At 43.1% G+C, this 144,179-nt stretch overlaps 3 protein-coding genes and 4 long non-coding RNA genes across 8 annotated transcripts; 5 read left to right on the top strand and 2 right to left on the bottom strand.

Annotated features, from left to right (window-relative positions):
* Window positions 1–16,689: 16,689 nt before the first annotated feature.
* LOC118354258 (uncharacterized) lies at window positions 16,690–19,743 on the top strand. Its single transcript, XR_004814419.2, has 2 exons — window positions 16,690–16,762; window positions 18,213–19,743. It is a non-coding gene; the product is annotated as an uncharacterized LOC118354258 (long non-coding RNA).
* A 4,273-nt stretch (window positions 19,744–24,016) lies between these two features.
* On the bottom strand, window positions 24,017–96,253 carry CHSY1 (chondroitin sulfate synthase 1). The gene is made up of 3 exons (XM_025437938.3): window positions 95,902–96,253; window positions 79,740–80,235; window positions 24,017–26,964 (listed from the first exon to the last, which is right to left on the bottom strand). The coding sequence occupies exons 1-3, from the start codon at window positions 96,222–96,224 to the stop codon at window positions 25,375–25,377; spliced, it is 2,409 nt and encodes an 802-aa protein (XP_025293723.1). The 5' UTR covers window positions 96,225–96,253; the 3' UTR covers window positions 24,017–25,374.
* On the top strand, window positions 63,353–63,912 carry LOC112653670 (proteasome maturation protein-like). The gene has a single exon (XM_035714443.2). It carries the CDS (start codon window positions 63,380–63,382, stop codon window positions 63,803–63,805), a length of 426 nt encoding a protein of 141 aa, XP_035570336.1. The 5' UTR covers window positions 63,353–63,379; the 3' UTR covers window positions 63,806–63,912.
* A 791-nt stretch (window positions 96,254–97,044) lies between the features above and the next one.
* Window positions 97,045–98,665, top strand: LOC112653671 (uncharacterized). Its single transcript, XR_003132357.3, has 2 exons — window positions 97,045–97,555; window positions 97,671–98,665. It is a non-coding gene; the product is annotated as an uncharacterized LOC112653671 (long non-coding RNA).
* Window positions 98,666–123,190: 24,525 nt separating this feature from the next.
* Window positions 123,191–135,271, top strand: LOC112653488 (uncharacterized). Its single transcript, XR_003132228.3, has 3 exons — window positions 123,191–123,347; window positions 123,983–124,045; window positions 134,345–135,271. It is a non-coding gene; the product is annotated as an uncharacterized LOC112653488 (long non-coding RNA).
* Window positions 128,148–133,930, top strand: LOC112653489 (uncharacterized). The gene is made up of 2 exons (XR_007409790.1): window positions 128,148–128,837; window positions 132,241–133,930. It is a non-coding gene; the product is annotated as an uncharacterized LOC112653489 (long non-coding RNA).
* Window positions 134,315–143,775, bottom strand: SELENOS (selenoprotein S). 2 transcript variants are annotated; one of them, XM_025437674.3, is made up of 5 exons: window positions 143,620–143,775; window positions 142,547–142,681; window positions 140,456–140,562; window positions 136,904–137,072; window positions 134,315–134,895 (listed from the first exon to the last, which is right to left on the bottom strand). In XM_025437674.3, the coding sequence occupies exons 1-5, from the start codon at window positions 143,693–143,695 to the stop codon at window positions 134,816–134,818; spliced, it is 567 nt and encodes a 188-aa protein (XP_025293459.1). In that variant the 5' UTR covers window positions 143,696–143,775; the 3' UTR covers window positions 134,315–134,815. The 2 variants fall into 2 exon arrangements, with proteins under 2 accessions (XP_025293459.1, XP_048964352.1); XM_049108395.1 differs by having other exon boundaries at window positions 143,551–143,721.
* Between the last annotated feature and the right edge of the window lie 404 nt (window positions 143,776–144,179).

Below are 144,179 nucleotides of genomic sequence, written 5' to 3'. Positions count from 1 at the left end.
CCCCCGTGATGTGGAGGTTATACCCATTTTGCAGATAAAGTAGCTGGCTAAGAGAAAGAGAGTCATTAGGCGACGTTGCCTGGCTGGTGTGCAGCGGGGCTGGGATGCGGTCCCAGCTCAGGGCGGGGAGCCACACCGTGCCCCTGCATCCAGCTGCGGGCACCTGTGAGTTGCTTGTCATCTTACAATACCAAAGGTGAGTAAACTCACAGACCCTGGAGACAGCCTCAGTGCGGTTCCCAGTTCTGATACTCACCGGCTGAGTGACCCAGGGCAAGTTTCTTAACCTCTCTGTGTTTCAATACCCCCAACTGTAGGATGGGGGTAATGAGAGTAGCATCTCACACACACCTAGACCACGTAAAGCGCTCAGAGCTGTGGCTGGCAGGTGGGGCAAGTATCTGCTTTTACTGTTTTATTATTTGTATTGTTGCTGATAATGCCAAAGAGGGTGGAGAAGCTCAGAAAACCGTGTGGCTGGGGTGGTAACAGGGGAAGGCGTCCTGAAATTGGCCAACCCTAGAAGCCCCAGAAGCCCCCTTAGGCAGTGGCAAGTGCAGAGTGTGGTGAGCTGGGCCCTGACACTCCAGGCGCTACACAGCCTCTCACCCTCACCCAGGAAGTGGTTTGGTTTTGCATGACGTTTGTTCTGAGGGTTCAGACCTCTCGGGTTCCCATTCTCGCAGAGCCTCCCACCCTGCTCCCCAGGGGGAAGTGAATTGTGGCCTTAGTTATGTCCTGGGCAGGCCCCCACAGATGCTCTGGCCTCCCTCTGGGGTGGCCAGAAGAGTGGACTTGGGTTCACACCAGGCAGCTGCAAAAAGATCAGCGGCTTCTGATGGAGGATGCATGGGGGTCTGTGACGCAGCCAGTGTGGGGACACCTGCCCTTCATCCTCAAGCCATGGGTCCCTGTCTGTCCTGGGAAGGCTCAGTCACCAAAGGCAAAGGTTCTGGACCTTTGCCACCCCTGAACCACCCCTGCACCACTTGTCTGCCTTCTGGGCTTTAGTGCTTGGAGTGTTTGTTTGGAGTGTTTAGTCCTGGACCTTGCTGTTTTCCCTGAGGGCCCTGCTTCTCCTGAGCTGGACCCACCACGTCTCTAACCCCCCACAGCTGGGCCACGGGGAGAGAGCTGAGACCCTCTCAGGGTCCCCTTGGCCCTGGCCATCACCACCCAGGCCTCCTGAAAGGCCCACACGAGAGCACCGAGTAAGCAAAGCTCCCTGACCCAGGGGCACTGGGTGGCTCAGTGATTGAGTGTCTGCCTACGGCTCAGGTTGTGATCCCGGGTCCTGGGATCAAGTCTCACATGGGATTCCCAGCAGGGAGTCTGCTCCTCCCTCTGCCTGTGTCTCTGCCTCTCTCTCTCTCTGTGTCTTTCATGAATAAATAAATACAATTTAAAAAACAAAACAAAAAGGCTCCCTGATCCTGGCTGGCAACCCTCCTGGTGGCTTCACCTCTCATTTAAAATGCAGGCTCTGGGAAGACAGAGCCCCTTACCAGGTCCCCAGACTGGAGGCCTGCACAGCAGGCATTTACACTGGCCAGAAACAGTCCTTAAATAATCTTATCAGTCCAGATAGCCACAAAGCCTTCCTGTCTGCTGCAGCCTGGCTACACAAAAATAGTGCCACTGATTAGGACCTTCCACAAGCAGTAAGGCCAGAGCCCTCCGGGGTGCCAGAGAGACATCCAAGTGAGCTTTTCCTGCCTTACTCTATCTTTAAAAAAGTATAAGAAACTTATTTGGGGTTTTGCAAATTAGCACAGCATCTTTGAGAAGAAATTTGCTACTATCTTTAAAAGGCCATAAAAAAAAATCCATCCCCTTTTACCCAGAAATCTCATTTTCTGAGAATGTAGCTTAAGGGAATAATTAAGAGGAAGAAAAAAGTAATAGACAAAGCCACCCGCTGCAGGTGGCTTTGACTAACACATCTAAGGTGACCTTGGAGATGGCCCTGTCCAACACCATGAGGATGGCTGTATTAGTGTGTGTCTCTCAACTCAATGGCATTCTGTATAGCTATTAAAAATTACATCCATTTCAGGACGCCTGGATGGCTCAGCGATTGAGCATCTGCCTTCGGCTCAGGTCCTGATCCCAGGATCTGGGATCAAATCCCACGTTGGGCTCCCTGCATGGCGCCTGCTTCTCTCTCTGCCTGTGTCTCTGCCTCTCTCTCCCTCTCTCTGTGACTACCATAAACAAATAAAAATTAAAAAAAAAATTACGTCCCTTTCACAAGGACAAACAGGAACACAAAATTGCACAGGGCGTAACAGACATGATGTGTGCCCGCCACACGTAGCCTAGAAGGAGGTTTGTGTTGGGATGTTGGGATTGCAGGAGATCCTTCCTTCCTTTTTTTTCTTCCACTCCCTCATTCTGCCTTTAAAGGAGGCCATTGGGTTTTCCACCTGTCCTCAAGAGGCAGAGACCAGAGCTCGCAGGATGGGTACCTCCCAGCCGGTAAAGAGAGGGGGAAATTCTTGCTGTGCCTCTCAGCGCGTGTGCAGTCCAAACAACAAAATAGCATCCTCATCACTGCTGCTGTTGTCATCAAAGCCAGAACCACGCTAAACCACATTTGTCCTAATAAATCCATATTTTCAGAGACTCCAGCCCCAGGGAGATGACTCCTGGAACACACCACATGGAAGTCACATAGATGGGTCCTGGATTGTATCCCAAGAAATACAGGCCAGTCCCACTATGGCAAAGCCTGTGAGAAAAATAAAATTCCAAGCCCAAAGGAGGAGCTGATGAAGGTGTGTGAGGATGAGAGACCCGCCTGGGGTGGTCTACAGAGTGGGCCACAGGGTTCCAGTGCACCATCAGAGCCCAACATGTCCCTGGCGGGTTTGGGAAGGGGCAGGGACGTCCCAGGCACTCTGGCCTTGGGTGGCCAGGCTTGGGTTGGCAACTCCTCAGGAGGAGCAAGTAGGTCAGAACCTGGGCACCAATTCCTGGCCTGCAACCCAACACCCAAACATCTGAGCCGCTGTCAGCTCCCACGCAATGTGAGGATTGAGACTGCAGCCTGGGAAGGCTTCTCAAGCAGGAAACAAAGGAACACCAACCACAAAGGAAAGATTTATTTGAGCACATGGCAATGAAACATCTGTTATCAAAAGACATAATGGAGAGGGTAAACGCAAGTCACAAACTGACGGTGTCTGCAGCGATTGTAACCAACGGAGAGGTCCTATGCAAAGTGTAGAAAGAACTCCTTTGATCCAACATGGAAAAGATATTAGTCCAATGGAAAAATGAGCAAAAGCCACAAAGAGGCATTTGCCAAAGCAGGCACTCAAATCACAAAGAAAGGAAAAGTGGTTTAACCTCAAATGGAAAAGAAAGCCAAGGTAAGAAGGTAGGGTGACGGGAATCTGTTACATGGGAGTGTGATTCAGCACAAGGGTTCTGGAGGACAGTCTGGCAGCATCTGATGAGGGAATACAAACCTGCCCTGTGAGGGTGCAAGCGGTACAGAAAGCACACGCACAGCACACTAGAGACCAGGGAATGTTCACGCCCCATCGTCCAAAGCTCAGAACACTGACAACGATGCAGATCAAACCCAAATGCAGACTGAATTATTTTTTAAATGTAGCACATTCACTCAATGGCCTCCAACACTCATTACATGGCTAAATCTCAAAAACATTTTGGGTAGAAATGGGGAGAAAGTCACAGTATTTAAAAATAACATATTTAATTGGATCTTATTTCTATAAAGCACAAAACCAAAGAAAACTATCCAATGCATTAATTTGAGATGCACATAGACCAGGGCACTAACAGCCTCGGTGTTTATTTTACTATAGTACCTAAAATGAGGTTTACACAGTATGACTCACTGCGCTATTGTTTGTAATAGCACAAGACTGAAACAGCTCGTGTCCACTGGCCGGGACTGGTTCAATAGATCGATTCCCATGTGTCACTGGGCTTTCTAGCAATCCCCCAAAGCAGGATCTCTGCGTGAAAGATCTCTGGGATATATTGCAAAATAAGATAAATAAAACTAAGGCGTAGAAAAGGCCATGTGCCATGACTTCCTCTTTTTCATAGAAAATATGGAAAAGAAGAAAACATATTTTCATTTGCTTGTCTTTGCCTGCTCTTGCTCTGAAAAAAATCAAACAACTTTTTGTCCCCATTCTAGTTTGTCCCTGCTGCCCTGGCACAGCTTGATCACACATACTTGTAGCCAAATCCTCTGACCAGCCGTCGGTGGGCTAATTTCAAAAGATGGTTAAAATGGGGAATCATAAAACCACTCTTTACAACATAAAGCTTCTAACTTAAAACACATTTAGTAGCTGCACTTTGATATAGGTACTAGTCCTTCCTTTTGACAACAAGCCACTCAGAATTCCATGTCAGCTTTTAGTTCTTTGCATAAATCATAACTTGGTACTACAATTTTCAACTTGGTTTCTCTTAAAGTAGAGCCATTATTTCATCAACAGTTGATACTCAGAGGATCCCGATTTTTTTGTGAATGGGTTTTCCTGATCTTTCATAGCTGTCTTGCCCACATCTAGTTGGACGAGAATTTTTTGGAAGGTGACTCACCTTTATCCAATGTTTCAACCTACATATCATAAAAACAACGATCCATTCTTACTGCCTTATATCTCATTAGTTTGCACCGTGTGTAATTAGATTACTTCCTTGTTATAACACGTGCAAATGGCATGAACAACATTGGAAAGAAACCCACAGACTCTCAAGGTGGCTCAGTGTGCTTTCCAGAGGGACGCGTGAGCCCCTGGCTCATAGGGTGAGCAGGAGGGGGTCCATTGTAGCCTGGCTACATCTGCGTAGATCACAAAAAAAATCGGGATCCTCTGAGTATCAACTGTTGATGAAATAATACACACAAAGTGCTTAAACCAGTCCCTGACTCACACAAAGCCTGCCATAAATGTTATTAGCTATTACTATTATTACTAATCTCACTCCTTTTGAGCACTTCTACCCAGGCTGGACTCCCTCAATGCCAGGGGCAATTCAGAGCAGCAGAAGCAGGACTCAAAAAGCATGACTGGGGAAATGGGATGGGAACATCCCCAAATGAATGGCCCAAGTATGTAGCAAGTGGTTACAACAGCACTAGCGAAAAGAGTGAACGATGCCATGTGATCCACTGACATACTAACGTATGGCCCCTAAGGAACTCTTCCATGATACCTGGGTGCAAGAAACATTTCTTTGGTTTTCAAACGAAAAGTTGTACCCTTAAGAAAAAAAATTGTCTTTGAGCAAGTTATATGGTAGAGCCATTCACATGGTAGAAGCCCCAAACTATGAAAGTGTGAGGGGTAGGTCTCCCTGCACCCTCACCCCCCAGAGGAAAGTCAGGGTGCTGGACTCACCACTGAGCAAGACTCCAACATCTATCTCCTTCCTCTCTCTCAGGGTGGCCAGGACATTCCCCAAAACCTCTGACCCAAGACACCACCCTCCATCCTGTTCCAGGGATGCTGCAACCGCCCTCCAAGACACTGAACCATAGAGACCAGTGGTTCCCCATGGGAACCGCCCAGCCCTTTCTGACACCCGGGGGTGGCTTCCCCTTCCTGGGCTGGGGGTGGGAAACCCTCTAGGGAGAGCACAGCTGCGAGAAGAAAAAGCCACATACTTGAAACCCACAACAAGGAGACACCAGCTCATGTTTTCCACAATTACTCACCTTTTCACACCCTCTTTCCATAAGTCCCCGCAGAGGACATGTTCCTTGCCTGTGGCTGGACCTTGGCCCAAGACTGCCCCAAGGTGTGGGTGGGGAATGTGGAGATGCTGGATGTCTCCCTCCCAAGTTCACACCAGCCACCACAAGGATCATTTTTTATCGTAAAGACTCACCCTATTACACAAAGTACAGACGGCAAGTATACAATACAGAAGATCTCTAAGGGACAGGGCAGGCAGAGAATTGAAAATCGGAACACCTGCAAAGCCATCTCCTTACCCCTTGACTGCTGGAGATCCCTAGGGGAGCAGCCCTTCACCTAGACATAAAAGAGAAGAGTGTGGATCTAAGCTGGGTGGGGATGTGGGAAGGTGGCCACATTATGGAACAGATGGAAGATCTGGGGAGGGGGCTCCGCATTCTTCAGAACTTTTTATTGCTAGTGACAAAAATTGCATTCAGACCAGCTTAGGCAAAAAGGGAATCCATTGGCTTATGTATTTAAAATATCAGTGAATGCTAGTTTCAGGTATGGCTGGATCCAGGGACTCAAATAATATCACTCTCCCTCTTACTCACATTCTCTTTGTTTTCCTTGTTTTGACTCATCCTACATTGTGTGTTGACCTTTACTTTCTTCCTGCAGAGAAGCCACAAGGGTACCCAGGCTTATATCATCCTGGTGTGGCAAGCCAAGCAGAAGAAGACAGTTCTCTAATAGCTCCGTAGAAGCCTGACTGGCTTGGATTGAATGTCCACCCCTTGGGCCAGCCCCCTTAAACTAAGGTGTTGGGAGCCCTAGGATCAGCCAAACCTGGGTCATGTGCCATTGATGTGGCCAGGGGGCAAAAGGACAGTACGACCCATGATCTCATGAGAACTATCTCAATAGGAGATGGAAAAGAGTGGTTCTTGTGTAGACGAAAAAGGTCTGTCTGCTACAGAGGTCCACGTCGTTGGAATGGTATAAATGAGGGCCAGCAGGAAATGAGATGGAAGGCGGGGCAGGCCCCCACTGCAGAGGGCTCTGAATGCCCTACAAAGAGCTCATTTGCTCACCAGTGGTCTCTCACTTCACTCTCCATCAAAATTATCTATAGATATAACTTGGGGTGTCTGGGTGGCTCAGTCAGTTGAGTGTCCAACTCTTGATTTTGGCTCAGGTCATATCTCAAGGTCATGAGATCAAACCCCGCGTTGGGTTCCACACACTCAGTGTGAAGCCTGTTTGGGATTTTCTTTCTCTCTCTCTCTCCCCCCTGCCCCCACCTCTGCCCCTGCTCATGCACTCTCTCTATATTTTATATATATAAATAAATATATATGTGTATATCAAATATCAGCTATAGGTATAGCTCAATAACAACAAAATCCAGTTTTTAAAAATGGGCAAGAAACTTGCATAGACATTTCTCCAAAGAAAATACACAAATGAATAGTAAGCCCATGAAAAGGTTCTCAGCATCACCCATCAGCAGGGAAATGTAAACCAAAACTACGACGAGATACCACCTTATATCCATTAGGATGGCTACTACCAACCCCCCCAAAATTAGTCAACTAACCAAACAAACAAATGAATCAGGAAATAACAATATCAGTGAGGATGTGGGGACATTGGAACCCTCATGCACGGTGGGTAGGAATGCAAAGTGGCACAGCCACTGTGGTATGGCAGCTCATTGGCAATACTAAGAATTACCATAAGAGTCAGCAATTCCACCTCCGGATATATACCCAAAAGAACTGAAGGCAGGGTCTGGAGGAACTGTTTGTATCCTCGTGTTTACAGCAGCATTATTCACAGTAGCCAAAATGTGTCAGCAACCCAAGTGTCATCGTCTGATGACTGGATAAACAAAATGTAGTCTCTACAAACAAGGGAATGATCTTCAGCTTTAAAAAGAAAGATAATTCAGATGCAGGCTACCACATGGATGAACCAGGAGAACATTATGATCAGTGAAATCAGCCAGTCACAGAGGACAAATATTAGATGGTTCTACTTATATGAGGTCCCTCAAGTTGTCAAATTCCTAGAGACAAAGTGGAAGGGGCAGAAGGAGGAACAGGGGAGTTAGTGTTTACTTGGCAGAGTTTCAGATGGGGAAGATGGAAAATTCAGGGGATGGCTCGTCATGATGGCTGCGCAACAGTGTGAATGTACTTGCCCCAGGCCGCTCAGGCTGCCATTCCAGACTGGGTGATGTAAACGTCACACACCTGGTTTCTCAGCTCAGGAGGATGGAAGTCCGAGAGCAGGTGCCAGTGCGGTCAGGATCTTGTGAGAGTTGTCTTTGAATGCTGTGCATTCACAAGGCCTTTCTTTGGTGGGTGCTCACAGAGAAAGAGAGATCCTCTCTTCTTTTCTTAGAAGGACACTAATCTCATCATGAGATCCCTACCCTCCTGACCTCATCTAAACCTAAGAACCTCCCAAGGATCCCACCTCCAAATATCATCGCTACAGCAGATGGGTCTTCAACATATCGATTTGAGGAGGACACACACATTCAATCCATAATAGTACTTAAATCCACTGAACTCTGCACTTAGAAATGACTAACATAAAAAAAAAAAAGAAATGGCTAACATGGTAAATTTTATGTGTATTTTACCACAATATTTAAAAAATATACATATACAAGTTTGTTTATTTTTAAATAAGTTATTTATTTATTCATGAGAGACACAGAGAGAGGCAGAGACATAGGCAGAGGGAGAAGCAGGCTCCCTGCAGGGAGCCTGATGCGTGACTCGATCCCAGGACCCCAGGATCACCACCTAAGCCGAAGGCAGATGCTCAACCGCTGAGCCACCCAGGAGCCCCACATATACAAGTTTTTAAATAAATAAAAAAGTTGACTAAGAAGTGAATTAAAGTCCCTGGGCTCCCGCACTGGAGATATCTGATTGCTGGGTCTGGGATGGGAGCTGGGAGGGCCTGGTCTTTCATGAGGTACAAATGAGCCTGAAGCACACAGTTTGGGAAATACCACTTTAGGCACTAGGGAGCCATAAAAGGTTTTGGAGCCAGGTTGTGCAGGAGGCAAATGGAGGGCTGTGTGGCAGTGTGCAGAAAGAGGCCGTGGAGCCTTCCTATCCATATGGCCAAGAGCAGGAAGGGGAGGAAGAGAGAACAGCAAGCATGGAGGGGCCAGGGTGAACAACCTCCACAACAGGGTAGATGATCCCCACTAACTCCAAGGCCATCTCCACCACAGCCGGCAGCACCCCCTCAAAGGCAAGGGGAACGTCTGCTTGTCTTAGCTTGTTCTTCCAGAACCACCCTGACCGAGCTACTCGCAACAGGACCATCTGCAGACACAAAAAGAACAGCTTCTTCCGCTGGAGAAAAGCAGCCGGCGTCTCTGGGGCCTGGCCAGGGATGGAATCCAAGCTTCAGAGGCACCAGCAGGGACAAAGGCATCTATGCAAGTCCCAGCCAACACCCGCTGGAAGGGACACACGGAACTCTCGCTGGGAGCCCCCAGGCTCTGCTCCGACCCTCCGATGACCGCTTATCCTTCCGGGGGAGCATCCGCAGGGGGCAGGGAGCCCTGGCCCTCCTGACGCTGGCCTCTTGGGGGCTGTTCCCGCAGCCACTGGAGCCAGAGACCATTTGTGTCCAGAGATCCCGTGGCAGTCTCGTGTGGAAGGCCGACAGGTGTCCCCACCCTGAAGCCGGGGCTTTGCCAGATCAGATCAAGGCAGGGGCTTCTTGCAGGGCCTCCGCCTGTCCTCCCAAAGCTTTCCTAGGCTCAAAGCCAGAGCCAGGATAATAAAGGGCCCCAGGGACTGGTCCCCCTCTCCCCCTCAAGGTGGGTCAAAGCCAGATGGCAGCTGGATTCTACCAGAGAAGGTAAAAAGAGATGGGACAGGCAGGGCAGGGGGTGCTCCCCCACAAAATAAAACCCCTCACAGTGCAGAAGGCAGATGGGTTTCTACGTGCATTCTTGGGTTCTGCTGCCAACAAAGTGATCACCTGCAGGAATATTCTCAGAAGGTTGACTTCTGTGCTCTTGCTGGGGACCTTTGGCCTTGTGTGTTTCTCCAGCTCCCAACCTCCACAAAACCCTTCCCAGCACAACCCATTGTCAAAGTCTCCATGATTTATCTGCAGAGAATCTAGGGTTTCCTTTTTCCCTTCATTATACATGCTTTTGTAAGAAGTTTGAACGTATTGTTATGGGCCGAACTGCGTCCCCCTCCCAGATTCATATGCCCAAATCCCCAGTCTGTCAAAATGCAACCCGATTTGGAAACAGGATCATTGTAGGTGCCATCAGCTAAGATGAAGTCCCACTCGAGTGGGTGGCACCTGATCCAATATGACCAATGTCCTTATAAACCAGAAAGTTTGGACACAGAGACACACACAGTGGGGAGACCAGGTGAAGACACAGGCCTATCTATCATCCGATGAGAGAGGCCTGGAGCAGATTCTCCCTACAGCCCTCAGAAAGGATCAATACTGCCAAGACGCCTTGATCTTGGATGTCCAGTCTTCACCCGTGAGGCTGTTGGGTAAGCCCCCCAGGCTATAGTGGTCTCTTACAGTAGCCCTAGCCTTACATCCACAAGGGTACAACGTACGAAGGGAAAGCTGGCCCTCTAGGCCACCTCCTTTCCAATTCCCCTCATGCGGAACCCCCAGGGATGCTGTGCAGGGGCCATGATGCTCTAACCTCCATGCACCAGACTCCTACACCTGGGTTCCGTGTATGTGTTAGGTTCATGGGTGAGAGACACTCATGCGCTCTACAAGGTGGCACTGCGGTGGGGGCCAGCTTGTGGCTGCTCCTGCGGCTGGCAGCCACAAGGCTGTAGCTGTCTGTGGCCTACTGCAACCTTACTACAGCATCTTGAGATGGTCCATGGGTGTGAGACTTGCGTGTGGCCCCAGTGGCCTGGGCAGTAATGATTTTTGAATCAAAGCCACAGTGCTGGGATACCTGGGTGGCTCAGCGGTTGAGCCTCTGCCTTCAGCTCAGGTTGTGATCCCGGAGTCTTGGGATCAAGTCCCACATTGGACTCCCTGCAGGGAGCCTGCTTCTCCCTCTGCCTATGTCTCTGCCTCTCTCTGTGTCTCTCATGAATAAATAAATAATTTTTTAAACCTAGAAATTAACACCTGTTCAGTGTGAAAATTTGGGTAGCATTTAAGAGTATACAAAGGAAAAGAATCCCTGTTAACATTTTTTGAGGTTGGGATCCCTGGGTGGCGCAGCAGTTTGGCGCCTGCCTTTGGCCCAGGGCGCGATCCTGGAGACCCGGGATCGAATCCCACGTTGGGCTCCCGGTACATGGAGCCTGCTTCTCCCTCTGCCTATGTCTCTGCCTCTCTCTCTCTCTCTCTGTGACTATCATAAATAAATAAAAATTTAAAAAAAAAAACACATTTTTTGAGGTTTTCTCATTAGATCTTTTCTCTGCAAATGTATACGTTCCCCTCTAAGCTGCATTCATGTTGTGCATATGGTTTTTTAACTTGCTTTCTATTCTTATGAATCATGAACAATGTCTTATATTGTAGAAGTGTCTTCAGGAAGATGAGTTTTAGTGAATACAGCATATATAGTTAATTTCCTCTTTTAATTTATTTCTTTTGTGAAATGGCTAATAAATAAAAAAGAGGACATTCGCATATGGGCAGTTTAAATAGTAACTATAATATTATAAATAAAATTAAAATAAAAATAATTATAATTAAATAATAATTATGATATTAAAATATCTTTACTTGGGTAAAGAAACAGAATTTTTACTGTACCTCAAAAGCTCTTTTCTTTTTTTTTTTTTTTAAAGATTTTATTTATTTATTTGAGAGAGAAGGAGAGGGTATAAGCAAGGGAAATGGCAGAGGGAGAGAGCAGCAGACTCCCCACTGAGCAGGGAGCTGGATGTGAGGCTCGATCCCAGGACCCTAAGATCATGACCTGGGCCAAAGACAGATGCTTAACCGACTAAACCACCCAAGCGCCCCCAGAAACCCTTTTCTTGACAGATTCTACAACCAGCCTATCTCTGATAATTCTTACCCTTCTGTTCTTAGTAGTTTTACCATTTTTGGATTCATCTCTAGGAAACATTGTTTAATTTGGCTGTTTTAAAATTTTTATGTGAATGGAAACATACAGTAATGTCCTTCTGCTGACTTTTTTCATTCATTTGTGGATTCATCTAGTGTGCATGTAGCAATAGTTTATTAGTTTTCACTGCTATATTGTATTCCTTATCTCAATATATACTTACTCTCTTCATCCACTTTTATTGTTTGGAAACCTTTGAGTTGTTTCCAATACTTGACTACCACGAGCAATGAATGTCATTATGAACATTCTTGTACATGAATCCTAGTGCACATGCATTTCTGCTGGGTACGAGCTACAAGGAGAATTGCTCCTCAGACAATTATGTGTATCATCAATTTGACTAGATAACACCAAATGTGTTTCTAATGTGTCTATCCCAACATACCTTCATCTCTCTTGGATGAGCTCTCTGTGTTCACCAACACCAGGATCACTCATTAGACTTGAAAATGTTTTATTCTTCTAATGGTGTAGGAGAGTATCTCATTCTGGCTTTAGTTTGCATGCTCCTGATTGCTAATACTGAATACTATTCATGTTTATTGGCCCTTTGAATTTCCTTCATCATGGAATTCTTGTTGAGATCTTTTGCCTGTTCTCTCTGGGTTGTCTGTCTTGCTCTTATTGGCTTATAGGAGTGCTTTATGTTTTCCAAATATAAATATTTTGTCATTTATATGTGCTGCAAATATCCTTTCCTGATCCATGGCTTACCCTTTTGTTCCTTTTATGATGCCTTTTGGTGTGAATGAATGTATTAATCTTTGCCTTTATGGTCAGCACATTTTTGGGATCTTGTTTAAGAAACCCTTCCAAACCCCAAGATCAAGAAGATCTTCTCCTGTATTATTTTCTAAAAGTTTCATGGTCTTGCTTTTCACATTCAGGATTTTAATCCATCCTGCCTATAGCATAAGGTTGGGGTCTCATTCTACTCAAATGTCCCAGCACTATTTGTTGAGAAGTCAGTCTTCTGCAGATCTGCAGGTCACCCTATAACATTTCATGTCTATGTGTGTGCAGACCTGCTTCTGAGCATTCTGGTCTGTCCCATCAATCTATCTGTCTACCCAGGATTTATTTAAACAGTCCCTATTACAGAAAAATGTGGCTGAATCATGTTCTGAAGACAAGTGTTTCCTCCACACTGCTATTTCCTGTTACCCCACGTCATTCCCTCATTCAAACATGCAGGCCTATGAGACATCCGCTTCCTCAACGGATGGTTGTTGCAGTAGAACATAGATGATAAATTGTCAAGGTTCTTGACTTCTGAATTTCAAAAGGATACGGATAAGTCAGAGCCAGTGTCTCATGCTTATGAGATGATATAAAGATCCCTTAGATGAGGAGAAGGAGAGGCAAGGGGCAGAGCAGAGCTTGGGGTGGGCTCCCTGTCTCTGGTCCATCTCTCTTGAACTCTAGTTTCTTGGGAATCTAACAGCAGAGGGAACTGGTGCCCCCATCCTGAGTAGGACTGGGGATATTAGCAAGACCCCCACATTTATCCTGGTGTCTGGCAATGTTGGGACAGTGAAGCAGAAGAGACCCAAAAAGTGACAAATGTTTCCTGAATATGGCAAGTGGAATTACTGAAATGGAGAAAAGATGTCCAATGGGGGAGCCTGGGTGGCTCAGTTGGTTAAGCATCTGCCTTCAGCTCAAGGCATGATCTCAGGATCCTGGGATAGAGCACTGCATCGAAGCCTCTGCTCAGCAAGGAGTCTGATTCTCCCTCTTACTCTTCCTTTCTACTCTTCTCTCTCAAATAAATAAATAAATAAATAAATAAATAAATAAATAAATAAATAAAATCTTTTTAAAAAGAAGAAGAAAGTGTGTCCCATGAAGAAAGACCTCACTGTAAAGGACATGATAGTGGGGCCCAGTGGCCAGGACACCTCGGCAGATACTCCACTCTACAAAGCCTCCAGTATCTTTGTCAGATTTTGGTATTGAGGCTACACCAGCCTTAAAAATGAAACTGGGACACGTTCTTTCCTCTTCTACCTTCTACCAATTTTTGTAAGATTGGTTATCATTTCTTTATAAAATATTGATATAATTCACCAGTGATGCCATCTGGCCTGGAGTTTTTTCTCTTGCCAGGTGCTGTTGTTTTTTAAAGATTTTATTTATTTACTCATGAGAGACACAGAGAGAGAGGCAGAGACACAGGCAGGGGGGAGAAGCAGGCTCCCTGCAGGGAGCCCAATGTGGGACTCGATCCCAGGACCCCGGGATCATGCCCTGAGCCAAAGGCAGATGCTCAACTGCTGAGCCACTCAGGCGTCCCTTTTGCCAGGTTTTTAATTACAAATTAAATTTCTTCTCATATGAAAGACTATTCAGATTATCTACTTCATCTCATGTCAACTTGGGCAACTTGTGTTTTTAAAGATGTGTCCATTTCATCTTTGTTATTGGATGTAATATTCTCATTACTCTTTTAATAGCTGCAGCATCTGTAGTAATATCCTCTGTTCCATTTCTGATATTGGTAAATTGCATTTTGTTCTCATTTTCTTGATCAGTTTTGCAGTGGTTTGCTAATTTCTTTAATCTTAAAAAAACTTTCTGTAATTTTTTATATGCTGTTAAATCTATCTAGGGAACTTTTCATTCATTCATTCAGATATTGTAGTTTTCAGAATATCCATGAAATCCCTTTTTCTATTCTTTTCTCAATTAAGATTCCCCATATAGTCACCCCTTGAATATTTTATACTTGCTGTAGTAAAGATTTATCTGATAATATGAAAACCTGGCTCATCTCAGGTCTGTTTCTATGGCCTGAATTTTCTCTTGACCATAGGTCACATTCCTCTGTTTTTTCACACATGTCTACTAATCAGAAGTTACCAGACTGGTGTGGCAGCCAGACACTCAGCAGATCTTGACAAGAAACCCCCAGGAATGTATAAGAACCTACCAGGGTGTGGTACAAAGGGGGTCCATGATGGCAATGAGGAGCCATGACTAACACTCTGCCCAAGGCAGAGAAAGATTTGACTGAGAGGAAAATTCTAGACCTCATAAATGAAGTTGTACAAACTCTGGATCCTGTTACCTTTCTCTGAAGAGTGTTGATTTTTGTGAATACCTGACCGTTAAATTCCTGACAGATTATCTCAGTTTTGTGGAGACTTGTTTTTCACACAAGTCTTTATTGGGAGAAGTTTGTTTTGATTTTGCCATTGGTCTTAGGACAAATCTGAGACATAGTCTTTGTTCCTAACACGCAGCCCCTTTGGGGTTTCAATGGAAATCCCCCGGTGTTTGTGAAGGTCCTCCAACTACGTGGGATTCTAACTCCAAAGACTGACTCCACTGTAATGGGAAGCAGATGAAATTTTCAATTAGCTTTTCCTGCTTTACAGCTATTGCTTACTGCTGTGATTCTTGGAGTCTCCCCTTTGCAAGCACAGTGTAGGATTAACTGGCTCTGAGAACAGTCAATATGCAGATTTGGGGCTTCCCTCCTCCATGTCCCTGCTTCCTGGGATGTCCTTCCTCCACTGCCAGCTGCGCTGTCAACTCTACACTCCATCCTCTGACACCTCGAGCCGATAATAGTGGAACTTTCGAGCCCCTATCCTCCTGTGCTCTGTGGCCAGGAGGGTGCCCTCCAGGGATGAGCAGGATAAATAACACGTGTGATTATAACAATACACAGTTGCGGGGATCCCTGGGTGGGCAGCGGTTTGGCGCCTGCCTTTGGCCCAGGGCGCGATTCTGGAGACCCGGGATCGAGTCCTGTGTCGGGCTCCTGACATGGAGCCTGCTTCTCCCTTTGCCTGTGTCTCTGCCTCTCTCTCTCTCTGTGTGACTATCATAAATAAATTAAAAAAAAAAAAAAAAAAACCAACACAATACACAGTTGCCATCATTCAAGGATCAGATCTCTCTGGTATCTGCCTGAATTTTGTCACTCTCTAGTGCTTTCAAATCTTTAAATATTTTTTTCTGTGTGTGTGTGTTACTTTGTCCGTAGTTTATCATGACTATCAATGGGAGAGTGAGTCTGATACAAGGCATTCCAACATCCGAACTTTAACTCTTCTAAATACTGTATATTTTGGAGAAAAAAAATGTTTTTACTGTATCTATATTGAATTGTAGGTTTGGGGGATCTTAAAAAAATTAAGCATTCAGAAAGGTAGAGAAAAAGTAAAAGATAAAGTGTGTATGCATTCTGCCCTTTTCTTAAAAGGCTGTTTCTGAAAACACTCCATTCAGTGGGTTCCCACATCCTGGTACTCTGTGAGTGCTCTAAATTGAGGACCGTAAATTCCCTGACAAGTAGATACACCACTTCCTCCCTTCCCTACCCCATCCCAGCACTCCCTCCTCCACCCACCACCCCCCCACCGCCCCCACCACCACCACCTCCCCCCACAGCCTGAGACATGGATTTTGAAAAAAAAGATCTGGTGTGAATTTTGGATCTGCCATTTATGAGCTCTGTGACCCCGGGCATGTCACCTAAACTCTCTGAGCTTCCATTCCTCTCTTATAAACCGAGGTCAGAATACTGATCTCACAGGGATTAGGAAACAGCAAATGAAGTAACATATAAAGTGCCTGGCACTTAGTAACTGTTCCCAAAATGTTAGCTTCATGATTCAAGAGGGAAAGCATTCCACGTCTCTGAAGTAAGGTTCTTGTTCTTACAGCTCTTACTGAAAGCGGGTTGATTGTTTTCACCTAAAAACTGAATGTCCCAGGCTGTCTGTATAGAAATATTTCATCTTGGTTGCTATTTCCCCTTGGCAAATAACGCAGCCAAGAGCCTAGAATAGAAGTAAAGGGAAACGAATGCTGCCTGCACAACCTGCCAGGCCCCTGGTGAGTCACAAAGGTGAGTGAGCCTCAGTCTCGGCCAGTCTGGTGTGGCAGCCAGACAAGCAGCAGCTGGAGACAAGAAGCCCCCAGCTAGGAGCTAGGGCCTCCGAAGGTGAGCGGCAAGGGGGCCCAGGATGGGTGAGGCTGCATGATGAAGCTCCATCTGAGGTGCCCAGGCTGATCTGGGCGAGAGGGTCACATTGCGATGGATTCTGCAAATTTGCCCAGGAGAGAGGAGGCGGGCATTCCAAGCAGAGAATGCCATCTGGGCCAGAGCTTGCAGTTTTAAGAGGGATTTCCTGTCTCCTTCTGGGTAGGGAGGTGTGGTGTTGGGAGCAGAGGTTCTGGGCTCAGATGAGGCTGGAAAGTCAGAGCGGAGGTGAGCCGAGTGGGGTGGCCGCGGGGCAGTCAGGCCTCGATGCCTGGACTGGAACCCAGGTCACGTCTAATCAGGAGAGGACAGATAAGGTTTATCTTTTTTAGGAAGAGTCTGATGGCCAAGAAGCAGCTGGACCCGAGGAGCAGGAAATGGGCAGGACCTGCCCGATACAGGCAGCTTTGTGGGGAGACGCCGGGGTGGGAGGAGGGGCCACCCTGGTGACTTTATGTCCCGGAGGGATTGTGGGATTGGATGAGTCACCGGATATGGGTCTGGAAGGAGTTTTGAGCAACTGCAATTTCGAGGTGGGGACACGGTGTGAGGGTGACACAGTCACTGAAACAGAGTGACAGGAGCTGAACCAGGATCTGTGAATTCTCAGCAGGCTCACGAGGTGATCATAACCACCCATTCTAGAGGATGAAGCTGAGCTCTGGCACAGGTAGGTGACCTGTCGCAGGTCACCCAGTGCCCGGCAGACTCACACAGGGCCTGGCCCGTTGTCTGCAGGCTGGATCCCAACCAGTGCAAGCCAGTTTTTGGGCTGGGAAGGCCAACTCCAAACACCAGGAAGGAAAAGAAGTCCTGGCTTGAAGCATTCACCACCTCCAGTGGCATAAATACTTCCACCTCGGCCAGGTGAGGGCCACCGGCTCGGCCTGAGGCCACCCAACATGGGGTTGGGGCGACCCGCACACGATTCCCCATTGTTAACCAGTAACCAGCCCGCTCCAGCCCATCACTGATGCAAACCCAGGTCTGCCTGGTTCCTGGGCCGCTGCTCTCACCCCTTGATGAACTAAACACCCCACAATGAACCTAATTCTATGTGTGTTTATTCCCTGCCCTTCATCCCAAACTCTCCAGGGTTTGAATAACCACAGGCTGGTGCATCAAACTGGGTTGTAAGGAACAGGATTACTGTTCCCCACCTGTCCCCACCACAGGCCCTGCTAGTTCAGGATGCCCAGGTCCGAGGGTTCTTCTGGAACTGTATCCAAGCAGCAAGTCTAGCTCCCACAGAGAGACATTTCTGCTGAGAGGGCACAGGCTGTACTGAAGCACACCACTCGAATCTGCTTCTCACATTGCCCAAGGAGCCGCACTTGGCAGCACCCCTACATCAGCAGGATGGGGAGCTACTCGCCCTTCAGAACCCCGACACAGCGATTTCTCTCCACAGTAGGAGTCGTGATGCTGGCGTCCTGGCCTGAAGATGGGTTCAGTTTGCACAGCATCTGTCTTCCAAATTGGCAACTCCACATCTTCTCAGACAATCCATTTTAAGATATGGATCTGCGGCATGGTGAGTGCCAAGCCTATGAAAGTCCATACGTGCCACATTTTCTTCCCAGTCTTGCAGTGTGTGGACATTTGCCTCCTCATTTGGGACTTTGTGGAGGCAGAAAAAGGCAATCACGGAGAGGGGGCAGGGAGGCCAGAAACAGCGCAAGCCGAACCCTCCAACCCCCACCCTCCCTACCATATGCTTCTATGGGTGGAAGTAGATAGGCTTTGGGGTGAAATAGAGTGATTCTGTGATACACTCACCTCCCAAAGCAAAACAGGGGCAGCTATTTGCTGCAGAGTGGCTGTGGAGGAAAGGGCAGCGTCAGGCCCTTAGCCGGGTGAGGGAGGCCCTTGTAGGGCATGAGCTAACTGGAGGACCCCCAGTGGGGTGGGTAATGGAAGCCAAGCATCCTCTTAGCTCGGGGAAGACCTGGCAGCCATGATCCAGCTCCTGGGCAGGCACAGCGACCAACACTGCCCAGCAACTCCCCATAGGCCCACGGGCTACCATCTGGAGCCAGACAGGGGTTCTCTACCCCTCCAACCTGGCGGGACGTTAAATGTCACATCCTCTCGGGGATGTGGCCCAGCCAAGGACTGCCCTGACAGTCCGCCTCAGAGAGGCAGGGCCTGACAAGTTTTTGCTGGAAGGTACATCCTTTTGGGAGAAGGAAAGGCCCATCCCCAAATCTAATTCTAAACAAGGCCTGTTACTAATGACTGTGTGGTAAGCCAGCTCAGCCGTCCACCTGCTCCAGCCCCTGGAAAAGCTGTGAAGGTACGTGGAATCATTACTAGCCTTCCCTGAGCCCAAGACCATCTCTCAGAGGTCTCCAGGTCACTGGGGCCGAACGGGGATCCCCAGCCGTCCTCTGCTACCATGAGACGCCCCACATGTCCTTTCAATGCCTGCCCCTACAATGACCATTCATTCAGTCTCCAAGGCCCAGGCCCTACACCAGCCCACAGCCAATACCACCTGTGAATCTCGCCATGCGCTTTGGCTTTCAAGCAGGACAGATGCCAAATGACGATACATTCTAATTCTGAATCCTCAAAACTTGCTGAGAACATAGGGAAGTGATCGATAGTTTCACCTTTGAGTATTGAAATTTATTCCCATCGGTGTTCAAATGTATACGCTGCCCACCCCAAAAATGCAGACGCCCTTCTGGCCACACAGAGGGAGGCCTGGCGCCTCTGGTCACGTCCACACCTCGCCTAGCACCCCCATTGCATTGTGAAGTCTGGAAAGAGTCATTCTTATCTCAAGCCAGCCACACCAACCCCTGCCCTGGCGCCTCCTGGGACAAATGCCTGTGGCCCAGGAGTGGAGAACTGTACCTTGTTTCCAAACAGGCCATCTGTCTGGAACTGGCCTCTCTTCACTCCCTGACTCATCAATAAATCTGTCTGCCTTTTTTCTCACTTTGTAAGTGACTCAGTGGTGCAGTAACAGAGTTGGGTCTGTGGAGTTGCTGTTCTCACGGGATGGTGTAACCAAAGTACCATGTGCAAAATTTCCATAATTTTTCTCAAAGGTCATTTAGCTGAGTTCAAGTTTATTTTTCAAAGGTTTTACTAGAATTGCTAGTAGGTACAAAATGTCAACGTTGACCACGTGAAATACCAAATGACTTAGTGTGAAGTCAGAAATAGCCAAACACCAAGTCCCTCAGCCCTAGATGTAGATGGGCCCCTCGCTTCGGGAAATCTGATGGTCCAAGTACAAACCGTGTTGTGTGCGGAACAGCGCTCACTGCAGGGTCATTCCGGATACAAGATACAATACGGGGCGCTCGAGGTGGCCAACACTGGGCATGTTCTCAACTCTACCGGAAAAGGCAGCCTTGAATGAGAATTCCAAAGGACAAAAAGGGGTTTTAAGTGTGTGTGTGGTGGAGGCGCAAGGAGCTGACTGCTGCACTGTACACACACCATTTGCATCAAACTATATGTTTCAAAAACCCCGTGGGAATTTGCCAAAGTGGGAACAGGCTTTTCCTACTTCCTAGTACACATATTTTCCATATCGTGATGAATTACATTGTTATGCACAAGGGGAAACAGACTTAAAAATCCAAAATGCTTCCTTCACAGCTCCTTGAATGTGCATTTTAGGAAAATTTTAGGAAATTTCTAGCTTTCCAGCAGTGGGGTGAGGGGTGGCATTTCGAGCCTATGACGGAGATTTTTCCCTTTTAGTTTTGTAACAGGAAGTGAGCCTTTGCCTAAAGAAAGACCTGAACTTTACTCAGGATTGATCAATTTGAAGGTCACCTTGAGATTTGGCTGAAAGTGTTTTCCTTTGTCCATTGGGAACATGTAGGTAGCATTGAGCAAGGCATGTGGTAGGATGCGGCCCAACCCAGGTGTTGAGTTGCGGCAAGGTTGAGTTTCCGCAGGAGAAAAAAGTGGCAACCCACACGCACTGCATTGCTGGCTTAATTTTGACGAGCTGCTGGATGGAGAGAAATTCATTACAGTGCATCAGCTCCATGTAAGCAGATTCCAGAGCTGGCCTAATTTGCATCATTAAATGACTTGACCAATTTGTTATATTTTTCATTAGAAATCAGTCGGGCATAACAATGCTTATTATTTTAAAAAAGATGCAGCTAAAATGTTCTTTAAAGGACAAAATGTTGGTTCTGTCTATAGTGAGACAAAAAAACCCTGATACCTGGAATATAATAAATGACGAATAAATGCACTGAGAAAGTATCTGACAACAGGCACCTAAGTGGTTTTAACTGCCCTGATGACAAACCAGCTCCTAATCTGATTGGACCTATGGTTTCTGGTTGAAGATTTTTCTATCCCCACCTCCCCCTCCTTCTACCATTCCCCTACATCCCTGCAAAAAGCCAAAAATTGTGAAGCATAGCAAAAACTAACACGAGGTTTTTGGTGGTTTTGTTTTTTTTTTTTTTTTACTGAAAGTCATACAAAATGAGTTGCTGTAACCTGATCTGATGCATTGCAACATTTATAACAAGTTTGACTAAGCAGATTTGGTATGAGCAGCCTTTTCCTTCAAGTGGAACAGAAACCCATACTTCGAGGGCTTGAAAGAGCACAGTGGGACCCACTGAGGTAGGTACAGCCCTGTGCAGCCACTTCAGCAGACAGATCCCCTCCTGGCTGGCCCCCAGTCACTGTGGCACGTAAGCTCCTTTGCAGCAGAGATTACAGCAATTTATACTCAGTAACACAGCCTAATCCCCCAGGGCAGGCGCCAGCGCAGGTACAGGAGGGCTGGCACTTATTTCCCTCCATGACAAGAAAGGACAAGTAAATAGCCTGAAATCTGGGGCCAGGGGAGAGCCCCTGAGCAGCTGAGAGAGTCCCAGCAGGCAGGCAGTCCCGCAGGTGTTCACCTTCTTGCAGGACAGATCTTTTATTAAAAGGCAAGAGACCTGGCATCAGAATGCCTCTGAAAACCCACCATTCCCCTTAACTGTTGTCCTCCTCTAGGTGATCCTCCAAGGGCACAGGATTGAGGCAGACTGTCATTCTGCTAAATCACACAGGACAAACGATAAGCGTCCCTAGCCTGCTAGGAGTGAAGATGCGTGTTAGCTCCCCTTCTCAGAGGCGAGATGCAATCGTCTGCCCCACGAGACAAGGCTCCCCTACACCTACTTGGGCAGGGCTCCCACACGTGCACCTACAACCCTGGGGAAGCCCATTGGCCCCGCCCTGCCCTCCAGAAATAGGTCCGCTAAGTCATCAGAGCACCAGGCCCACCTATGTCCTTTGGCAACCGGAGGAGGGTCACACAGGCCTGCGCACCCAAGCAAACATGTGGTTCTCATTTGTGTAAATGAATTGTTTAAAACACTACCAAGCTAGTTCATACATGGTTCACACCCGCCCCTTCCCCACTAGGCCACACAGACCTGGCGGTTCTTTGTGGGAGGGCCCCCAGGGCTGGATGGCCAGAGTGGAGAGGAAGGCTCCATTTCCAGCCTCTGTGCAGCACTGTGACTTCCCCCTTCCAACCAGCTTCACTACGAGGCTTCCATTTCTAAGTACTGCAGGCAGTTTGTGGGGCTATGGGTCATTTCAGTACTTTTCTGTATTTTTAAATACAGTGATACACAGGAAGTGTAAAGTAACAAGTAAAACAGTATAACCAGAAAGCCTTCAGAGTTTTAAGAGAAGCAGCAATTATTTCCAGGTCATGAGTGTGGGTGGGCCACGGAACCATAGCAAAGGCAGTGGCGGGAATGCACAAGATGGGGAACTGTGCGCTAATGGCAAGGCTGGGGACAGTGCAGGACACTGTCATTCTAGACAAGAGGGCTCAATGTGCCTAGGTACCACTGGCAGGGTCCCATGAGGACGTTATCACAGGAACACAAAATTAAATTCAGCAGTGTCACATCTACACTGGAAGGGCCCAGGAGGATACCCATGTGGACAATGGGAGTTTCAGTTGGCTCGGGGCGGGGCGGGGGGGGAGGATCGGTCTGGTTGGCCAGCAGAGTGGTGTGCGGAGAAAGTTCCAGACAGAGGTCCGAGCAGAAAAGAGGCTTTTGTCCCCAGAAACTTGGACCCCAGTTTGGTCTGAGAAGGCTCCTGAGGAGGGGGCCTATAGAGCGCACTCTTGACGCAGGAGGGTACCTGAGCTATTGATCTGGAAGAGTGCTTTAGTGAGAGGAACCCTGGCCTAGCCAGATGAGGAGAGGCCAGAAGGAGAGTGAAGCAGGAGGTCAGTGGGCACAGAGCCCAGGTCTAGCCCGACCAGGACAGGGGACCTGCCCTTGCTAAAGGCAGCATCTTCAGGAAGGGAGGCCAGCCCCTCCACATACATCCACACAGGCATCAGGAAGAGGAACAGATCCCAGCAAGAGCGGGAGCAGGAAGGAAATGTGAACTTTGACAAAACGTCACCACGATGCTGGACAGATATTCAAGCTCTGGAAGGACACTGCTCATACCTGGTCCTAAATCCCCATCGTTCACTATTATGCTAGAGAATTTCCTTTGTCAGCGAGGTGGATACTGTACTCTTCCTTACTGAGAAATAAAAATGTCTGGGCTTTTTTTTCCAAAGGAAAACTAAACATCCCCACAAAGTAAATGACAATTAGGCTGAATGACAGCAATTCCTCCTGAAAGCACAATGTTATTATGCTGGGTCTTAACTGTCATTACACGGTAAATACCTGTCCTGGGAGCAGGACTGGCTTCCACAAAGCTTACTACCTTGGTATCAAAGGTCTTACTTTTTTTGATTCTTGGATTATATAGCAACTGTACACAATTTATCCTGTAGGTAGATCTGTCCTAAAACCCCAAGGGTGTTCGTGCATGCAGCATCATGTGGGCACTTGTTACAACAGGTTCTAATGGGCCCAGCTGAACCCACTGTGGGCCAGGAAGGTGCATTTGTGCCAAGAAGCCAGAGAGGGTTTGAAATGGGTTTGAAGACCGTTGTTCTAGGGAACACAGACTTGACCAGCCAACCAGGAACAAAGGGCAAGTTCATTCTGGGAGAAAGCAGAAGAGGAGGCACTTGAAAGTTTCATTTTGCTCCCAAGCGGCAGTCTACACAAATATTCCCCTCGAATAACTTTAAAAACTTTTAGAAAACAGTGTTTCAGTTTTTTACTCTCCAAACATAATATAATTTTTTAGCTAAAATGGGAGTAATGAGACAAAATGGTCCTGAAAAGTACAATAGAAAAATACTGTTCACTGGTTTATTTTCCCAAATGAGCAACAGACTATTTACAAACAAGCAGATCTCCAACGATGCGTATTAAAATGGCAAATCTGTTACTGACTGAGATCTAAATGAAAAAAAAAATTTATTAAGGCACATTTGATCTGTGAGTTGAAAACAAACTTTCCGGTGGAACGACACACTTCATTTCACTTTTGTCCCCCAAACACATGAGCACCAAAATTGTCAAAGAACACTTAATATTTAGTAAAACAGTAAGGAATGTAGAAATTGAGGAGGGAAAAGCGTTTTCAAAAGGAAATCTTTGGAGATCAGTTTACTGCAAATCAAAGGACACCAAACACACTCTTGATACACATATAAATACTAACGACTAGTGGGTACTTGAGAAATGGCAGAGCTCTAAACATGGATATTAAATAAATTAAAGGTATTTCAGATACAAAAACAAAACAGTCATTAAAGAATGAAAACAATCGCTTCCACCGATAACGTAACACACAGACAGGATGAAGTGAACAAAACCGAAATACGTTTCCCCCCATGCTGTCATTAGGGTGGGCTTTTGTTTTGCCTTGTGTACATTAGATTTATTACAGTAATTCTTCTTTGCCATTCTAAATATTAATAATAGTTTACCCTCTAAAGAGAAGGGTCAAGAAGAGAGAAGAAAAAAGTACCAAATCCATCTTGGAATTTAACGCCAGGTCCATTAAGCCACATGAGTCACAACAAGAACAGCCGTGCATCTCACTCTGCCTCTCCTTCTCCCCTTGCTTCTGAAACAACTATGTGACCGCAAGCAGCATTTTGGGGGGAAAGGATCAACTCTGGAAAGCTCTCTCGACGAGGATGATACAGCTACAGTCACATGTCCTTATTTTACAACTGGAACATGAAATGGCTTAAAAAGAAATAAAATCGTCGTAAAAAAAAAAAGACAAAAGGTAGAATCTGTGCAATGTTAACAGTTACAAAACATTTACCAGAGTTACAGTGTTTTCTTACAATAATACTTTGCAGGAACGTTTGTGTTTTCTGCCAAAGGACTGTAGCAAGGGGGGTGGGGTCTGAAAAGGAAATGTGTAAAAAAAAAAACAAAACCAAACAACAGAGTTTTGTTCATCGGTACATTTCAAGTCATCATTAAGCAGGTCTGCTACACAACGTTCAGCAAGAAAGTGTGTTCAAAGGCAAACATGATCACATTTTTGTTCAAAAAGCTCAATCACCAAGGAGTCCTTTGTAAGAAAATCATGTGTAAAATATATCCTTGTATGGACTTCAAAAACCGATCATACAAAAATTTTTGAAAAATAAATTAGATAATTAAAAATGTCTCTTCCAGCAGAGCTGGACGTTAGGCTGTCCTCACTGAGCCATTATTGCTGCTTTTACTGTAGCTTGGGTCGTGTTTTTCCAGCCACATTTCAGCCAGCTGCTGTGTGGACCCGTATGTGGATGCTTTGGATCCCAAGCACATTTTGTATTGTTTGGGATCGAGATTGGGATCGCAGAAGACAGGATGGTGGACGTGCACCACCCCCACTTCTTGGCTCCTGAATGTCTTCAAACCTGCCTGGACAACCTTGTTGAAAAGGTCCACATCCTCGAGCCCCCAGCCCTGGATGGAAACATCAAAGCCACCTACCCGCACAAGATCTCCCTTGTAGATGCAGGTAATGCCAAACCCATAGTTTCTCCAGAAGCCAGTTTTCTGAGTGAAGGCAAAATGGTTATCGCTGGGAACTTTCCCACTATAAACAATCTTTGGATCGTACTGGCTAAAGATGATTGGAAAGTAGATCTGTTGGCCCAGAACTGTATTTGCTCGACATCGCTGAAGGAAGTCTGTCGTAAACACCAGGTCAACATCACAGAAAAAGAGCAAAGATTCATTGTTGAACTGGGAAGATCCTACCTCGAGGGCCAGGGCTCTTGAGAACTCTCCAGACACAGGCAGAATCTGCATGTCAGCCTTGGGGTACTTAATGCGATAATCTCTCATGAGCTCCACTTGTTTGGCCTTGTCGGGGTTGGAGTCAGAATTGAAAAGCAGAACCACAAGCTTTACATTCTGACTGGGAATGAGACACGTCTTCTCGAAGTTTCCCATAAACCTCACAAACATGTCGAAACGCCCAGACAATGGAATCAATATATTTATCTTTTTCTCTTTGGGTTCTTTGTGCTCGTTCTTTGACCCAGGGAGCTGAAAGGGAACGAGCTTCTTCAGGGAATTTGAGAGGAAGGATAGGGATCCGGATTCCTGATTGATCTTGTTGGCCAACTCCTTGGCGTCCAGTTCCTCATGCTCCACAAACTGGATCTTGCTGAAGGTCTGCTGTAAGTACGCATGTCTCCGCACAGGGACAGTCATTTTCTTCCCTTTGTGCTTTTTGTACAGGAGCAGCAGGTCCAGGATGTACTCGGCGCCATACATGGGGTTCACCCGGCGGTAACCGTACTGTATCTCCTTGAAGTCAATGATGCGCCCTCGGGTCTTGGCGTTGGCATTGATCATCTCCATAACCTGCATGACAATGTCATCCAGGGCCTCCCGCTGGGCCGAGTCCATCCCTCTCCGAGGGGGCTGGCCCTCAGCCGCTGAATACAAGTACTTCCCGGTCAAGAACTCCCACTCCAGAATCTCCTCTCGCTGGCGGGGCTGAAACCGCATGAAGGAAGGAGGGATTCCCAGCTGGAGGTCTTCAGGGTGAATCTCTGTGTTGCTGTACTTGCCCATCAGGACTATCTCCCGGTGCAGCTGGATGGTGCGGTGGCGAAGCTCGGCTATTCTACGGCTGAGCATGTAACTATGCAGCCGGTACTGGTAGGGCGGGTTTTTGTTGGGGTGCAGGGTGATGGCTCGATGAATTTTACTGTTATGGAGATCTCTAATGTACCCCTTCTTGTTCTGTTCATAATTCTCATAAAAAAGTTGCTGCATCTGTTAAGAAAAAAAAAGATGGCTATTTTAGCATTACGTGACTCTATCCCTCTCTTCTTGCCTTTCCTTACATACTTGCATAGTCTTTAAAAAAAAAAAAAAAACCCTTAAATATTAGAAATCCTTCCAAATGGGCCACAGGATACTAGAGGCCTTAGGTAAAGCCCAATCTCCAGCAGTCCAATGAGATTAGAAGAAGAAATATAAACTGCTTCAAGAAAGAAGACTCCTTGATAATCAGGGTTGGCCAGTATAATTCTGCAAAGAGAATTATGAGAAAGTTTTCATACAGAAAAAGTGTAATCTTGAGATCATGGTGCACCAAGTCAGCATACCTGGAAGAGAATGCCACCCTGGGTCCCCACCAAGCCCACTAAGGAACCCAAGAGCCAACCAAGGTCCCCCCCCCATTGAAGACTGGCACCCAGTGGAAGCTGCTGCCTTTCTGAAATAGCAGACTGTGCAGCTACCTAGGAATAAACTGCATCGATGGAGTCAAAGGAGAATGCCAGGAGTATGACCCAATGGCTGCTTCCAGAGAGCAAAAGAGAAGGAAAGAGGAAGAGGCCGGCCATCTGGAAGGGCAAGCTATAGATGAGACCGATATTCTGCAAGGTTGCCAGGAGTGAGCATACTGAAAATCCTTTAAATGTCTGCTTGTTCCTTGTGTCAAGTGTGCCTCCCCACGCTTCCGTGCGAGGAGAGGGTCAGCTTGCTCAGCACCAGATCTCTAGCACATGGCAGGCTCAGACTGTTAAGCTTAGAGGCAGGTAATGCCAAGGGGATCTTTTTTCCACCAACTCACCCCCTGTCCTATCATACAGGCTTGGGGTAGGGAGGACAGAGGCTGGAGGTCCACCAGCCCAGATGGGCCAGGGGCCCTCAAGTTAGAGAGAGAATGGACTTAATTCCCCCGTATGTCCAAGTGACGAGATGATGAGCGTCTACAAGGCCTCCTGGAACCAAGAATAAAAACCCATAAAAAACATTTAGTAACACTAGAAGTTGGTATGTGATCAGGGAGTCCTGTTTCATTTGTGGTTCATTTTTGGGTTTTGTTCATATTGCTAAATATTATCTCTTGATAGGGCGCTATGTATTTGAACTAAGCAGTTTTATTTGCCTTTGGAAAGTCAGAATTTCTACTTCTTTCCCAGCACAAAGTAATCACCATAACAGAGACACAGATTGGCACTTTTACATCCCAGTTTCTTCTTCTGTACAATACTACAAGCTACCAATAAATCCAGTAAGAGTAAAAAGAAGGGAAATACTTCCAAATAATGGTGAGGGAGGGAAGGGGGGGTGAAGAATGCAGGCCCCCACCCACATTCACTTGCTCACTTAATTCCCAGGGAGCCCCAGTCTGGCAAATGCTGACCTCCCTAAACTCAGCCCTCTCTTCTCCTGGACACCTGTGAGGTCTGTTCACAGAGCAGGACTTAGCAGAGAATGACAAACTCTTGGAAGGACCTCATATCATAGTTTCCAACTTTGCTTCCCATGTGGTCTGTGATCAATACAGGACGTGGGGACACAGAATTAGCTACTGAAATAATTTCCCAGTTTTGCGATTAATTAGAAAGGCAAAGTTTAAAAGCAAGAACAGAAGCAGAGCACATCTAGCCCTGGAAAGCACCCCCACCATTCTCCTGCACCAGGAGGCACGGGGTGCATGTGGGGTGTTCTGCAGCCCATGTGCAGGGGCTGCTCATGGTGTTGCTCCCAGCACAGGCCATGGTTGCTCAGTGCACCTTTATGCACCCCTCCTGGGATCTACTGTAAACGGCAAGGAGGCTGGGAGCAGAGGAGCAGTCTGGGGTTTGCCTGTCAGGGAAAGCGAGAAGCGAGGGATGCCCAATCTCCTCCAAGGCCTGGATGCAGGGCCACAGGGTGAGACCAGACGAAAACTCCCATCAACTGGAACGCCACGTGGCAGACACTGGACAAGGACCCTGGTCATTTGCCTTTCTTTTCATATAGGCTGACTTCCTGCCCAGCACGTTCTCGGCCATCCTCTAGCTGGGCTGCGTCCTGGGTGCCAAGTGCACAGCCACAAGGTGACAAGCGGGTATCGTCCTGGGAGGACACAAAGCCAGGACAAATGAAACCTGTGTGCAGGTGCTAAGGACGTGAAACAAGTACAGCTGGTCCCACCATCTCCCCCAACAGGGGCCCAGAGGCCCCTCTTCCAGCTTTTGCAAGGTCAGCCTTCATGCCATGCGTCCCACGGCTGCTGTGCCATCTGATCCCCAACTCCGCCTGAGGATGCCACCTGGGTGTAGGGGGAGGATGCAGGGATGCATAGGCCACAGCAGTGCCCCTTCTACCACAGCAGCAGCCCAGGGCTCTGTGACTGGGACGAGTAAAACTACTATGTGCAAGACGACAGCAGGCTACATGGTCATTTTATATATATTTGTTATAATGACATATTCTTCTCATTCTGTCCACTTATCATTTCCAAATTTCTAACAGTGAAGAGCCAGGACTCGTTTCAAAGGTCCCTCTGTTTCCAAGAACGCGACCACGCCAAGCCTAATAGGCTGCTTTTCAGAACTAGGTCAGTGTGGCGTGAAGCAGGAGGGGCTCCCGGGGGTCTCGGGGCTTGCTCTTCTCAGCAGGGCTCCCCGCCCAGGCTCCCTGCACAAGTCTGTTCTTCTCCCCTTGGGGGCCCTTCCACACAGAAATGAAAAGGAGTTTCTTAAAATACAAATCAGAGACGTATGGTGAGAAATGAAGTGGTAGAGGCCACGTGATGCTCTCTTCCCCAATAGTCCTTCATAGAGAAGAAAGAAGAAAAGAAAAACTCACAAGGACCAAGAAGAGAAGGGGAGAGGAGGCACAGCAGGTGAGACACCCCCAAACTGGGAGGAAATGAACCTGCACGAAGGAAGAGGACGTCTAACGGCCTGCTCTGAACAGTAGGCCAAATCGCCCTTCAGCATCCCAGGAAAGGAAGGGTGCCGCGAAAGACAGGGGTGAGGCCCAGGGCTGTACCAAGTGAGACGTGACGAACGTAGTACAGTGACACCCCCTCGTCCGCTCCCAACAGGGCCAGGGGACAGTGCCCTCCCCCAAACACGGGAGTGGGGGAAGGTGGGTGGTGGCAGATGTCCAGCACCTTCAAAGACATGCTCTGAGTTACTCTGACATTCAGATGATGAGGTGTTGCCAAAATTCACAGAGAACTGCCTCCCAATTGTTTTAACAAAAACAGGACAGGCAGGTAGCAAAAACTAGTTTCTTAACAGGGTCCATCATTTACAATAGCTATTCCTGAATACAAGTCTACAGGTTCTTTCCCTTCACTCTCTATGGTTAGAGTTCACCGACAAGCACATAAACCTGAGGTTCAATTTCTCCAGGAATGAAATCTGAACAGCTAGGTAAGGACGAGATCAAGGCCGACAACTAGAAGGAAATCAAAGTCTAAAGAGGAGGGCTCCCAGCCCTTTCTCCAACCAGGTCCCAGAATACTTCTGGGAGAGAAGGAGACGGGATCAACTGAACAGTCCCCATAGGTCCCTACAGTCCCCCTACAGAAAGCATCATCCAAACAGCTGGATCACCATAGCCAAGACACTAGTTTAAAAAATCTTGCCTATGGAGCCACTAGTCAGGTTTTTCAATGCCCCAGTCCTCCTGTCAACAGCCAGGAACCTTCAGGCAGTTCAAAGATGGTTCCAGTGGGAGAGATGGAGACAAAACAAAGAAACCAAAGCTTGCTGGGAAGAAAAACAATGTCCTGAACAGAAGGAAAGCTCAACAAGAGGGAAAAAAAGGCAAACCTGTAAGGCATCCACACAGAAGATAATATACCCCTGCGACAAAAACTAAATACTACAAAAAAAAAGACAATCAGAAAACCAAAAAAGCTCTTGAAAATAAACCTCAAAGAGCAACACAAAAAAGGAGAGTAGACTTTGAGGATCAAAATTGAAGAACATCCCAGAAAACAGAAATGAAAACAAAATCAGAAAACAGAACAGGAAAATATTCATTCCAGAAAGAGAACACATACCAGAAAATAACAATACAGAAAATGGGTTCAGAATGAAAGGACTGGCTGCTTGAATTAAACCCCAGCCACCTGGTACAAAGAGTACAAATTTGGAATACCACAGAGAAAGCAATCTGAAAATTTCCAAAGATAAGGGGGAAAAAAAAGGACCATCTGGAAATAACCAGAAACTGGAGTGCATTGAACATGGACAAGCCAACTGGAGGTGAAAGAGCAATGCCTTCAAAAGAGGGGGGAGTGAAAATTATTCTCAACACACAGTTCTCCTTGCAACCAAATGACCCATCACGTAGGAGGGCAGAAGAGAGATTTTCAGACAGTTGAGGACTGCCTTACCTCATACCCATTCTCTTCCAGCTATGAAAAGATGTGCCCTTCTAGAACAAGGGAATACATCTGGAAAGATGATCACACAGCATCTTGGAAACAGGTACAGAGAAGAGAAGAGAGCCCCAGAGCAACACTGCAAGGAAGCCCCACAAGAAGCATGCAGTGCATTGATGTCTGTGTCCCTCAAACTGACATGCAGAAGCCCCCTCAATGTGATGGTGGCTGGAGGTAGGGCCTTTGGGAGGTGGCTGAGTTGAGATCAAGTCGTGAGGTGGGGCTCTCCTGGTGGGATGAGGCCTCTATAAGGGCTTCAACGAAAGGACCAAGCCCTCTCTCCCCACTACGACAGGACACAGCAAGAAAGCAGGTCTAAATACCAGGCAGAGGTATTAGAACCTGACCGAGATGAGGACACCTTCATCTCGGACTTCCAACCCCCAGAACTGAGAAATGCATTTCTGCTGCTTAAACCACACAGTCTACAGTATTTTTGTTCTGGCAGCCCACACAGAATGAGACAAAGAACTCTGGAGCAGGGTGAGAGGGAACCAATGTGCAGACGTTCACTACCTCTATCTTCAGAGTCTAGCTCATGCCTGCCACGAGACACTCAGCAATTACTTGGTGAATTTATGATAAAGTCTTTATGCACAACAGATATCAAGAAACTGCTGCACGATTGTATTTATTTGAGAGAAAGAGAGAGAAAAAGTGAAAGCACAAGCAATGGAGAGGGGACGGGGGAGAGGGAGAAGCAGACTCCCTGCTGAGCAGAGAGCCTGATGCAGGACTCAATCCCAGGACCCTGAGATCATGACCTGAGCTAAAGGCAGATGCTTAACTGACTGAACCACCCAGGTGCCCCTGCTGCATGACTTTTATGTAGAACACAGCCGATGAGGGCTGACAGATATGATATAGGTGGGACTAACTAACATACAAGGACAGGGCTGGGATCCTCTGGCTAGAACAGACTCTAAAATGTAAAAATCAGCAGTGTATTTTGAGGAAAAATAAATATCTTCCAGACAAAGGATGTAGTTATTTGGTCCTTTACTCCCTAGAAAAGCTAATACATAACTGTACATTTTACTGTTGGCTATCAACACCCCACACATGGAAAGTAAGCTCCAAAGGGAGTCTTTTGAGGAGTGCACGGTCTTTATGCATGACTGGTGCTTCTTACATGCTCACCAGGACACCACATTCCCAATCATTTTCTCAGGACTGCATTTCTCAGCATCCTGTAGAGGCTCTCTGTGACCATGACTTTCATAGTGACAAACGTCTGGGCAAGTTTTACCTGAAACACAGTGGGTGTGTGCTAAAGGTGTTAACATGAAGAAAAGAAAATTGTGGACACTGACTAATGGGCTTTTATGGAAGCCTTGAAATCCTCTGGAACCATTACACACCAAGAATTTAAACTATGGTAAAGTTGTTGTAGGCACCTTCTGGCTAACCTCTAAAAGGCTGAATGAAAGCAATATTGTGTTATCTCTTTTCTTTTTTAATGAAGAAATCTTTTGCAAGCTGTGAGGAGGGCAGTGAGTATGCAGGCACGTGTGTGTTTGGCGGACAGCACTTATTTTGTTAAAAATAAGGCCCAGTCTATGTCCAGACTAGCAGGTGCCCTCCCCTCCTGCATCACTCCAAAGGAATTACTTAGTATACTAATATTACTACAAAATAAACATTTTAGACAAAGAAGCCACACACCTGACAGACTAGATGGACTATACACCTGCTACAATCCCAAGAAAAATCTAAATAAATGCCAGTGAGTAGCTCCTTTCCGAAAAGGGCAAATGTGGACATAAGTACTTTACAGGCAAGTAGCCAGAATGTCTACAGGTGAGGCTGTGCATCTTCACATAAAGGTATTAATGGTGATATTAAGACCCTGCCTAAATCGGCTTCTACTGGCATCTTTAGGTCACTCAGCACACTTACCGATCAATCCCTATCAACTTCTAGACAATGCCTCATTAAAATGGCTTTGGTGGAGGGGTCAGGAAACTTTCTCTTTTTGCCCTCAATGCAGTGGGAGAGGAGAGGAAGGAGGAAAAGCAGATTTCAGAGAAACTTTGACATGAATATGGGTTACAAAGCACCTTCAGAATTAAGAAGACGGAATATAAAGTATAATTCAAAGCAAAAATTTCAATGAGACAGACATTAAGGCCAAGTTAGGGACGGACAGATGAACCAGAAATCATCTTTGATTCCTGAAACGGAGGTGAGGAGGGGATGCTGGAAGGAAAGGCTGGGTGCTGGTCCCAGTGATCAGATTGCCCTCTTCTCACCCCACCCAGTAGGCCTGGCCCCCGAGGCATAAGCTCGTAACACCTTCCCCAAACTCCATCTACCCCCCTCTACTTTTACCCCAAATCACTTTCCACCTGTTCACATCAAGTGATCTTAGTACTTCTGGATCTCATTTCAGCCTTCGTAGCATATTAGGCATTTGCTTTTGTTTTTGGAATCCCAAGGAAAGTTCTTCTCAAATTATCTTTTTTATCTTGACTAGTTCCTACTTTCCATGCTGTTATTTGGATTTTGCCTCCTTTTTTTTTTTTTTTTTTTTTAAGGTGAGATGAAATTGGACCTTTCCAATCTTGGGGTACTTGAATGAGAAATAGTTGGGTCATTATGCTGAACATCTATTTCTTCTATTATTGCTCTCTTCCCCATATTATGGCCAATTTTCTGTTCACTACACTGTTCCCCATTAAGCAGGTAACATGCAGGTAAGATTTAATTTCTGGAGTCCAGGCAAATTTCCTGGATTGATTAGGAATGAAGTCCCCTACCCTTAAGAGGTATAATTACATGACTAAAGTGTTAGCAAGTTAAAGGTAGTAGAAATAAAACAGTTATTTCTCTGAAAGTACAGAATGTAACAGTGTAAAATAAACATTAAGAAATAAGATTATACAATCAGAGAAAGAGATTATCATATGGTTTCACTCATATGTGGAACAGAATAGTAAAAGGGGCCAGAAAGGAAGGAGGGAAAACTGAGTGGGTAAAAATCAGAGAGGAAGACAAACCCTGAGAGACTCCTGACTCTGGGAAACAAACAGGGTTACGAAAGGGGAGGTGGGTGAAGGGATGGGACAACTGGGTGACGGGCACTAAGGAGGGCACTTGATGGGATGAGCACTGGGTGTCACACTGTATTTTGGTAAATTGAATTTAAATTTAAAATTTTAATTTAATTAAAAGAAATAAGACTATATAGACATTTATTACCTTTATGCTACTAGTAAGTTTTAAGAGCTTGGAGGAGTCACTTGAATTTGCTGGGTTTTAAGTTTTCTTGTTTATCAAATGACTATATTGTATGAGAGGTTCCTTCAACATAAAGATTTCTAAGATCTTATGTGACCTTACATGCTAGTTTTATAACCAGTCACATATAATTCTGAAATCATGCCCTGATGCTCTTCTACCCATCCACCCTGATATGGTTGAAGGTATAGTATTCATGTTACAGGCTTCTACCTTGAGTCAAACTGCATTGGAGCATTAAAAGAGAACACATCATACCCAGTTAACTGTTTCCATCTTATAAAAACAAACCTTCAATTCTGCTATAAATAAAAGTAAGATAGGACATTCACAATAGTTCATTTTAAGTAATTTCATGGAGTGGCAAATAAGCAGGTTTTCTCTTACTATCAAATTTAAATATTAAGAGGACTTTAAAAATAATAAAGTCCTCTAAATAATAAAGTATTTCAATAGTCTCTAATTTGGCACATTCTTTCAAATAAAGTTATAAAATGGAAAGTTAAAAAGTACTGCAGAAAAAAACACGAACTGGTGCATACTTCATAATCACAAGGTCACTCCTTGCCTAAAAAACACCCAGGAAGCCTTTTTAAGATGCATTATAGTACCCCTGGTGGTTTTGTTTAATTTCCAGTGTCCATAAAACAGCCTCTAATCTTTTGTTCTAAAAAGTACCCCCATAATCTTGGACTCCAAAAAAGCCATCTCCTGTACTGTGACAGGCTTTCAGGACTGTGACTCATTCTATGGTAAATCTGAGAGGGGCTAATAAATATCAAGGTCACACTATTCCCAGGAACTTCCAGCCCAGCTGGGAATAACCATCAACTACCCACATCTAATCTTCATTAATGAATACGGTCTCCAGTCATGAGCAAATGTCCTTGGCGTCCTCTGCAATGAAGGCCAACATTCTTCTTAAGTCAGGGTTCTTCCCAGTAACCATTTACATTAATGTCCATCATTAAATATGCATTTCAGACACACTGACAGTCACTGCTCCAGATCAGTAACTATTTCTTAATTTTGATTTGTACAGTGTTTCAATTCCTTGCAGAGGATTTTTTCCTATTCTTTTGTGCCGAAAAATGGTTCAAAGAAAATATGGGTTGCCTAAATTTCAAGAAACCATAACTGGCAATAGTTTTAAAATGATGTTATTCACAAGTTTTAAGTATGTAAATTAACAGTCTCATATACCTAGAGGTAGGGTTTCCAGAGAACTCATGGTCTGAAGCAGGACCTTTTGAGAAGAAAGGGGAAACCTGTTAATAATTAGGCCAAGATCACCAGCATAAATTAGCCTGGCCCTGGCTCTCAGGACATACGGGCACTCTACTTTCCTCTACTCGTTTTGTATAGGCTTTGCCAATTTTCATTCAATTAAATTTGAGGATTAGGTGCTGTGTATTTTAAAGAGTCCATTCAAAACAGATTTTTCACAGAAATTACACTGGGCCTCCAGTAGTAAAAAAATGAGAGCTATATGTTTGTGTCTGGAACCATTGAGTGTCAAATTCTGAAATCTAAATATCTTTTTTGAGAAGTCGGACTCATTTCAAAAGAACTGAGAATTAAGCTTTGCAAAGCATGGCAAAAACTGTTGGTAGTAATTTAACACTTGTACGTAAGACAATAAGCAAAGTGATTAAGCTGAAATCAAGAGTCTGCAGGTAGACACTTGGTGGTTTGAATGGGCAACAGTGACCGTGGAAAGAGAACACCCTTATCTGAAGTCAGAAAACTATCTGCACTCCCATCTCTGCCCTCTAATAACAGTTGACCTTGGGGGAGTCAATTAAGCTTTCCAGGAATCCGTTCTGCCCCTGCAGATAAAGAAGCAAATGTGGCATTAGGAAGAATGAATATATGCACAGCTAGCTTTAAATGAACAAAGTCTTATGCAAATGTGGCACCAAACACGCACATTAAAGGCACTCTACCAGGCAGAGAAAATCTAAAAGGTCAAGTACAAAGAAAAGATAAGCTTGCACACAAAGAGAAAGCACGGAGTGGGCAGCATTACAACCACAGCCCTGGGCCTGCTTGCAAGGGAAGGGTAGGAAGGGCTCTCTCTGAAGGTGTCCCCCTGAAACCTGATAGCAGCAAGTGCCCGGGTGTGGTCGCTGCTGGCCACCACGTACAAGGCCCCTCACGGTGCTCCTTCCTAATGCTAGTCAACATCACCATATACCGCTCTCACCCTGGAGCAAAAACCCACAGGAGAACCGAGGTAAGCTGCAGTCTCATGGATTGTGAAAAAAACCAAAACTAAAACTAAAAACAAATTTATGGGGGGTAATGTAGGGGGAAGTGTGCCAGGCTGGGGAGGGATACATAGGAATACTGGCTCAGAGGCTGAGCGACTGCCTTCGTCTCAAGGCGTGATCCTGGGGTCCTAGGATCCAGTCCTACATGGGGCTCCCAGCGGGAAGTCTGCTTTTCCCTCTGCCTATGTCTCTGCCTCTCTCTGTGTGTCTCTCATGAATAAATAAAACCCATATATATATATATAAAGGAGTAACAGACCAGTGGGGTCAGGTCTGATTTTTTAAAGAAAAGTGAGAAATACAGCTATTTTTGTGTAGAGTCTCCTGATTTTTAACTGTTAGTGACTAATCCAAATTGTAGAATGAGAGACAGAAATGTAAGCCAAAATAAATCTGTGGGCCAAATATGGCCTATAAGTTCATTTCCTTCTAGGTTTCTTTAGTCAAGATTCCTGAATTGTTATGGAATCTCTTTCTAAACAAAGACACTGTAAACCATTAACTCACCATATTTATCAAGTAGTATATTTTACACTCACATACCACCTAAAGATTCAGGCTTTAAATGACAAAGGTCTACGAGTTAGGGCTACCAGTGAAGTTGCTGTCACCAGTGGGCAGCAAGGTCAGTGGGTAGGGGGGACAATCCCTGTCCACTCAAGCCTCTGAAAGTACAGAGCCCAATGGCAGGTATCACAGCTTTGTGTCACTCATTCGAGTCAGTGTTTCTGTCTTTGCATGGCGGTGAGGGAGTCTGTGTGGCGATGGAGGATAAAGAGCATGTTCTGGGGGCAGCCTTGGTGGCTCAGCGGTTTAGTGTCACTTTCAGCCCAGGGCCTGATCCTGGAGACCTGGGATCAAATCCCGCATCAGGTTTCCTGCATGGAGCCTGCTTCTCCCTCTGCCTATGTCTCTGCCCCTCTCTCTCTCTCTCTCTCTCTCTCTCTCCCCCCCCCTCTCTGTGTCTCTCATGAATCAATCAATCAATCAATCAATCATTCAATCAATCTTTAAAAAAAAAAAAAAAGAGCATGTTCTGGACGCTCTGGTTTAATAATCCTCAGTCAGCCCCATGTAAGTGAGAAGTGACTTTCACTCCACAGTCATCATAGAGGCTTGAGTGCTTATAGTTTCCTTTAAGAAAAGCGGGAAGGGGGGATCCCTGGGTGGCGCAGCGGTTTGGCGCCTGCCTTTGGCCCAGGGCGCGATCCTGGAGACCTGGGATCGAATCCCACGTCGGGCTCCCGGTGCATGGAGCCTGCTTCTCCCTCTGCCTGTGTCTCTGCCTCTCTCCCTCTCTCTTGGTAACTGTCATAAATAAAAATTAAAAAAAAAAAAAAAAGAAAAAGAAAAGCGGGAAGGAAAGGGAGTGTTTTTGAGGGAGGGGTAGGCTTTTCAGGCTTTAAACGCTCTAGTATCAGATTTCTAGAGAAGTGATACAAATAAACATTTTCTAAACACAGACCACCAACAGAGGAGCAAAGGCAAGACAATGAAGCAAAGAGCCTTTTCAGCAAATGCTGCTGAACAACTGAACCTTCAAGTGCAAAGACAAACAGAAATCAACCCGGACCTTGACTTTAAACCCTTCACACAAATTAACTCAAGATGGATTACAGACCTAAATGTAAAAAACAAAACTAGAAAAGTCCTTGGAAGATAACAGGAGACACCTAGATGACCGTGGGTAGAAAGAGGACTTTTGAGATACAACATCAAAGAAACGATCCATGAAAGAAATCACTGAAGCCAACTTTGTTAAAATAAAAAACTTCTGCTCTGCAGGGCACTGTCAGGAGAATGAGAAGAAAACCCACAGACTGGGAGAACGTGTTTGCAGAAGACATAGCTGATAAAGGACTGTTGTCCAAAATACACAAAGAACTCACTCAGCAATAAGAAAATAAGCAACTTGATTTAAAACATGGGCAAAAGACCTGAGAGACTAACAGACAGATCACAAGATACACAGATGGCCAATAAGCACATGCAAGGATGTTCAACATCACTGGACATTAGGGAAATGCAAATTAAATGAGATACCACTATATACCTGTAAAAAATAGTCAAAATCTAAAATACTGACAACACCAACTGCTGGCAAGGATATGGACCTCTCATTCATGGATGGTGGGAATGTAAAATGACACAGCCTCTAAAGACAGTTTAGCCGTTTCTTACTTTTTACAGAACTAAATATACTTTTACTGTAAGATTTAGCAGTTGTAGTCCTTGGTATTTACCCAACTGAACTGAAAACCTCTGTCTACACAAAAACCTGCATACAGATAGTTTATAGGAGCTTTATTCATAAATTCTGAAACTTGGAACCAACCAGTATATCCTTTTGGTAGGTGAATGGATAAACTGTGGTATATACAGACAACAGAAAATTATTCAGCAATAAAATGAAATGAGCTATCAAGCCATGCAAAGACACAGAGGAACCTTACATGTCTATTACTAAGTGAAAAAAGCCAATCTTTCTGAAAAGGCTACATATACTGTATGACTCCCAACTACATGATACTCTGAAAAACGCAAAACTATGGAGCCAGTAAAAAGATCAGTGGTTGTCAAGGGTTTGGGGAGAGACGGGGATAAACAAGTGGAGCCCAGAGGATGTTTAGAGCAGTGAAACAACTCAATATACTATAATGGTGGATACATGACATTATAAATTTGTAAACTAGGGACTCTGGGTGACACTAATGTGTCAGTGTGGGGCCATCAACTGTAACAAATGCACCACTCTGTTGGGACGAAGATGGGGTGATCGTGGAAGGGAGGGAGTGTATATGAAAACATGGTACATTCTGTTCAGTCTTGCTTCAAACCTAAACTGCTCTCAAAAAAACAATTAATTTTTAAAAACCCATAGGCAATCTATTAGGAAAAAATAATCTAATTATTTATGTTAAAGTCAATTCTAGGGGAAAACCATTAATCCTTTCTCTCTGACTTGTTATTTACAATCAATTCTTTTGTTCTTCCCTTCAATCATCTATCCACTCCCCGCAGTAAGCAAAACAAAACCTTTAGAGGAATATATAAAACACTGTAAACTTCAGATCCTTTGTGGAAAGAGATGGGTAGGAACAAAGTGCAAGTGATTAACAATTCACAATGAGTAAGATTTTTTTTTTTTTTGAGTAAGATTTTTTAGTCTTTAAGACAATAAAAAGCCACATATAAAAAGGAGAAGGCTTTTTTTTTTTTTTTAGTATTTGAGCATATACTGTGAGACCATCCTCATCCATTTCCCTCCCTCCCTCCCTCTCCCTTCTGTACCCCAATACACACATTCATTCAATCCTCACAATTTTAAATCCCTTAGGATAAAACCTACTTTTGTTCTAGGTGCCCAACGTCAATAATTGCCCAATAAGTACTTGCTGAATAAATGAATGAATATTATTTCTCCCATTCTACGAGTGAGGACAAAAAGATTAATCACTTAACACTGTAAGTGGCTCCAGACAATATTTAAACATTACAATGAAAGAGAAGCACCATACTCCCCAGAAGAGCTAACACTTTAGAAAAGAGAGCACACTGTACTACGACTGCCTGCCAAACAAAGCTAACCTTCGTCCCCACCCAACCCTGCCCCTCAGACTCCAAGGCAAACTATCAGGGGTCTGGCAGGCAGACCAGCCAAAGAAAGACACACCCCCTGTCAACCTCCACCCTCATTTCCCCAACTTCCAACAGATCTCAGAAAACAGGCCATTAAAATATAGATTCTATCCTCAGAGACAGGAAACAGGAAAAGCATCCTTCAAAGAGAATCATCTAGAATTCTCAAAAATTTCACTTACTATCCCTAGTTACTCCACTAGACCAAGGGTCCTTAAAGAAGACCTCACCTATATTTCTGCAGCTCCAGCATGCTGCACAGCCTGGCACGCAACAGAATCCCTCAATAAACATTTACTCAAAGGATAAAATGTTAATAACAGAGAATTTTAGTGTACTGGACAGATAATCATCCTATACTTCCAAAATAACCTACCCGACTTACACAACTGTCAGCATAACCTTGCTGTTAGTTAAATGTTAGGCAACATGTTTGTACTGAAAACTCATCCTTTAACCCTTCAGAGGTACTTAATGTTTTTAAATCCTCATTATCCCCAATCCCTAAGAGAAGCTAAACAGTTTATGATTTATAGCATTGACAAGCAACATCTTTTGGAAGTTCTCCAGCACTTAACACGCATTCACTCACTAAAGCCTACGTAGTGGTGCTATTACTGTCCCAACATTCAAGCCAGGAGACTCAACTTGCCCGGTGCCCCACTGTCACTAGCTCCTGGAGGGCTAGTTCTTGGCAAGCACAGCTGCCCTCCTGCAGGCCCCACTCTGGGCACAGGGCACCCACAGAGGTTGGGGGGCAGTGGGTCCCCTTCTCCTGCAGCTCACTGCCAGGGATAGGACAGGCAGGTAACTTGTGACGCTGAGACCAGAGCCCTGATGAAACCTATAGGGCAGAGAGAGGGGGAGGCAGGGGAAGGGGCGGGGATGATTTCCTAGGCTTGGGTAGGAGAGGCCCTATCTGGCAGGGGGAAATCAGAGCAGAGGGGGAGGGAAGCACTTCTGAGGGCACGGTGCATCCAAAACTAGGGAATACAGGACACTCCCTCTAGAACATTCATTTCTTTTTTTTTTTTTTTTTTTTTTTTTACCATCTTAACCATTTTTAGGTGTACAGTATATTAAATACATTCATAATGTACAATAGAACATTCATTTCTTCAGCAAATATGACTCACCTACCTACTCTGTGCAAGGGCCACATCCGGGAGCAAACAGCAGGAACCATGGCTGAGCCGCACGACCTATCGAACGTCCACCCTAGAACGTTCCGGCCATAATGGCAGGTCCTCTCCCAAACTATGCATTCTATGCCAGCTTTTACATACCAGCCCATGGCAAGGCTCATTCATGTGTGCGGTGGGCTCATTATAAGCCTGGGGTTAAGTTAGAGAGTGTGTGTTGGAGAGAAGGGGAGGCATTTTAACAGTGTCATCAGTAAGGCTGAAAAGGTACCCCAAACTTTCTGAACAAGTATGTAAACTCCATGGAACCAGATTTTGGTCAGCTGAAGCAGTAAACAAGAGTGGAAAATCCCCTACTTAATGTGCGTACAACACAAACATTCCTGATGCTAAGGAAGATCTGGTGACAGTGCCAATCTCCTACAACAAGATGAAGTGAGCCTTCACTTTCTAAGAAACCTACTCTTGGCAAAGGAAAGTAGAGAGGAACATTTTCACTCTGTGAGTGGATGGAGATACTGAGTCTCAACAATTGGGGAGGGGGTGCCAGGGGAGGAAGAACCATTCCAGGGACAGTGTCACTCGCATTCAGCAGAGATTTCCATATTTCTCTCTCCACCCACTTCCTCCCTTACTTACTGGGCAGCCACTTGCAGCCCTGCCCTGGCCACGCACCAGAACAAAGTGATCCAAATGCCAGCCCAGCTTGTCTTTTAAAGTGGAAGTGCCTCAAACGGACTAAGCAGCTCCTCACCACTCATCAACCCTCCACCCCTCTGGACGTAGCTACTGAGTCTCCAGCAGTAAGCCATTACTAGTAACAGTCGTTAACTGATCCTTAACTTAGAAAAATGAAAATAAAACCATTCCTAAAAATAAGAATGGCTAACTGATTTTACTATTGACATTTATTTACCCATGGGCCTCCAGCACTCTAAGCTGAAAGGGAACATGATGAAAAAGTTCATGCAAGGTAACCCTACCTCAACTAATTCAAATGCTTTACTCCTCTGCTTCTTTCTTGCCCCATTCATATGAATGGACACATTTTACTGGGGTACCTTAACACCAGTCAAGCAGGGCAGGTAACACTTCAAAGTATTTTAAAACAATATATTCTCAGTACTGCATTTTATTTATTTTTTTATTTACTTATTTGAGAGAAAGAACGAGCAGGGATGAGGGGCAGAGGGAGCAGCAGACTGCCAGCTAAGCAGGGAGCCCGATGTGGGGTTCAATCCCAGGACTCCGGGATCATGACTTGAGCCAAAGGCAGCCACTTAACGGACTGAGCCACCCAGATGCCCCTCACTACTGCATTTTAAATTATAATATCTAAGTTAACTTTGCTTTGAATTCTGTGGCCAACACATCTAGCCGTCATTCTTGTCCTCTGAGTCCTCGCTTCCTATTTAATATCCTGCACCACTAAATAATTAATAATCCAATTCTAGAAAGAGGAGAGATTCAATTCTATACACCAAAGGCAACAGTATTTAATCAGTCACACCCAGAACTTTCTACTCCTGCTAGAGCCACAGCACATGCCCAGTCTCCAAGTCCTTGCACTCCTCACTTTCAAATCTTGCCTCTATTTCTAAATAGAATTGCAACCCCTGCCCCTGTGTGTACCTGTGTTTGGTTGGGAAAAGGAGAAGCAGTGAGAGCTGTGATGGGTGGAGGTAAAGGGATAACCACTGGGGGGCTCTGAAAGTCAAAATTCTATTTTCAAAAGTACACTTTTGAAAAGGATGCCAAAAAGATATCATCTACCTCTTTGTCCAAAGTTTCTATCAGATTCCACAATATATACCTTATAATAAAGATCAAGTACAAGGACATAAAGGGGGATTTCACAGATGAAGTGTAGTCTTACATACAGGATTTCTTGTTGGCACCATAAGCCCTGTGATTCTTAAAATGCCATTTTGTAGAAATACTTAAATCACCCATGATTTCGATTTTTACATCTTTTTTAAGTATTATAAAGCAGTATGCATTCATTATAAAATACTGAAAAGAGGGAGAATCACTTATAAACCTACTCTGGGGACATGTGAAAAATATTTGTTCCAATGCACATTTATAGAAGGTAACAAAACCAAATGTACTCTTTAAGCTATGTAGTATGTATATAATTATATCTCATCTGACTAATAATTCTACTTCTATCTTATTTTTCTGAAATAGTTAACAACATTAACTGCTAACTAAAATCAAGCTTCACTGGGGCGCTTGCATTGCTCAGTGGGTTGAGTGTCAGACTCTTATTTCAGCTCAGGTCATGATCTCAAGGTCATGAGATGGAGCCTTGTGTCAAGGCTCTGTGCTCAGTGGGGAGTCTGCTGGAGATTCTCTCCCTCTCCCTCCCACTACGCTCACTTTCTCTCTCTCTGAAATAAATAAAATATTTAAAAAATAAAATAAAATAAAGCTATCCTACTATTTGTCAATCAGAACTTTTTAACCGAAGAAAAAAGGACACTAAAATTATAAGCTACAAGAAAAGCAAACATTTCACAAAAGTGAGAAAACTTAAAGGAATAAATTATATGTTGACCAAAGGGTAGAAGTATAATTTTTTTTAAAAGGCAGAGTGGGTAACAAGACAATTGCACATAGAATCAAATTCAAGTTGCATATTATCTTGACCCAAGTTAGTCAACAAATTATCTATAAATATACAAAGTAGATGTGTATGTGACATAAGCATACTCTAGTTAAACAATGTATCCCTCCTCAAACCCCATAAATATGTAACTGCACTGCAAGAAATAAAAACCTCTTTCTTCCCCAGCCTCTCGGTCAGGTATTTCTGGAGTCCCCATATTGACGTTAAGTGCAGGTGTCAAACAGTATACAGTATACTGTGCCATTGCAAAAAAAAAAAAGGAGAGGGGTGAGGTTTATTACACAGTCCATGTTCACTGGTCAAAACCAGGAAAACTCTGCAAGGTAAAATGAAACAAGAATTCTATTCTTAATACCCAGCTATAACCACTGTTACTATCTTAGGGTCCAACTGATGTCAAAAATAATTTAAATGTGAATGCTCTGGTTTCTTTTCAAATGCATTAGTCTAACATGCTAAAATGTTGCACTGGGTGTAAGCCTAGCAATTCACAATGAACAACAGGCCTATTTCTAGAATACAAAGGAGCAGTGCATGTTTAGTTTTAATCATTTTACTCTCTGTTTTACCTTACTCACAAGTTTGTAACTAAGCAAATAACTGAAGAATCACAAACTTTGCTCTATTTCTTCCCACAAAGGGTTGTGTTAATCCAATTAAAGATTTTCCTTATTTATTGATAAATTTGACTGCAAGCCCATTAATTATATTCCTTCTTTAAATATCAGGTTCAACTTTGATAGCTACCAGTAAGGCATTTATTTCCAATTCTCCAAATGCAAATTTAATCGCAAACACTTTCCCAGTCTCCATGCTATGGTAGGGGCAAAGCTAAAAGCGACATAACAGAAATTTAAAAGGAGACACCCTAAAGGAAACCTTCCCATTCAGATGGATTTGCTAGTTTCATACTGTATTTTGAGAATATTCCCCCAGGTCCTTACACCCTTAACCATTAGAGCCAGAATACTTTTCCAGGAGAGCAAAACTTAGGTAAAATATCTACAGACAGCCCAAATGATGGCATTTATACAAAGTTAAATTATAAGAGCATCACACAGCACAACAAACATAAAACCAGAACTACAAATGAAATACACCTGATGGCCGGTTCCTGACAGGCAGTGATTCTTGCCAATGGAAATGCTGGAGAGAAAGCCTATTTTGTATTTGGATCTCATACTAGGAGCTTTTTAACATAAAAGGTAAAAAATTAAACTGCACTGCACAATTTTATCTCTTCAATGTCTGACCTCGGTCTGCTTGCCATGATTTCCACCAGTGATACTGTAACACTTTGCACTTACAAGCTGAGTGAAAGAAACTCAATCCACTACTCCACAAGAGGGAGGAAAGGCAACTCTGGATGCACAGGTTCATGACAGGATGTAAAGGCTGCTTTCAATCTTGTGGCAACCAACTGTGACCTGCCTGCCAGGATATAGGCTCCCTTCCACCTGGTGACAGGCTGTATGGCCTGGCTCCAGCCGCTGGCCCCACATAGTTAGGTATGACCCAGGTTCTCTTCCACAATGTGAATGGAAGCGATGTGCTCCCCCTTTCAGCCAGTGCCCTCCTCCAAGGCCTGGCTCTATCTCCCCAGGCTCTTGTCCCCTCCTCCTGTGGCTGTCCGCTGTTGGAAACCAGCCGTTGGAAACCAGAAACCGGAGGAAATCGGAGCCCTCTAACTAGGCAGTTGAGGATGATGCCACAGGCGACCAGAGAAGCAGGAAATGTCGGTGCCTAACTGTAAGGAACAGAGTCCCTATGATCCTGGAATACCTACGCCCCACTGTTACCCAAAAAAGAAGTTCATGTCTCTCTCAGCTGCATTCCCCAGGTGTCTGATATAATGGTTAGCCCTTTAGTGAGTCACACAAGATGTAAATGTGCCTCTGTATTCAATGCATGAGCCAATGAACAAACTATGATTTAGATGCAACTTTACAGGATGACATCTCACAAAAAACACAAGGCAACTACTACTACTACCCTCTGAGTAGTATTTTACATATTATTTCAAGTAACTCATGCTGGCCCTAGGTACAAGTGACCCACGAACACAGCTTCGAACTGTGAGGGGCCACTTACACACAGATTTTTTTCAATAAATACTGAATAGTCCAGTAAATGCATTTTCTCTTCCTGAGAATTTTAATGTTTTCTGCCCTCTAGCTTCCTTTATTGTAAAAATACAGTAAATAACACACAGAACACACAAAATAAGTGTTAATCAACTATTTGTTATTGGTAAGGTTTATGACCAAGAGTAGGGTGTTGACAGGTAAGTTCTGGGGGAATTAAAAGTTATTCGTGGGTTTTCGACTACATGCAATGGACTGTCAGGGCGCCCCCAACCCCTACAATGTTCAAGGGTCAAATGTATTATCCCCATTTTACAGACATGAAAAAGAGCTTTGAGGAACTAGCTAAACTGACACGGAAACAGAGAGTAATAGCAGAGTCAGGAACCCAAACACCCACGTCTGCATCTAGAGCGGAGGTTGGGTCCCCAGGCCAAAATCTGAACTTGGCCTGCTATTTGTTAAAAGTTCTATCAGGACACAGCTGTGCGCCTTTGCTTGCTGTTGTCTCTGGCTGCTTTCCTTAAGTCAGGGACCCTATGTCCTACCAAAGCCTAAAATATTTCCTGTCTGGCCCTTGACAGAAAGAGCTCACTGACCCCTGAACTGGGGACATTCACCATCACAGGTGCCTCCACCAATGGATGAAGGCCATGCACGTGCAGACTCTTGTCTACACAAAACGCATTTCTCAATGTGGTGTTCTCCCCACGAAGTTCACCTTCCCATGTACAGCTGATGATATGTCCTTGCTTTCTGCTCCCTGACTCCATCCAGACCTACCACCAGTCTTGACCTGTGTCAGGTTGTGTCTCCCTGATGCACCACATCATGTCTATGGAAGTCAACACTTCCAGTTTCCTACCTTTTCAGTGCTAACAAAACTCCTTCCCCCAAAAAAGGAATTTCAAAGTTAAAATTTTATGCAAGTTGTTCAAAAACCAACATATTTGATTCAAGCTAAATTAAAAACCTGAAACTATGAACACCAGAAGCAGAATACACAATGAATCGAATTCCACATGACTTATACTTTGTGGTATACAATCGTTCTACTTCGGTTTTGGGCATAAGAGGCAGTTTCAAGAAACTAAAAACAGACGCAGCACTCCTCAAAATAGAACCCTCCAAGACCACGGACCAGCAGGGTACATTCATTTTATCCCTGTTTCTAACCAGCTTTCTAGCTGCATCAGCAACTAGATATGAATGAATCACAGAAGCTCTCAGAAGCACCACTGTGAATAAGGGACGAGAAAAAGTGACTTCATACACACAATTCACTTCACTACACACCAGGCACAGCTGTCCAGTTCTCCATAGCATGAAATAAATACTTCTATTTTTTTTTTTTAAGATTTATTTGAGAGAGAGAGTGAGCAAGCACAAGCAGGGGGAGGGGCAGAGGGAGAAGGAAAAGCAGACTCCCCAATGAGCAGGGAGCCCAACATGGGGCTGGATCCCAGGACCCTGAGATCATGACCTGAGCCAAAGGCAGACGCTTAATCCACTGAGCCACCCAGGTGCCCCTGAAGTAAATATTTTTAATTCCAAATATTCATTATAACTCAGGTGACAACCTAGATTGAGTAAGACACAGTATTTTCACCACTTGGAGTCATTTCGAGCCAGCATACTTCGAGTTCTTTTTTGATTTTTATGAGTTTCAACGTAAAACAAAATAAGACATTTGAACAAAAAAGGAAGACTGGCTATAAATAAGATTATTAGGGTCTGCTGTGCTATAATATGGAATGCACCTGGTAAGTATGATGTGGAAGGCACTGGGAAACCAGAGCCTGCTCTCACTCTGTCACAGGCTGTCTGACCTTAGGCAAGTCTCAATTTAACTGTCAGATAAAGGAGCTAAACACGAAAGTCCCTTTCAGGGTTCCAAACTAGGGTACACTAACAATATGGATAAAACTTGAAGGATCATTTGAAGAGGATTCTGCAGTACAAAAAATAGGCATGGATAAGGACAACTGGCTGCTCTCTGCCTCCCACCGGCACCCTAGTCAGTGACCAGACTCTGGGCAAGGCAGCCCTGCGTCTTTCCGAAGCAACCACCCTCCCACAGCTACCAGGCAGGCTCTTAGTTCGTTCAGGTCCTCCTCCTTCCTCACCTGGCTGCAGCACAAACCTGCTTGTCTTCCCCACCTCCAGCCTTACCTTCCTCCAAGCCTGCTGGGGTGCTCTCAAATACAGAACCCCGGTCATGTTGCTGGCTTGCTGGGAATACTTCAATCCACTGAAAGAACTGCTCTGTGTGGTCCCTAGGTTCCCTTCACATTCCAGCCACCACCACCAGGCCCAATTCCATGGCAGCTCTATGGCTGAGCCAGCGGGTTCTCACTCTCCATACATGTCGATGTGCAGGCATGGTCAGCCTCCTGGACTCAGTCCCCAAAGGGACTGTGTACTTTGTCACATAATACCCCAGGTGTGCCCATGAGGGTGTATGTGTGTGTGTGTGTCTTGGGAGAGACTATGAGGAGAGACAGAAGATCAATCTCCTTTATTCTTCTTACAGAGCACCAATTCTCCACCATCTGGGATTCTGATGCACATCCCTGGCAAAAGCCACCATATAAAGAATATAACGAGGCTGGTGTTTGGACAAATGGACCTCAGGCAGAGTTGCCTACTCCTCCCCTCACCTCTTCCATGAACATCAACATGGAGGCACTCTGGCGGGAAGGACCACCTCTCAGATCCTATGTAACAAAGTAGGGGACAAATGGATAGACTGGAAAGCACTACATAAGAAAGATGCTTAAGAATGGGTACAAGGTTGGCTAGCAATCCCAGCCTCAATTCTTAATGTCCTTCTGGGGCCAGCCTGCTCCATTTAATTAATGAGTGGAGAAGTGGGGCTCCTTTCCAGCAGATGACAGGGCAAGTGGGGAGGGCAGGCAGGAAGGCACTGAGTCAAAGGAAGCAAATCTCAGCTGAAGGTTACAGCTGTGAGTCACGAGATGGAGTGATTACAAGAGGTTAAGAGTACCAACAGCAAGGAAGAAATGCAGACAGGCGTTCCCTGGCAGCGCTGGTGGCCCTGAGCTGGTAGGGACTGCCCTTTTCATTTGAGGGAGATATTCTCGGAGAACAGGCTAACGAGATGGAAAGGAAGGAAAGGAAGATTGTCACCTTCCACCTTTCCTGAGCTGAGCCCAAGAGAGAACAGGAGGCTGTCTTTATGCCTGCCTGGCAGTGTACAGGAGGGCTTAGACATGATCTCAAGTTAGCAGCAAGCCAACCAGGGCCATCACCACAGGGGAGGACAATGCTCAGCCCCCTGCTTACACTGGAGCTTTCAATCTGAGCTAATACAATGGGTCGGGCTGCATTCCATGAGCTTTAGCAACTTCAGACACTGCTTCTGAAAAGTTCTCCTCCTACCCAGCCTGCCAGGGAGGAAGAAGGCAGAGATCTAAAAGGGGGCAGTGAGGCCTGAGGCTTAGGGGTTCAATCTGCAGTGAAGGACCAGGGCATCAGTGACCACTGGCAGCACTCCTTGGTATAGATGGAACAAGGTGACACCAATCTAGGGTGTTGGCTTTTTTTTTTTTTTTTTTTTTTTTTACTTTAAAAAGGCTGATTCATAAATAGTATTTTGCATGTTTAGGAATTTTGGAGAGGTTTAAGGCTTAAGGATAAAAATTATAAGAGGAGGACCAAAACTTAAAAGGAAGCTATTTAGTAGAAATCAAATAAGGAAAAAAAAAATACACAGTATTGATGAGACAACAGGTTGTTTTTGCATCTTAGATGGTTTTTTCCCCTACCAGCACAAAGGAGCTATAATTCGTTGGGAAGTGCCATGGTCTGGGTTTATCTTCTACATAGACCTAGATTCCTTTCTCTTTTTTTTCCTCCAACTCTATTTTTGCACTACATAGAAAGGCAACTTGTTTCCAGAAGAAAACCATTAATAGTATCACCTACCGTATGAAAATAAAAAATGTGATAATAGGATTCAGTAACAGCTATTTTCAGATCAAGGAAACAAGGAAACAACTACAGATCAACTCTACTGAGGACTGTACACCTAAAACCAAGCTTGACAATGGAATGTGCTGGGTTCCACAGAGCCATAAGCCCCCGAAAGAGAGAAGTGGCAGGGTGAAGAATACAGAAGGGCAGGCACCCAGGGGGCACTTGGTAGATCCTGTGCACAGTCCCCCCAAGCCACACACCACCTCCACCCATTCCACAGGTGGAGGATATACACCCAAGAGAATAGGACAACAGAGCACAAGGGAGACACCACTTAATCTCAATACAAAGGCTTCCCAAATTTCTAGTCACTCAAATGACTGCTGAGAAAGTAAACAATTCCCCAAACCCCCACTATAGAGAGGCTGGGCATAAAAACTACCACCTGGTGGAGTAAAGAATATCATCACTAGAAAAAGAGAGTAATCAATTCAGGTAATGCACGCTAAAATTAGTGGATGGCAGCTAGAGGAGAAATAGGATAGGTCTCAAAAGATCTCCCTATAAAATACGAATTAAAAGGGGAAAACAGTAGTCTTACAACAGAGACTTAGCAAGAGATCAGTTAATTTTGCCAGCTGGAGTCACAATGACATGGTGTGCCTCCTGACATGACGCACCAAGGGGGACACATGTCACTTAGCCAGGGACCCAGCAAATAAACCCAAACTGAGGGACGCTGCAGGATAATTGACCAGTACTTTTTGACAATGTCAAGGTCATGAATGGCAAAGACAAGGTCAAAATTAAAAGACATTTAAGAGTAAGTGCTGCATGTGACCCTGAACTGCACTTTGGATGGTATTTTTTTGTTTGGTTTTAGTTTGTTTGTTTTTGCTATCAAAGATGTTATTAGGACACTGGTGATATAACAATATTATGTTGATGTTAATTTCCCAGTTTTGATGATTACACCGTGTTTACATAATTAAATGTTCTTCTTAAGAAATACACAATGAAGTATTTAGGGGCAAAAAAGAGTATTATGTCTACAAATTACTTTCAAATGGTTCAAGAAAGAATAATATATACAAATAGAGAAAAATGAAAAATGGTAAGGCTGATGTAGAAAATGTTAACCATCAGAGAATCTGGGTGAAGGGCATATGGGAGTTCTTTGTACTATTCTTTATTTATTTTTTTTTTTTTTTAAGAATGCTTTCTTGTAGCTCCAGTTTGCTAATTTTTTTTAAACATTTTTTTTTAAGATTTTATTTATTCACTCATGAGAGACACAGAGAGAGAGAGGCAGAGACACAGGCAGAGGGAGAAGCAGGCTCCATGCAGGGAGCCCGATGTGGGACTCCATCCGGAAACTCCAGGATCACGCCCTGGGCCGAAGGCAGGCGCCAAACCGCTCAGCCACCCAGGGATCCCCCTCTTTGTACTATTCTTGTAATTGATCTAAGTCTAAAATTATTTCAAAATCTAAAATAATTAGCAAAAAGAGAGGTCAAAAATGATAGTGATGGTTTTTTGCAATACTACATAATCCATCCGCCTACAAATAAATCATCCACTATGGTTAAGAGATATCTTAAACATTCTTTAGCAGTTCAAAGAAATTTTCAGCAGTGTAAAGCAAGAAGCTTTTGATCTATAATCTGTTTTATTAAACCTAAGGTTTCAATATTTAATCTTTTGGATTTTTTTTCCCTTTGTCTTTTCTTTCTTTCTTTTTTTTTTTTTTTTTTTTTAAATAATCAACATGGCAATACTTCATTATATTCTTTGAGATTTCCTGGACAAAAACCTGTTACTATCTCTGTCTCTGTCTCTAATTCATCCTTTTTTGCCTGCTGTGTAGTGAGCATGACATCAATTTATTATAACTAATAATTTACAGTGCCTCCTAGTCACCAAATTACCACCATACATACTGATGATTCGGAGGGGAAAAAACTCAGTATGTACTATTAGAACCAGCATACTCAGCAGCTGTTCAAGAAAAAGACTGGTTCTTATATTTCCCCTTAATATAAAGTAGCCATCAATCTACATGGATTCTACAGAGCTTCCTGATAACTAAAAAATATATTTATATATAGCTCTACCAAATACTATTTTAGCTACGCACTGAAAGATAAATATTCAAACTTAAAGGGAACTGTGATAACAAAATGCTAAGTATCTGGCATTTCTACTGAAGACTATTAGTTATCCGCCACTCTGATACTCAGATACACAAATCCACATACACTTACTCTGCTCAAAGCGGCGAAGTTTAATTTTGAAGATAGTTCCATGATAATTTGCACTATCTCCCATGCCCCTGGTACAGTTCTGTTTTCTATTTCAAGTGCCAACAGCTAATATGTTCCACTCTTAAAATAACAGTATTCAAGGGCACTGATTCTTAATGGATGTTACGTAGTGTTTGCATGACTAAACAAGAAGTTTAATTTCAAACTCAAATCCAACGTGCCCTCCTTTCTCGTCTACAGGCAGTCTCTGAGCAAAGAAAGAGGTACAATCCAGTAAACAGACTAGGGCCACATAGGCATGGTCAGGCTGACGTACCGGGCATGAGATTAGCGAGACCATGGAACACTTGACAGATCTCAAAGCAGCAGAGCACCAATTCCTGGGTGTTTGTTTTTAAAAAGTCTTAAGGTCCATGAAAGGAAGCCACTAAGCCTTGGAGACAGAGTGGCGGATGGGAGTGGGGTGGAGGGCACCTCACAACATCCTGGACAGTGAGTAAGCAGCTCTTCATCAGCTGGTTTATTAATTCACTGGGCCCTGATGATGGAGGGATATTAAGTGCTGTGGTCACAATTGTGATGTGTCCTATGAAAATGGTTTCGAACAGAAGCATTTATGTGCGCTAACTACATACAAGTAACACTTCAGAAAATAAACCAATAGCGATCACATTGTTCACTGAAAGAATATGGTGCCCTATATAAGTTAGTGTACTATGGGAGCTAGGAAAGAGAGTGATGTTAGACCACATCAATAAACTGGCTACAGAAAAGCATCAAGGATTAAAATATACTATACAACCTATGAGAAAAGAAACAGTTTTTTCATTTTTCTTTGCACACAGAAGGATCCTAAAAGCAAGGAAGAATGAATGAATATTCCCACAGTTCGGGAGCATAGCCTAAAGCAGTCCTCCAATAAATAATACATTTCTCATTTTTACTCTTAAAAATTCATACAAGGGCAGCCCCGGTGGCTCAGCAGTTTAGCGTCACCTTCAGCCCGGGGCCTGATCCTGGAGACTCCAGATCGAGTCCCACATCGGGCTCCCTGCATGGAGCCTGCTTCTCCCTCTGCCTCTCTTTTTCTTTAATAAATAAATAAAATCTTTAAAACAAAAATTCATACAAGTTTGCATTATACTCTATGATATCCATGTCTGTGTCACTATAACATCTCTCCATCTCCCAAACTTGATGTACCATTAGTGTTCTGGGGACTTAAGCCACATTTATCCTCTGGCTACTCACTACCACTGTAGCGTATCAGCATACACCTAGATCCCCTTTTGGAGAAACCTGGCTTGAAAATTAAAATCTTATGCACAAAGCAACAAGATCAGACATAACAAAACCAAAAGCAAAGAGACAAAATTCGGGGGGGGGGGGGGGGGTGAAATCTTAATTGACTTAATTGACTATTTGAAACAAATCTTATCTAGTCCATTTCTTGGAAACAGCCCACTCCTGACAAATGTTTTTTATATTAACATAGCATTTACAGTCAAAAAGAAAAAGAAACCACTCACTACCTAAAATGGGAATAAAAGGTTTTTCTTCTATACCTCATTTTTTGGAAACAAAAAATCGTTGGCTAAAAGAGGAGGAAAGAGTTACACCCACATAAAACTTCAGAATGGGAAGAATTAGTACCAAGTGCTTCTCAATTTTGCCAACTAACAACAGTATTTTAAAAATTATTCATTCCAATTTTGAGAGTACAACTCATGATGCTGGCTGGCTGTCAACAGCTATACCCATTAGTACTTTATACAATATTTCATTTCGAATGTTAACAAAATACTTTTCTTAAACCTTAAAGTACTTCTATCATCTTCCCTGTCTATGCTCATTTGTCAATTAACTGCGTCATATAGAAGCCTCTAAGAGGAAGGCAGAAATGGTTAAGGCAAGACCCAATCAACTAGGAAAAAAACCAAGTCAAACATGTGGTGCAAAGAAACACTCAAAGAAAATCGATCTTCAGAGAACATATATCAAAACAAGAATACCGTTTTGCTGAATTTACCAATTGATTGTAGAAATCCTCTTACAGAGGGGACTATGTTGCTAGGTGACATGGCCAGATACCTAGAATTATAGGTACAGTTATACAAGCCTATTTCAAAATGGAATTAGGCATCCTGCCCTCCTTCCACTTTTTCCTTGAAGTAAAGGTAAAAAGATCCAGTAAGACAGGGCCCAAAAGGCGGGGGGGGGGGGGGGGGCTTGCCAGGAGCAGTCACCCAACACAGGGTGTTGGAGCCTGAAGGTAAGGCACCTGTCTGTACGCTGGTGTCACAGAAACAGCAGACTGATTACATACAATGGAAATTTATCCAATGAGTAAATATATCTGAGAATAATGAGAGTTAGATGCCTCAAATGTCAAAGAAGAGATGAAAATATGAAAAGGGAGGTAACAAGAATAATTTTTTTTAGTGTTGAAATGAGATTTGGGGTATCAGTGTGAACTCATTGATATAGATAGACACACACACAGGCACTCTAGTTCACTGAACAGGGCTGGGAACAGTGATACTCCAACGGCAGTGAACACACCTAGAGCCTAGATCTTGGCTTCTAGATATTTTTCCTTAAGAGGAACCAGGGTGCCTTAGAGAAATGGCAGACTGCAGATCTATGGCAGAGAAAAATATAAGAGTCTGAAATATTCTGTTGTGCCAGAGAGCAAGAAATCGTCCCAAGAATGACAGAGACAGGTCAGAAAGCCACAGAAACCAGCATGAAAAAGTCTGCCATTCATGAATTTGGGATGATTTAAACATAGAAAAATAAGAGTAAAAGATTACAACCCAATAGCCAAGATATGGAAGCAACCCAAGTGTCCACTGATTTGATGAATGGATAAAGATGTGGTTTACATGTCCAATGGAATATTACTCAGCCATAAAAAAAGAATGAGAACTTGCCATTTGCAACATGGATGAAGCTAGAGTTATACTGAAAGAAATAAGTTAGCCAGAGAAAGACAAATACCATATGATTTCACTCATGTGACATCTGAAAAAGAAAACAAAGAAAAAAAGGGGGTAAATAAAACATCAGATTCTTAAATAGATCAAATTGGTGGTTACCAGAGGGGAGGTGAGTGAAAAGGGAGGTAAAATAGGAAAAAAAAAAAAAAAAAGGATTATAACCCATCGAGTAAAATAGGAACACAAGAATATACACTCACACAAATAGATATATGGGAAAAATAAGCTTTTCCTTACTTTCAACTAATAAAAGAAAGAATGGAATTAGAACAGCGCCATTTGGCAATCATTACAGTAATACTGCATTCAGCCAAGAGACACTGATGGTTGCTAAAACTAGCAGCAGTGAGTTTGATGAGGAACAGGATCTTTACACAGCCTTAAAGCATCTCTCCACAATGACGCTTCTTAATTAGAAAAAGAAAGTTACTTTACAGTGAAGAAAGCCAGCAGATACCACCTCAATCGAGAGGTCAGTGTTAAAACAGCACCAATGACAGAACAAATCAAAATCACAAATTGCTAGAATAAAAGAAGAACACAGCATCACTTTGGTAGTATTCCTGCCCCAAATGCACAACTTGGATCTAATCATGGGGAAACAATAAGCAAATCCAAATGGCTAAACCCTCCACAGGCCTGTAATCCCCCCAAAGTGTCAAGGTCTAAAAATCAAGGAAAGAAAGACTGGGGAACTATTTCAGATTGCAGGTGATCAAAGAGAACACCCAGAGCATTGAAAATGCCATCCATTTTCACAGAATTTCAATTCATACGATTTTAGAAAAATGACAAAGGGATATGTACCTGGAATGCCATGTAGCTTTTTCTGTTTATAAGGAAAAAGGGTTAAGTTAAGAATCTTCATCACGGATGTTTCAAGACTGGAAATTGTTATACAAATTCAATGTTCCATAGGAAAAAAACCTGCTAAACAAAAATCATAAACACAAAGTCAGTTGCTATGCAACAATAATGAAATATGTTTGCATGAAGTCAACAAAGAAGGAGAAAAGGAGTGAAAAAGAAATCTTTTCTAGGCTAAATTTCCAGGATCAGCTATATACAAATAAGAAAAGGCTCCAATATGCAGACAGATTTGTTTAGAACGTACACAGTGGCACACTTCAGCTTACTGGAAGGTGTGGGCAGATATAGGGTTATGTTACACATGAATCTAATGGTATGTGATTAATTTGCATTGAAAGACAATTTAGATGGCAAGACCAAGATAGAAAATATAAAAGGTGCCTTCAGCTTTGTAATTTCAACTCTTTAAGATTCCTAACAGGTTAGTGCTGTTAAAAATACTGATCAAGCTTCTCCAAGTACTTGCCTTTAACTTCTAGTCTAATATTTCTCTTCCCCCATCTACCCACTAGCCCTGGTAAAACTTTCTGAAGGCTTCTAGTAAGAAGCATGGAAAGGAAAAAAAGGAGAGGGAAAAAAAAAGCTCAAATACAAGCTCTGTTTTTAAAGTTGGTATAAGATTTGACTATAATTACTCATTAAACAGTTTGTGATTAGACAGTACCTTTTATGGGTCAGGTCTTTTGAACATGTGGCTACAGGCATACTATAGCGGTAATTTTGCACAGCACGCACAGCAGAACCACTCAGAAGGAAAAAAGGCCGAAGGCTCTAGCACATCTCAACATCAGCCTCTTTATATCAGCCCATACTCTTGTCACTACAACAACAGTGCATTTGACAGAAAAATACACCCTGATGTAAGTAACAATCCGGCAGTTGATACCAAGATACCTACATGGGTGTCGGAAAAGCACTGCTTAGAATCTCAGGTCCTGTTATCTTTAAAATCAAAAATAGTTTCTGTCAGTCAAGAGAAACTGGGGTCAAAGTTGTAATAATATAATAATTAAGAAGACTGCAGGGGAGGGGCAAGCGAATACTGCATCTTAAGCGCAGAGGTGTAGTGGAGAGTGGCGACTTCAGGTCACTGAGCACCTCCTATTTCTCCCATCCCCACATGCATCCAACACAAATTTACCAGGGCCTGTGCACATCATATAAGCACTATAGTTTTTACCTTCCCTTTTCCAGGAGACACAGACCGTGCCCAGGTCTGCATCAGCCTCACCCCACAAACTGTGTCTCCCTCCAACATCTTTAAAAAAAAAAATGATTTGCAATCGGGTACATCCTCTGTAATTTTAATAAATTTTTATACACTTTGGTACATTAGATGATGTACAAAGAGCTGAAAATCCTAGGAGAAGACTATAACTCATGGAGCCAGTAATTTAAGGTTTTCTGGAGTATACTATCAATATAAGCCTACAATGTCAGGGCAAACTTCAGTTTGAAAGGCCATTAAAAAATGGAGGGGAAAGTATGCAATGTTTAGAAGCTACTGAGTAAACTCTTCAAGGAGCTGCAAGGGCATGGACGCTCACATAATTTTAAAATATAGAGATAAGTAAATTCTTCCAAAACAATTGTTTAAATCAAAATAATCTCCAACTGTAAACAGATTTAGAGTATTCTCATGCCAGCATTCTTACTACATGCTTCTAAATCACTGCTCTATGACCTTGGACCTCAGTTTTCTTATCTGTAAAATGGGGATAACAGCACCTACCTCCTTGAATTATTATGAGGACAAAACGAATTTGTATGTGTAAAGTTATAGGGGTCAAGCACTCATTTAAGTATTAAATAAATCCTTGTGATTATTAATACCATAACATAAGTAACACTAGTCTCTGTCAAATTTGCCACTTTATTAATTTTTCTAAGAATTCAAACTGTCTGGAACCCTTCCCTCACATATCTTCCCTAGCTAACAACCACCTTCAACCCTTACCTCACCTTTGTATATCTATCTGTCCATCCATCTATCCTTCCCTCCATTTGTATTTACTCAGTTATTGGACGCCTGCTACATGCCAGGGACTGTACTAAGAACTGAGAGCATGGGAACAAAACTTGGTATTCAGAGACTATTCTCATTCTACAGTCAAGCACTCTCACAATGCAACAGGTTGGTAAGCAGTAGGAAATCCACAACTTCCCCCACCTCAAGTTTCTCATATTTCGGCACCTCTTAAGCTGGGGTGTGACTTAGTAAGAAAGCACTCTGGCACAGTTATTAGGTGGCAGTGTCTTCCTTCCAATGGTCCACAGAACAGTGGTGTGTCCTACGATGGAAGGCATCAATGAAATATGGCGAAGTTCCACTCTCAGGTGCCAAAGGCTTGATTTATTTGCTCCGACCAAATCTGAATTCTTGTCCTTTGCTAAACAAATCATAAGTCTGCTTCCTTTCCATGGCTTTTTCAAATTTTGAGTTCAGGTGAAACAATAATTCTGTGACCATGCATTTCAGGGAGATAAGACGTAGATTTTAGGGTCCTCTTTCAGCAGAAGTAGCAACTTCCATAAGAGCATGACTGACATAGCTTTTCAACTCCACTAAAATATACTTTATTCTGCATCCACTTTTTTCCACCTAGTTTTGTAACTTGAGATCTTGAAGAAAATATACAGTCCCTATTTCTTCTATCACACCAAGGAATGATATTTATTACAAGTTCACTTGGATGGATCAGGCAATGTAAGCTGGGTATATATACCTCCCTTGTACAAATAAACAGTGGGAATCTTTAATGTCTTCATTGTAATGATCTTATTGCAGGTTACAGAAGGCTCAGTTCTTCCACAGTTTTTCCATACAAAGGCCTGTTGGTTTATGTGTTAGAGGAATTAGGTGAAAAAAATTTTGTTAAAACATCAAGGAAGTCCACATACAGCAGGCTGCATGGTGGATGCCCTCAGCTCCTAAAGTAAAAACTACCCACTTTTGTCCATCCATCTTTGCAGTCTAATTTCTCACTGCTCCAGTTATACTAAAGCCACATGTAGTTTCCACGGCAGGTTGGACTGTACCATATCCCTGTGACTTCATACTTACTGTTCCCTTTGACAGGATGCCCATCCTTGTAAGAATGGGAACATCTTCTTGGGTCAGTCAACAAGGCTCTGGGAAGAGTCCTGTCCATGTGGACTTCTCCCTGCCACCCACTCCTCTACCCCAAGCAGTCTGTTTCTGGTTTCCTAGAACATCCTATTCCTAGCTCTGTTATTAGTACCATTTCTCTCTGAGATGTGTGATTACACATGATCTCTGTACGTGTATAGCCTGTAGGACTACAAGCTCCTTGAAAGTAAGGTTCTTGTCTTATCCATCTTTGATCTTCTGCCTGGCTGAAAGAAGAAGAATGCTTTTTACTCTTACATTAGTCTGTACTACTTCTGTTAGATGGTAAAAAGGTCCTATAAAAAAAAATTCCAGTCTTTGCAAGAAGTATTTTGAATTCTACCACTGGCACTTTATCTACCTATAAAGGGGAAGGGGTTATGGCTTGCACTATAACAGCCTTTGCTGTGGGAAATCATCAGAACGAAAGCAAGTTGACTTTAAATATTTAAAGTTGACTTTAAAATATTCCCAGGTGTTGCTATCTGACTACCCTCAACTTGGCTCCATCTACTCCTTACCCTTCTCATCTCACCCCTTCCCACCTGAACCTACTGAATTCGTAACTCATCCTTTACACACTCCCTCACAGAGGCTGTCCTGCTCACCAGCTGAGGTCAGGCATTCCTGCTCCACATGCCAACAGCTCTCTGTACTTTGTCTTCGAAAGATGGAGAACCCATGCTGTAAAGAATGATATAGTGCCTTTGCATAGATGTATGCTCCAGAGCTCAGGGCTTCCCCATTGCTCACCCCTGACTCCTCAGTGCCAGGCACATAGCAAGCACATAGCAAGCACACAACTTTTTGCTGAGTGTTGATTTTGCTGAGTATTGAATAAATCACAGAAGTTTATATGTCATGTCTCTCCCTTTAGAAAAGTTCCACAATGGCAAGGATGGGTACAAGTTTACTCAGCTTCATACCCCTGCCATACAACATCACCATCTCATGGAAGGAATTTATTTTATTAACTACCGGTGAATGAACAATTCACGTACCTGTCTTCAAAATCACTCTCAGCTTTTGTTAATATTTACCTCAGTATGAAACACTGAATGTAATCATCTTCTGTATGTTGTTCAGACTTGTTCAGAAAACTTCTGCCATTACCGTTAAAGTGCTCTGCATTAATATTCTAGATGCCTAAGGCACATGAACAACCAAAAAAAAAAGAAGAGGGAGGGGGAAAAAAAAATCAAACCTAACCTCAGAGATCAATTCAACAATTTTCCACATCCTCATTATAGTCAAGCACAAACCTGTCCAAGCTTAATATTAAAATACAAAAATTGAAAGAGCCACTTGCCCAAATTATAAACAGTTAAAACAGCACCAAATAAAAGCACATCAGCCTGGACTAAAACATAAATAGGATATGAAAAACCTCCTCCTTCAAACAACAAAGAAATACACTACACACCTATTAAAACAGCCGAATGTGGACAACACCAAGTGCTCAAGAGCATAAGAGCAATAGAAACTCTCATTCACTGCTGGTGGGAAGACAACATGCTACCACCACCCTGGAATACAGCTTGGCGGTTTCTTATAAAGCTAAACACACTATTCCCATACATCCAGCAATCACCCTTCTAGATATTTACCCAACTGACTTAACAACGTATGTCTACACAAAATCATGAATGCCAATGTTTTTATAGCAGCTTTATTCATAATCACAAAAAAACTAGAAGCAATCAAAACATCCTGCAACAGAAGAATGGACCATAGACATCCAGACAATGGAGTATTATTTGGGAATGAAAAGAAATGAGTTATCAAACCACAAATGAGGATAAACCCTAAATGCCTGTTCCTTACTAAAGAAGCCAGTCTGAAAAAACTATATACTGTTTGATTTCAATTTTATGACATTCTAGAAAAGGCAAAACTCTAGAAACAATAAAAAGATCAGCAGCTGCCAAGGACTTAAAGGGTGCGAGGTGTACAGGAGGAGCACTGAATAGGTGGAACACAGGGATTTTTTTAGGGCAGTGAAACTATTCTGTATGATACTGAAATGATGGATACATGACATTGTATGGATACAGTGATAGATACATTATACTACATACAGTATGCATTAAAATGATGTTGTGTGATACTGTAATGATAGATATTTATCAAAACCCATGGAATTTTATAGCACAAAGAGTGAACCTTAACGTATACAATTTTTTTTTAAGTCACCTAAGAGTTCAGGGGACTCCAGGATGGAATGTAGCCAATAACAAAACAAACAGTTTTACAAATATATGAAACAATCACACCAAGGAGAATGCGGGAGAAGGTTGCTGACCCAAGTATGGAAATGAAGAAAAATTAAGATTAAACCCAAATGAAACTGTACAAGAGCACTGTACTCACATGCTCAAGATTCAGAAACCGCTACACACAGACACTGGAACTGAACAATTAACTAAAGGGATGATGGATGGCAACAGGTTTCTCACTGCTCAAGTGGGAGGTACAATCCAACAAAAGGAAGAGGCTCGAATGACCCATGTGCTGATGATCTGACCTGGAGACATCATTACCAATGCATGTCTAGTCTCCTATAGATATAGGTGGTTATACGCAAATAGTTAAGAGATCTTGTATACACGTGAGCTAGCATACACACATAGATTTCCTTGCTCTATGTCATCTGAGTGGACCTAGAAGCAATGGACACCCCAATAGCAACCAGCACACCTAGCACCCAGATCTTGGTCTCCAAATGCCCTTTTCCAATAGGAGTGTGGGCTCCTTGAAAATACAGCTGATTATAGGACTTTGGCAGAAAATTCACAAGATAAGCCTGCAGTATCTTCTGATGCCAAAAAGTAAGGGAAGTGCTCAAGAGAAAGGAAGGGGAGGGGGAAGAGAAGGGGAAGGAGGGGGGGAATCCAACTGAATGAATTCCCAATGGTCAGAGCTGGAACAATTGTAGCAACCAAATAAAGTAGCATACAAACTGAAATATAAAATAAATACCTACGAGTCCATACTGATATAAATTAACAATTGAGTAAATGAATGGGAGAGAACAGACAAATCTCCTCTTTGGAATTCTATATAATATACATAGACAGTCTGACGTCAGGCTGTGGGAGCATAACTCCTCACTCCTTAAGTGTGGACTGTGCCTACCTTCCAAAAAGCATATTCTGGAAAGGAGAGGAAAGAGTTTTCACAGAGGAGACACCTAACACTCCCTCAACTAGGTGTCCCAACATCAATGGTGCTAAATCATGTTGACAGTATTATGACATGAAGAACAGCACTTCACTTCTGTGGTCTTCCTCTCAAATCCCATAACCCCAGTCTAAGCATGAGAAAAACATCAGAAAAATCCTGAAGAGGGACATTTTACAAAATACCTAACCAGGATTTCTCAAAACGATCAAGGCCATCAAAAACAAGGAAAGCTAAAGAAACTGTCACAGACCAGAGGGGCCTACAGAGACATGATGATAAAAAAAAAAAGACAGTAGGTAAAAACTAAGAACATCTGAGTAGAATATGGCCTTTATCTTCGTAATTTTTCTGTAAACCCAAAACTCTTGTAAAGCCAAAAGTTTATTTAAAAAAAAAAAAACAAGCAAATCAAAATCTGTTTCTACTCACTGTTCTGTAAACCACCAAACCTTAGACCAGTGATCCTTAAAGTGTGGTCCCCAGACCAGCAGCATCAGAAGCACCTGGCAACTTGTTATAAATGTCAATTTTCAGGTCCAGGGATGGGGTTCAGCAGTCTGTTTTAAAAAGCCCCTCAGGAGGGTCAAGCGGCTGTTCACAGAGCAAGTGAAGATGAATGCCAGAGGACTTGGATCTCAGCTGAAGGACAGTATTCCAGTTACTGAACTTTCAATAAGTGGACCTTTTGAACAGCATGATCTTCTTCGAAAAGGTCTGCCTTGTGTGAAAAACGAACTTTTGCCCAGTCATCCTCCTGAATTATCAGAAAAAAATTTCCAGTTCAACCAAGATAAAATGAATTTTTCTACACTAAGAAACATCCAGAGTCTGTTTGCTCCACTAAAATTACAAATGGAATTCAAGGCAGTGCAGCAGGTTCAGCGTCTTCCATTTCTTCCAAGCTCAAACCTTTCATTGGATATTTTAAGGGGTAATGATGAGACTATTGGATTTGAAGATATTCTTAATGACCCGTCACAAAGTGAACTAATGAGAGAACCACACTTGATGGTGGAATATAAACTCGGTTTACTGTAATCTGTTGTGCTGTTCATGAAAATAGAGGGGCTGCATGTTGTTTATAGTCATCTTTTTACTATAATTTGATGTATACAACATTAAAAGCACTGACACATGAGAAAAAATAAAAAGCCCCTCAGATGACTCTGACACATGGTAACGTTTACACGCACAGAGGACCTGATTCCTCATATGGGACATGGGTGGGACTGTGGAACCAGGTGATGCTCAAGCTGCTGGTCTGTGCACCACTTTTTGAGAATCACTGCTTCAGACCAAGCAAGCATTAACAATAGCCATTAGCTAATGCTTACCATCTGTGAGGTACTTACCACAACGTGACCATAAGAAACACTCCCACGTTAGAGAAAAGAGAGTGGTTTTTCTCAGGCCGCAGCCACATGATGGGACTGTGGAGCCTGTGTCCTGTTCTCTTGAGGGGCTGCATTTCTGGGTAACAGACCCTATTCATCTCCTGAGGCAGGTGTAACAAACTACCACGAACTGGGTGGCTTAGAACAACAGGGATTTACTCTCTCAGAAGTCTGAAATCCAACAGGCCAGTGGCCCACCAGAGAAGATTCTGCTCTCCCATCTTCTGGCTTCTGATGGCTGACTGCTGGCATTCTGGGCTTGCGGCCACATCGCTCTAGTCTCTGCCTGTCTTCTCCTTGGTGTCAGTATTATTTCTCTTTGCTTCTCTCTCATAAGGACTCTTGCCATGGCATTCAGGACCCAAATGGATAATGCAGGGTCATCTCATCTTAAAATTCTTAAATACATCACAAAGACCTCTTTTCCAAATAAGATGATGTTTACCAATTTAAGGGATTAGGACTTGATATCTTTGGGTGGTCATTACAACAACTTATTACACATACTATAAGTCAAGATGACATCAATGGAGTTCTCCTATAAAATTATAGCAGAGAATGAAGACTTCTGAACAAGGATCTGGCAAGTTTTTTTCTTCCTACAGGGTTGACCATAGACTACCACAGAAAATCAACTCTGAGTGTAGAATATTATCATCTTCTAAACTACCTAAAATTCAATCATACAGTAAATAAATACCTTCATCAAGATTCAAGAATTCAGAGGACTCTTTTTTTAGAAGATGGTGACTAACTAGCATCTTTCAATTGACTTTTGAGAAATTTTAAGACTAGCTTAAAGATTTCTTGAGAAACTGATCCGGGAATATTTGTTCTGCTGCTCTCTTTTGCATTAAAAACTTAGGGATTTGATCACACACTTCTTGTTGGTTCTTGGGTTGAGGTCCACCACTTTAAACCCATTTTAAGCCACTTTTTCAGCTAGACATTTACACTAGCTTGATGAGCGTCTAACAAAACTTACAGAGTACTATGAGATCCAACTGCTACCAGCTGAATATCACCTTAAACACATAAGTATACTGAAAATATCCCACTAAAGAAATGTATGAAGCATGAAAATTTTCCCTTTGTCTAAAATTGTCAACAACTGAACTTTACTGGTTCTTTTCAAATGACTACTGGCAACAGTTAAAATAAAAAGGTAGAGTGCAGCACAGTATGATACAGAAAATGCCACTTCATTAAGGTTAGACTGTAGGCTCTGCAGCTAGAATGCCTGGATTCAAATTCTGAATTGGGCACTTTACCATCTGTACATCCAGGATGTGTTCAAAAACCCCATTTCAGAGAATAGGGTAGCAAGGCTTGGGAGAGCATAGTTTAAACACATTTTCTCACCATAGCAAAAGTGTAGGATGTCTTTAAAACTCATCCTCTCAAAAACAAATTATTTACTATAAAGGCTTAACTGAATCAATACTCAATTATAACTTTCTCCAGGAATTAATAGTGATTTCTGCCTTCCATGGCAAGTGCCCACTTGGAAACCTTATTGATCTACTTACTGCAACCATTACAAAGTGAAGTAGATCACTTGGTGATCAGCAAGCTCTTTGTCCATTAGGAGTTTTATAGGCCCAAAGATGATAACAGGCTACGCCCTTGGTACATTTCTGTATCAATTAATTAAAGATGTGAAGCAACTTGATAATGGTGCATGCAACTCTATGGAGTGGCCAATCTTTTTTAAAATAAGCAAAAACAAATGTACCTGAATATCAAATTCCATGATAAATAAGATCTCTGTATCACAGGGACACAAGCCCCATCGCTTCTTACACCAAGCAAACAATATTCTAGCTTCTGCCCAGAAGGTGATGGTGGTTGACTATCAGCCATCTTGGTCCACCAGTCGTCAGCTGCCTCCTGAGGTTTATCAGTTTTAAGAAGTAATCCTGTGCATCAGTCATCAGTAGATTTAAAAGTCCAAACAGTGAGTGTTCAGATCCTTCAAGTTCACACTGAGCAAATGCAAATCAAAGATGAGGTCTTCCCAGCTCAGTCTCCTTTGCTGGATCCTTCTCATCTCTGATTTCTAGCCCCTGGAAGCCCCTGAGCTCAGCCATAGACTTTATCTCTACTAACTCCTTCATAGATGTCACTGGTTCTCTGACTTTAAACACTGGAAATGTTGATGACTCACACTCGTGTATCTATAGCCTGAACTTCCTCGTCTTCCTCTTCTTCCAACTGCTCAGGCAACTTTTCTCTCTCCCACATCTCATACCTCAGCAAGTCCTATCAGTTCTACCTTCAAAATTCATCAACAAGCTACCCACTTCTCACCACTCCCACTGCTGCCACCTGCACTAAGCTACGTTTCCCTCTGAGTTACCAGAAGTGCTTGCTCTCCAATCTCCCTGTTCCCCTTCTTGCTTCCCAGCAGTTTCTTCTCCACAGACCAACCAGAGTTGCTTTGAAACAGCTCCCTATACTCCTCTGTCCCAAGCCCCCAGTGGCCTGCCCAGCTCACTTAGCATAGAGTCCACAGTCTTTATCAGGGACAGGCTTTATAGGATCTGGCCCCTTCTACTCATGTGCCCCAGCCACCCACATTCCTTGCTGTCCTAATCATGTATACACTTCCTGCCTCCAGGCCTTTGCATGCCCCATTCCCTCTCCTAGAGATGGTCCTCTCTGGATATAAACAAGGTTCACTTTCTCAGGTGGGCTGGCACTCCCTGACCCCTCTATCACTCTATCTCCTCACCATGCTGTATTTCCTCAGAGAGTTTAGCACCATCTGCCAGTATATGTTTGTCTCCTCTGATGTCTCCATAAAGAAGTAAATGCATCATGAGAGCAAGCATTGCTCTGCTCACTGCTGCAGCCACAGTGTCTAGAACAGGGCCTGTCAGAGAGCAGGCATACAGGATAACTTATTTAAGGAGCTAACCATTTAAAAAATATAAGTGTATTTATATCATCTGGGATATTTCAATTTCCATACCCATCTTCTCCTAATGAAACAACTAGAATTCCAAATTATTGCAGAATCAACTCATAACAATATAAAAAGCCAACAGGCATTCCTCAGGTGGTTTAAAAAAAAAAAAAAAAAGAATGAACTCCTCTTTCTGCCTTAAGTAAACCACATAATTATAAATAAAAACAAGTCTTCTTTCTTAAAATTGAATATTCCTGTTGAAGGGGAATGCACAGGTATTAACGTATACAAAAGGAAAAGTAGTACCTACAGTATTTTTCAATAGAAAAATCCTTGAAAATTAGTGCCAGACAGGAAAGAAAATAACTTTGGACCAATTTCTTTATCCTCACAAGGGCTTACTGAGAGAAAACCCAGGAACAAAACATTATAGGGTTAACCATGATGATGTTAGAGCACTAGCGTTAAATTGCTAAGTGAATGCTGAAAGATTCTTTTTAGCCAGGGAAAAGTTTTGCTGTAATGGTACCATTACAAATTTCTTACAGTAATAACACGGTGCATTATAAGCCTGCTCAAATGATAAGCTCTTTATGAGGGCTAGAAATCTGCAGCCCTCTCAAACAAAGACCTTTCTGTGTTCAATTTCCTAGAAGTCAATAAGCTAAAAATCACATCCTGCACAATATCCACTTAAACTCACAGAAGATCCAGTCTTCTGTGGCTTCACCCCAGTTCCCCAGGGCACTGAGCGGTCAGCACCATACACTCCACTTCTGTGTGTCCAATTTGATCATCTCTGGGGTTTAACTACTTTTTATTTTGAAATAATTTCAGGTTTATAGCAGAGCTGTAAAGACAATAGAAAGAGATCCCATCTCCTGACCCCGCTTCCTCTAATGTCGACAACTTATGTAATTCCACTCTACACTACACATAATAAAACTAAAAACTTGACATTCACATAACACTATTAATGAAACCATAGGCTTTATTCAAATTTCATTGGTTTTTCCACTAATATCTCTTCTCTTCCAATCCAGGACCCTAATGCATTTGCCTGTCATGTCTCCTCAGTCTCTGCCAATCTGTGAAAGTCCCTTAGGCTTTCCTCACTTTTTATGATTTTGCAACTTAGAAGGACAATAGTCAGATATTTTGTATGTCCTTCAACTTGGATATGTTTTCTCAGGACCAGACTGGAGTTACAGCTTTGGGAGGACTAAGGCACAGGTGAAAAGCCATCTAATCCCATCACATCTGAGTACATGATATAAATATCGGCTTAATACTTCTAATGTTAAGGGGGTGTCTGCCAAGTTTTCCACTGTGAAATAACTATTTTTCCTATTCCCTACCCCATTCAAAAAATGATGGTAGCCCACAGTTAAGGGGAGGGAAATTAAGCTCCATCACCAGGAGAGAAAATTATTCAAAAAAATCTGTGAATTACCATAGTAATTAATAAAGACTTTATAACTCCCTCTTTCCTTTTTTTTTTTTTTTTGAACTGAAATTTGTTTGATTAAACAAATCTCAAGTTATGATTCATGGCAACAAAAGCTGAGGCAAGGAAAAGAAAAAAAGGCAAGCTAAGGCTCAGATTTATAACCAGAACACAAAAACAGACATTTGTAAAATCATCAATTGCAGAGACAAATAGATCTTTAAAAATATCATTTGGTTTTAGCTTTAAACTGTTTGTCAGTTTAATCTCTGGCCAAAAGTTCTTTCTTTTCATCATCACATCAAATAGGACTTCTTTCCTTGTCATTACTCAAGATTTATTGCTGACCAGCACTCATCCTCACTGACTTTCATCCGGCTACACAACTCACTGCAATTAACATGGCTTAGGGGAGAGAAGAAAGGAAAAAAGATTATAAAGCATTAGTCTGTCAAACATATATGATGAGCGGACACTGTATGCCAAGTTCGCTTCCCTGACAACTGAACTGTTAAGTCTCTTACTGGAAAGACCAAAGTTCAAACTCCCTTTTGTCTTCTCTACTACCAGGACAATGCTTTGCATAGAACAGGAATCAAATGAAATGCCAATTAACCAAAACATAACTTTGGTCTCTATATAGTTCCAAAATATCACTGGATCATAAGAAATGTGGCCAAGTATTCATGGCATCGATGGTTCTTACCACATAAGCAAGAAGAACTATCAGAGAAGCCTAGAAACTGCAGATCACTGGACTCCACCTGCCAAGAGTCTGGTTCTGGGTTTGGGCTTGGAAATTTGCTCTAAAACAAACACCTCAAGTGATTCTCTCATAAACAGGTTCTCTTTGAGAAAGCAATCTAGTGTAAGACCTATGGACAGGGGATCCCTGGGTGGCGCAGCGGTTTAGCGCCTGCCTTTGGCCCAGGGTGCGATCCTGGAGACCCGGGATCGAATCCCACGTCGGGCTCCGGTTGCATGGAGCCTGCTTCTCCCTCTGCCTATGTCTCTGCCTCTCTCTCTCTCTCTCTCTGTGTGTGTGTGTGACTATCATAAATAAATAAAAATTTACAAAAAAATTTTAAAAAAAGACCTATGGACAATGCTAATACATGATGTGTACACACACACACACACACACACACACACAAATATTCCCACTGAAAAAGGTCCCCATGTCACGGAGTTTGGAAAACTGATGTACAACATGTCTTCTTCTGCCTTACAGAGCTTTACCTCTCTCTGACTGTCTCTTCTGACCCAAACATTACGTTACCATCAGGTCCATTCTTGCCTCTGTTCCTTCACAGTCTTAACAGTTCAGTTCAACAAAGACCATTAAATATTGGAATTACAAACTTTACAAAGCTTTGCTGTTGCCATCCCTAGACCTCTTACAAATGTGAAAGGATACCATCCTTATTGTGCAGAACAGTCCGAAAATCTAGTCACTTTTAGAGAAGGGGTGACCCAGATAATTCAAGCCTCTTCCGCACTGTCCTCTCAATCTATCCCACTCCATTGTAGTGGTTCCACAGCCCTACACACTTTCCTGTGTTGCTCACACTATTTTGCCCTGGTTTATTGCTGGTTTACTATTATTAGGTAGTGAGGTATTCTTCATATACATCTGCCCATTTTCACATATTAATAGTAAGTCCTTAGAGCCCATTTTACTCTTATTACCTCAAAATGGCTCATACAGCACTTTGAATACTAATGTAATCTAAAAGGTAGACTGTCAGTTTATTACAGGAAATGAGTTGATGACATGTGTGATCTCAATCTTTTCAACTACAAAGAAAATACTATTCAGCTAATAGCTTAAGATAAAGAAAATGATATACTGATTCCACCTCCTGATTATGTGGCTAAGGAGCCCTTTCCTGTAAACTCAACCAAAGTTAAGTATGACTAGTAGTGACCTTATAATAAGAAAAGTGATTAATAAGAAGGCCTAGAACTATCTTTAACACATTCAAACCACACTTGAACATGGTGAAGACAAAAGCCCTTTGCTTTTAGATCCATACTGCCTCCCTCACAAGCACAAGATTCCAATATACCAAAGTGGTGAAATCATTTCAGAGATGTTTATGTACTTATAGAAGGTTCTGTTGTGCCAGTAAAATAATTACAGGTCCAAAGCAACTAACTTCTCTCCATTTTAGGTCAACTTTGATTTGTTCTGTCAGAATAGTTTTCTCTAATATTTAAAAGCAAAAACGAAGGAGTCCAACACCAGTGTTCCTACAAGTCATATTCAAGTACTTGTTTATACAGGTCAAAACCCATGCAAAGTCCTTAGGGAATGAGTTCTGCATGGCTTAGCTTTTCATTCAGATACTTGAAATATTTCATAAGCCCTAGCTCTGTGCCAAGCACTAGCTAGGTATAATATGCAGCATCTCAATTTATCCTTGAAACAATCCTACAAGGTAGCCAATTTCTTATGCCATTTTTTAAGGACATAAAGGTCCAGAGAAGTTAGGCAACTTGCTGCCCAGGAGGATCACACAGCTGGTAAAGAGTGGAGAATGAACTATAGAGATTCAAGCCCAGGCGTAGTGTGTCCTAGAGCATGTCCTCAATACTCATTCCCCTGCTTCCCTTGACATTTGTGCCATTTGGCCTCATCTTATGCCTCCCTTTTTCTCACCCCATTCCAACATTTGTCCCCTTGCCACATCTTACACATCTCATGTGTTACTCTTTACTATCCATCTCTCTGCACCCCAGCCCAGCCCCAATAGAATAGGAGAGAGCAGGGCCTCTACTTTCTACACTGCTGTGTCCCCAACTAGAACAGTGTCCTGATCATAGCAGATGTCCAGAAGTTATTTGAAAAATAACTTTTTTTTATGAATACTGTTGACCGATTGGTTGAAAGTTTTTCTAATTTTTAGAGCACAACTCCCTGACTCCTTAAGCAGAGGATAAGAGGATATTCAGAGTGATCTATATCACTAGAAAAGGCAAAATTTTAAGCTGTGAAGCTAAGGTTCCATTACTGAGAGTCTTAGCTGACATCAAGGAAAATGATAAAGATGTCCAAAAATTCTCTCCTTCATAAAAGCAAAGAGAACATGAACAAAACAGCTTCCGGCAACCCTTTCAGGACTCTGGATATTAGCCAAAGGCCTAGAATAGCCCAGGAAATATTTATATAAGAAAAACAGTGAAATTTTAGTAGCAATAGTGAATTTTGTGTCATTTTAACTTGCCGATTCCTACTCCCTTTCCCCAGCAATGTGGTAACCTTGAAAACCAACAGTCCACAATCATGGTGAAAACCAGCAGCCTGGCAGCCACTGGAAGGGGACGGAGCAGGACTGGAGCTCCTTCAAAGCCCCATTCCCAGAGAACTGTCATTATATGACCTGCCTAGTGGTTTCCTAGAAGACCCTACTTGTAAGGCTGTATTTATTTGACCTGACTCAGAGCCCTCCTATTACAAAAAGCCTCTTGGCAGGGAAGGGAGAAAATATTTGTCAACAACAATCACAGGCAATTGTTGAATATCATGTTGCCTGAGGAGGTGGCTAACAGCATGGGCAAACACACAGGCTAACCAAAAAGCTTAAAAAGAAAAGTTGAGGTATGATTTGTCCATAAGGGGCTTTGAAAAATTTTAATGTATTTGTGGGAACCTATAAGGCCATGAACATGCATGGAAGTGTGCTCATGTCCAGGGAAGACCAGAGAAGGCCCTAAGCTTTCATCTCTGGTTGACCTTGAGGCTCTGTACAAGCAGGAAGTGAGGCTAAGGAAGAGCTGAAAACTACATGGTAAGTGTTGAAGGCAAACGTTGAGTACACAGAGCCCCTAAGCCAAGACTGGGAGACTTCACAGTTCCAAGCATCAAAGGAAATATTTTCCAATCATTAGCTGACCCCTAAGCAAACCAAGCAGATTTTAGTAGCTATACACACAAAAAAAATACAGACTTTACAAAAAGTCACTAAACAAACAGCAGCAACATCATCAAACCCTGGGGAGGGGACAGAATCTGACTACCAGAGTTGATATATTATTTTAAGTATCCCATTTCCAAGAAGAAACTATCAGACAATGCGGGGGGGGGGGGGGGCGGGGGGGGCGGGGGGGGGGGGCGGGCGGGTAGTAGCAGCCAATAAGGAGATAGAAATTATTTAAAAAAAAAAAAAAAAGAGCTATGTGAAAATTCTGGAGTTGAAAGTCATGATAACTGGAACAACAACAACAACAAAAAATCACAACAAATTTGAACAGATAGAAAAAAAGATCAGTAAACCTGAAGACAGGTCAACTGAGATTACCCAGTCTGAGGAATAGAAAGGAAAAAGAATAAAGAAAAATAGAAAAAACCTAAGCATATGCACAAGGCAAAAAAGGAGAACAAGAAAAAGAACAAAAATATTTGAAGAAATAACAGCTGAAAACTTACCAGGTTTGATGAAAAACAATCCACACACCCAAGAAGCTCAACGAACTCCAAGTACAATAAACTCAGAGAACCACACCTAGACATGTCATCATCCAACTACTGAAAGCCAGAGCCTCAAAAGCAGCAAGAAAATAGACTCATTGCCTATAAGGGATCCATGGAAAGATTAACAACGGGTTTCTCACCAGAAACCATGGATGCCAGAAAGCCTCCAATCAAAGTGCTCAAAGAAAAAGACTGTCAACCAAGAATTCTCTACCAACAAAACCATCTTTCAAGAGTGAAGGAGAAATTCAGGCATTCACAGATACACAAAAGCTGAGAGAATCTGTTGCTAGCAAATATATCCTATGAGAAATAGAAAAGGAGGCCTTTCAGCCTGAAGGGAAAGGACACTAGACATTAACTCAAATATACATGAATAAAGGGAATATGGGTAACTGCATAGGTAAATATAAAAGGAGGGCAGCCCTGATGGCCCAGCAGTTTGGCACCGCCTTCAGCCCAGGGTATGATCCTGGAGACCCGGCATCGAGTCCCACGGCATCGAGTCCCACGTCAGGCTCCCTGCACGGAGCCTGCTTCTCCTTCTGCCTGTGTCTCTGCCTCTCTCTCTCCCTGTCACGAATAAATGAATAAAATCTTAAAAAAAGGGAGGGGGGCAATATAAATATACTGTTTGTAACACTTTTTCTCTAATCTGATTTAAAAGACTATGCAAAACAATAATTATAAATCTGTGTTGATGGGCCTATCCTGTATAAAGATATAATTTGTGTGACAATAATAGGAAGGAATAAGAAAAAAATAGAGCTTTTATCAAAGCAAAGATTTTTGTATGCTCTAATTATTAAGTTGGTATTAATGCAACCTATGTTGTTATCAGTTAAGGTGTTAACTGTAACACTCAGGGTAGCTTCTTCAAAAATAACTCAAAAAAAAAAAAATAAAAGTGACAAGAGAGTAAAAATGTATAAAAAAAAACTATGTAACACAAAAGAAGGTAGCACTGCAAGAACAAAGAAACAAAACAGACATGATCTAGGAAACAAACAGCAAAATGACAGACACAGTATCAGTAATGACGTTAAATGTAAATGGATTAAACATCCCAATTAAAAACTGATCCAACTACATGCTATCTATAAGAGACATTTTAGATTCAAAGACACAAACAGGGGTGTCTGGGTGGCTCAGTAGGTTAAGCATCTGACTCTTGATTTCAGCTCAGGTCATGATCTCAGGGTTGTGAGGTAGAGCCCCATGTTGGGCTCCTCGCTCAGTGTGGATTCTGCCTGGGATTTTCTTTCTCCCTCTCCCTCTCCCTCCACCCCTCCCTCAGTGCACACACCCCTCTCTCAGTGAAATAAATTCTTAAAAAAAAAAAAAAAAACAGGCTGAAAGCAAATGTATGAAAAAGATATACCATGCGACAGTAACCACAAGAGTCCTGGAATGGTTATACTATCAGACAAAATAGATTTCAAGACAAAAATGGTCACTAAAAACAAAGAAGGAAATTTATGATAAAAGGGTTCATCCATCCATGAGTGCAGATATAACAGTTATAAGCATAAATGCATCTAACAGAGCCCAAAAATACATGAAGCAATAACCAACACAAATAAAGGGAGAAACTGACAACCCAACAATATCAGAGACTTCAATATCCCACTTTCAATAATGGGTAGAACAACTAGACAGACAAACACGGAAAAAGACCATGGTCAACATACAAATCAACTAGACCTAAGGGATCCACAGAACACTCCACAGCAGAACACAAGTTCCTCTCAAGTGCATAAACAACACTCTCCAGCGTAACCATATGTTAGGTCATAAAAAAAAAGTCTCAACAAATTTAAAAGAACTGAAATAAAACAAAATATGTTCTCCAACCATATGGAATGAAATTAAAAATCAATAACACAGTGGTGGGTCTTAGACTTCTGTCTGTTCACAGTCTCATTTTATCTTATTTTTCACTTCTTTGTGTCCTTCCCACTCACTGTTGATACAGTCTTTATATAGTAGTGCCCTTTTGTGGATGATCATTGCCCTTATGATCTGTTAGGAGCTTGGAGACTGAGCCATCAAAGCAGAACAAAAAGCTCCATAGAAAACCACGCAGGGCTCTACCTTGGAGAAACAGCGTTAGTGATCAGTGTTTGGAGCACCTTATTCTGGCCAACTAGGGGCCTGCCTGGTTCTCGGCCAGGTAAGGTTAACAGCTCAAAGGCATGAGGAAGAAACCCCTAGACACAAGTCAGCTCTATGACAACCAGCATTAAGAAACATTATGTCTTCCATTATTAAAGAAAAAAATTCCCAGGCTTCTCACAGAAAAATGTTCCACATTCCTTTATAAGCCAGTCAGACGAACAAGGAAAAATCTTCTCTTTTTTCATATTTTGCTCTAACTTCCCAAATTCCCTTGATGATATACCTTCCTCACAAAGAACATCACTGATCTTACCCCTTCCCTGTACGGTTTTATCTTTAAGATTACTATCACGAGGGCAGCCCCAGTAGTGCAGCAGTTTAGCGCCGCCTGCAGTCCGGGGTGTCATCCTGGAGACCCAGGATCGAGTGCCATGTCAGGCTCCCTGCATGGAGCCCACTTCTCCCTCTGCCTGTGTCTCTGCCTCTCTCTCTCTCTCTCTCTTTCTGTGTCTCTATGAATAAACAAATAAAATCTTAAAAAAAAAAAAAAAAGAAACCTTTCCCGCTTTCATTGGTAATGATCATTTTCTACTCGAAATGCCTTCATTACTAGTCAAATGTTCAGTTAAAATAAGAAAAGCAAGATCTGGTTGCTGGTCACCCAGCTGTGTTCTGTTTGTGAAAATCCACCGAGCTCTACACTGACTGACTAATCTGTGCACTTTTCCATAGGTATAATATACTTCAGTAAAAAGTCAAAAATAAAATGAAAAGATTAGGTCAACTGTCTTTATGTTCCCTTATTAAAAGAGTGGTATAGTATTTCATTTGTTTGCCTAAATAAATTGTTTCAAACTTTTCAATAATGTTTCTCAAAAAAATCTTGTGTGCCTTTGACTTATAACGCCAAACTCATGTGAAAAGGGGGAGCCGGGTTTGCATGCTCCACCTTTCCAACAGTATTAACAGCCTCAAGGCCCATATTCTTGCTCTGGGCTGGGAGGTCTCAGTAAGCATTGAGGAGCATTACTAAAATCATCTTATAGTTTAGTCTTCTATATTGCAACCACAACTTCTTAGTATGAAAATGAAGTATTTAAAGTATTTAAAGCCAAAATGCCAAGGTCACAAAAGACAAAGAGGCTTGCGCAAACAGTCCAGCCTGCAGGTGGCTTTGGAGGCATGACAACCAAATGCAATCTCTAGGCTGGGTCCTGTGATGGAGAAGGGAGAAGGGAACACTGTTACATGGGACTGGACTGCGTCAACAGGGAAAATCAGAATATAAATGGTAGGTTAAAGTTTCCATGTTGAATTTAAACTCTACTGTGTTTATATAAGAGAATTTCCCTATTCTTAGTCAAAACACATTGATGTTAAAGTAAAGGGCTACAATGGTAAGATGGTCTTAAATGAGGGGCAGGTCTATGTCCCTGTACGCAGGGATGGGGGAAGACACTCAGGAAGAGTGGAAAAAGATAATGGTATAAAATGTTAACAGGTTAATTTGAGTATAGGGTATATGGATCCTTTGTGCAATTTTTTTTTCTGTGAAATTAAAATTATTTCCAAATAAAGTTTTTTTAAAAGCCACATATTGGGATGCCTGGGTGGCTCAGCAGTTGAGCGCCAGCCTTCAGGCCCAGGGCGTGATCCCGGGGTCCGGGATCGAGTCCCACATCGGGCTCCCTGCATGGAGTCTGCTTCTCCCTCTGCCTGTCTCTGCCTCTCTCCCTGTATGTCTCTCATGAATAAATAAATAAAATCTTTTTTAAAAGCCATATATTAGTAAATAGCCACCAATAATAAGTCAAGCTTAAAAATGAATCTGGATTTTGATTATGACAGTTGTTTCTTTTGAGCCATTTTAATTATGTAAGTGTAATCTCAAGGCATTATTTTAACTTGAAAAAAAAAATTTACACCTTCCAGCTAGATTTATAAGAGCTAAATAAGCACCTTCTGAGACCCAAAGCTTATTAACATAAGTGTCTTTAACATAAGACTCCACCTCAATCATTTCTCATAATGTGAGCTTTAATGGGGAAACTAGATTTACAGGAAGTTCTCATCCACTGGAGGGATTCATCTTGCCTGAGTGGTGAACACAATGATAAATCCTAATAACAACTTAGGTTAAGAGCACTGAAAGCCCTACCAAAAGAAGCAAAAGAAATCAAAGGTCTAATAAAATGGCACATGTCCCCATAGAGGTAATTCTTAAAAATGAGAAAGATGAAGAACTGTGTATGAAAGACAAAATTTTAAATATGCAGAAAAATATCTGGAAGATCATTCCTGTCACCCAAGAGAGGGGAGAATTTCTTATCCAAGACACACAAAGCACAAACCAGAGAGGAAAAGAAAGAAATTTAAGACTACACTTTAAATTCACAAGCACAAACCAGAGAGGAAAAGAAAGAAATTTAAAACTACACTTAAAATTCACAATTTGCATGTGAATACCACATTTAAAATGAAAAGACAAGCCACTTTGGGGAGAAAATAATCTCTCACAAAAGGAGCTCCCAAAAGGGCAGTACCTAGGAAAAGCTGTCACCGTGAGGCATTTACACACATGAAAAGCAGTGGGGACACCACCCAAAGCTGACCACCCCCACACTGCCCACACTTCTTGGGAGAGCCTAGGCAGGGACAGGGAACCACCCAGGGAGCTTCCTCATCCACCAGATCCCTTTACTTATTTAATAAGGTCATTTACAAGGTGCCTCTAGTCAAAGAAATGGCTCCTGGTGTCCAGAAAGGATGATTTCCAGCATCCCAACTTCAAGCCTTAGAGAATTTCGGCTATTACAAAATAACAGGGGGAAAACAGCCCTAAAACTATCTCCCAACCCCTGCAGCCCCAGGACAATACTTTCTAACAACATCTTGGCACTACTGCTAGGTCAGAGTTCTTGATAAACAAGAAATTGGCTCTATTGCTATCTACCTAGCAGTATTTAAGATACAACACCGAGGCACGTATTTTTAAAAATTCTCTCAGGGATCCCTGGGTGGCGCAGGGGTTTAGCGCCTGCCTTTGTCCCAGGGTGCGATCCTGGAGACCAGGGATCGAATCCCACGTCGGGCTCCCGGTGCATGGAGCCTGCTTCTCCCTCTGCCTATGTCTCTGCCTCTCTCTCTCTCTCTCTCTCTGTATGACTATCATAAATAAATAAAATTTTTAAAAAAATTATCTCAGAAGGTTGGCCTATCTGTTACAATTCCAGCAGGAGGGCTAGCTTCAGAGATCAAAGGTAGCATAAAACATTCCAAAATACACAAGGCACTACATGTTTTAACCATAATGAAACATACTAAGGTTGTAACTGCTAAATTAAAAATGGGGAAAATGCAGAAACACTGCCTTTTGTATTCTGCTTGAAACCTAATGACATCCCCAAAGAGCTTTCCTCCCTGCAAAAATCCATGACGACAGAGATCCTCCCGATGCCCCCTCCCCCAATCCAGTGACCAATCTTCCCTGCAGGGGCAGGGGTGGGGATGTGGAGGGGGAAGAGACCCACAGAGATCAGAGGTTTCACTCAAATTACATTTGGGATTTAAAAATGTTTCTTTTATAATTAGAAAGGAACATGAAAACTACTTCCTGTATTCTTGAAAATGTTCAGTTCCCTAAGAGTTCCAACGAAAAAACAGTTATTAGGAAACCTTTAAAAGCAAGTTGGGGGGGGGGGGGCGGTGAGGGCAAGTACTGGCAAGAATACTCTTTCTTCACTCAGGCCCTTTAGAAAATTAAATCCCAACAAAAGCTAACAGTTTACATCAGAAAGTATGTTTCTTTTTCTCGGGCAAAGGTCTAGAAATTCCCTCTGTTCCTTATAACTATCAGTAGTTTATCGATCTAAACACAACACAACCTAAATAATGTTTTCTACTCTGACTAGTATCAGATCCTGTAACTGCAGGCACATCTGCCAATAAAAACAGAGAAAAGTCAAAAGCTAACTCATGTTCTGGAGAACATTTAAAGAGAAAGCATCTACAAGTCAACTTCCTACAAAAAACTGCACTCATCTGTCAAGGTAACTCAGATTGCCTACCAACTATTCAATAAAGAACAACCATATTGCAACTTACCAATTACAAATTAACTGTCTAAAAAGTCAAGGTTTAAAATATATGCAAAGTCAAATGCTTTTTTAAAAATATCATTACTCATTTTATGAATTCTAAACATGTCAAGTTTTAAAACTGTGTGGGTCAACATGACCAGATAAGAAAAGTCAGGCCTTTGGGAGAAGAGGGACAGGGAATGTTGACACACTTGAAATCACATCTGCAGAATCAGCAAAAGTCAGATTAGATGAATTTTCTGGATAATCATGAAAATATCACCGTTACCTACAGTGAACTATAGCGTTTCTTTGGGCTCCAAATGCCATTACTAACTAAGCTTTCAGGACAAAAGTACAGAAGGTATGTCCTAAAAATGAAGGATAAAAGGTGCTAAAGGAATTCAAATTATAAAAACTAAGGTAAAAATGTGCAATAACTTCATTACCAACTTCAAGCCTTAAAGAAGGCTTATATTATCAGTGGTTTCCTATGATTGGTTAGCAACTAATGATGAAATTAACAAAATTTTTTTTTTCTGTTCTTACCTCATAAGACCAGACACACTGCACCCCCGCAAACCTCCGGACACATCTTCCCACCTCCACGTCCTCATGAGTAGTGTACATTTCTCGGAGACACTTTCCAATGTGTGGTACCATTCTCCGGAGAACCTCCCGGCTCATGATCACACCGGGTCCCCCCATGCAGAAGTTCTCACCGGGTTCCAGGGCCAGTTTCCCCATTTCTTCCGTAGTGCCCAGTCCTGTCTGCCCAAGAAAGAGGGGCTCACTGCTATTCAAACTCCTCAGAAAATTCTCCAGACGGTCTCCTTTGATATACACGTCATCGTCTGCTCTCATAAACCATTCATACTTGTCCAAGTAGTGGTCATGCATGTACTTGAGCATCATGAAAGACTTCTTCTGGGGTGGGTAGGAGTCGTCCACGCCCCGTAGTGGCACTATTGGAATTGGTATCGATGTGTCTGAACCCTCACTAGAGAAGAATTCGACTTTCCCAGGAATTGTCTTGGACCATGTTCTGGAATTAAAATAAGTACCAGTGAGAGAACAGTTTATTTCAAGCTTCTCATTTCCAGAAATTCATGTATCTACTCATGTTAAATCACTGTGTGTTCAACAGGAATGATAAAAAAGCTACTTGACCTGCTTCCTTTCCTTTAACGGCAGCCCAGGCTACGAGGTATTGCAAAGCCCAAATTCACTTTCAAAAGAACCCCAACAAAAAAGAATGATGAAGTGTTAAAATTTTTCCAGGATAACTAAGTTTCAGCTGTGGCTGAAAACCAAATTGGCAGGGTACCAAGGTCTGGATCTCCAGGTCAATTTTCTGATACTATCAAGTCCCTACCCACAAACTCCTCCACTCAATAAGACAATTAAAAAATCAAATTCTTTTATTTTGGCCTCCCTTCCCCTATGATCCTGCTTTGTTTCTTAAATTCCACATATGAGTAAAATCATATAATTGTCTTTCTGATTGACTGATTTCACTCAGCATAATAAAACAAGACAAAATTAGAGAGAGACACAAACCATAAGAGACTCTTAACTCTAGGAAACAAACTGAGGGTTGCTGGAGGGCAGGTAACTGGGATGGGCATTAAGGAGGATACTTGATGTCATGAGCATTGAGTGTGATACACAACTGATGAATCACTGCACTCTACCTCGAAAACTAGTAATACACTATATGTTAACTAACTGAATTCAAATAAAAAATAAAATTATTTTAAAAAAATCAAATTCTTCAATGAAGTTTCTCTGACTTCACATCAAGTGCCAAGTATGTGCAAGGCCAGGGGGATGCATGCAAAACACAGACACCGATTCATGGAGCTGTCATTGGGAGAGACAGAGGTTTATCAAAGCAGTCACATGTCACACGCAAGTGTACATAATGGTAGAACTAAAACATGCACTCTGAAAGAAAGGCACCCAGACTGACTTAAAGAGCAAACAGAAAGAACGCAAACTAGACACATAGCACAGAGAATGCTTCGCCGAGACAGAGGTGACTGTCAGGCTGCATGAGGGGAGCAGACACCCTTCGCGCTATACAAGCTATGGAAGGAATGGGGTAGAAGTAGATGAGAGGGGTGCTTTCTGCAGTCCTCCGGGGTGCCGTGGAGGAGAGGCCTGAGGCCACAGGTGAGAACTGCTTTGACAGCCCAGGTGACAAGTGTCTTCAGGGGGTGCTGCTCCTCCCACTGCTGGAGGAGAAACTGGTGATGAATGAGAAAGAAACAGTAAGCAATCCTGCTGCCAAACACCTGATTGAAGGCCATCGGGTTATCTTTTCTTATGCTTTCTTCATACTCATAGTAGTTCATCTAAAAAACGCATTTACACAGGTGACTTCTAGGATAAATTGATCACAGAATATAAAATGAAGCAGTTAATTCAGCCCTAATATTATAAAAAAGAACCCTTCCCAGGTGCTATTCTCCCCCAATATATTTTTGTTTTACTTATCTATCACAATTATACATATTGTGGTGAAAAGTGACCTTGAAGTGTGAATGAAAACCACACACATCTTAAATGTAAAGTCTTAGGAAGAGAAAAAGATACAACCAAACCTCTGGTGAAGGGGTACAGAAGTAGGGAAATGAGAATGGCAGGGGAGGGGATAAAGAGAACTTGATCTCTTTATTCTAAGTGTCTCTAAATTGAGAAAATTTTTATAAACACAATATATTACTTTTTTGGAAAAGAAAATTTAACGTGAAACTTATCATTTTAACCATTTTTTTTAATTTTTATTTATTTATGATAGTCACAGAGAGAGAGAGAGGCAGAGACATAGGCAGAGGGAGAAGCAGGCTCCACGCACGGGGAGCCCGACGTGGGATTTGATCCCCGGTCTCCAGGATCTCGCCCTGGGCCAAAGGCAGGCGCTAAACCGCTGCGCCACCCAGGGATCCGATCCTTAACCATGTTTTTAAGCATAATGTTCAGTGCAATTAGGCACATTCACATTGTTCTTCAACATCAACACCTTCCTCCATCTCCAGAACCTTTACATCTGCAAAACTAAATTTCTACTGCAAGGCATTATTTTTTAATTCCATAAACAATCTACAATGAAGCACTTAAAAAGCAATTATTGGCTTTTAATTCTCTTCCTAGCCCAAATATTAGGAATACAAAATGACTTCAAACTTCTCTCATTCAATGGGGCGCCTGGGTGGCTCTGTTGGTTAAGCATGTGCCTGTCTGCCTTGGGCACAGGTCATGATCTCAGGGTCCTGGGATCCATCCCCTGCCTACTCAGCCAGGGAGTCTGCTTCTCCCTCTTTCTCTCTGCCCCTCCATTCCATGTTCTCTCTCTCTCTCTCTCTAATAAATACATAAAAATCTTAAAAAAAAAAAAAAAAAAACTCTAATTAAGCAGAGGAAGAATTCAGTGAACTTTTTGTCAAACATGCTTCTTCTTGAAAAACCAAGGACTAAATATACATCATTTTTCATCAAAACTAGAATGTTAACTGTAAGATACACCATTGTTTTTTGTACCAATAAGATAGAAAAAAAAAAGTGCCAATCATAACCACAAGATGCCAGCAACTGTAAAATGTATCCTGATTTGAGATGTTAAAATGTGGGGGCGGAAATGTGCATCTTCAAATGATGGAAGACAGCAGCAGTAATGTTTTCCCCTTAATACCTATGGATTTAAAATGGGCCTATGGAGTCTTATGCCATGTACAAAACTTTTTAACCAAGAATTCGGTATATATGGAACCTGATGGGACTCCAGATGCTGTACCAGGTACTATATACTTCATTTTCAGAAAGCATAAGCTCCTGAAGAAAAAGGTTGAAAAGTAAATGTGGCAGGAACAGGGCAATTAAAGAGAAACCACCCTTTCCATTAAGAGACAAGTCTTTTTAAAGATGAGAATGAACCACAACCTACACAGAATATATAATATAACCTAAAGACCCCCTTCTAGCATGCTAATCTAGAGGGGAGACAACCTCCCACCCCCAGGAACTTGGTGACAACAAAGGTGTTGAAGACATACTAAGAGGACCCCCATTCAGGTCAAGGAGCCCGATTCCTTCCTTCAGTAGAAATTTTTGTTTGGCGGTCACAACAATTATTTGAAAAAGTAAATAATTTCAGTAGTTGGCACGTAAGTGAAGTCAAGACATCCTGCTCACTTAAATGAAAAAAGTGACTTAAAGTGTTGTGTGTGTGTGCACGGAAACCTGCAGAAATCATTTCTGAGACATTTCCAAGTGAGTTTATCACTTTCCATAAGACACACTACCATTTCCTACCATTCCTACATGCAGAAAGAACCTGATTTAATCAAACCACAACCAGAAAACAATTACTAAGAGGTAAAATTCACAGGCCTGATGGAGTTAAAATATACTACCATTCACAGTACTTCTGAAATGTAATTTAAAGCTAAATAGTCTGTGTTATCTCATAACTGATTACACATGGATAGTGAATAAAATCAACTAAACTTTAGCTTCTACCCAATTGCTTCTGAACTAAAATGTGATTAATACAAAAGACTAAGTTCAAAACAGTAACTATGGAAGTAGCCAAACCCCAGAAGCTGTTAAGATCCTAAAACACCATGACATTCCCTGAGATGTGAGGTGGGTAAGCCAATGTCTGCCTTCAAAGGAACCACCTATTCAAGAGACGGCACAGTACGATGGTTAAGAGCATGGGTTCTGGAATCAGGCTTTTGGGGTAAGAGTCCTGGCTTCATTCGGGGTAAGCCTCTGTGTGCCTCCCCCTCCTTGTCTGTCAGCTGGGGACAATCATGCTACCTGCCTTACAAGGTTGCTGGGCGGGTCAGATGGATTCAAAATCTACTGTGCTCAGACATCAGCCCAGCACGCAGTAAGCATTATGTCAGTGTAACTTATTAGGGAAGACAGGAATGTGCAAATAAGACAGTGAAAGAGAAAGTGTGGGCTGAACCTGAAGCAATCGGTCACAGGATCACACACCACTGTGGAGGCATTACAGAAAACGTCACTTCTCACATTTCTGGCTAAAAACCTGACACTCAAGCTATCTGCAAGAATTCCGATTTACTGTCAATCTTAGACAACGTTAGGGTGGAAGTCTAGTAAGACCTTAACTTTTAAAACCGTTTTCACTTCTAAACACTGGAATCCTTCATCTCAGCCTGAGCATCAAAATGCATTTTCGTCTGGATTCCGACATGCCCCAGCAGACACTCAAAGGAAGTGCTAACAGAACAACCATCACTGAAGCGATTAATGCCTTAACTGTGACTTGAAATCATGTAATTTGTCTAAGAAGAGAAACCAATTAATTTTAAAAACAGACAATCTAACCTCAAATCATCCTTAAAAGCCTCTCTGCAGTTTTATGGTAACTCCACCCAATTATTATCTTTTCCTTTTTAGGTAACCCAGGGAAAAACCTCAAGCTGGCCTCTTCTGTTCTAAATGACTGGTAGTTTGAGGGAAATCTCTCAAAATGAAGTTTCTGCAAATCCTCCAATCTTAAGAAATTATGATCTTTTCATTTACGGTACCTTTGGCTTCAGGAGCTCTGGAAAGTTAGAGTATTCTGGAACAGAAATCATGATTCACCATCCTGGGGGACTTGGGGGCGTGCCTTAATAATGGGAAAGAAGTAAAGGAGACACTGCAGAAGAAGCAAGACCGGCCTTCTTTCCGTGACAGAAACAGGTCAAGCTCCTTATTTTCATAAGCAAATGTCAACTTTGCCGTCGACACATTTGTTACCGGGAGCAAAGAGTTCTCCCTTAATTGAAACCACAGAACATTTGCAGAGGCCCTTGCCAGCAAGCTCAATTTTCAATGCACTGATAACCAACTCTTGCTAAAGCACAGATAAGACAATTGAAATTGGAGAGAGCCAAGCAAGCTATCATCTTTTCCTCCTGGCCTCTAAATGCTATCCCTACACCAAGTTAAATCACAGTTAAGTGATGCAGCTGGACAATATTAGCTTTGCTAAGGAATGCCTTTGCTGACTCAGGACTTCTCATAGTCTCCCTTTCTGTCTGGTTATTGTTTTCAGAAAAACTATGTAAAATACACTTCTGTACAAAAGTGCATCTATAGCATGACTCCTGTCTGAAGGACACATTCATAATACATGGACAAATTTAATAAGCAGGCAAGAGTACATCCTTGTGACGTGTACTATTAAAGGAACAAAAGTACACATACAAAAATATTGTACAACTTTAACCCAAAAGTGTTTACTATGATTATTTTTGGATGGAGGACCAGAAAACATTTAATTTTCTTCATATTTTCTACATTTTCTGAATTTTCTGCAACAGATAGGTATATTTAGAATTGAAAAAAAAAATTTTTTCTTAATCTAGTAAAAACTTTAAGCTAAAAAGGATCCAAAGAAATGAAAAGATTTGACATCAGAAAATTCTACTTCTGTAATAATTTTTATTCTATCCAATGGACAAAAACTAAAGAAAAATAGAGTAAGATTGAGTACTTTCTTTCACATTTTCTGATTTTTAATACAGTGATTTTTATAAGTAAGAGAGAGAGATCTTCTGTGATTTTCCCCCAAAATCACAGTTAAATATATTGTCAGACAGTTATAGTGAGAAGTCTGAAAGGACTCATAGGATCCAATATCCTCAGAATTTGGAGTCATGGAAGGAAGGGAGACTATCATTTTTTCCCCTTGTAGAACTGACAGGTAATAAGAATGTGTGTGTGTGTGTGTATACATATATATATACATATACACACACGCACATATATTTGTATTCTTCCCTATAATAGAAAATATTTAAGATAATGTAACCAAAAGGCATATAGAATGAAAATGTGAGCAAGAAAATTAGGCCAAAGTAAAACAAAAGTAAGGAAGTCAGAGCAAGGCAGGACAGTGGTACCTGTACCAGGGCAGGTGAAATCCTGGTAGGAGCTGCCTGCTCAGCTCTGTGCTCACAGGAAACATGGAACCAACCAGAGATCTCTGCAAAGACGCCACCCTGACCAAGGGAGCCACATGGTGAGACCAACCGCCATCACGTGGTCTGTCTGTCTGCTAGCGGTGAGACCCGATCAGCAGGCAACCACAAGATGCTGCAGGACTGTGTTTCCCACTGCTCGGGGTGAAGTGAAAGGAGGATTCTAGATACTAAGACCTGACAGAAATTTCTGCCCCTGGGGCCCATGGGACGGAAAGCAGGGCAAATACAGTGAGTTTCCTTATAGGAATCTGATGGAGCAGCAATCTTAGCTCATGCTCCCAAAAAAGTACAGAGGACAGTTCTTTGCTCCCAATCAGAGCAGCCATGCACTGGAACTTCATCAGGCCTTGGGAAAACTCCAAGGTCTTCCAAGGCTCTCAAGTGATGATGACTCAAGGCCTCTCCTGGAGCTGAAGGAATGCCCTTTGTCAGGATGCTATAAGCATTATTCAATCCATTATCTCTGTCCTGTGTGGGTATGAGGAACAAGTGTACTTAGCTGGTTACCCTTCCCCTTACGTGGTTTCCGGATACCAGTTTCCTCTTCTAAAGTCTAACTGTCTTACTGGGTAACCTTATGACGTGAGCAATCTCAATTCTTTCTGGAAGTAGGTGGGGGGAATAGAACAGAAATCACAAATCATGGGGGAAAAATTTTTCAAGAGAAATCAAATTATATTCCTTACCATTAATCCTAAAAAGTAGACTTAAGGTGAAAGCAAGCATTAAGACTTTTTTTCTCCTGAATAAAGCTGTTGGTGGATGGATTACAGCTTCCCACCTCAACAATGGCCTGGGCACTAGCCCAGGAGGCAGTTCCAAGGTATTAAGGGCTAATAGCAACTTGCCCTTTGAGCCCAGGTTCACAGCAAACAATGGAAATACTCATCAGTACAGACCACAAAAACGCCCTTTTTGAAACCTAAGAATTAAAATTTGGACTGTTAAAAACAGAAGGCAATTTCTGGTCTCGTGATACATTTCCGAAGCTTCAGATCTTGGAGAGCTACCTCATATGGTTTCTATTTTGCTGCTGTACACCTAAAAGTGTAAACATTCAACTAATTCTTAATTGTGCATAAACAAAATTTGTTTTCAAATTTAATTTTAAGCAAAACAAAACACATGTGCGCACACACACACACACAGCAACAAAAAAGTGTTGTTTAATGCAAACAATAAAACCACCCTGAGCCTATGCTGGCCGACCCCTTTTGCAAAGTCAGTCTTCCTGTGTCAAGGTACTTCCTGGTACAGACCCGCTTAGCAGCTCTCCACAGCCACCCTTCAATAAAGCAGTTACCCGGTATGGAGTACTAGGCTGAGGGCATTAGAAACTCAGCCTGTGACAGTCCTATGCAGTGCGTGAAGTATAGTTACCCACATTATAGTTACCCACATTTTACAGATGAGGAGACTGAGGCACGGGCCAGATAAATAATTTCCCAAGGTCATAAAGCTAATAAACATAGAAGTCAGAATGCAAACGAGGTCTGACTTCTAAAGCTTCTGCTGGCCAGCTAACTGGCTTCTCCATCCCGCACACTTATTTCTAGGTTATCACCCACATTTCCTTTGCAGTCCTTCCTCCACTAAAAAAGCTGAGAAAATAGATCCCAGAAAAGGAGAGTAGCCTTACACCCAACCCACTTCAGCCACTTCCACTGTCTCGCCTGGCAGAAACCTGCCTGTTGAGGACACCTCTTTAGAGTCAAAGCCGGATTTAATTGAAGGTCAGAAGACTATTTAAAAGGTAGCTTCTGAAACGCTCATTCCCTTTGGGTCCTTTGGTTTCTATAAATCCTGCCTGATTATTTTCCAGCAATAGGCTAGGAAATACACAGAAGAAAATCCCAACAAAAAAGCAGCCTTCACACCTGGGCTCAACTTACAAAGCAATTGTTTTAATGGCACTAATTAACTATATTTTCAATAATCCTCAGGTTTTGCAAGCCCAGGGTGGCTATCAAATCAGAGCAGAATACACCTTTTGTTTCAAGATTTTATTTACCTGAGAGAGAGAGAGAGAGAGAGAAAGGAGAGAGAGAGAGAGAAAGAGAGAGAGATCATGAGCAGGGGAAAGGGCAAAGAGAGAAAGAGAAGCAGGCTTCACAGGGAGGTGGAGGGGTAGGTCTCAGGAGCTGGGATCAATGACTTGAGCCGAAGGCAGATGCTTAACTGACTGAGCCACCCAGGCACCCGAACACTTTCTTCTTTGTAATCATCCACAAACCAAGGTCATCAGTTATAGAGCCAAAACCATAGCTATACATGTTTCAGAAAGGACACTGAAGTAAGGTGAGCAGATGAACAGCTTTGCAACTTTTTTTTTTTTTTTAAGATTTTATTTATTTATTCATAGAGACAGAGAGAGGCAGAGACACAGGCCGAGGGAGAAGCAGGCATCATACAGAGAGCCTGACGTGGTACTCGATCCAGGGTCTCCAGGATCACGCCCTGGGCTGCAGGCGGCGCTAAACCGCTGCGCCACCGGCGCTAAACCGCTGCCCCTTTGCTACTTTTAGGGGCTGCCCCTTTGCTACTTTTAAATCGTAACCAAGTTTCTTGTTCCCCTAATTCCATCCACAGGCGCAACAGATGGAGACACTGAATATTTACATTAGCATGTGGAAGCTAGGGCCTTCACATTAAAAATGCTGTCACCTAATTCTCCCAAGTACTACCTGGAATTGTGAAGTTAAGGTAACTAAGGAAAATACATTTACAGTAACCAAATACTTTATCAGGACAGGATTAACTGTTACTTACTGAAACAAGAATGACCTGGGACCCAAGCCCCAGGGTGCCATCCGTGCCCAGCAGTGTTGCAAGACCCTAAGTGCTCAAAACTGCACTCCCATTTCCTTCCAAGCGCTGTCCTCTCCTCCTTTTTTTTTAAACTGTAGCTCTGTAGCTTTATTACAAAACAATTGTTCGCTACAAAATAATTCAAAAGTATAGAAAAGGGCCAAGAATATGAAAAATCATTCAGCATCGTGTGTATATTCTTTCACACTTTCTTTTCTCTGCTACACAAACACATGAGATTATTTTGTTCACTTTAAACAAAAGTGACCTCATACCGGGCATACAATTTTACTTAATTTAAATATATTGTGAATCTCTCTTCATTTCAGTAAACATATTTCAGTTGCATCATTTTTTCGTGTCTAGAGAAGCAGACTGCAGTATGGACGAATCAGTGAAATCAATTATGGTCCACAGTTCCTAAAGCAGGACATGAAAGATAACCTACTTGGAATTTCCACTTTGTACCTACATCTTTGAGCACATCTTTAAATCCCTTTGAAAAATTCCAGAGGAAATGCTAGATTTCAGATCTCAGACTCAAAATGCACAATCCCATTGTTCCTTCACTACTTCCCATGTTTCTACGAATGTGTTGTCTCTGCCTCAAAATTCCTATTCATTCTTTGAGACTAAGTGAGGGAAAGGGGGCAGGGGTGTGGGTGAGGCCTTTCCCGATCCTCTTCATAAATGAGTACAGGCCTCCTTTTCCTGTGTCCCAGAGCAGTTAGTCTAGGCACCCTGTGAGCCCTCATCACCAGTATTACCATTTCTTTTCCTCCCTAGATGACAAATCCTGCAAGGATAGATTAATCCGTTTTCAATAGAGAGCAGCCTAATGAATAGACCAGGGAAGTGAAACTAGCCATGTGATGAAAAACAAAACTGTGTATAAACTTCTGCTGACAACCACAGCTATCCTTGGAATATTCTAACTATTTGAGGGCATCAATATCCGGAACCATGACACAGAAAACTAAACTCATATTGAGGACTGCATACTCCACCAGTCATCTTATACAGGGAATTCAGAACATGAAACGGGTTGTGCTCCAAAAAGTTAATTTACAGGTCAATTATCCAGATTATAGAAGGCAGTCAGTAAGTTTTTGCCAAACTGAATTCTATTGAGAAAGAAAGTACTGCTCTAAACAGTTTCAAGATAAGTATGGTTTACTGAGTTCAAGAATAAGGAAAGGAACCCTGAGATTTGCTCATTAAGGCTGGTAAAAGAGCAGTGTGCCTTCACTGAAAGCTTTCGGAAGAGGCCATTAGCTGCTACAACAACATCTTGCAACAAGATTCCTCTATCTACAGCTAGTGTTTCTGAAACTTTCTTCCCACAGTTCCCTACAGACTGATGCTAATCTTTAATGGTGCCCTTTATCACTCCTGGGGCAAAGAAGGGAAACCATCCAGCTCTTTCTTCTGAGAAAGTAAAGAAAGAACAAAAACGGTTCCCCATCTTCAACCCAGGGGAGGTAAGAAACAAGACAAAAAGAAAGTGTTGGATTAGCTGAGCATCCTGGGCATAAGAAAGGATTAAAAAGCCAAGTATGTATGGTTTTTTGTTTTGTTTTGTTTTTTGTTTTTGTCAAACTATTTATTAAAAAGAAAATCCAAACGGTATCAAAATGCTCCCAGCATGAACAGGTAAGTGTAGCCAAGAAATGTTTGAAACAGAAGAGGAACACAGAGGAATTTGTCTACCGGATATTAAAAAATTATTCAACTTCCAATAATTTCAATGGGTGGTACTGGCACAAGAACAGAGAAAAAGATCAGTGGAACAGAATAAGAAGTCCAAAAACATACCCAGGAATTTTGAGTATAATGAAGATGGCATTTCACATTGGTAGGGAAATGGGAGCTTATTCAACAGATGGTGCTAAGACAATATACTATTTGGGGGCGGGGGGGGATGAGATTGAGATGATTTCTACCCCTTCTAGAATTAGATTAAAAATTTTTTAAAAGTTGCTTTTCAAAATCTCTCCAGGGCAGTAACTTTCTGAGCTTGGGATAAGGAGGCAGGGGCAACCCTAAAATCAGAAAAGCCTGAACTACAGGAACTTCTATATATCAAACTAAAAACAAAGAAAAAAAATAAGGAAATAATACAAATTGTAGCTAGTAACAAAAGACACAAGGAACACAGGGGTTCTGATGACCTGTTACTAACTGGCATAATAAATCCCTTTGGAGGAATCAAGGGACCATTTTGAAGTGAAATTACCAAGAGTACAAATACTCTAGAGGAGTCAAAACAAATTTCTTTATATATTTGTAGAACCCCAGGTACCCAGAACCCTCAGGCAATTTAGTTTAAGACAGCATCAGAGCTCCAGCACTGTAACCACCTCAGATGTAAATCTTTTCTCAATTTCTTTGTATGTTCATTACATTTATGAAGCTAAATGATACAGCCACCTGTGTGTCTAAACACCACCTTCAAACTTTCCCTGTACAAAACCAGACCTGTTGACTCACATCCTTCCCCATATCTCAATAAAGAATACAACCACTCACACTTGTCTTTCCAGGCAAGATCCTAGAAGGCACTATTGACTTTCCTTTGCCTTACCACTCACCTGCATACCTCAGCTGCAGCACCTACCCCAGAACTCTCCACTTCTCTCCATGACCACTGCTACCGCACCAGTCCCCGCTGCCCAGACCACCTCCTAAAATCTTGCTTCCCTACCATCCATTCTCCACACGATGGGCAGAATCAACTTTTAGGACATAATGCCATCACCTCCCTTTCCTGTCTAAACCCTCCAAAGGCTTTCTAATTCACCTAGAATAAAATTCCACAAGACCAGACGTTATCGGGCCTCGTCCAGTTTCTTTTACTGGCCTTCTTTTATTCCCTTCCAAGTTGGTTTCTGCTTGTAACTTACCAGCTCTTCCCTCTGCTCCCTTGCTCATCAATGATATTCACCCAACCAATTCCTCACCAACCCATTGCAGCCTAAATACCAAGTTCTCTAGAATACCACCCCACCCTTTCCTCACCCTATTTTCTCCATAGTACCCATCATTAACTCTTTTCAGTGCCTTGCCTCTCACTAGAAGAGAAGAGCCATGAGAACAAGCATCTTCACTCTGAGTCCTCCACACTCAGAGTCTGGACCCACAGGAGCCATGTATGTACTGGCTGAAAAAAGGGATGAATCTTAACTGAGTATTTTTATGAACCAAGATCACTCCTATGAACCTAACAGCTATGGTGTCGCTTGGGGCCCATGGAAGAAGTTAGCCCTGGTCGGTCTCTTATCAGCTACACTTGGAGATTTATTTTGCCTGCTTCTTAAAATCTGTTTCCTGCATGCTATTAGCTGTTGCTGCACTGCTAACATTCCTTGGTGGCCCCTCTCCCCCCCACTTCATGCATTTGGCAGGCTGGAAAGTAAAAATCTGTAATGGGGCTGTTCCATCATTAAAGTGCACTAACTTTAGTGCAGACAGGCATATCTCACTGCATTTCCCAAAGGCTTAGCTCCTTTCTAGACCTCAGACAATTCCTGGTCCCCAGACCTAAATTCTGACATTTCAGTATCTTAGCATAAAAGTACACCGTATTAAGAAAAAAAAAAAAAAAAAAAAAAGTACACCGTACTGCCATCTTATTAAAAATGCTGGCATCTCCAAACTGTGGAAGGAGCCTCGGTGTCCATTGACAGATGAATGGATAAAGAAGATGTGGTATTTGTATACAATGGAATATTACTCAGCCATTAGACACAACGAATACCCACCATTTGCTTCGACGTGGATGGAACTGGAGGATATTATGCCGAGTAAAGTAGTCAGTCAGAGGACAATCATCATACAGTTTCACTCATACGAGGAATTTAAGTAGTAGTGAAAGTGATTATAAGGGAAAGGAGAGAAAATGAGTAGGAAATATCAGTGAGGGTGACAGAACATGAGAGACACTTAACTCTGGGAAATGAACAAGGCGTAGTGGAAGGGAAGGTGGGTGGGGAGTGGGGGTGACTGGGTGACAGGCACTGAGGGGGGGCAACTGACGGGATGAGCACTGGGTGTAATGCTATATGTTGGCAAATTGAACTCCAATTTAAAAAAAAAGGGGGGGGGGAATGCTAGCATCTCCTTAAGCCCATAAGCCAAATAGTAATTTCATTTAAACAACAACTAAAAAAAAAAACAAAAAACAAAAAAGTTTTTCTTAAGGTAAAGAATTATTTGTCTTTTAGAGGAGAAGTAAAACTGAGCACACCCAGTGCCCAACTAGATAGAGTTCTACCTAGCACTGTAAGATTCAAGTCGACTCGTAGGCCAAACGGCATGCAATTTCCATTTTAAGAGCTGAGTGTGGAGTTTCAGCTGGGACTGCAAAGCACAGCAGGGCCATAATCATAAGTTACACACTGTAACCTCCATCCCAGTTCAGGCCTTCCCCTAAAGTTCCTCAAGACTAAAACCGTCCTGTATCATCTCCTGCAACTGGTCTAAACAGAGGCTCATGGAACAAGCTAAGTCCACTTAATGGAAAACGGAAGTTCATCCCCAACTTCAAGCAATGGGACTTCTTAAGATCAAGGAGATAAAAGGCTCAGTCGGTTAGGCATCTACCTTCTGCTCGGACCATGATCCCAGGGTCCTGGGATCAAGTCCATATCGGGCTGCCTGCTCAGCGGGGAGTCTGCTTCTTCCTCTGCCCTACCACCCCCCCACCCGCCATGCTCGCTGATGTGTGTTCTCTCTCTCTCTAGCACAAAATAAGTATTTTTTTTTAAAGGTCAAAGAAATAAAAGGAAAAGAGCTCCAGGAAAGCTGACAGAATCCCTGAATGGAATACACAGTTTCCACGTAAGGGTTTTCCCTTTATCAGAAAGGCAGAGTTGTCACAGAGAAGAACTGAGGCCAGAGGGCAAACTGCGTTTCTACCTTCCATGAAGTGTCTAAAAGAAAATAAACAATGAGATAAAAACCCTACATCCAAGACAGATGAGGCAGGAGATTTGGAAAAAGAGACCAAAAGTAAGAGTGTCAAGGATGGGCTTAGGAAAAAGATCATCTCCAAGCGTAAAAGAGTAGGTCCAGTTTGCATTACATTTTCTGATTGCAGCTGGTGTCCCAGGACCCCTACTGGTTAGCATAGACTGATACTGAATCCACGAAAATACATCTGTTTGGTGGGCAATCTAGTATTTGAACAAAATACTTTGGTAATTGTCTCCAAAGTTGTGATTTCACGGGTCTTGTCACCCAGTGGCAGTCATGTGGACTTAGTTTCAAAACCATTCTGAAAACAATTTACACAGCTCATCCTCAATTTCATATGTGGCCATTTCTCTTGGAAAAAGCACAATCTGCATAAAATTCCAGGTAATTCATGAGAGATCTGGGAGAAAATCTTCAGCTGGGGATTCCTGAATCACTACTACAGCCTAAAAGTATACTAAGTGGCTACATTCTAAGCTTTTCAGGCACTCAGGATCCTTCCTGGCAGAACCTGGGCTGTGGACTTAATAAAAAAGATCCTCATGGGGATCCCTGGGTGGCGCAGCGGTTTGGTGCCTGCCTTTGGCCCAGGGCATGATCCTGGAGACCCGGGATCGAATCCCACGTCGGGCTCCCAGTGCATGGAGCCTGCTTCTCCCTCAGCCTCTCTCTCTCTCTCTCTCTGTGACTATCATAAATAAAAATTAAAAAAAAAAAAAAAGATCCTCATGGAAACGTGTGAATGCAGGATCAATGAACTGAAAGCGCTCACATTCTCTGTGGCTCTTTCATCTTGTTTCTCAATCCTGTACTTCTTCCCTTAGAGGAACAAGGATTCATACGTGTTTTTCCCTCCTATCTAATGCCTGAACATTCAGACCAAGACTAAACATAAAAGCCGAAGTTTCAAAGGTATTGGTTATAAATTAAGAATCAACAGCAACCAGCTTGGCCTTGCTCATCACGGACTGCTCTTAAAAGTTCCTTATCGGAGGACCTCCCTGCATTGGTTTGCTCTGTTGCTGGATGAATCTCAAATCTTATCCACACGGTAGGCGTTTCTGGACTCCATGTGTATATGGCTCCATTAAATCCCTTTATCGAATCCACACTTCTACCTCAAATTCACTCCAATACAAATCTGCCATTCCAAAATCATCGCCCTTCTAAAGATTACTTTAATCCCTTAGTTAATCCTGAACATGATTCAAACCACTTTTATGACTCATATGGCCAACTAGGACCCAGATACTGGATAACACACTCACATCCCTAAACTGCTGAGCTGGTTAACCCTGAATGTACCATGGGCTGCACTGGAAATACTTGCCCCGAGGTTCTCTTTCCATGAACTCCCCAGACCGGTGGGGTCGAGTGAACAGCGGGCAGCCTCTTTCATGCACAAGAGGGCTTCTTCCACCAGTGAACTCTACAAGTACGCTACGGAAGGGCTCTGACCAGATCAACTAAACTCGGCTCTGCAACAGCAAAGGGGCGTATTTCAGAGGATCAAACGATAACCATCACTGCCACTACTGTCACAGGTATCTTAGCTAAGAATTTCCCCCATCCACCTTACGAGGGACATAGATGTTCGGTCAGACCCATTTAACAAAGAAGAGGGCTTGGACGTGGAAAGCTCAAGTGCCCTACGCAAAGTCAGGCTGAGGACCACACCCACGGAGGCCAAGCTGATCCACCTGACCCCAAAGCCCACGGTCTTGGGCACTGCATTCACCATCTGTCTCTGACCTTTGCTTCCAGGGTCCGACATCCGTAGCCCAAGGGCACCCCGATCCCCCAGGAGCCCCGGGAGCTTCAGGTCTGGAAAACGGGCAACGGCTCAAGCCACGGGAGTCCCGGTAGGGCCGCCCGCTGGGATGCCGGACACGGGAGTCGGCGCCCCAGCAGCAGGGGCTCACCTGTAGGCGGCCACGGCGCGGGTCTGCAGGTATTTCTGGGCGGTCATGACTCCCACGAAGAGAAAGTTCTTGTCGCGCGGGCCCCCATCCGAGGCCGGGCCGTGCGGCCAGAGCTGCGCCCCGCGCGCATCGCCGCGCGCCCCGCCGGCCTGCGAAGCCGCCGCAGCCTGCCCCGGCCGGCAGCCCTCGGGGCTGGCGCGGCGCCGCGGGCCCGCTCGCTTCAGCTCGGAGGCGCGGGGCAGGACGAGCCGCGAGGCCAGCACGAAGCCCAGCACGAGCCCGAGCAGCACGCTGAGCCAGGCGCGCCGGCCGCGCGCGGCCATGCCCGTGCCGCTCCGCCCGCCGGGCCGCCGCCGCCGCCGCCGCCGCCGCCGCCGCCGCCGCCGCCGCAGGCTCCGCGCGCCCTCAGCCAGCCGCCCCCGCCCGCGGAGGCCAGCCCGCCCTAGCGCCGCGAGGCTCGGCCCGGGCAGCGCCGCGGCCGCCGCGGGCCCGCCGCGCCCATCGCGGCCCCCGAGCCGCCCGTAGGCCCCGCGCCGCCGCTTTGTTCCGCACGCCCGCCCCCACCGCCGCGGCCTGCGCCTTTAAGACGGGACCATGCCCGGCGCGCGCCGGCAGCGGCTCGAGCGCGACGCGGCGGCGGCGGCGGCGGCAGCGGCGGCGGCGGCTCTTCCCGCTCGCGCGCGGGGGCGCGGGGCCAGCGCGACGGCGACAGCGACGGCTGAGGCCACGGAGCCCGCACCCGCGTCCCGCCCCGCCCGCGGCTCTCGGCTGGCTCGGCTCGGCTCGCGCTGCGCCCGCCCCCGTCCTCTTCGTGGCCGGCGCCGCAGCCGCAGCAGCTGCACATCCTCCGGCTCAGCTCGCCATTGCAACAGGAGCCCCTCACGTCACGCACGGCGCGTTATGAAGGGGCCCGGCGGCAGCGGAGCCTGGCCCCTCTCGGGATCCGTCCGCGCCGCCCGATTGGCGCAAAAGTGAATGGGGGGCGGTTCACGTGGCCAAAGTTTGGCAGAAAAAAAAAAAAAAAAAAAAAAGCCCTCCCGGCGCTCGCGGCGCCCGCCCCGCCCCGCCCCGCCCCGCCCCGCCCCGCCCGCGCGGTCTGCGGCTGGGCCGCCGGGGCGGAGGGGGCGTGGGCCCGGGCTCGGCGCCGGCGGGGGCCCGGACCGCGGCGCCCCGCCGCCCGTTATCCGCCCGGCGGCCACGCCCCTGGCCGGCCGCGCCCCGACGGCGTCCCCTCCCGGACCGTGCGCGCCGGCGGCCGCGTCCTGCACGGCGCACCGCGGGCCTGCGTCGGAAGAGGGGGCTTCGGGGTCCCCGAGCCGTGCGCGAAGCGCTCGTTGCCTCCGCGGAGTCTGTCCTGGGATAACCCGGAGCGCACGCCCTGCCTCCAGCCGGCCGCCCGCAGCGGCCTCCCCGCGCCCCGCGCCGCACACTGTACCTTTGTTCCCGCCGCTCTGCGGGCAGGAGCGGGCGCGTGGGGAGCCGACGGCTCGGGAGCCGTTTGAGACGTGCCTGCGGGCAGGGTGAGCCGTGAATTCGCGGACCTGGTTCCCAGTCCCTGGTCTCTGCGCTAAAAAAAAAAAAAAAAAAAAAAAAAATCCATATTTAACGTCCACGCTCCTAACAGCGCTAGCATTTCATGGATGTTGGAGAAATGGTACGTGATGTTAATACTCTGCATGGTAAACACTACTTTTATTTACATTTTTTTGTGGGCAGATAGTCGGCTGGGAGCCCAGCCTACCTGAATCCTTGTCGATATTTCCACATAGCTCATCCATAAAAGTGCCGTGGAGTTCTAAAGACAGGTTTTGAATAACGGATTCTCCGGGATGGATTTTAAATGCTATACATTTCCTCTTCAAAAAAAGAAGGAGACTTCAAAAAAGAAAAAAAAAAAAAAAAGGAAAGGAAGAAAGGGAGAAAAAACAGAAGGAAAGAAAAAAAGAAGAAACAAAGGAAAGAAAGGAACGGGGGAAAAAAACGAAAGAAAGACTCAGCTAAGGTGACAAAAGCCAACAAAAAGTGTCCATACAACAAATGTTTGTATAGAGTGAATATTAGTCTTGTTACTTAGTCGCCAATATGTTGGGATTTTTCTAATGAAACTCCTGGAGGGCAAAGTGTTTTCCTGGGCCTAACAGGTTTGCTTCATTTCATCAAATGAACCTAAGAATTAGAGAGTAAGCATGTTTGAGATAATCCTTTGGATCTTTCTTCGTTGTTCACACCAAATGTTTGAAATATTACACGATGGAAAGCGACAAGTTGTGGGAGATACAGACACATTCTCTGCAATTGAGTGGCGGTCACTGTTGTTTTATTCTTTGGGTATTAACCACTTTCTTTGGCACTTATTATTTATGTCGAAAATAGTCCATTACCCGCCTTCCCCACAGACTCCCTCCCTAAGAGGTGATCCACATCTAAAAATAAAATACTCATTATACAGTGAACACAGGACTCCAGCAGTAGTCTTGGGAAAAATACAGAACATATAACCATGAATTACAGGCTCGAAAACCATCCAAAGGGGTTTCCAGTAAGACCATAAGCCACAAATGCCAAGTAGTCACCAGATGCCCCAAATTCAGCAACAGTCCCATAATTCACAATGAGTTCCATAAAGCATGAATCTGGCAAGACACAGATGTTCAATTTGGTGACATACTTAATGAGTTCAGTATTTTCTAACCTTTAAACGTCTCTATATTTCCTCTACTAGACTGAAATCCGATGAAAAGTAGACAGACGTGATGGGACTTAATGTCATGAGGATATTAAATGTTTTGTCCTTAATTGCTTGGTTCCTGATGTCCCTAGACTGATATCCTCACCTACCTCATCTGGAGACTCAGTGGAACGGTCTCCTTCATGATGCAGAGGATTCCCTATTGTCCATAAAACCTGAACCTGAAGGTTTAGAGTGGCAGGACCAGGAGAATATGACATAGGTGAAGTCCTCACAGGAAACACAGGAGAATGCCTGTCCAGGGGCTGGTGAAACAGGAGGGGAGCCAAGGTCCTGTAGAAGTCAGCCAGGGGATCCAGGACCCTCCATACTGGGGAAGGGGCCACTTCCCAAGTGCAGCCTGGAGATAGGGAGGGGACACTCCAGCACAGCTGCAAGCAGCAGCTGGATGGTCAAGCTGAGACCATTCTCCTGGGGAGGGATCCAAAGGTGTCCGACCCACCGACGGTCCCTGCAGAGGCCTCAATCAGGAGGCAGAGCTGTCCCGGTTGGGGATTTCATAGCTGGAGGGTAAGGCCTACAACCAAGGACCTCAGTGACAGCCCAAGGCCCAAAGGGCCAAATAGAGTTGGTAAGCCCAGAATGGAGGCCTGCCTGTCTATAGACACTAGCCCCATCGGCCCCTGAACAGCCATTACCAGCAAAGATCTAGGGAGGATGGCATGTATCTGAGACGCCTGCCTCCCCATGCACACATATGCACCCTTCTCAAAACAACCTCTGGGCCAGGCAGCAACTCGAGCCCTATGTCTCCCTCTCCTAATTTTGTCTTTAAAGGTGAGAAGTCAGATTCATCAGATTTAAAAGGCATTTCACCTTAGTACACTGAGGAAAGAACTATTTCTCAAGTTTGTGGCACTAGGAACCCTCTCAAGTTGAGAGACCACTCATTGACCATTTTTTCTTAAATAACTTTTTAAAAGACATGTTGGGGCACCTGGGGGCTCAGTTGGTTAAGTGTCTGCCTTGGACTCAGGTCATGATCCCAGGGTTCTGGGATCAAGTCCCAAGTCATCAGGCTCCCTTACACAACGAGGAGTCTGCTTCTCCCTCTGCCCCTCCCCTCACTGGTGCTCTCTCAAATAATTTTTTAAAAGTGTGCTGTTAACCACAATCAGAAAAACTTGTAAGGGAAACCCTAAACTAGAGAGTTATCCAAGGATGAAGGCTCCTGGGGCACCTGAGTGGCTCAATGGTTGAGCATCTGTGTTTGGCTCAGGTTGTGATCCTGGGGTCCTCAGATCAAGTCCCACATCAGGCTCCCTGCTCTGTGAGGAGCCTGCTTCTCCCTCTACCTGTGTCCCTGCCTCTCTGTCTCTCATGAATAAATAAAATCTTTAAAGGAAAAAAAAAAAAAAAAGGATAAAGGCACCTAAGGGCACACGCCCCACGTGAGTGGGGGTCCAGGCTGGATCAGGTACCAAATACAGAGTGGGGGTTCAGGTCTTCCTTCTACATGATGAAATCCCACCACGACAAGCTGTGTCCCTCTCCACAAGGTTTCAGTTTTCTGGGGTTCAAACGGGTCTTTTCACAGATCGTGTTAAAAGTTCCTTCTCAGTGAGTCTAGACTGGCATTTAGAAATGTGTTCAAAAAATACCACATTATCTAACTTTCTGTTTTATGCAGTGTGATTCTCTATGACATGTAATTAAAATTCATCTCCACCAACGTTACTGAACACCTTCTCACAAATTCCAACACTGTTCCCACATGCATTACATTTTTTTCTCTTGCTAATACATTGAATGCCTGTAACAGGTATAACATTTCATATAATTTGCAGCAATTTCTTGGAAACCTTTGGTAAATACCTCAATTGTTGGTTGGCAGCAAGCCTTGAGCAACTGACAGAGTTCCCTGTAAGGGCTTCTTTAAAGAGGCAGCTCCTGGACTCCTGCCGCAGACAAGGAGCACTGCAAAAAAGTGGTAATCATTTAAGACCTTTAGAAATACCTCTTTTGAGAAACAGCAAATGCAGAGGAGAGAGTTGTAATAATCCGTCTTTTCAGAAGGTTCTGTTCATTGCCTGCAAAGAAGAAAATCTATAATGACCATTTTGCTAAGATTGCCACTTAACCTCTATTAACCCAATAAAACTTTGCTTTATTATTAATGCTGCCATTAAACTGGCCTTTAAGGTCCTCATTAGCTAATTACTTTTGCTCTATATTTCCTTCTGTTTGCAGCATTTCCAGGCAGATGCAGGAAAGGACAAGCCACTAGAGCTTATGTTCTGGCTTCCAGACATGAGTGGATCTGACACTGGTTGTGCTAGAATGTTCTTCATACTTCCTTGGTCTGCTTATCAGCTTTGTCCATTCTTTCCGTCAGATACTGAGTCATTATGCATGTGTTTGAGAGACAGAAGAAATTCAGCACTGCTCTGGGTGCTGGCAGGATGGGACGTAATCTTACTAACTAGAAAACATTGGCTGACGCCGGCATAGGCGGTATTGAGAAAGAGCCTGAATGTTCTCTGGGAGATAACCTCACTGCAGAGGCTGGGGACAGTTTGCTTGTAGGCTAAGACTTAATCCTTGAATAGCAGAGAAGTTTGCCTTTCCCATCCATTGCCAAGAAATGCCATTAATCTTTAGAGCAGTGCCAGAGTTTCCCCCAGCTGAAAAGTTTGCACAAAGACAAAGCTTCCATTCCACAGGAGGGAGAGAGTGCCCCTTCCCACCACCACCACCATCAGAACCCAAGCACTGATTAGCTGGTCAGCAGCATTGCCACCTGAGCTACATCCCGTGGGCAGACCTGGGTACCTTGTGGAAATCTCCAGATCAATGTGCAACTAAGACTGTTTTACTCATGGCCTAATGAAGCATGAAATTGCTTGGGGAAATTCAAGTTGTAGGGGAAGGTTTGAGCTATGAATTGAGGCAGCAGAAATTCAGATGCATGAACAGAAATCGTAAAGCCAGAATAGGGAACATCCATGACATAAAACCTGCTCAAATGACCCCATGTTATTGATATTTCACATGCCCTGTTGTGCTGGGATGCCCATGCCATGGTCATAAACACTCATGTCACCCATCTGGTGAGTTACAAGGATATTTATCCAGACCTGGTATTAAAGCCTCCAAGAGAGTTCAAAATGAAAAATGGCACAATGATGCACTCTGTTGGCAAGTCTGGAGAAAGAGGCTTTCCAGCAGTCTGGGGGCAGTCATACAACCCACTTAGAGGGCGATATGGTCAAAATTGCAAGTGATGAGTGCATTGACTTTTGACCCAACAAAGCCACTTTGAAGACTTTGTCTTCCAGCTACACCCCTTGTACCTGGTTATTCTCTGCCGCATTGTCACCTGAGATTATACCCAAGTGCCCACTTCATTTCGTGCCCACTTTATTTCAATGGAGAAATAAAGAACAGTGCATCCATCAGAGAATGAACTAGCAAGGCAGGGCTCCCTCGCCACTGAGATGGAAAGGGGACAACATGGTACAGAACAAAGAGCAGACAATAAGGATTTTGGTAGTGTTTTTTTTTTTTTTTTTTTTTTGGTAGTGTTTTTATAACAAGACACCAGAAGGATGCACAAGGAATAAGACAATAAAACCTCCAGGTTTGGGGGACACCTGGGTGACTCCGTTGTTTGAGAGTCCAACTCTTGGTTTCAGCTCAAGTCATCATCTCTGGGTTGTGAGATCCAGCCCCGCATGCTTGGCAGAGAGTCAGCTTTAGAATCTCTCCCATTCCCCACTCATGTGCTTACTGTCTTGCCCTCTAAAATAAATAAATCTTAAAAAAAAAAAAAATCAACCTCCGGGTGTGGGGCTTGGTAGTTGAAAGGAAAACTGTGAGTGAGATTTCCCAATGGAGGCTCCAGTCTTCAACTGATTTTTTTGTTACATGGTTGTATTAGCTACTGAACCCTCCCGCAAAAAAAGGGTACCAATTTCCCACAAGTTGAAGCCCTAGGATGGTATTAGCAGAGCATTGATCACTAAGACCATGGGTTCTCTCTGACACCTTATTTGGTGCAGCTGCTTTTGTTTAACAGAAGTGGCAATGGGGGCCCAGAGACATGAAACCAGTTAGCCAAGTGGGTGCTGCCACCAACCAATTATCCAATACCCCAAAGCCCAGGATGCCTCAGGTTCTAAGCAAGAATCCCCCAATTTTTGCCTCTCACACCTGAGTGACCAGTTAAAATGAAAGTTTTAGAGATCTTATCAAGCTTTTACTATCTACTTTCCCTAACACATCATTATAAGTGCTGTACCAGTATGGAAATGCCATTTAGAGCCTTCTCACACCATCAAACTGCCTATACTTTTTCCAGAATCTATTTCTCCACTTTTTTTCTTTATCCTGCTTCCTCCTTGTACTTTACTCCTGGTTCTTCCATAATCTTAGGGCCTCGTGCCATGTTTTTTTGTGTGTATGTACCTTTAAGCATACAAAAGAAAGAATCAATCTTTCAAATTGTTCTTAAACCAGCCAGCATAGTATTAAACCCCACATAGCGGGCTGGAGCTGGACCAGAACATCGTGACAAGACTGCCCTCTTGTGGTGTGTAGCTACTCCTGTTAAGTGCAGATCTATAATCTTGGACTCCAAGAGAATAAACGGTCAGATTTCTTTATTTTATGGTTAATAAACTGTTTCTTTTTAAAACTTTATTTATTTATGAGGGACACATGCAAAGGGAGAAGCAGGCTCCCCATGGGGAGCCCGATGTAGGACTCGATCCCAGGACCCCAGGATCACGTGGAAGGCAGGCGCTAAACCGCTGAGCCACCTAGGAGCCCCTAATAACGTGCTTCTAGTTACCATCTCTATCAGAATTTTCCAAGGTGATACTCTGGTCTTGGATTTGCGGCGAACTAGCGGATGAAACTGTAAAATGAGAGGAGTTGAGCTAAACAGCCAGTTAGGATCGACGCCTAGGTCTTGAAGCTGAATGAGAAACACGGTAAGTGTGACTCTTGTTTTAACAAGCGCCCTGCGAGATTCTGTTACTCAGTTTTGAGAGCCATGGATCTCTGCTTCTGTGTGGGAAGTGGGTCAATTTCCCCCACCAATGAAAACTACCAGCCAGTGTAAACTGATTGCATGTGGCAGTGATGCTAAGGGAGAATGTGTGTCCTGCATCTGCCTGGGATCACAGCTGTGAGTTCATGCTGGACGAGCTGTCTGACAGCCCTCGAAACAGATGTCTGAGGTCCAAAGGTTTTCTTTGCAATTCTCCTCAAAATGCCACCTTTAACACGCTTGCACTTGTATGAACTGTCGGGGACATGGTCATCAGCACCTACTGTTTGCCTTTGTTGTGCACCCCTAAGAAAGGCCCCAGTCCCCACCCACACCTGAACTCAGAGGGCACTCTGAAAATGTGCCCTCCAGACCAGCAAATAGAAGAGAAGACTCAAAAATGATGTGCTTTATTATCACAAACTGGAAGTGGTCTTTTAAAAAATCATTTTATTTGTATTCATTGTGACAGGTGTACTCTCAAATCCCCTATCCCCCATCCTGCCACCCACCTCCCCTCTGGTAACCATCAGTATGTTCTCTAGTTAAGAATCTGTTTCTTGATTTGTCTCTCTCTCTCTATTTTTCCATTGCTCATTTGTTTTGTTTCTCAAATTCCACATATAAGTGAGATCATATAGTATTTGTCTTTCTCCAACTGACTTATTTTACTTAGCATTATAATTTCTAGCTCCATCCACGTCTTTGCACATGGCAAGATTTCATTCTTTTTCATGGCCAAATAATATTCCATTATATATATAATATAGAGAGAGGCAGAGACACAGGCAGAGGGAGAAGCAGGGAGCCTGCTGTGGGACTCAATCCTGGGACCCCAGGATCACACCCTGAGCTGAAGGAAGATGCTCAACCACTGAGCCACCCAGGTGCCCCATATCATACTGTTTTAATTACTACTACTTTGTAATCTAACTTGAATCTGGAGCTGTGTTTTTCTCCAGCCTTGTTTTTCTTTTTCAAGATTGCTTTGGCTACTCGAGATCTTCTGTAGTTCCATACAAATTTTAGGATAGTTTGTTCTAGTTCTGTAAAAAATGCTGTTGGTATTTTGATAGAGATTGCATGAAATCTGTAGACTGCTTTGGGTAGTAGAGACATTTTAGCGATATTCCTTCTTCCAGTCCATGAGCTGGAATGTCTTTATATTTCTTTGTGTCATCTTCAATATATTTTATCCATGTTTTATAGTTTTCAGAGTACAGGTCTTTGACCTCTTTGGTTAAGTCTATTCCTCAATATTTTTTTGGTCTTGGTGCAATTGTAAATGGGATTGTTTTCTTAATTTCAGTTTACGCTACTTCATTATTAATGTATAAGAATGCAACAGATTTCTGCTCATTGATTTTGTATCCTGCGAACTTACTGAATCCATTTATCAGTTTTAGTAGTGTTTTGGTGGAGTCCTTAGGATTTTCTGCATATATCATTATGGCATCTGCAAATAGAGTTTTCCTTCTTCCAGTTTGGATGCTTTTCATTTCTTTATATTGTCTGATTGCTGTGGCTGGGACTTCTAACACTGGTGAATAAAAGTGGTGAGAGTGGACATCACTGTCTTGTTCCTGACCTTAGGGGAAAGGCTCTGTTTTTCACCATGGACTATGATGTTAGCTGTGGATTTGTCATATATGGCTTTTATTATGTTGAGGTATGTTTCCTCTAAATTTACTTTGTTGAGGGTTTTTATCACAAAATGGATATTGTACCTTGTCAAATACTTTTTCTGTATCTGTGGACATGATCATATGATTTTTATCCTTTGTTGTACTGATATGATGTATCATACTGATCATTTGGTGAATGTTAAACCACCTTTGCATCCTGGTAATAAGTCTCACTTGATCATGGTGTATGATTTTTTTAATAAATTGTTGTATTTGGTTTCCTAATATTTTGTTGAGGATTTCTACATCTATAGTCACGAAAGTTATAGGCCTATGGTCCTCTTTTTTGTTTATGTCTTTATCTGGTTTTGGAATTAGGGTGATATTGGCCTCATAGAATGAACTTGAAAGTTTTCCTTCCTCTTGTAGTCTTTGAAATAGTTGGAGAATGGGTATTAACTCTTCTTTAAATGTTTCGTAGAATTTGCTTGGGAATTTGTCTGGTCCTTGACTTTTGTTTGTTGGGAGTTTTCTTTTTATTATTATTAACTCATTTTCTTTGCTGGTGATTGGTCTGTTCAAATTTTCTACTTCTTCCTGCTTCAATTTTGGTAGTTTATATGCTTCTAGGAATTTACTCATTTCTTCTAAGTTGTGCAATTTGTTGGCATATAGGTTTTCATAATATTCTGTTGCAATTGTTTGTATTTCTGTGGTATTTGTTATATTTCTCCTCTTTCATCAGTAATTTTGTTTATCTGGGTCCTCTCTTATTTTCTTTTTTTTTAATTTTTATTTATTTATGATAGTCACACAGGGAGAGAGAGAGAGAGAGGCAGAGACATAGGCAGAGGGAGAAGCAGGCTCCATGCACCGGGAGCCTGATGTGGGATTCGATCCTGGGTCTCCAGGATCGCGCCCTGGGCCAAAGGCAGGCGCCAAACCGCTGCACCACCCAGGGATCCCTCTTATTTTCTTTAATGATTCTTGCTAGAGGTTTACCAGTTTTGTTTATCTTTTCAAAGAACCAGCTCCTAGTTTCATTGGTCTATTCCATTGTTTTTTAAGTTTCTATATCATTTGATTCTGATCTAATTTTTATTATTTCCTTCCTTTTGCTGGGTTTGGATTTTGTTTGCTCATCTTTTTCTAGCTTCTTTAGGTATAAGGTTAAGTTGTTTATTTGAGATTTTTCTTGCTTTTTTTGAGGTAGGCCTGTATTACTATAAACTTCCCTCTTAGAACTACTTTTGCTGCATCCCAAAGATTTTGGAGCATTTTATTTTCATCTTCATTTGTTTCCATGTAATTTTTTATTTCTTCTTTGATATCCTGGTTGACCTGGTTGATTCATTATTTAGTAGCACGTTATTTAACCTCCATGTGTTTGTGGTCCTTCCAGATTTTTTCTTGTGGTTGATTTCTTGTTCCATAGTATTGTGGTCAGAGAAGATGCATGGTATGACTTCGATGTTTTTTAATTTGTTGGGGTTTGCTTTGTGGCCTAATGTGTGACACATTCTGGAAAATGTTCCATGTGCACTTAAATGTGTATTCTGTTGTATGTTCTGAATATATTTGTTAAATCTCTTCTCCAGTGCAACATTCAAAGCCACGGTTTCCTTGCTTTCTGTTTGGATGATCTATCCAACAGTGTAGGTGGGGTGTTAATGTCCTCTACTGTTATTGTATCACTACCAATTATTTCTTTTATGTTTCTCATTCATTGTTTTAGGTATTTGGGTACTCATATGTTAGGTGCATAAATATTTACAATTGTTAGATCATCTCATTGGATTGTCTCCTTCATTATGGTATAGTATCCCTTCTTCGTTTCTTGTTATAGTCTTTGTTTTAAAGTCTATTTTGTCCAATAGAAGGATTGCTACCCCAGCTTTCTTTTGGTTTCCATATGCCTAATAAGTGTTTCTCCATCCCCTCACTTTCGATCTGCAGGTGTCTTTTGGTCTGAAATGAGTTTCTTGTAGGCTAGAAATGGTCTTAAGTTTCAACTGGCCCTGCTGCCAGACAGAAGAGTTCAATCATTTCAGTGAAGTTTAAAACAATGGAGAAATTCTACTGACCTAGTATAATTTGTTTTCTTCTCTACATGTTCTGGGCTTCCTGACATTTTCCAGTAAATATTTTATTTGGTTAAATGAGAAAAAAGGAAACATCTATGCCATTGCAAAATCCATTTTATTTCTAAGTATTTCTTAGTAATAGAGCCAAGTGCTTTGGCTAAAAGAGGGCAAACATCAGAGGCAATGGTGAGAAGCTGTGTAACTTATGAACAGACAGGAATTGCCCATGACACTTGCCTGGAACATACATCAGGCTCAACCCACCTCTACTTTACTCCTTTGTGAAATTGTGTGATGTTAAGAGAGCAAAGCTGACAGAAACTTAAAGATCCTACAGAGAACTCTGATCTCGCGCTGGAACCACTTGTGTCATAAGGGGCCGGTCAGGGGCCAAAAACTTTGCCAGTTATTTGAACAAAAAGAATTTTTAAAAACAGTCTTATTTCTGTTGATGAACAATAAACTGCACATATTCTAAATATACAATTTGGTAAGTTTTGATATACATATTAAATGCCTCACTGCTATGGTCTGAACGTGTCTCTGCCAACACCAAATTCCTATGTTGAAATCCTAATCTCCAAGGTAGGTATTAGAAAATGGGGCCTTTGGGAGGTGATTCAGTCATGAGGGTGGAGCCCTCTAGAGTGGGATTACTGTCCCTATAATTGGGACCCCACAAAGCTCCCTAGAATCTAAGTGAGGACACTGGAGAACATATCAAAAGGTTTGAGATGTGGAGGTGGACACTCATCCAGCCATTCTGGCACCTCGATTTCAGACTTCCAGCCTCTAGAACTGTGAGAAATAAATGTCTGTTGTTTATAAGCCACCCATCCTGTGGTACTTTGTTATGGCAGCCCAGAGGGACCAAGGCAACTACAATCAAGATAGTAGACTTATCTATCATCTTCAAAAGTTACTCCTTCCTTGCCCCCAACCCCTATCCCAGGCAACCACTGATCTGCCTCAGTCACTATAGGTTAGTGTGCATTTTCTAGAGCTTTGTATAAATAGAATCATACAGTAAGTATGTACTTTTCTGATCAGGCTTCTTTCACACACACTAGTTATCTTAAAATCCATCTATGTTACTGTGCATACCAATAGCTCATTCCATTTTATTTTTATTTTTTTTAAGATTTTATTTATTTATTCATGAGAGACACAGAAAGAAAGGCAGAGACACAGGCAGAGGGAGAAGCAGGCTCCCTGCAGGAAGCCTGATGTGGGACTCGATCCTGGGACTCCAGGATCACGCCCTGGGCCGAAGGCAGATGCCAAACCCCTGAGCCACCCAGGGATCCCAGATCATCCCATTGTATTGCTGAGAAGCATTTATCCTTTGAGCATACCACAGTTTATCCATTCAACTGTTGATGGATATTTGCATTGATTGTAATTGAGACTATTACACATAAGGCTGTTATGAGCATTCACATGCAAGTCTTTGTATGGACATATGCTCTCATTATCCCCAGGCAATACTTATGAGTGGAATGGCTGGATCATATAGTAGGTGTGATTTAACTTTTTAAGGAACTTTCAAACCATTTTCCATTTTATATTCCTACTAGCACTGTGTGAGAATTCCAGTTCTTTCATATACTTGCCAACACTTGTAATATGAGTCATTTTAGCCATTCTAATAAGTGTGTAGTAGAAACTCATGGTGGGGGATCCCTGGGTGGCGCAGCGGTTTAGCGCCTGCCTTTGGCCCGGGGCGCGATCCTGGAGACCCGGGATCGAATCCCACGTTGGGCTCCCGGTGCATGGAGCCTGCTTCTCCCTCTGCCTGTGTCTCTGCCTCTCTCTCTCTCTCTGTGACTATCATAAATAAATAAAAAATTAAAAAAAAACAAAAAAGAAACTCATGGTGGTTTTAATTTGCATTTTCTTCGTGACTAATGATTGTGAGCATCTTTTCATATGCTTGTTGGCCATCTATATATCCTCTTGGTAAACTGTTTAAAGCTTATGCCTATTTAAAATACTGAGTTTGTTTTCTCTTTCTTTCTTCCTCCTTTTCTTTCTTTTTTTAATTTTTATTTATTATTTATGATAGTCACAGAGAGAGAGAGAGAGAGAGAGAGAGAGGCAGAGACACAGGCAGAGGGAGAAGCAGGCTCCATGCACCGGGAGCCCGACGTGGGATTCGATCCTGGGTCTCCAGTCCAGGATCGCGCCCTGGGCCAAAGGCAGGCGCCAAACCGCTGCGCCACCCAGGGATCCCTCTTTCTTTCTTTCTTTCTTTCTTTCTTTCTTTCTTTCTTTCTTTCTTTCTTCCTTCCTTCCTTCCTTCCTTCCTTCCTTCCTTCCTTCCTTCCTTTCATACTTTCTCCTTTTCTTCTTTTTTTTTTTGTCTTTAATCTCTCTGGTTAAGTTTATTCCCTGGTATCTTATTCATGTTGATGCAAGTATAAATGGGATTGTTTTCTTAATTTCTCTTTTTGCTATCTCATTATAGTGCATAGAAATGCAACTGATTTCTGCATATGAATTTTGTGACCCACAACTTTACTTAGTCATTTATTAGTTCTAGTAGTTTTTTGGTGGAGTCTAGGATTTTCTATATATAGTATTATGCCATCTACAAATAGTGCAAGTTTTACTCCTCTCTTACCAATTTGGATGCCTTTTATTTCTTTTTCTGTCTGATTGCTGTAGCTAGGCCTTCCAGTACTATGTTGAATAAAAGTGGTGAGAATGGACATTCTTGCCCTGTTCATGATCTTAGAGGAAAAGCTCAGTTTTTCCCCATTAAGGATGATATTAGCTGTGGGTTTTTCATTTTTGCCTTTATTATGTTCAGATATGTTCCCTTTAAACCTACTTTGTTGAGAGTTTTTGTCATGAATGGATGTTGTACTTTGTCAAATGATTTTTCTACATTCATTGAGATTATCATATGGCTTTTATCCTTTCTCTCATTAATATGATGTATCATGTTGATTGATTTGTGACTACTGAACAACCTGTAGGAGTGCTGACAACACTGACTCCATCTTTAGCCCTCTATCTTGTTCATACCCACACAGTGACCTCCCTTGGGGCTATGTCTTCCAGGTCCCTTAAACATTAATGTCTGCCCTAACCAGAATGAGGGAAGGTTTGATCTGATCTTCCCTAAAGTGGCACAAAGAAGGTGCCACTTTAGATAACTACCCTTTGGCCTCACTACCATGATCCCCTCATCCTATAAACCTGGTGGATAAGGATCCAGATGGGGGTAGAGAACAGCTATGTAGCATCTGGAACATCATCCACCTGATCCCCCCTGTCAATGAGTTACCCTGAATATAATCCTGTGTAAACAGTATGGAGTGATTTGCTTCATTTGTCAGTCTCAGAGTGCTCTTTACTGTCCCTTCTCTACCTTCTAATAATTAGTGACAAATATAAAACAAGCGTGGGTAAAGGGACTGGGCAGGGGGGAAAGCCCAGCATCTGTGGGGATATCTAGGGCAGCCAACCATCTATGTATGGAGCCACGTTTTTTTAGCATTTTGGACTAGTGCATGAATAAACCAATCCATTGCAACCATAGCTGCTATGGTGGCTGATTTAATGAAATTGAAAGAGTTTGTCATAAGGGAAATAGGTTGAAAACAGAAAAACAAAGTGTCCTGCCGATGATAAAATGGTAGAAAAGGGTCTCATCAAGGGCTCTTGTAAACAATTGTGGCAACATCTAGTATTATCTGGGATCCTGAGAGAAAATATGGACAAACAACGCAATTGGGTCTGGCTAAGTCTATAGATGGCATCGCTCGAAGGGCATCTCCTAGTCCCACAGTTTGTCATGGGACGGTAGGTTGGAATAATGGATATTGCCAGAGGATGCGATGTTTTATCATTATACAGATGATGTTATGTAAATTTGTGATGATTTTTCCTCCCCGCGTCAAGCAGCTGTGTCATTACAGGCATACCTAAAGTCACAAGAATGGCAGTAAGTACTGACAAGATCCCAGGCCTGGGTCAATCAGTAAAGTTGCGGGGCTGTGACGTGGGCAGGTAAGACAAAGGTGATGCCAGAGGCAGTCATTGATAAAAGACAAGCCTTCCCAATCCCTCAAGTAGTAAAAGAATTATAGGCTTTTGTTGGTTTATTGGGTTACCTTTTGTTCTCCATTTGCACATTTTATATACCTTAGTTTAGAAGGGAAGCAGATGGGATTCGGGTGCTAACCAAAAGGAAGCTTACTTGAAGACAAAAATGGCAGTTAAACAAACAGAGGCCCTGTAGATACTGATACCAGATGTGAGTTGTGAACTAGACATAAATTCACATCCAGAAGGGTTTGACTGGGACTTGTGGCGATGACAAAATAGGAAACAAATCCCATTAGGATTCTGGTCTCGATCATGGAAGGGAACAGAAACCAGGTATGGTCTCATCAAGAAACAACTAGGAGCTGTGTATCTTGCATGACAACAGACAGAAGACTGACTGGCCGCCCATGGTGCTATGAAGGTCCCTACCAGTAGGAGGATGGAATTAGGACATGTTCAGCAAACCCAAGAATACCTGTGCCCAGATAAGCACCTTACAGAAAAGGCACGCTTCCCTATGGCAGAGGAGTGCTCACAATGCCAGCCCGCTGTCTCATGAACTGTACTTGTTACCAAGGCTTGTAATTTCACATTGACCCAGCCCAACTTCCAGAAGTTGCCAACATGTGGCCTCTTCCCCTCCCTAAGTAAAGGAAGGAGTGATACATGGATGGCAGTTACTGGGCAAGCCCCCCTATTTGGCATTCCTCTGCTGTCTGACTGGATTCTTGTAACTGGAGCCCAAGGGTGCAAGAGCTCCTGGGTCGGGGGTGTCTAACAGACTAGGTTTGGCCAAAACAGGCCAGGTTTGCTGACAAAATCCGAAGGCAGAGAGACAAGGAAAGGAAAAAAGAAAGGAATTTATTTCAGTGAGGCCAATACCGGGAAGACAGCAGACTAATGTCTCAAAGACTGTTTCCCACGTACTGAAAATACTTCTAGGTTCATATAAGGAGAGTAAATTGTCCTTATATATTCCTCATATAAGGAGAATTGGGAACAAAGGTTGGTGGGTATGTGCAAGTGGGAAGTGAAGATCAGGTCATTGTCTTGGGGTCAATCACACAGAGTCTTGCTGGCATCAGGGCAGTTGTTGCGGTTCCCATCATGGGATGCTTTGCCCACCAGGTCTTGGAGTTTAAGATAGGCTGGAAATAACTGAATCCATTAGAAAGTACAGACTCAGGTCAGAATGGAGGTAGCTGACATCCTCTTTCATTCTGATGTACTTTGGTTCAAAGAAGGAACTAAACAAAGTAGTCAGTGAGCAGAATTGAGAGCAGTATGGATTGCATTGACACGTGAACACTTGCCCATGGATTTGGCCACTGAGAGCAGAGCAGCGTGGAAAGGGTTGATACCATGGATGCCGCAATGGAATAAAGAATGCTGGGCCATTCTAAATAGACTCCTGTGGGGAGTGGAACTGTGGAGAGATTTTTGGGAAGTATGCATTAAACCCTGTGCAGCCATCCAAGTATGACATGTGTCCATCCATTCCCCATCCACACAGCTGGGCAATCATGAGGCAGATGCTCTAGATCTGGTGCAAGCCCTTCTGCTAGAGGCATTGCCTACCTCACCAGAGATAGCAGAATGAGTCTACCGTAAATCTATTTGGGACATAGTAAGAAGACTACATTTGCCTTTAAAATATTCTGATCTACAAGCTGCTGACAAGGACTGGCCCCCAGTGCCACCTCAGGCAACGGCTGTTGCACTATACCTGGGGCATATCTGGTAGACTATTTCTTGCTGAAAAATAGATTACATAGGCCTCTCACTGGTATCAGAAGGGCACAAATATAGGCTGACCTGCGAGGATATGCCCGCAGGATTTGTACAAGCCTTTGCCTGTAGAAGAGCAATCAGGCTGCAATTATAAAGGGATTAATAAAACTAGAGGGCAAGTATGGAACACCATCTCAAATAGTGATCAAGGGACACATTTTACTGGCCATGATGTCCAAGAATGGACAGAGGGCTGGGATATATTCTGGAGTTTGCACCTGCCATACAATCCTATTGCTGCAGGTCTAATCAAAAGGATGAGTAGGCTAATAAATAACACATTAAAGATGTTGTCACCAGATGGCCCTCTCAAAAGATGGTCTCCACGGCTAACAGAGGCAATTTGACTCCTTGATGCCACACCCACAGCAGGACAGACATTGGTATATGAATGCCTAACCATCTACACCCCCACAGCTCAGGTCCAATGGGTATATATACTGTCAGGAGGTTTGAGGCCTATCTGATGGGAAGACAGACTCGTTTTGTGATTGCCACAAGGCCTCCCACCTGGTAAGACTTTCAACTCATTGGAAATTGACTTGGAGTACCCTCCTCCCCTAGGTGGCTCAGTGTCCTAATTCCTTGGGACCAAAAGCTCATATCCGTATTACTCTTTTTTTTTTTTTTAAGATTTTATTTATTTATTCATGAGAGACACACAAAGAGAGAAAGGCAGAGACCCACGCAGAAGGAGAAGCAGGCTCCATGCTGGGAGCCCGACGTGGGACTCGATCCTGGGACTCCAGGACCACGCCCTGAGGGAAAGGCAGATGCTCAACAGCTGAGCCACCCAGGCGTCCCCGCATCTGTATTATTCTTAACCCCTTGTTCTACATTGGTCAAAATCTAAGACACATTCAATTAACTGCTTCTGAACCTCTGACTCTTGGTACTGATGTAGGGTTGTTAGTGTGGGTGCCGATTGAAATGCCTATGTATAATATGGACACACCTTCTGATGATGTTAAGGGTCAAAATATATGGTATCATCCCCAAGGCAAGATACCTAAGCCAAGGGTGATATTGGCTCATGGGGACCAAACTGCTACTCTGTAGTTGCTAAATGAAATTTTGCCATATTTATTGCCTATAAAACATTTGTCTTATTGCTTCAGCCTCGCATTGTTGATGCTTCTGTTGCATCAGGAAACATCATCCTGTCATGGGTCATCACTTATGCTGAAGTTCACAATCACTCCATCTGTAAGGTCTACAGAGAGAACCCCTTTATAGGGTTGCTGAGGAACCATAGTTCTAAGTATTTCCTTTGTCTTATAGGGATATTAATATTGCTATTGTGGCATAGGGATACAAGTCCCCTCCTGGCTCTATAGTCATCATGGAAGAATGGCATGTAAAGATTATAAGAGCCATAAAGATGGGGCGGGGTGGGGAGCGGTAAGTGCAGAACTACTGACAACACTAACTGCATCTTTGGCCCTCCATCTTGTTCAAGGCCATGCAATCTCCCTTGGGGCTAATGTTCTAGGCCCTGTGAGGGGTAATGTATGCCCTGACCAGAATGTGAGGAGGCTTGTTCTGATCTTTCCTAAAGTGGTACACAGAAGGCACCACTTTAGATAACAACCTTTTGACCTCATCACCATAATCCCTCACTCTATAAAAGCTGTGGGTTTAGGGTCAATGTGGAAGCAGAGAATAGCTGTGTAGCACCTGGATCATCACCCACCTGATCCCCCTGTCAGTAAGTTACCCTGAATAAAATTCGGTGTAAATAGTATGAAGTCACTTGTTTGGTTTCTCAGTTTCAAAGTACTTTCTTGGTCTGGAGGATATTTTACTGTGCCTTTCCTACGTAGTAATACCCCTGCATCCCTAGAGTAAATCCCACTTGATTGTGGTGACAATTTTCTTAATGCATTGCTGGATTCTGTTTATTAATATTTTGAGAAGTTTTGCATGTATGTTCATCAGTTATTGGCCTGTAGTTCTCTTTTTCTGTGGTGGCTTTATCTGGTTTTGGTATCAGGGTAATGCTGTCCTCATAGAGTGAATTTGGAAGCTTTCCTTCCTATTCTATTTTTTTTAATAGTTTGAGAAGAATAGGTATTAATTCTTCTTTAGATGTTTGGTAGACTTTTGTTTGGACTTTTGTTTGTTGGGATTTTTTGATTACTGATTCCATCTCATTGCTAGTAATAAACTGTTCAAATTTTCTATTTCCTCCTTGATTCAGTGTTTTTTTTTTTTTGATTCAGTGTTTGAAGATGATATGTTTCTAGGAACTTATCCATTTATTCTAGGCAATCCAATTTATTGGCATATAATTTTTCATAATATTCTTATAATCCCTTGTATTCTTGTGGTGTTTGTTGTCATTTTTATTCCATCATTTCTTTTTTTTTAATGGAATTTTATTTTATTTTATTTTTACTATTTTATTTACTTATTCATGAGAGAGAGAGAGACACAGAGACACAGGCAGAGGGAGAAGCAGGCTCCACGCGGGGAGCCCGACATGGGACTCGATCCCAGGACTCCAGGATCGCACCCTGGGCTGAAGGCGACGCCAAACCGCTGAGCCACCAGGGCTGCCCTATTCCATCATTTCTAATTTTATTTATTTGAGTCTTCTTTTTTTCTTGATGAGTCTGGCTATAGGTTTATCAATTTTGTTTATCTTTTCAAAGAACCAGCTCCTAGTTTCATCTGTTCTATTTTTTTTTAGTTTCTATGTCATTTATGTATGCTCTAATCTTTATTATTTCCTCCCTTCTCCTGGCTTTGGGATTTGTTTGTTCTTTTTCTAGCTCCTTTAAGTGTAGAGTTAATTGTTTGAGATTTTTCTTGTTTCTTGAGATAGGCCTGTATTGCTATAAAATTCTATCTTAGAACAGCTTTTGATGCATCCCAAAGATTTGGGGCCATTGCATTTTCATTGTCTCCATCTATTTTATTTCTCTTTTGATTTCTTGACTAATCCATTCATTGTTTAGTAGTACGTTATTCAACCTAATGTATTTGTGTTCTTTCCAGACTTTTTCATGTGATTGATTTCTAATTACATAAGTGTTGTGGTTGAAAACGATGCATAATATGATTTCAAACTTTTTGAATTTGAAACTTGCTTTGTGGCCTAACGTGATCTATCCTGCGGAATGTTCCATGTGCATTTGAAAAGAATATGTATTCTGTTTTGGGATAGAATGTTTCGTATGTATGTGTTAGGTCTATCTAGTCTAATGTATCATTCAAAGTCACAGTTTGCTTCTTAATTTTCTGTCTGGATGGTCTATCCATTGACATAATTGGGTGTTAAAGTTCCCTACTATTATTGGATTACTGTCAATTTTTTCCTTTATAGCTTTTGATTGTTGCTTTATGTACTTAAAATGTTAAATCCCATCTTAGATGCATATTTACAATTGTTAGGTTCTCTTGTTGGATTGTTCCCTTTATTATTATGTGATATCCTTCTTTGTCTCTTGTTACAGCCTTTGCTTTAAAGTCTATTTTGTCCAGTATAAGTATTGCTACCCTGGTTTTCTTTTCACTTCCATTTGCATGGTAAATATTTTTCTGACCCTTCACCTTCAATCTGCATGTATCTTTAGATCTATAGTGAGTCTCTTGTAGATGGGTCTTGCTTTTTTATCTATTCAATGTATTTTGATTGAAGCATTTAGTCCATTTACATTTAAAGTAATTATTGATAGGTATGTACTTATTGCTATTTTGTTACTTGTTTTATAGGATATTTTTATAGTTCTTTGTTCCTTTCTTCTCTTGCCCTCTTCCTTTGTGGTTCAATGGCTCTCTTTAGTGTTATGCTTGGATATGCTCTTTTATCTTCATTTGTGGTGCATTATAGGTTTTTGATTTGTAGTTACCATTTGGTTCATATATAATATCTTAACTATATAGCACTGTATGTTAAACTGACAGTTGCTTAAGTTTGAACCCATTCTAGAAGCACTAAATTTTTACTCTCCGCCCGCCCAAGTTTTATGTATATGATGTCATACTACACATCCTTTTATTCTGTGAATTCCTTATTTTTATAGGTATCCTTGATTTTACTACTTCTGTGCTTTAACCTCCATGCTGGTTTTATAAATGATTAATCTACTACTTCTATTATATGTTTGCATTTGCCTATAATTCTTCCCTTTTGTAATTTTCTTACTCCTAATTATGGCCTTTTATTTCAAACCAAAGACCTCCTTTTATCATTTCCCATGATGCTACTTTATTAATGATGAACTCCTTTAATCTTTGTCTGGGAAACTCTATTTCTCCATCTATTCAGAATGATAATCTAGCTGGATAGGGTATTCTTGATTGCAGGGCTTTTTCCTTTCATCACTTTGAATGTATCATGCCACCACCCCCTTCTATCCTATAAAGTTCCTGATGAAAAATCAGCTTTATGGGGTTTCCCTTGTATGTAAACTGTCTTCTCCCCTCTTGCTGCTTTTCAAAATTCTTTATCACTACTTTTTTCTTCTTTTTTCTTTCTTTCTTTTCTTGTCTTTTTTTTTCTCCACTTTTTGCCACTTTAATTGCATTGCTTCTTGCTGTGAACCTCCTTGGGTTAATTTTTTGGGGGATTCTGTGTGCCCCCGGATCTTCCCAGATTAGGGAAGTTTTCAGCTATTATTTCTTTAAATACATTTTCTGCCCCTTTTTCTCTCTCTCTTCTCCTTCTGGCATTCTTATAATGTAATGTTATCATGCTTGATGATATCACTGAGTTCCCTTAAACTATTCTCATTTTTTATTCTTTTTTCTTTTTGTGTTTCAGCTTGGTTTCTTTCCATTACTGTGTCTTCCAGATTGTTGATCCATTCTTCGGGATCCTCTAGTCTGTTATTGATGCCCTCTAGTGTATTTTTAATTGTAATTATTGAGTTCTTCATCTTTGACTGGTTCTTTTTAGAATTTTCTCTCTCTGTTGACATCTCACTGATATTCTCCACTCTTTTCTCAAGCCCAGTGAGTATCTTTGTGACCATTACTTTGAATTCTTTATTAGACATACTCCTTATCCCCATTTCACTTAGTTCTTTTCCTATGGTTTTATCTTGTTCTTTCTTTTGGGATATAGTCCTCTGACTCATTTTATCTAATTCTATGTGTGTGTTTCTATGTGTTAGGAAGGTCAGCTGTGTATCCTGATCTTGAAAGTAGTAGCCTATGAAGAAGAGGTTCTATGGTGCCCTAGCACACTGCCCTTGTCTGGAGCTGCCATAGTTTTATAGTCAATCAGACCAGGTGCCTGCTGTTGGTTCATCTGCTAGATCTGGGGTCACACAAGACTGCAGGGCACTCCCTGTGCCGCCCACTGAGAGGTTTTTAGTGTTAGGCAGAGCCAGCAGTCGGACCAGATAGCTACTGCCTCCATAACACACACACACCAGTCTGTCTATTGGAACTGCAGTCATATAGAGTAGGGTGCTCTCCCTGTGCTGTCCTTGGATAGTGTTTGTTGTGGGTAGGGATGGCAGTCAGACCAAATGTCTTCCCCAAGTCTGTCTGCTGGGGCTGCAGTTACACTGATGGGCAGGGTGCCCTCTCTATGCTGTCAGTCCCTTATGGGGTTGCTTGTAGGGTTTTGAGAGCTGCTTTGGAGGGATGACTGTCAGGTGGGGCAGGTTGTACAGGATGGATCCAGCAGGGAATATGGGGTGGGGTGCACAGTGCTAGCAAATAGGTGTAGTTTTCTGGTTGGTTCCTGCAACTTTCCAGCTATCTAGAGCTAGAGAGGTTGCTAGGAGAGAAATGGCACCCACCCCAGCACTTTTGTTTTTTTTTGTTTGTTTGTTTGTTTTTTTAATTTTTATTTATTTATGATAGTCACAGAGAGAGAAAGAGAGGCAGAGACACAGGCAGAGAGAAGCGGGCTCCATGCACCGGGAGCCCGATGTGGGAATCGATCCTGGGTCTCCAGGATCGCGCCCTAGGCCAAAGGCAGGCGCCAAACCGCTGCGCCACCCAGGGATCCCAGCACTTTTGTTCTTAAAGAAGTCTCCTACAGATCCCTGTCCTTTCACTGCATGTTCTGGGATAGTAAATAAATCTCCTTTATGTATACTACAGTTACTTTTTCAAACTGCTGCTTCTATGCTGTCTCAACTGGGTTGTTTATTATGCTGGCTCTTTAAAGGTGGAGACTCAGTTTCCTATTGCCCTCTAGCACTCTCTGAGCTAGATCTGCTGATTTTTAAAGTGCCCAGAGTTAAGCACCACTGATTGTGAAAACTCACAGACTTAAGCCCTACTAGATTTCAAAGCCAAATGTTATGGGGATTCATCTTCCCAATGTGGGTCCCCCATGCCTGGGGTACCTGGTGTAGGATCTGATCCTCTCACTCCTCCATGCTTGTGGCATCCCTCTGTTTGTGATTAATCTCGCCAGGGGTCTGGCTCTCAGCTGCATCTCTGCCCCCCTACCCTTTGTGTTGTGGCCTCCTCTCTACAGTTAATGGTTAAAAGTCTGTTCTGGCAGGCTTCCAGGTCATTTTCAGAGTTAGCTGTATGTATACAGAGGTTAGCTCTTGTCTGCAGAATGACACACTTGGCTTGGGATCCTCCTACTCCACCACCTCCCCAGATAGTTGTTTTCTTTTTCTTGAGCCTTGAGAGTTTATATATTGAGTTTTGAGGGTTTATATATTCTGAAGATGAGTCCTTTATCACATATATGATTCGCAAATATATTCTCCCAGTCCGTGGATTATCTTTTTGTTGCCTTAACAATATCTTTCAAAGTGCAGACACTCTTAGACTGTGCTTTTCCTGCTGTAGCTAAGAAAAATTTGCCTGACTCAAGATTATAAAGGTTTTTCTTATGTTTTCTTCCAAAGTTTTATACTTTTAGGGTTTGTATTTAGGTCTATCAACTGTAGGAGATTTAGACCAAAGCTCATTTTCTCGTAAATAACATCAAGTGTTTTCAGCACAATTTATTGAAAAAGACCAGCTTTTCTCCACCAAATCGCATAGACTTTATTAAAATTAGTTTTCCATATATATATGTGTGTGTGTGTGTGTGTGTGTGTGTGTATGTTTATTTCTAGATTTTCTAATCTGTTCCATTGATCTATTTATCCATCTCAATACCAACACTACTCTATCTTGGTTATTGTAGCTTTGTAATAAGTCTGGAAATCAGGTAATCTTAGACCTCCAACTTGGTGTTTATTTTTTAACTTGTTTTAGCTATTCTAGATAACTTTATATTCTATATAAATTTTAGAATCACCTTGTCAGTTTTTACAATGATGCCTGCTGGAATTTTGATAGATAGCACCTTTAGCTCAATTGGGACAGAAATGTCATCTTAACAATATGAAAAATTCTGACTTATGAACATAATATATCTTATATAAGTCTTCCTTAATTTCCCTCAACAATGTTTTATAGTTTTTAAAATACAGGTATTGGGACGCCTGGGTGGCTCAGTGGTTAAGCGTCTGCCTTTGGCTCAGGGCATGATCCCAGAGTTCTGGGATGGAGTCCCGCATCAGGCTCCTTGCATGGAACCTGCTTCTCCCTCTTCCTATGTCTCTGCCTCACTCTCTGTCTCTCATGAATAAATAAATAAATTCTTAAAAATAAAATAAAATAAAATACAGGTTTTTATATGTTTTGTTAGATTTAAGTATTTTTTATTTTTGATAATGAGAATATAATTTTTAAATTTCATTTTCCTGCTTTTTATGGGTAGTATATAAAAATACAATTGACATCTGCATATTGATCTCATGTTCTGCAACCATGCTAAATTTACTTAGTAGTTCTAATAACTGCAGTTCCATCTGATTTTCTACACAGATGATCATGTCATCTGCACATAATGATAGTTTACTTCTTCCTTTCCAATCTCCATAGTACTGATTTCCTATATTTATTTTGTTACACTTGTTACAACCTCCAATGTTGACTAGAAGTGTCTGATCTTGGGAGAAAAGCGATCAGTGTTTTACCTTTAAGTGTCCTGTTAGCTGTAGGTTTTTGGTAGATATACTTTATCAAGTTCAGGAAGTTTCCTTCTATTCCTAGTTTGCTGAATTTTATTAGGAATTGATGTTAAGGGGTGTCTGGGAGGCTTAGTCGATTGGGTGTCTACCTTTGGCTCAGGTCATGATCCCAGGGTCCTGGGATCAAGCCCAGCATGGAGCTCCTTGCTCAGCTGGGAATCTGCTTCCCCCTCTTCTTCTGCCCCTACCCACTGCTTGTGCTCATTCTCTCTCAAATAAATGAATAAAATCTTTTTTTAAAAAAAGGAATTGATATTAAATTTTGTTAAGTGCTTTTTCAGTGCCTATTGAGATGATCATATGATTTTTCTTTCTTAGTTTTTTAATATAGTGAATTATACTGATTTTCAAATATTAAACCAACCCCACTTGATTATGATATCATGAACACTCTACTTTTTTAAATTATAGAATTTATAAAACTCAACTTCATAAAATTTTGTTTAGAATTTCTATATCTATGTCCATGCGGGGTGTCTTGAGATATTGGTCTGTAGTTTTTCTTTTGTTTTTTTGTGATTTTCATATAAGGGTAATACTATCCTCATAAAATGAGTTTAGAAATATTCCCTCCTCTTCAATTTTCTGGGAGAGTGTGTGTAGAATTTTTTTCTCTCTGGATCTTATTTTGGATTATTTTTATGGCCCTGCCTTCAAGTCCACTATCTTATCTTCTGCAATGTCTAATCCCACCAAGTGTTAACCCCACCCAGTGTATGCTTTTTCTCAGACATTGTAGTTTTCATCTCTAGAAATTCTGTATGAGTCATACATATATGACTCATATATATATATATATACACACACACACACGCACACACACATATATAATCTTCCATGTCTCTACTTAACTTTTTGAGTATATAAAATATAGTTCTAGTAAATGTTTTAATGATCTTCCTGTTAATCCTAACATCTCTGTCAATTATGAGTCAGTTTCACCTGTTTTTTCCTCAGTATGGGTCATGTTTCCCTGCATCTTTGCATGCCTGGAAATCTTTGATGCCAGAGATTATGAAATTTGCCTCATTGGGTCCTGATATTTTTGTATTCCCATAAATCTTGAGTTTTAGCCTGGGAAGCAATTAAGTGCCTTGGAAGTAGTTTGATCCTTTTGGGTCTGGCTTTTATGGTCGTTAGACAGGTTGAGAAGAGTGCTTAGTCCAGACTAATTATTTTCTGCTACGAGACAAGACTTTCCTGAGTACTTTACCCAATATCCTATTAATTACTACATTTACCCAATATCCTATTTTTCCTACATCCTATATATCCTACATTTTCCACTCTGATTGGTAAGAACAGGCACTTTTCCTGGCCTTCTGTTAATATTTGAGGGGGACCCTCCGCAGATTTCCAGAATTCTGTCTATAGTTCTCTTTTCTAGGGGTACTCTGTCTTGCAAACTCCAGTCACTTGAGTCTCCCCCAACTTTCATTCAGCCTCTTCAACTCTGGGAGTCAGCCAGGTCCCACTTGGGCTCATTCTTCTTGTTTTCTCTTAAAGATTTTATTTTTTAAGTAAACTCTACACACAGCATGGGGCTCAAATTTGCAACCCTGAGATCAAAAGTTGCATGCTCTACCTACTGAGCCAGCCAGGCACCTCCTGGGCTCACTCTTCTATATTGTACCTTGGAACTCTGAAATCAGTAACTAGAGGAACCATATGACCATCTTGCATGTTCCCATTTATCTAGGATCACTGCCTTTCATTATCTGATGACTAGCATGTTGAACCGTTATCTATTTGATTTGGTTGTTTCAAGTGGGTGGGTAAATGCAGACACTGCTATCCCCATTGTGGCTGGAAGTGGAAATCCAAAAAGAGAGAGCTTCATATAAAGAATTGTTTACTAGGTACAAAGCTGTTAACTTGTTCACCAAAGAGTAAGGGAAACGCTAAGATACCATGGAAGGAGTAGCTATGGAAGCAGCTACTATTCCTAGGACTGAGCGAACAATGGTAAGAGGTTAGGATTCTTACAACTTAGAATCTTAGAGGAAGGGCCCCACTCAGACATCTGAGGAGGGGACCCTGGACAGTAGTAAGTGGTAGTCTCTCCTGTGTTAGGGAAAACTGAACCCCATGAGCTACTGCTATAAGGAACTGCCTCTGCTGGAGTGAAGAAGCATAGCTGGGGTAATGCTCATAGGAAAAAAGAGGCAGACAGGAGAGAAAAGCCCCTTCACCACCCTTTTCAGCCTTGCAGCCTCCCTCTAGCACCTCCACCATTGGTAGTGGCTAACAAGGAGCTGCTGGCCAAGCAGAAATGTGGTTTGCCAAGTCCCAATCTATGCATCACAACCACTACCCACAGGAGAGTAGGACTAAATCTAACAATTAATAACCAGTTCACCAACCAAAGGAATAGTGAGTAGACTTCTCAACAAGGTGGAGAATGCCAATCCTTCTGCATACTTGTTTAGTTTCTAGAGTATGAATCAGCCCTTAATGTTAACATATTATACTGCACTGCAGGCATTATCAGAATATGTAATCCAATTATCCACAAGCCATGGCTGGCAAAAACTTGGCTAGATTTACTGCAAAAATATATCATGGCCTGATTATAACTGCAAGAAGATGAAAAAGTCTAGATAGCCAATAATAGGGGAATGGTTAAATTATGGTAGAGACAAGCAATGGGGTAGTATGATATTCTTTTATATTACATGTTATGTTGTGATATGTTATTTTAACAGTCGTAAATTTGCTCACATTTTTACCTCTTTTGTTGTTCTTCATTCCATCCTGCTTCTCCAACTTCCAACCAGGATCATTTTCCTCTATATTGAAGAACACCTCTTAGAATCTCCCTTGGTGCAGGTCTGCTGATTGTAAGTTCCTCAGTTTTTGTCTAAAAATGTCTTTATTTTGCCTTAATCATTGAAAAATAGTTTTCTTGGGTAGAGAATTCTAGGGTGGCAGTTGTTTTCTTTCAAGTCACTGTAGATCTCATTCCAGTGTCTGCTGGTTTCCAGCAGTTATTATGATAGAAGCCAGCTATCGATCTGACTAATCATCAAGAATAAGCTCCTATAAAGATGTTGTTTCCCTATGGCTGATTTTTAAGTTTTTTCTTTGTCTTTGGTTTTCAGTAGTCTTTTTTTTTTTTTTAGGATTTTATTTGTTTATTCATGAGAGACAGAGAGAGAGAGAGGCAGAGACACAGGCAGAGGGAGAAACAGGCTCCATGCAGGGAGCCCGACGTGGGACTCGATCCCTGGACCCGGGATCACACCCTGAGCCAAAGACAGATGCTCAACCACTGAGCCACCCAGGTGTTCCAGTTTTCAATAGTTTTACTGTATTATGCTTAAGTGTCTTCTTTGTATTGAATCTGATTGGGATCTGTCAGGTTTTCGAGTCTGTGGATTGATGTCTTTTATCAGGTCTGGGAAATATGTCTACCATTATTCCTTCAAATAACACTTCTGATTTTCTCTCTCCTCTTCTACTGTGACTACAATTCCAAATACGTTAGAACTTCTCTCTATATCTATGATGTATCAACTACAATCTTTACCTTGTCTTCTGTATTATTCAGCAGTTTTATTTCTTTGCTTCATTCCAGAATGTTTATTTTGACCTATCTCACAACTGATTCTTTCTTTAGTTTTGACTAATCAGCTATTAAACATGTCCATGAACCAGTATTTTCAGTTACCAACTTGTTTTCAACCCTAAAATTTATTTTTTTTTAAAGTCCTATGTCATTTTTTGATGTTTTTCACTTCTTTGACAAACATTTCAATCTTGCTTTTTTATCTCCTTGTACACGATAAACATCTCTGTTTACAGCATATTTTGTGGTACTGGGAGTTTAATGTCTTGGATCCCTGAGAGTCCATTGCCTGTTGTCTTTCCAGTTCTCCCTTATGTGGTCTTGTTCCCTCATATGTCTAATTATCTTTGATTGTGAGCTGGAAAGTTATGTGTGGAAATAATTTGAAGTCAAGGATAGGCTTGCCCTCCTTCAGAGAAGACTGTGATTGCTTCCGTCAGGCATCTGGGAACAGTTACAGTCCACGTTCATTCCGGTACCAGGCTGAGATTTCTCTGAGCCACCAAAATGATGGGAAGCCAGGCTGCAAACTCCGCTCAGGCCTTTAAAGTCAGGGTTGAGGGATTTACCAAGGTTCTCACCCTTGGCAGGCCCCTAATTCAGACAAGGTTTTCTAGTCTTGAGAGGCCAGAAATGAATGCAGCTCAGTCTCTCAGATATCTCTAGTACACTCACAAATGTCCCAGGACAAAAAAAATGGGTACCAGTGTTCTTTGTACACCTTACAGTGTTACTGTACCCTATGCCAAGATCTTGACCTAATGATTGCATGATTTAAAAAAATGTGAAACCTGGGCAGCCCTGGTGGTGCAGCGGTTTAGCGCCGCCTGCAGCCCAGGGTGTGATCCTGGAGACCCGGGATCGAGTCCCACGTCGGGCTCCCTGCATGGTGCCTGCTTCTCCCTCTGCCTGTGTCTCTGCCTCTCTCTCTAGCTGTGTCTCTATGAATAACTAAATAAAATCTTTAAAAAAAAAAAATGTGAAACCTATCTTGAATAGTTTTTTAGTTTCTTTTAGAAGGAAGCCTGGCCTGAATCACAGTAGAGGATGCTACTGAAAGCATCTTTTCTCCACTTGAGGGTCAGAGTAGTCAATGCCAATTGTGAGGCATATACAATGTAATCTTTTAAAAAGATTTTATTTATTTTACAGAGAAAGAGAACACAAGCAGGGGGAGCATCAGGCAGAAGGAGAGGGAGAGGCAGGCTTCCTGCCGAGCAGGGAGCCTAATGCGGGGCTTCATTCCAGGACCCTGGGATCATGACCTGAGCTGAAGGCAGATGCTTAACTGACTGAGCCACCCAGGTGCCCCTGTATGATGTAATTTCTTTTTAAAAAAATTCAAGTTGTTTTGCCACTTATTAGCAAGTCACTTTACTTTTCTGAGTCTGTTTCTTCATGGATCAAATGATAGGAATAATCTATTTTACAGGGTTAGAGTAGATGACGGATGTGAAATTGCTTTGGGACAAAGGCAAAAAACTCAAATACTATTATTTTGGCATTTTCCAAATGTAATTTTGCTTTTTACTAATAAAAATGAAGCTCTAGAAGTAAGTGGTTGAAGTATCTTTTTCAAATAAATGAAATGTTTATTTGAATTAGTCAAGCTCTTGAAGTTTGTGTATGGGTTCATCTATATTTTTTAAAGATTTTATTTATTTTATACAGAGAGAGGGGAAAAAAAGCAGCGGGGGGGGGTGGGGAGGGACAGGCAGAAGGAGGGGGAGAAGCAGACACCCCATTAAGCAGGGAGTCTAATGCAGTCTTCATCTCAGGACTCTGGGATCATGACCTGAGCTAAAGGCAGACGCTTAACTGACTGAGCCACCCAGGGGCCCTGAGTTCAATCTACATTTAAAATAGTTTTGGGGGATCCCTGGGTGGCGCAGCGGTTTGGCGCCTGCCTTTGGGCCAGGGCGCGATCCTGGAGACCCGGGATCGAATCCCACATCGGGCTCCCGGTGCATGGAGCCTGCTTCTCCCTCTGCCTGTGTCTCTGCCTCTCTCTCTCTCTCTCTCTGTGACTATCATAAATAAATAAAAATTAAAAAAAATTAAAAAAAAAAGAAAATAGTAATTAAAAAATAAATAAATAAAAAAAATAAAATAGTTTTGGGTTCTTGGTTACTTGGATATGATCAGCTTCTAAAAATTTATTGTGCTGTATCCACGATGTGTGGATTTTGTGTATATGATTTTATATTTCAATAAAATGTTTAAGAACCAAAAATTTGTATCTTATTTGAATAGGTAATATATGCACATGGGATAACATTTGAAAGGTAGAAGGGGGTGGAAATATAGTTTTTCTCTTATCCTGATCTTCAACCTTTCAGTTTCACTCCTTAGCAGCTACCACTGCTGGTTTCTTTTGTATTGCTCCAGGGATTATATTATGCATATCAAAGCACATGTGTGTATATACATGTGTGCATACATGATTCTGTTTTTTAAACTCAGTGTCGGCATCTTATACATGTGGTTCTGCAGCTCGCTTTTTTCACTTAATATAAATCATTCTGTAGCCATACTTACAGATTCACTTACAGTTATAGGTACTTGGTATTGTAGTGTATGGATATTCCATGATTTGTGTACTCATATGATATGCCACCCTTTTGTACTACGTGCCCAAGAATATTACTTATACACCTTTCGTGTGAATGTATTTTAGGATACATTTCTAGAAGAGGAAATGCTGATTTAAAGAGCGTGTCCAGGAGTGCCTGGGTGGCTGTTAGTTAAGCATCTGATTTTGGCTCAGGTCATTACGTCATGGGTCATGAGATGGAACCTTGTGTGGGACTCCATGCTCAGCAGGGAGTCAGCTTGAGATTCTCTCACTCTGCCCCTTTCCCAACTTGTGCTGTCTTTCTCAAATTAATAAATAAATCTAAAAAAAAAAGTGTGTCCATTTAAAATTCTGATATATCCAGATTGTTTTCTGTAGAAGTTGTACTCTGCACTCCCATCAACAATGTATGAGATTTAAGGGTGTCTGGTTCCCCATACCCTTGCCAATATGTTAAGCTTAAGTTATTGTCTTTCCATTTGCTAGTTTGATAGGAAGAAAAAAAAGGAAAACACAGATATTGCCTTGTATTCCTTCAAATGGATGATGGGCAGCCCGGGTGGCTCAGCGGTTTAGTGCCGCTTTCAGCCCAGGGCGTGATCCCGGGGTCCTGAGATTGAGTCCTGCATCAGGCTCCCTGCAGGGAGCCTGCTTCTCCCTCTGCCTGTGTCTCTGCCTTTCTCTCTCTGTGTGTCTCTCATGAATAAATAAAATATTTTTAAAAAATAAATGGATGAGGCTGAACATCTTTTTCATATGTTTAGAAACAATTTTAATTTTCTATGAAGCTTATCATTTTCGTTTTTAGTACATCTTCCTATTGATTTGTTGGTCTTCTTTTTATTGGTTTGTGGTTTGCAAATCCTTTGCTAATTTGTCCTTTAACGTTGTGGTTGTTTTAGCCACAGAAATGTTTTATTCTTATGTGGCTGTATATATTAATCTTGCCCTTAGACATAAAGATTTCATAGTATAAAGATGTTGATTCTCACAAAATTACTTTTAATAGCTGAATATAAACCCAATAAAAATACAAGTGACCCTTCCGTCCCTTCTCCCTCCCTTCAAAACTAGATATCTCCCTAGACCCTGCCTATCCTTTTGTATGCAGTCTCCTTATTAGCCTCTTCTTGATTACCCAGTTCATGCAGGCCATCTGTTTCCAGCAAGACCCCATCTGCTAAATACAATGAATGTCCTGGGAGGGGTCTAGGAAACAGACCCTCAAAATAAGATTGGGGACTGCATTGTTCCCATATTTAAGAAGTGAGTAATGGGACACTGGTAAACCATGGCATGCAGTGGCATCTCAGGCATTCAACATGTCACTGATGATGTCATAGGAGAGGAATGCAAAACAATGGGAGATCTAAGGGCTGAGAAACACACCTTGTGGCAACAAAAGGGACAGGAAAGGCAGTGAGGTCACCTGGCCACTTCTGATGGTCCCTGAGTATAAAGGGAGAACAGGGAAAAGGACAAACTGAAGGTAATTATTTATGGTCAATGCAGAACCCAAGTGGGAAATCAAAAGCCCAGATGGAATTCCTCGCTGTCTATAGTTGCAGGAGAAATGGCTGCCCCCAGGACCTGACTGCAAAGGTTGCAGAGTTGCAATGCCAGTTAAACACTCAGCCTTGTCTGGTCTTTCACGCTAAGGACACTGATAGGAAAGAGGGGGACCCTGAGCTATGGGTTGATGCAGAGGAGGCTGAAAACTTTGACCTCTAAACCCCTTTGCCTCAGCCCCTGCCAGCTTTCCCTGCAGGAGCGTCCTTCCATGAACACACCTGAGGCAGCTGCCTTTCCTATGGATCCCGATTACAACCTCAGGACTCACCCTCTCCCTCTCCTCAGGGCCTCCGGGCCACAATAAGAGTTTGATCCCACCACGTCCCAGATGGAAAAGTTACCAGGCCTGCCATGGGAAGGCAGAGCTCCACACTGATATGTGTGGCAGGACCTCATCCATCTGTGCTGGCAGGAGTCTGGGAAGCATAATAGTAATGGACTCCAAGGGTGTCAGAAGAACAATGAATTATCAAAGGCTTTCTGGAGCCAAACTTCTCAAAATGAAATCCAGGAATTTATGTGCTGGCTGGAGCCCTGGGGAATGGTACTCAAATCTGCTAGATTTCTCATTTGAAGCCTGTGGTCCAAGTAGCCTAGAGTCAGCACCCTCAGATGCTGGCCTGAATGGACTGCCATTTATGGCTCCCTGCAGTCCATATTACAGTTCTAAAGGGAAGAGTCCAAAACTGAAGTGTCTGCAAGGCCATGTTCTCTCCAATGGCCCTAAGGGAGGGTCCTTCCTTGTCTTTTTTAGTCCTGGGAGCCCCAGGTGTTCCTTGGCTTGGGGCTGTTTCACCCCAATCTGTGCCTATTTTCACATGGTTGTCTTCTGTCCACGTGTCTCCTTGTAAGGACACCAATTAGTAGGAGCTGAATTGTGTTCCCAGAAGTCACATGTTGGGGATCCCTGGGTGGCACAGCGGTTTGGCGCCTGCCTTTGGCCCAGGGCGCGATCCTGGAGACCCAGGATCGAATCCCACGTCAGGCTCCCGATGCACGGAGCCTGCTTCTCCCTCTGCCTATGTCTCTCTCTCTCTCTCTCTCTCTGTATGACTATCATAAATAAATTTAAAAAAAAATTAAAAAAAAAAAAGAAGTCACATGTTGAAGCCCCAACCTCCACTACCTCAGAATGTGACCACATTTGGAGAAAGGGTCTTTCAAGCCATAATTACACTAAAATGAGGCCTTAGGGTGGGCCTTGATCCAACCACACTGGTGTCTTTAAGAAAGGAGATTGAGACACACAGATAAAGGATGCATGTCCACAAAGAAAAGACCATGTGAGGAGGCAAGAGGGCAGCCATCTCTGAGATGGGAGGAAAGCAAGCCTCCAGAATTATGAGAGAAAAAATTTCTGGCAAGCCACCCAGTCTGTGGTGCTGTGTGATGGCAGCCCTAGCAGACTGATATGCTAATTACACTGCGTTAGATCCTACCCTAATTCAGCAGGACCACGAATGACCTCATTTTAACTTGATCATATCTGCAAAGACTCTATTTAAATGAAGTCACATTCACAGGTCTTGGGGGTAAGGACTTCCAACATTATCTTTTGCAGGACATATTTCAACCCACCAGAGCATCAGTTGACTAGTTTGGCTGATATTATATTGTCCTCAGGGGCCCCAGATTTCAGCTGAGCTCAGCCAGTGGGAGGTACTGGCAGGGAAATGGTGGGTGGGAAAGTGGGATAAGAGTCTTTATTCTGGTTCCTTCTCACTGTTAAGTGAGCATTGGCTCTCTCTACTCCAGGCCCGTCTCTGTCAGGCGGCTTTCTCCATACAGGCCCTCTACAGGTTCTGGTAGTTGTTCTTTTTGTGGATCTTCAGGCTCATGGGGTGGGGAGAGGGCGGAGGGGTGGCGGCGTCAGTGGCTCCTCAGTATTGCCAGCTGCCCCCTCTTCTATACCTTCCCCTTATTGGATTCCTTAAACCCCATCTACACCTTTGCAGTTAGCTCCTTTACTGACTACCCATCAACCAGTTGAGTGAGGCATGTCTCCTGCTGGGCCCTGCCAATTACCAGGGCATGTTCTAGGCTTTTAGGATTGCGGCATGGTATATATTTATCAGAGCAGGATTCTTCCCCTTTGCCAGGCAATTCTCTTGATTATAAACTTGGGGATGGACCTTAAGGATCAAGTGGGGGCAGCCTTGATCCAGACTGGGGATTTCATAGGCTGAAAGATGGACAAGACTGAAGAGGATTTACAGTATGTCCACTGCAAATAGCAAATTTCTTTCCCTTCTCTGCATCTCGTGTATGGTTTTTGCTTCTTCCATTGAGAAGCAGTCTTCTTCCACCCTTTGCATTGGGCTGGATTTAGGGATTGCTTTGGCTGATGGGATGATGGCAAATGTGAAGCAAACAGACTTGGAAAGGTTTAGCCCACTATTCTTAGAACCAAACCATCACGTGAACAAGCCTAGTTGGGCTGCCAGAGATTGAAAAATGCATGGCCTGTCACCTGCTGCCCAGCTGAGAGCCAGCCAACCAGTGAGTGTCCATCTGTGGTATCCACAATGCCACGAACATTGGTCACCTTCTTGCCTTTTCTAACTTCTGACTAACTATAGCATTTAGTGGTCAGGGAGATAAGAAAAAAAAAGCACTGAGGAATGGCCAGAAAGGTAGGAGAAAACCAGTCACATGTAGAGTCCTAGAAATCACGAGACCAGGGTTTTTCAAGTGTTTTTCAATTTTCAAATGATCCTCGCTTAAGGCGAGTACTGAGAAAGATCCATCAGACTTGATACCACAGGTGACCCTGAAGACGACTTTGGTGAGGAAGAGGAACAGGAGAGAGAAAATTTGTTCAGGGAGGAAGTTCACAAAGGGAGTGGTATAGGCATTCGTGGAAGTAAAACACAGTGTGGTGTTAGGGCAGACAAGAAAGGGAGGATTGCGTGGGGAGGGAGGGTAAGATGTGACCAAGCAGTCCACCAGTTTGCAATCTGATGACCCAGTGAGAGCCTGGCCAGCGTGAAGCAGAGGGTAGGGAGAGAGGCAGAGAGCAGGCCAAGCCAACTCAAGGCTTGAGCTATAGGGAAAGGCACGAGAGGGAGCCTGGGCTTGGTTTATTTGACATGGTCATGTTCTTGTTGGAATGCAAAGCATGTGTGAATATTGATGAAGAGCTAGAAGAGATGGCAGGGGGGAAGGGAGAGGATGGGGAGGCGAAAATGGAGTCTGGGGAAAAAAACATATGGGATCCAAATGACTGTCTTTCTCCTCATGTACAGAGGCAGGTGTACTGGCCAAAGCTAGAACTCCACCTACCAGTTTCAACTAATGATTCATGTGTATTTTTGCCCAAGAACCTACTGACATTGCTCCGGAAGGACTGGATCACACATTCGTCACTGAAAACTTATAGCTCCCAAGTATCTACACACCAGTTCCAAGCTGCCATCCCAGCTGCAGCCCTTCCACGGAGGGATGAGGCAGTGTCCTGTCCGGTTCGACATGGCTCTCCTAGCCCTGGCCAACTCCCTTCTTCCCCACAGGCCTCAAGTTCTGGCCCCACTTCTTTATCCATTCAAGAGGAGAGCAAAACTCACCTTCCTGGGCTACCTCTGTCTACCCTTCTGGAATGCTTCCCGCCCTAGGCTTGTACCACACAGTTTTCACCCCATTATTCACTATTCCACACAACTGTTTCAGTAGCCAGATCAAGCTCCCCACCCTGGTTATCCATAGCCCTTGGCTGTTAGGAACACAAGGGTGAGGTTGAGGGGTATCCCTGGGTGGCTCAGCAGTTTAGCGCCTGCCTTTGGCCCAGGGTGTGATCCTGGGGTCTCGGGATCAAGTGCCGCATCAGGCTCCCTGCATGGAGCCTGCTTCTCCCTCTGCCTGTGTCTCTGCCTCTCTCTCTGTCTCTCATGAATAAATAAAATCTTAAAAAAAAAGAAAAGAAACAAGGGTGAGGTTGACCATGGTGATCAAGGCTCAGAATTCAAGCATTATTCCTTCCTGTGTGCTCGTGACTAATTTCTAGTCATGAATTATGGAAAAAAGAGGCGTGAGGAAAATGAGTCACATTTCAGAGTAGATTAAAACATGTCCTTCTACTTCTAAAATGAATCACAGAGAAGAACTAAACACAAGTTTTCAGCTACAGAAAACACATGAAGAAAAAAAAAAGAAAGAAAGAAAACACATGAAGGAAAGAATTATTAAAGTTCCCTTAGAGACCACAAGGGAATCTCTCTCTCCATGCAAACAACAAATCTGGATGAAATACTTTAATCCAAGTCTGAAACTTCCCATGTTATAAACCTTCTATGCTGGTAAAAAGCCAATCTAGTTAACAATTGGAAATTTTGATCTCCAAAACCTCACAAGCCCCACCCTTGTTTTCACTGACCCTCTCTTCTGTCTGGAACCTCCAGTGTTCCCCCACCCAAAATTAAACTCGAATGTCTCTAAGATTCAGTTCTTAGTCTGGACTATTCCAACCTGTTTGTTTGTAAGTACACTGTTCTTCAAGTGTCCTGGTTATTGCTCTCCCCAATGCTCCCCAAGAGACTGTAAGTTCCACAGGAGCAGATTATATTTTTTCCTTTATATATAGCAAGGAAGACAACCCCAGAATACTTCACACATATCAGATACTCAATAAATGTCAACCAATGTATACATGAGACCACTCTAGAATATTTTTCTGGCTAATTAACCTGCACTATTTTGTTTCCTTCTTATGATCTTGACTTGACAGCAGGATCAGTAAACTACAGCACATAAGCCAAATCCAGCCCATGAGCTGAGAATTTTTTGGTTTTCAACATTCCTTTTAAAAAAAAAAGGGGGGGGATCCCTGGGTGGCTCAGCGGTTTAAGCACCTGCCTTCAGCCCAGGGCATGATCCTGGAGTCCCGGGATCGAGTCCCACATCGGGCTCCCTGCATGGAGCCTGCTTCTCCCTCTGCCTGTGTCTCTGCCTCTCTCTCCCTCTCTCTGTGTATCTCATGAATAAATAAATAAAATCTTTAAAAAAAAAAAAAAAAAAAGGCACAAACCCAACACTATGCATCCTGCACAGCCTGAAATTTTTACTGTTTGGTCCTTTACAGTGGACTATTGACAAGAATGTTAACAAATGAGTCCTGGTGCAAGGGGAATGACCCATAGGGCCCTTGTCTAGAGGTTTATCCTAGAATTTAGCAACTAGCTCTCAGCACCCGATTCTGTGGACAGACTTCAAGGGGCCTGCCCACTCTGGGAATCACTGTAGCTGACCGTCACTCCCCCTGCTCACCACAGGTGAGAAACAGTGAGCAGGAAAAGTAAGTAATAAGAGGAGGTTGTGGCATGATAGAAAGCTATTTCAGGTTTGGTAGACATATTCAAGTTCATAATGAAACGTCCTTGAATTTAATAAAGGTGCTAAAAATGTTTTTTTGTATTTTTTTAATATTTACAGTTTCTTTTTTACAAAGTTCTGTACATAAAAATAAATATACAGAAACAACCCCATCAACTGTCTGCATCAGTAATCCTCGCTGGTGGGCTCACCGTTTACAAGGAAGACATCATTCAACGCAACCTGTCACAGAGACTGTCCTACCAGCAACAACTTCTAACTTGAAGAACCATTAATTTTATCAAGATTGTTAATCACCTGGAGGGCTTTATCTACCACCTAGAAATTACCCATGAATCAATGAATGCAGTCACTGGCTTTAGTGAAGTGTGACCAACTGTCACTACTGCTAGTGGTGCTATTATCCTATGCTGACTTCAACCAATAAAGATGCATGTGTGGTTAAGAACAGAAATAAACCCCACTCCCCTTGGCTAGTCACTGTGAAAAGCATGCGCGTAAGGCAGTTGAATTGAGGGTTACGGATTCATCTTGCTAATGTCCAAAGTGACACTAACAAGATTCTTAGCCTCATCCACCAGATGACGGGCCTCTGCGTCCAGGTCTCCAGGAGCAGGCTCCACCTCCTTCACCAGACAGTGGGTTGTAACCTGGGATGAGGGAAAGGAAGCAAAACACTGGGCACATTCTGCATCAAATATAAAATTGCGAGCCTGACATGCAAAGCTCTATTCTCACAGACATTTTCATAAAACTTTTAGCTACCATGTGAAAAAAATATTCTGTGATTACACTTTGAATGAACTTTCTGGGGGAATAAAAGAAGTCATCCAGCATTTTGGTCTTAACTGCTCAAAAATGTAAAAATTCCCCCAAAACACACAAGAAATTTGCCCCAACAAACCTCTCAAGATGGCTGGATTTAAGTACATGAAGGCTTCTACAACAGTGCTTAATAAAATGTATACATTCAAATAAGGACAGTGCAAGCTACAGAAAATAAATTTAAAAAATATCAAAACAGAATGGAATTTGCCCCTACTACTGATCAGACCTGGGTAACATTCATGCCCTCACCCTCACTCCTAATCCCACCCACTCAGCTCCCAAAGTTAACAGACATTTGGTGACCAGGTTGAGTGCTCAGGCTTTAGGCCAGTGAGACCTTAACTGAGGTGGTTTTGCTCCTTACTTACTATGGGATCTTTGGGCAATAACTCCCTGTGCTTTGGTTCCCTTATTTGTAAAACCAAGCTACTCAGAGAGCATCTAGCTCAGGATCATTGGGAACACTGAAAGAGACCATGCACATGAGCACATCAGATGTTACGTTTTCTACAATGTCCACTCTTCTCCTAAATATCACCACTGTTTGTTCTACAAAATATCCTTTCAGAAAAATTTTTTTAAAAAAGATTAGAGAGAAAGAGACAGAGAACAGAGTGCACAGGCATGCATGTGCATGGAGGGGGTAGGGCACACGGCAGAGAGAGAGGGTGAAAGAATCTCAAGTAGACTTCCCGCTGACTATGGAACCAAATTCAGGGCTTGATCTTATGACTCTGAGATCACGACCTGAGCTGAAACCAAGAGGTGGACGCTTAACAAACTGCGCCACCTAGGTGCCCTGATAAAGTTTTAAAATAGCATTTTCTTTTCGGATAGATCACTCCTCTAGCAAGCCAGCTTTGGGTTTCTGATGCAAAAAGGATGGGGCTCAGCCTTTATGGACAACCCAGCTTCTGTCCATGCTGCCTTGGAGCCCTCTTTCCAGTCTCCCTGTTGTCCTCCCAAGACGCCAGCCAGCCTTCCATGCCTCTGCCTCTTGCAACACCTCTGTGCAGAAGAAACCTTCTCCCCCAAAGGAGAAAAAAAGTATTCAGCCCAGATTCCTCCACAGTGTTCTGGTATCTTTGCCCCCTCCTCCCTCAGGATTAATGTGGAACTGCTAGCAGATCACAAACATTACTTATTTTCATTTGTAAGTCATGTCTTCCCAAAAGGATGTGAAAGACCTCAAGAATGGGATGGAAACAGACAGCGACCGTGTCACCTAGAGTGCAGGGGTCAGGGGTTGCACACAGAAAAAAGCTCTGGATGAACACCTGTTCGTGTCTCCTTGAGAGAGTTATTTGCAAGAAATAAGGTGGCCCTGGCTGGGAAGACAGAAACCATGGTGTTCTAGCCTCGTGACACTCATTCGCAAAATGTGCAAACTATCCTTTGCCCTACTTAATTCTCCCCTTCCTGTGTGGGAGCAGGGTGAGAGGCTTAAATACGAGAGCCACCATGCCAGTTACTCATGAGGGCCTTGACTGACCACCCCTTCCTATTTCTTAGGCAATGTTTACTTTACTGATTGGACATGGAGGCCTAGGAGGTTACAGGCCTTCTGGAAGCAGGATCTGCTCCCATACCCTCACCCTGGGATGCTGGGCAACAGGGACATTGGGCTCACCAGGGACATTGGGCTCACCAGGTTGGCAACCTCGAGCCATTAAGGGTTTCTTTTATTTATCCCATAATCCCAAGCTAGGAATTAGCTTCAATTTATAGATAATTAAAAAAAAAAAAAAAAAAAGGAAGAAACAGAATCTTGTTTTTAAAAGGTAAACCTACCCTGTAATTGCACAGAATACGTTAATATCTGGTACTCACCACCTCCCCGCAGAGGCTTTCGATCAGGTTTCCGTTTCGGCAGGACTGATGAAGTAGAAGGCCCAGGACTGTCTTCTTCCGGATGCTTTCTTGCATTTCCTTTGTAACTTTTCCCTTCTTGCATGCTATCCCACATTTCAATCTTCTGTCTCCTTTTTTGTTCCTCAAGCTAAGAAAGAATTGCACATTAATTCATAAGGTGCCATCTTTCTCAAAGAAAATGCTAATTTTGGCAATTTTTTCATTTATTTTTTTTTAAAGATTTTATTTATTCACGAGAGATACAAAGAGAGAGAGAGAGAGAGAGAGGCAGAGACACAGGCAGAGGAAGAAGCAGGCTCTATGCAGGGAGCCCGATGTGGGACTCGATCCCAGGTCTCCAGGATCAGGCCCTGGGCTGACAGCGGTGCTAAACTGCTGAGCCACCTGGGCTGCCCAATTTTTTCATTTAAAAGTCTTTGAAACCAAACCTTCACCCGAATTTTCTTTAGTTAATTATGTTGCTGTCATCTAGTGGTATAAGTTTGACTCACACAGAAATTTTTTTTTAAAGACTTTACTTATTGGGCAGCCCTGGTGGCTCAGGGGTTTAGCACTGCCTTCAGCCCAAGGCCTGATCCTGGAGACCCAAGATCAAGTCCCACGTCAGGCTCCCTGCATGGAGCCTGCTTCTCCCTCTGCCTGTGTCTCTGCCTCTCTCGCTCTGTGTCTCTTGTGAATAAATAAATAAAATCTTAAAAAAAAGAAAAAAAAAGATTTTATTTATTTATTTGGGAGAAAGAGAGACCATGAGCAGCAGAGAGGGGGAAATGGAGAAGCTGGCTCCCCATTGAGCTGGGAGCCTGATGTGGTGCTCGATCCCAGGACCCCAAGATCATGACCTGAGCTGAAGGCAGACACTTAATTGCCTGAGCCACCCAGATGCCCCTGTGTTTATAAACTTTAAAGAGAGCAAAAAGTGTCATAAGAAAGAAAATACCAATTCAGTTCTTCTAAAAGTTGCCCACAGTAGGACATTTTTGTGACATGGAAGAACTCTGACTTGGAATGGGTGAGTGTGGCTGCCAGGTCTGTTGCCACTTGGCTGAGTTACCTAAGGAAAGTCACTTATTCCTTCTGCTTTGCAGAATGAGAACGGATGTGATGTCAAAGTGCTTTGAAAGTCCAGTACTACTGGAAACATAAAGGAAAACTAATCTCAGCAGAGAATTGTACAGAACAACAAGCACTTGAGAACGCTTGCAAGCATAGAGTGAGCAGGCTCCCAAGGCGGGAGGGAAATGTAGTGCACTGGACCTTTGCCTCTGTCTGCCACTCTTGGAAGAGCAACATCCCCACCAGCAATCAGGAACCATGCCTTATGTGCACACAAGCTAATGTGCACTACACATTTCTCATTCCCCATGGAATCCAGATTCAAACTGCTGTTCATTCTGGTTCCAGTTAAACTGTGACACCAGAAGGATATGTGAGAAATCTCTGGAAGCACATCCACAAGATTTCTCCAAGGCTTTCAGGGTCCACTGCTCCTAAACCCCAATACCTGTTACCCCATGCTTCCACTGTCTGCAAGGACAAGAAGTCAAGGAGGAAATCATCTCTTGACCTGCAGGCTATTCTATACTCCTGGCTGACACACAGAACACCAGGATGGAACACAGCTGACAGATCCTGAAACTGTGAATAGGAGAGCCGATTCAGCTGTGGGCCAGGCAGACTCAACCCATTTGTTATTATTACTATGCTTGTAGTACAGGAAACAGAATTACATGTGCTGAAACAATCTTAAAACCAAACATGGATTTTTGTCCCTTTCCCAATTTTAGGAGGCTCACACTGCAATTTTACAAAGATTTTTTTTTCAGCTACTTCAGCAAACTGCATAAATGATCAAGCTATTTTATAGACACAAACTCAGACCCTGAAGTTGTCAATTCTGACATGTAAAAGGAACTCAACTTATTCTATGGCTCTTGGAACAAAATAATAATAATTAAATGGTTGGAGATCAGTAAACATTAAAACAGAATGGATCAAAAATGGCATCTAAAAAAAAATGGCATCTATGTATACTATGCTGCCATTTCAATGAAAAATTCCTTTTTCTTAAAGATTTTATCTATCTATTTATGAGACACAAGGAGAGAGAGAGACTGAGGCAGAGACATAGACAGAGAGAGAAGTAGGCTCCAGGCAAGGAGCCTGATTTGGGACTTGATCCCAGACCCCAGGATCATGGCCTGAGCTGAAGGCAGATGCTCAACCGCTGAGTCACCCAGGCGTCCCTCAATGAAAAACCTCTATGGGTATTTATATATGAACAAATATTGCTGGAAAAATACCTAAAAATCCTAATATGGAATGCTGGGCAGCAGGAGGTAGAAGAACAAAGAGATAGGAGACTTAATTTTCATGGTAGAGATTTTTTATAACAAACAATGCAATTTTTTTTTTTTTTACTTTGTATGATTAAAAAAATTGAGCAACAGCAATGTGCGAGTACATTCTGGTTAGTGATTGCATTTAAGTGGAAAACATGCAATTGAACACTGAAGAAGGTTGCTGAGACAGGGTGACCAAGGGGGAGGAACGTATGGAGTAGGTGTGCTGTTGTTTTGTCCTCCTGGGCTCCAGCCAAGCTGGGGAAACCAGCCATGTACTAGATGACTGTGCAGAAACCACAGGAGCCACTAGCAGTGGCAGAGAGGCACAGAACACTGAAAACACCACAGACACAAGCAAAAGCAACAGGAAGACCAATTTCTCTGATGCCCTCGAGCTAGCAGAGGCTTTCTTCTAAGAGGAAAAAGGGCCCAGAAACATCTGGACTGAAACTTCTTAGAAAGTAAAGTCTACAACTTGGTCGTTTCAGTTACACAGACTAGGTCAAATCTGGTGGGTGGTCTTGCTCCTGAGAAGGGCAGTACAACCCACCTGACCCCTCAAGTCACTTCCAACAGTTGTCATTGGTTCTTTCTTCCCTCTCCCCTTCTACTGCTCCCCAATGAAACCACCTGCCTTTAAAAAATCTTTCAAAACTCCGTCTCCTGCTCCCCATCTCACCCCTGGGTTGAGCCCACTATTGCCCTCCACCCCCTGACTCTCCTTCAATCCACTGAAGAATGACTAGATCCACCAAGCTAGATCGTGTGAGATACATGGTTTAAAACAGACAATGGAGCTAGAGCTGAACGTGGCATGGCACCTGGACACACAGTTTTGGGTGAGAATACAGTGTGAAGAAACTATTGGAAAGCAAAAAAGGTAAATAAAAGAACTTCCTTTTAAAAGAGTATTTTCCCCACAAACAGTAAGATATTGCACAAGAGAAGTGTGCCAACCAGTACTAAGCTAAGAGGAATCAATTCTGCCATAATTAGCTGTTCCCAGTACCCACCCTAACAGGGGGTGGGGTGAAGGAGACTTGCAGGCAAACCTGCTTGTACACACACACACACACACACACACACACACACACACACACATTCTTTTGCCCACTAAGCAGCAAAATATTTCTTAAGACCATGTATTCAAACTAAAACCAGCTCGTACCTGTCTTAGTTTTTCCTTATGCTTTTCAACTTGTGCGTTTAATTCTTCTTGCATTTTCAAACGAGCGGCTGCTAGAGCCTCCTGTCGTTTAACAACAACATCAGGTTCTAAAAGGTCAGGAAAAAATTTAATAAAAAAGATTCTTAAGGGTCCATATTATTAGGATACAGAAGTGCAGATGTCAGGCAATACAAAAACACGGACTTCAATATGACAATTCTCCCGTTGTGCATAAATTTTACTGCTTATGAGGGCAGAAGACTGCTCTTACTGCCTTAGTTCTTAGCCCCAAAGATCCAGGGCACCAGAAATCCCTGCTAGAAATGCATATTTCTGGGCTCCCTCAGCAATTCCAATTCACAAGAGTCTGGCATAGTCCCGTGACTAAGGGGTACCTGAGATTCCATTTCACAACCTGGATTTCTAACATCCAGTCTCCAGGCTGACCAGAATTCGAGAAGACAACAAGGAAAGGTAAAATTTTCTAATCATTAGCCACACTTATTTAGCTCCGATCCCTACCACAAAGACGTAAAGATCCTTAGGCATCTTACCCTTGTTTCTACAGAAAAGAAAAATCCTTCCAGTTAGCCTTAATGGAAATAATGTTCCCAGCTTTATCTACGTTTTATCTGGTTTATAAAACAAAACAGAGTTATATAAATATACTGTCAAGTTCTCTATCTGCTCATCTATTCAGACCACCATGTTAAGAATCAGCAAGAGGCATCTACACAGTGGTATGGCTAATTTTTAAAGAAGAAAACAAAGTAGAACTATATGTTCACATCAGCACTATCCAAAAGCATAAGCAACCTGCTAGGTAGTGGAAAGAGAGTACTTAACTGAATCCACATAAAATGGGCCAAAGTAGCACATGTGTATGTGTGTAGTGGTAGAAAGACTGGAATTTTATCTTCAGAAACAAATCAAAATTATAGTTCCACTTCACAGAAATGTGATTTTTGGTAAAATCTGTAACTATCAGGGCATTCTTAAAATAAAATCAAGCACGGATTTTTTTTTTAACCAAATTTTCCTAACAAAGTTGTATAATAGCACAACATAACACTTTTGACTACACATTTACTTTTCGCAGTTCTTCATGAAAAAAAGCCTCTTTTAAAATGCCCAGCCTAAAAAAATAAATAAATAAATAAATAAAATAAAATAAATTGCCCAGCCTATCATCTTATAAACCTATTCTTCAATTGTAAGAGCAGTCTCACACTGCTAACACTTCACTTGGAGAGATGGCTATAACAGGTGACTAAAGCTGTTTCCTAACACCACTGCCGCCCTCTTGAAATCCTGCATCTTATGCAAGATGCACAACTGCAATTTGTAATTTGCTGTCATATGTACAGCTAACAATAAAAAAGACTGAGAGAATGGCAGGGCCACACACAGAGTTTAATGGAAGAGCAGAGAGGTATGTCTGAAGGACATTCCTAAGCCTTTCCGCTAATGACAACTTTTGTGCTACATTTGCTTTTCTCCCCAAACTCAGTAACTCTGGTGGGTCAAAAGAAGGATTTGTATTTAATTGTGCTGCCACTCTCAAAACACTTGACATTTCTTTCTTTTAGATATGTTCTCAGAAACTAGCTTCTATCTACTGAAATGGCTACAGTTTCAGAGGGAATATGTTTTCAAAACAGCCAAGTATAGTTTGAAATCAGAGCTGATGAGGAAGTTGTGAAAATCAAAATGTGGTGGATATAAAGTCCTAAGGCTGAGTTTCTTGTCACTTGCAATGGTTCTAGAAATTTAGTAGGCAGAACCACAAGTAGGAGAAGCTGTGAAGTTTTCATTTCAATCCATCCTATAAGTAAAAAAACATTTAACAAAAAAATGCAGTGAGTGCTCTACACATCATGAAGCAGGTTTTCCATCTCATTAAAATCACCGAAATTTAAGGAAATAAAAAAGCGATTACACGTTCCCCAAAATTAGTTACAGAAGCATAAAAGGGGTTTCCTTTCGTACAAATTAGAATCATGGACTTCTTACTCTTCCTAATATGCTAACTTTTAAATACTAAAAGAAAGAGGTGTACAGGTGTATACCCTCCTGGTATCACGCACTAACCCACGGCTGCTTCAGCCCGGTCCAGCTGCCTCTGCCTCAAGGCCCTCAGCCGGGTGGAAAGCTTCTGAAACACCACGTAGAGAAGGATGCAGCTGAAGACGATGTACCAGCCATAGGTGGCCAGCAGGGAGCCCACTGAAAAGCAGAACACAGTTGTGAAGAAACTGAACATCATGCCACTACTAGACTTTTTCATCAAATTCAACTAAGACGAGGCGTAGCTCCTCCCCTCAAAACCCAGAGTGCAGCCGAGGAAAGGGCCTCTTAAGTAGGCAATTAAAATAGGGGGATCCCTGGGTGGCACAGCGGTTTGGCGCCTGCCTTTGGCCCAGGGCGCGATCCTGGAGACCCGGGATCGAATCCCACGTCGGGCTCCCGGTGCATGGAGCCTGCTTCTCCCTCTGCCTGTGTCTCTGCCTCTCTCTCTCTCTCTCTGTATGACTATCATAAATTTAAAAAAAAGAAAAAAAATTAAAAAAAAATAGGAGCAGCACCATTCAAGGGTCGCCAGGAAGGGCCTTCTCAACCATCTGGGGAGTTGGGGGCAAGTGCGGAGGATGGAGGGCACGGCAGAGTGGGTTTTGGTGGGTGGAGGGAAGCGTATCGACTCGGGAGGGCAAAGGCCTTTGAGACCTCAGGGACATACAGAAAGGGGTGGCCGTGGGGGCCGATGCAGCGCCGGGTGTGCGGTGGGGTGCGGTGGGTGACGTGAGCCCGGGAGGTGAAAGCCCAGCGCCGAGTGGCCACCGTTACCGCAAGCCGGGAAGGGCTTGCTTCGCATAAAATAAAGGATTCGCGCAAAGAAGGGCCAGGCCGGGCCGGGCCGGGCCGCGCAGAGAAGTGCGGTTCCGGGAGGGCCTCCGCGCGCGTTCCAGGTCCGCCTCCCGGACCTGCGTGCGGCGCCACCCGGCTGCCGCCCAGGCCTGCCCAGGCCTCCCCAGGCCTCCCCAGGCGTCCGCAGGCCTCCCCGGGCCCGCCCGGGCGCGCAGCGGAGGACGACCCACCGAACATGGCGGCGCCCGGGGGACAGGCGGTACAAGCCCGCGGCCCAGCGGCCCGCAGCTGCGACTCACCCGTGACGTGCAGGTAGCGCAACCCCTCGGTCTCCAGAGCCGGCCGCGCGGACAGCTGCTGGCCGTCCCGCTCCATGGCTGCGTCTACCCGCGGCGCCCGGCCGCGTCAGAGGGCGTCTTCCCCTTCCGGCCCGCCCCCACGTACACGTGGCGTGCGCCCTGCACCAGCGTCCCGGAGTCCTGGCCAATCGAGGCGCGACCCGGCCCTGGGGCTCGGCCAATCACAGTGAGGGCGTGGCCCAAGGGGGCGTGGCCGGGAAAGCAGAGGGAGGCGGCGGCAGAGCGCGCCGGGCCTACCGCGCCCCGTCATCGTGAGTGAAGCCGCCTGACTTATCTGCCGGCCGACGTCGTCTGGCAGGTTTGCTTTTGTACTGATTGCACACCGAGGTCACGGGGGCGCGGGGGGCCTCCTGGAAACTGCTCCTGCGCCCACATCCTCGCCCCGGGCCCGTTGGGCAGGCGGACTCCCTGCAGGCGAGGGCTGCAGCCAAGCTCCGCCCCCGAGGGGGTGCAGGTGAACCCCTGGCAGCCGCCTCCTCCACCTGCCCGGGTTGCATCTC

This window comes from Canis lupus, chromosome 3 (genome assembly GCF_003254725.2).
Source record: "Canis lupus dingo isolate Sandy chromosome 3, ASM325472v2, whole genome shotgun sequence".
NCBI classification, from domain to species: Eukaryota; Metazoa; Chordata; class Mammalia; order Carnivora; family Canidae; genus Canis; species Canis lupus.
Note: the sequence above shows the minus strand (reverse complement) of the source record. Positions and strands in the feature narration are given on the sequence as shown.

Coding starts and splice junctions, on each gene's coding strand:
- LOC112653670 (XM_035714443.2), top strand. CDS start 63,380: ATGAATGCCAGAGGACTTGGATCTCAGCTGAAGGACAGTATTCCAGTT.
- CHSY1 (XM_025437938.3), bottom strand. CDS start 96,224: ATGGCCGCGCGCGGCCGGCGCGCCTGGCTCAGCGTGCTGCTCGGGCTC. Junction 80,236..95,901: donor CGCGCCGTGGCCGCCTACAG/GTGAGCCCCTGC, acceptor TTTTAATTCCAG/AACATGGTCCAAGACAATTC. Junction 26,965..79,739: donor AGTGTGTCTGGTCTTATGAG/GTAAGAACAGAA, acceptor TTTTCTTAACAG/ATGCAGCAACTTTTTTATGA.
- SELENOS (XM_049108395.1), bottom strand. CDS start 143,695: ATGGAGCGGGACGGCCAGCAGCTGTCCGCGCGGCCGGCTCTGGAGACC. Junction 140,563..142,546: donor CCGGGCTGAAGCAGCCGTGG/GTTAGTGCGTGA, acceptor CTGACCTTTTAG/AACCTGATGTTGTTGTTAAA. Junction 134,896..136,903: donor AAAGCCTCTGCGGGGAGGTG/GTGAGTACCAGA, acceptor CCCTCATCCCAG/GTTACAACCCACTGTCTGGT.